Genomic DNA, 144,179 nt, shown 5'->3' on the forward strand with positions numbered 1-144,179 from the left:
TATTAGGGTTTTGTCCCACTTGTCAGAAATTGGATAACAAATTACAGGTGCATGTTTTCGCTTATAAAACTTGTAAAAATTAAACTTCAGGGTTAAAAAGTACATTTTAAAAGAGAACATAGAATATTTCCCTTTTTTCTTTCCACTTTGCCTTAGTTCACGTGATGCACCTGAAGAGTTAAACTTCTTTAATGCTACATTGAATACTAAAAAGGATGCACTTTTTATTTTGAGATATGTGCAGATCTTCCAATATAATGGCCATCCAAAAATAGTTGAGAATTAAATCAACCCCTAACAAATTAAAATAGCAATATATGTAAATAATTATGTATGTTTGTATGCACAGACATACACATTTCTGAAAGTTGTAAATAATTAAAAAAAAAAAAATGAAATTTGAAAAATGGTTTCTAAAATTTTATAGGTATGGGGGCTTAACACCAATAAGTATAAAAATTGTACTGAATACAGGGGCAGAAATGTTGAGTTGAGGAGAGTGATGTGTGCACTATTATCCAACAACACTAAAGGCCCATTTACACACAACGATATCGCTAACGATATGTCGTCGGGGGTCACAGAATTAGTGACGCACATCCGGCGTCGTTAGCAACGTTGTTGCGTGTAATAGCTCCGAGTGAGTGTTAACGATCAAAAATAGTCACTTAATCGTTGGTTGTTGACACGTTGTTCATTTTCAAAATCTCGTTGATCGTTGTGGATGTAGGTTGTTCATCGTTCCTGAGGCAGCACACATCGCTACGTGTGACACCCCGGGAACGACTAACAGCAGCTTACCTGCATCCTCCGGCAACGAGGTGGGCGTGTTGTTAATGCGGCTGGTCTCCCCGCCCCTCCGCTTCTATTGGTTGGCCACTGTGTGACGTCGCTGTGACGGCACACGAACCTCCCCCTTAACAAAGAGGTTGTTCGCCACCCACATCGACGTTGCTAGGAAGGCAAGTATGTGTGACGGGTGTTAGCGATATTATGCGCCACGGGCAGCGATTTGCCGTGACGCACAAACGACGAGGGCGGGTACGCTCGCTAGCGATATCACTAGTGATATCGTAGCGTGTAAATGGGCCTTAACTGTGGCTCAATGGATCAGCCGATTGGGGGGGGGGGGGAGAAACACAGCCATTGGCACAAGAACTCTCACAAATCAAAATTTCTGTTATGTCATTAAGTTATGTCAAAACTATTCTAAAATTGAGAGGACGTTTGAACCATACCTTGACTGAAGTGATATGCAGGTATGAAACTGGCCTGTGTTCACTTCGGAAGACCCTGACCAACAGCCAGGTCTCCCGACTTGAGTTAATAGCTTCATAACGCATATGATGCATTGAGTTAATAGCTTCAAATCTGCATATCCATATTTTCTAATCAGAGCACGGTCCATGTACATTAAGGGACCCCAATCTGTGGCTTGCAGACCCAAGATGCGTGGCTCGCAGACACAAGATGCGTGGCTCGCAGACACAAGATGCGTGGCTCGCGACTGTCTGTCTAGATTTAGCAACCAGCTATAAGAAGGTTGTCTCTTTTGGTGACTTGTGAGTAGCTTTGCACAGAAAAGCAGATTTGGATGTGCCTATACTGTCCGTGAGTACGGGGGGATAAAATATTATAAGCTGAACATACGAGGATACTGTTAGTCACAGGGTGTTTGAAGCTTGATTACAATAGTGTGGTGAGCGTGCCTGATATGGGAATACAAAAAAAGTGTGAACACCAAGTATACTGCCTATAAGGGAGGGAGTCTCAAGGTCTCATAGTGTGCTTCCTGAAGGGATGCTTTGGCTATCAAACTGGTAATGTTAAGGTAATCACCCTTTAGAACGGATCCTGCAGCGATTCGTTGGGAAAATGTTTTCTATTTGATCTGAGGTTTATTTTTTTGTTCTTTTAATGTGAGAGTCTATGGAGAAGGAATCCATTAACAGATTGCTATTTATCTTCCATTTGAAATGAATCCTGTAAGAAAAAGATCCCCTACAAACGCAAGAAAAATGAATGGTTAAATCGCAATGAGTTAACGGATCCGTTTTCCACAGACTCCAAGGTTCCAAAAACAAGAAAAAAACAAAAAAAAAACCCAACAAACTATCCGGTAGACCGGTTATTTAGCAGCGGACAAAAAAAAATATATAAAAAAAGAAAGTGGTGTTTGCAGAACTTTTTCCCCCCAACGGATGTCTGCACAATCCATTCTAACAGATGATTACAGGACATGTGAACTCAGCTCAATTCTGATTATCCCTACTGGGGGAGGGAGGGGGGAGTGAGGATGGATGTGGTTTGCAGCGGTCTCGCAGTGGAATATGGCTCCCAAGGTAAGAAAAAATTGCGGACCACTGATGTACACAGACTGAGGGAAACCAACCTTACCCACCACTAAGTTTTAAGCAAATAGTAACGGTCGCCTAGGCAACAAGTAAACACAGTAAGGATATGCCAATAGCAGAGAGAGACTATTATATGTGTTTTAAAGTGCGATTGGGGTTTTAATGCCATTTCATCCATAAAGTGTTACAGTTGTGGCATAGTTTTCAGACAGACACAAATTTTGGTTTTGTCAAAGTTTGCTGCTTCAGTTTTTAGTGGCAATTTCGATTAACCCTAGATTGTTATGAAGAGTTATCAGATTGTCATTCCTTATCATAAAAAGTAACATTTCTCAAAATCCCAATTTCCTCCGAGTTTCAGCCTTACCACAAATTTACCTGCTTATGTATTTTCAGCATCCTTCTTAGTTCAGAAAATTTCTAATGAGGGACAAGACAGCTGATATCACTATCAAGCTGACTGAATTATAAGAGATTCAAAAAGGGTCTGGTTCTTGCAATCATAGTATTCTTCGGTTTTGACTGTATGCATTTTTGGGAGGTAGCCATGGTTATCATTGCTTTGTATCAAAAGGGATTTATAGGCAAGGACATTGCTGCTTGTAATATTGCACTTAAAAAGGAACCTGACAGGTAAAACAACACTATTAATCTGCAGATCTGGTGATCGGAGGGTTAACAGTGTTCTGAAGCACCCTGGCGCTGGCCCCCGAGAACCCCACTGCCAGGAGGAAATTAACTTTATTTCTCCCAGCAACCTCAGGCTTTCATTCATCGGGGTGGCGCCAGCATGGCTTCAGTGAGCGCTCAGTGCATAGTGTGCGGCAGGTGTAACCACCCCCAGTACTGACTGACAGCTGGCCTCAATGTTGAGGAGGCGATCAGTAACTGCTGGAGGCAGGGTTACAGCCGATGCTCATTATGCCCAGAGTGGTGACTGAAGCCGCACCGATGCCACCCTGATGACAATGCTGAAGGCTGCCAGGAGGAAGAAGGTTCATTTTCGCTGGGCTGCTTCAGAGCACTATTAACCTGCAGATTAAAAGCATTCTTTTACCGGTCAGGTTCCCTTTAAATCAATCATTTAAAGGATCAAGAACATCAGAGAGAAATTCAACTGAAGTGAAGACAGTTTCAGAGTGCCCAAGATTAAAAGGTGTTCACACACCAGAAATATGTTGAGACTGCCAAGGATATTGACTGATTTTAACATTTGTTATTATTCCTGGACTTTTATTATATCTGCAATAAAGAAATAGTTTTACTTGTGCAGCTGGATAATCATTCACCTTTCCATCGTAGTTTGACATCCCTGCAAAGACTATTCCATGCTCAGAGTATCCTGGGTAAAGATTGCGGTGACGTGGACTTTTCTGAATATCAGTGCCCAAGAAATTCCAGCAAGTTCCAGAGCCATCCCATAGAGGATTCAGTTAGAAGATTGGTTCAACACAAGTGCAGAGCTTGCTCAGGAACGGCAGCAGGCAGGTGTCAGTGCAGCTACATGTAAAGTGAGGCAAAAAGACTTTTGGAAGCTGAACCTACTGTCAAAAAGGACAGCAAAAAAAGCAACTTCTCCCCAAGAAAAACATCAAGGACAGACTAACATTCTGCAGAAGTAAAGGGCATGGACTAAGGTTATTTTATTTGCTTAAGCCCCCTTAAGATTGTTTCAGACATGCGGAAGAATGATTGGAGATGAAAATGTAAGTACTACCATGAGTCATGTGTCATGCCAACAGTAAAGGATCCTGTGACGATTCATGTGAACAAAAATTTTAAGTGAGCCTACTCCCTTAGATGAAAAGCAACCTAAGAACAGTGCTAAGAATAAAAAATAGTATCTAAACATCCTGTAAGAGCAAATTCTCCTGACTTTCCAGGAGCAATTTGGTGATTAATAACACATTTTCCAGAATAATGGATCATCAGGTCACAAGGTAAATGTGATAACTAAATGGCTCAGGTAATAGAATGCAATTTTGGGTTCATGGTCAGGAAACTCCCCAGATCTCAATCCCATTGAAAACCTGTGGTCAAATGCAGGTGAACAAATAAAAAACACAAAAACCGTGATAAACTCCAAACCCCAATTAGACGACAAAAGTCTTGAATGCAAAAGGTTAGCATTTTAAGTACTTAAGGCCCAGTCACACACACAACGACTTACCAGCGATCGCGAAAACGATGCGACCTGATAGGGATCGCTGGTAAGCTGCTGGGAGGTCGCTGGTGAGATGTCACACAGTCAGATCTTACCAGCGATGCAGGAACAATACAGGTCGCAGTAGCGACCTGTATAACGATCTCAGCAGTCACTGTGACCCTGTCACACAGTGTCAAACACAGCGATGTGTCCTCCCCAGCAGGACATCGCCTTTGAAGAAAATGGCCTGGACCATTCGGCAACGACTAGAGATCTAAAAGCAGGGGCCTGATCGCTTGTAGATGTCACACATAACGAGATCGCTAACGGGATCGCTACTGCGTCACACAAACCGTGACTCAGCAGCGATCTCGCTAGCGATCTCGTTATGTGTGACGGTACCTTTACTCTTTGCATAAATTTGTTAATAAAAGTATAAACACTTTAGTAACTCTTGAAATAGTGGACTAACATCTAAAAACAATACAGTAGCAAAGTTTATGTAAATCAAAATTTGTGTCAGTCTCAAACTATTGGCCACAATTGTAGTACAGTAAAGGGCAGCTTTCATCTATAGCACAGCACTAGATCATTGCCTCTGTTGTCCAACTTCAAATATAAAGTAGAAGGTCCCAAGGTAAAAAAAACCTGAAAGAATAAAAATAGCCCCATAACCAAAGTTGATTGCTTGCCAAGATCTGATGTTTTGGAGGAGAAAAAAAAAATCTGGGGTATGGCAAAATAGTTACATTTTAATGGCACACCCTCAAATCCGCACAGATTTTTTTCAGTAACAAAAGAACTTTCATTATTTACATATTGTCTGGAATTGCCACCAACATGTTGCAACAAACCCACCATGTGTGAACCGGGCTTCACAGTCTACAATCGCTGTAGTGCAATACACAAGGTTACGTTGACCATGGTGTCAGCCCTACTTCATTGTAAATACCCCAAACCTGCAAAACAGAAGCCCATTCATCAATAGAACCAGGAGAATACTGTAAAGGAGGAAAATCAGACCCGTTATTTGTAGCACGTTCTGCAAAATGTATGAAAATGGCGCACTATGTGCAATATACCGTATTTTTCAGATTATAAGATGCACTTTTCCTCCCAAAAATTTGGGAGGAGAATGAGGGGTGCGTCTTATATTCCTAATGATGCTTACCAGGGATAGTGGAGAGGGGTCGCAGTAGCAATGCTGTGGGCACTTTGTTGTGCTGGGGCTGCAGGCACTGTGGGCGATGTGCAGAAACTGCAGGCGATGTGCCAAAGCTGCAGGCCGAGGGCACTCTTCTGTGCTGGGGCTGCGGGTGCAATCCTAAAAACGTTGGCGGTGTGGACTTCAAAATAATGGCATCTGGAGTCGGTGTGTGCACAGATAGAGCTCTCAGGTCAAGATCTCATATGCACATGCGTCACACCCAGGCGCCATTTTCCTTAAGTCCGCTTACGGGAGGGCAATGGTCCGGAGGCGTCGCATTCCCAGATGAGATCTTGAGCCGAGAGCTCCATCTGCACACGCGCCGACTCCGGGCGCCAATATTTGAAGTCTGCACCACTGACATTTTCAAGATGGCGCCCGCAGCCCCAGCACAGCGCCCTCGGCATATAGCGGTAGCACAGCGCCCGCAGCACCAGCAGAATTGCCCTGTGTCACCATCGTCCCCAGCCTCCTATGACCTCACTTCACACCACTGCTGCCCGCTCCTGGTAAGATACCACCGGATTGTAAGACGGACCCCCCCTTTTTTTTTTTTTAAAATCTTTTTCCTTCTCTAAATTTGGGGTATATGTCTTATAATCCCGTGCGTCCTATAAACCGAAAAATACGGTACTTAAACAATACATTAGGAGGTGCCTAGATGTCTGCAAGTACATGTTTGCCAGTATTTTGATCCCAAAATAGCACAAAATTCAACCTAGTTATCTCAAGCTGTAGTACAGGTCACCAGACAAAATAAAAAATGGCGCAACTCATTAATAAATATGGAGCACGTCACTTTATGACTCATTTCAGTTCATTGTGAATGGTACCACAAGTAAAAGACTGCAGTGCTGCAATTTTCCCCATATATTGCACCCTTAAAAAACAAACAAACAAAAAAAACATAAGTAGTATGGGATTGGCCATTGGCTAGACGGGTCTGTATTTTTTTTTTTCTATTTCCCTTCACTACAATGTAATGAACTTTACTGCAGCAGCCAAGACGCACAAGATGAACAGAGGTGAATACTGCAGCCCACAACCACACAGAAAAAGAAAAAATAAGCTTTGGAAGCCCTCGAACACATGGAGTCACACACATACACCGGCGAAAGGATATTTAGTGACTGAGCATAGTCTTCTGTTTCCATTTTTACTCTGTAATTGGCATCATTATCACATCCCCGCGAGCGTGAGGAGGGAGCATCCCATCATATCATTAAAATTATATTGTACAAAGTATGTATATATATTTATGTATAATATATAACTCATTTCTTGTAACTTTTTTTTTTAATTTCCATTTCATTTGTTGGGGAATGCATTATGATGATTCGAGAGAGTCTAAACATGTACAACCGGGGGGAGGGCCAGAAGGGTCCATGGAGGTTGCCCGCAGCTGCTTCACTGTTGTAGTGCCAGGGTTAGACGTGGAAGTCAGAGCTGGAGCAATCAGATCATTAGGTCCTTGTACATATAGCAATGCTCCCAAGTACACATTTTCTCATCTGGAATTACAGCACTGGGATAACCAGGTCCTATCTCAAATCAAAGGCAGAGAGAAAGGACAATACCATCTCCCAGCAAAATATTACAGATGCCCCCTCCCCCATTCTCATAGGGTTGCCCTTTAACCACAGGACAGGACTAGGTGGATAGGGCCTAAAGGTCATAGGTCCAGACCACAATATTGTAATTTCCTTCCATTCCATTGCGGAGAGGATAATATCCTGGAGTGTTACCTTTCTCTCCAATTTTCCACAAGTCTGAATAACGTAACGAGAAACAAAAAAAAAATTAAAATAAAAAAAAAAAATAAAAAAAAAAAAAATGAAGAACTTGTGTGGGTTGCAGGACCCCGCCTTGTCTGTAGTGGGCATGTGCGTCTTACATACGGGAGGGAAGTCTCACCTCCACCCACCATCACCTCAGTAAGTTGGCGCATTGTCTTGTGAATGAGTCCGCCTCTAAACCCACACAGGTATGGTGGGGGGAGACCCAAAGTGCGTCTCTTCTCATAGGATGGCACAGCATCTGCAGAAACGTTGCCTGCTGCCCCCTACTGAAGGAGGGGGTGTGACTGGAGCAAAGTAGGCATGGACTTTGATGTTCGGGAGATGTGTCTGAAAAAGGAAGGAGGTTGAGTACAAATATATTAGGAGAATAATAAACATCAAGTATTTGGAAAAAGTCAAAAAACACTTTTCCACTCACCCGCAGCCTTTTGATGCCAGCCCTAGATATTTGTTGGCAGTCATACAACTCAATACGTTCCAAACTCTGGCAGCTTTTGAGGTGCTCCAGGGATGCATCGGTAATTAGAGGACAATTATCTAACTCGATGACCTCTAGGCGATCATGGGCACAGGCACCATTGCCCAGGTGACGGATCCCATCATCTGTTATTAACTCGCAGTGGGATAGGCTCTGTGTGCATAAAACAGCAGTAATGGACTCACCTCTACATATAAGGTTACACATCAATGCTTCCATTACAATACTTGAAAAATAAATTGGGTACTCCGTTTTCATTAAACGTGTTGTCCCATAAATAATAGATATAACTTATCCACAGGGTATGATCGTTGAGGACCTCCACAGAGCACAAGAACTGGGGGTCCCAAAGTTCTGTGTGACAGATGCGCTATTGAGCATGTGTGACCATAGCTCCATTAACTTTCCATAGAAGTTATTCGCAGTCAATGGAGCAGAAGTTGTACATCGTCACTGATGCTTCATTCACATAGGGGTTTGGGGATCCCTGGCCATGTGCACCTTACACAGTTAGAAATCTCTGTAGAACATGTACTGGAGTGTGCAACAAAATTACGCATCATGGGGATTTATGATAAAAACTGTGCAGTACACAACCAGTCCATTAAAAAAAACAAAACACACACCTTAAAAGGAAATCTGGTAACATTTTTTGCTTTACATAAAGTACTGGTATTGCTGTACAAGTGTTTCTCTCCCAATTAAAGGGAACCTGTCAGCAAGTTTTTGCTATGTAATCTGAAGACAGCATGTGGCAAGAGTAAAATCATAGAAGCCAGGGAGGCCTGTCTTGTCAAGGTCCGATCTGTTTATTTACTACATTTGTTTAACCAGCAGAATTTCTCATTGCTGGGATTACAATGTCACAGGCACAGCAGTCCGGCACGCCTCATCCTCTGATTAACACCTCATTGTCAATGTACAATCTCTATAGGAAGCCTGGTGTGGGGAGGACAGGACTCTCAGCTCTGCTGTATGATCAATCTAAAAATTCTGATTGTGTCAGAATGGCTGCACCCAGTAATCTAAGTGATGCATCACTGGATTCAGGATCTCTTTGCTTACATCATGCTGCTCTCAGATCAGGGCCGGATTGAGGTCTTCATAGGCCCTAGGCACACCAACTTAAATGAAACCTGTCAGGTGCAATATACACATAGAACCAGGAGCAATTAGCAATGGATACATATTGCTAATCCCTGCCTAACCGTCCCTGTATACACTAGCATACATAAAGAGATCTTTAGAAAAAGTATTTCTAAAGATCTTTTACCTTATGCTAATGAGCGCGGGGACTAGTCCCAAGGGCATTATATCCCCTGACTAGTATCCCCTCTTAGCATGGTAGTACGCCCAGAGGGCGTACATATTTATTTATCGATACTTGGGTCTAATGCCTAAGGGGAACGGTCATTATCTAAGCTGAAGCACATTAAGAACTAGGTGGAGGAAGGTTGAACTAGATGGACCTACGTCTTTTTTTCAACCTAAGTAACTATGTAACTATTTACGCTCACCCATGGGTCAAGATCGTCTATCATCTGTGGCTCTTCTGTGCATTGTAAATTAATTGACAAAAAAGTATGGCATTTCAAGACATCATTAATGACTTTAACGAAAAGAGAAGCCATAAGAAACTGCCTTGATGAGTTGTGTATTAATTTTAATATGTTGTCAAATATTGTGTGATTCTAGTTTATTGGCAGTTCCTATTAAAATAACATAAAAATGTATTATTTCACATTACTTTTACCTCAGGATACTTCTTTTCTAAAGTTTGCAGGCCCTAAAAAAAAAAAAAAAAAAAAATTGTAGGCCCTAGGCATAGTGCCTAATGGGACATCCAGCACTTTCTCAGATGAGGTAGCAAAAACCTGCTGAAAGATTCTTTTAGAAAGGCAATACCTTTTTGTAGAGATCAAATGTCATGAGAATCTAGTGTAGAAACTGTAGGCAAATTAGGCTGCTAGTGCACTGGGAAGAGTCAATGGAAGAAGATAATAGTTTTTATTGGGGACAAGCACCTATGCAGCCATACCCCCTACTGCTGTAAGAAAAAAAATGTGCAGACTGGTTCCTTTTAAGTATTCGAGAGCTTCCTCCTGTAAAGATACGCAGCCACTTTATGTAACCGGTCACAAGATTCACTCTGCACGAACGGGCAGCAATATGAAGCAGCATGAATCATGTGTACCTAGGGGAGACCTGTCAGTCAGTTGGTGAGAGGAAAGAAGGCTTTCTCTGAAACTCTGCTGTACTTTAAAGTAACGTGTACCTGGCTGGAATTGCACACAGCCAGATTCGGATTCATGCTGCCCATAGTTTAGGCAGCATGAATCTACTGACAGGTTCTCTTTAAGCTGGTCATGAATCAGGTCTAGTCTTCAGTCTCCAGGCTATATGTTTCCACATGCAGGCTTCTACAGACCATTTTTTAAGTTAAAGCCAGACACAGAACATGAAACAAGAGATGTGTAAAGAAAAGCAGGGAATATATATATATATATATTTTTTTTTTTAAATCTGATTAGATTTGGTCTAAAAAAAAAACAAAACAAAACAAAAAAAAACAACCCACAACAGGTGACCCACTGTGAATGTGTAGATTTTTACTGGAAGATGGTGATGTGTCGACATGAGACTAAATATTGGGCTCTCCAGTGCAAAAAGAAGTGAAACAAACTAAACGTTTATTTTACATTATAGCTATATCCATACCCTCATGTGTAGGTCAATCTCTTACTAGAAATAAATGATGGACTGCCGTTATCACTTATCTGATAGTACTCAACAGACCTCAAACCATTCCTCATCAAGCCTCACCCTTCTTGTTGCTATAGATGTCCCCAATGTAGCTGAAGATAGCATTGTACTGAATTTTCTAATACATCACCGCCCTCTTACTAGGTACGAAAAACAGTCCACATGGTTCGGTGTGCAGAATTTGATGTGTATTTCAATGAAATGCAACGTCACTTGTGCACTTGACACCATCACATCCCACCTCCAACCCAACCTCACCACCACGCATATCCCAGTCTTAAACCATCTTTTAAACCTATATTATTAACCTCTGGGACCTTCCCTTCTGCTTCCTAACATGCAATAATCACACCTATCCTAATGAAACGGTCCCTCAACCTGACCTCTACCACCAGCTATCATCCCATATTGCTGTTGCCGTTCGTTTCTAAACTCCTGCAACAGCACATCCATGCTGATCTTTCCTCCCACATCTCATTTAACTCTCTGACAACCTACAATCCGGCTTCCGTCCCCGCTATGCCACAGAAACTGCCCTGAACGAAATTAGTAATAACTTACTGCCAAAGCCAACAGAGAATTCTCTATTCTCCTTTTACACCTGTCCTCTGACTTTCGACACTGTTGACCACTCCCTCCTACAACAAATCCTCTCTTCTCTTGGTGTCAAGAGACCTTGCCCTCTCCTGGACCTCCTCATACCTTTCCAAGTGCACTTTTAGTGTCTCCCACTTGAACAACAGGTCCTCATCCCACCCTCTCTGTTGTTGTCCCTAAAGGTCGAGGGACCCTTACTCTTCTCAATCTATACTTTTGGCAAAGCTCAAAATACCATGGCTTCCAGTACCATCTGAACGCGAACGACACTCAGATCTACCTCTCTGGCCCAGATGTCACTTCCCTGCTGTCCAGAATCCCGGAGTGTCTATTGGCCAGATCCTCCTCCTTTTCCTCTCGCTTCCTAAAGCTCAAAATGGACAAAGCTGAACTCATGATCTTTCCCGTGTCTCACTTATCTCCCCTAACTGATCTGTTTAGTACAATAACTGATACCACGCTCTCCCCAGTACCCGAAGTCTGCTACCTTGGAGTAACCCCGACTCTGCCTTGTCCTTTAAAAAGAACCAACCAGCAAAAAGCATACCTTTTGTTCAGAGACTGCATATTTTATTTCATAAATATATGCAAGTAAAGTTACAGAAATGTACTGCTATTTTATTGATACGAGCTACAGAATATCTAATATGTGGGTCGGGTTTTGCCATCTATTCCCGCCTCTGTCTGCTGCCTGGCCTTTGTAGATGCTAGACTGTAAATATTAGCATATTGCTACATGTTCCTTTCCATAGCACTTTACAATGAATAAATGTAGACAACTCAGAGAGGACAACTCAACTACAGAATTTCTCGTACATAACAGTCTCTACATTATTCCCCAATAATAGCCTGTGCTGCACGGTATTGTTAAAAAGTGTTGCAGGGTTGCTTGACATACAACACCAATACTGAATATTACCTACGTGTGTGATAGTTTAACTTCCTACTAAAGAGTTCATTAGAGAAGGGTAATACTTTGTAGTATAAGCTGCTGGGTTCAGTAATTCATATTATAATACTTACCAACACCTGCAGCCGTGGACAGTGTATGGAAAGCTGGATGAGAGTGCTGTCTGTGATCTGCAGCAGAACAGTGGGGATGTTAGTATTTTTTAACATGCGTCCACATAGAAACCTACAGTTATGAGATCCCCACAGTGTCAGGCAGGTGACTGCTCACCTGTACACACTCCTCAAGATCCATCTTCTCCAACTCATGGCAGTTCTAGTGAGTAAATAAAATAAAAAAGTGAGGTCTGACTGTTGCCAAGTGCCCTTCTCAAATTAATGCCATTATAACCTTAAGTTGAGACAGACTAGTTGCTATGGACTTGCTGCCTGACAACCCCATGCAAAATGAGTTAGGCTATGTGCGCACGTGTGCGCTCTGCACCGCACCTAAAAGGTGCGCTTCAGAGCGCAGCTGAAAAGCTCCGTTCTGAAGCGCATGGTGCCGGCAGAGAACGTGTGCTCTGCATGCAGCTCCTGCCATAGAGAGAGCAGGGGCTGCCGGCAAAGCGCACGTAAGAAGTGACATGTCACTTCTTAAAACGCGCGCTTCGGGCAGCAGCCGAAGCGCTGCGCTCTAAGACGCCACGTGCGCACGGCCCCTGCACAATCTCCATAGATTATGCAGGGGACGCAGGACACATGCAGTTACGCTGCGCTACAAAGTGCAGCGTAACTGCATGTAATACGCACACGTGCGCACATAGCCTTACAGTGTAGTGCAAAGCAGCTCAAAGATACAGCTCAAATCTAGGTCAAAGACACAGTGGAGGAAGACATAAATGGGTTTTTTTTTTTTATTGCCTATTCACCTAGGTCAATACTGCAACATTTTATGACCTTGGCTTCTGCCATGCAAGGGCAGCCATACTTTTTATCACTTTCTACAGAAGAATAAACAGGCCAAGGTCTGTAAAACTCCCTGGTGTGTTACCCTATGGGGAACCCTGCTAAGGATGAGATTTACAATATCCTACTATCCAGCCTGCACAGACTATGCAGTAGGATTTTACTCTTTGTCATTATACAGTATGAATGGCATTATAAATATGATCTGTGACAAGTTATCCTCCACACTGGATGATATTAGGACATGGAAAACAAAGCAGGCAAGACTCTAAATATGAATGCAAGAACAGAAATCGCCAGCCTTACTTTAGCAAGAGTGGTGAACCCCAGATCTGTCAGTTGTGAACATCGAGCTACTTCAAGTATTCTGCAAGAAATAAATGCAATTTAATAAATGTACGTAATATAGACACCATACATGGCTAATTACAACACTGGATTTCTGTCATTATATTTGTAACGTTCCTGCCTTGGTCAATGTCTATACATCTGTCATACCAACAGAAATTAACTTTTATTGCAAAGCTCCGCACTTCTCATACCTCAGAATCACTGTTCTAAGAACGCAATGGTGGAAACTGGAGCCTGTCATTAGTTACTGACATGTTCATTATGGTGTTCCCCTTGATAATGCGGTCCTTGATCAGAGTCATGTTTCTGGGTTCAGGAGAATTCCCAACCCCATATCAAATTTACTTACGGACTAGTTGAAGCCTGGACCTCTGAAATTATTTTATAGTCCTACCAAAAATTAATTAAACTGGCCAATTCCAGCAGGGCATGGACCTTACTTTAATATTCCATACATCTGCTACATGTCACATAATGCAGTAACAGAACCATTTAATACATAGGATGAGACTACCACTCAACTCCTGAATAACCTGGAAGAGAAATCCCTTAACGGGGTTGTCCACTGTTTTTAAATTGAGGAGCTAGAATTAGGAAAGGTTATCAATATCAGATCGATGGGGGTGCAGAGTGTCGCACCCCATTCATCAGCTGTTAGCAGTAGTGGCCAGATGTGATCAGTTACGAAATTGCACATCTCCATCAACTATATAGTAGCCACAGTCAGGTACTGCACATCTGCACCTATTCGAATGAATGAGTGTGGATCTTCAGTACCTCATTACGGTCACTACATGCCACCATATATTTGATCGAACTGTGTTGTTCCACTTCAAAATTGATAACATCTGGCTGCAGACAGTGGCGAAAACAGCTGATCACAGATGGATAATAAGGGCAAACTTGCTTCCTCAGGGTAACCCTCGACTCTGCTCTCTCCTTCAAACCACATACCCAAGCCCTTTTTACCTCCTGCCGACTCAAACTTAAAAATATTTCCAGGATCCATACCTTTCTCAACCAAGATTCTGCAAAAACACTAGTGCATGCCTCATCATCTCCCACCTTGATTACTCCAACCTCCTGCTCTGTGGCATACCGTCTAACACTCTTGCACCCCTCCAATCTATCCTAAACTTTGCTGCCAGATTAATCCACCTCACCCCTCGCTATTCCCTGGCCTCGCCACTCTGGGCAATGGGAAGCCAGTGAAGGAACTGGCAAAGACTCCAGTTCAAAATCTTATCCATGACATAGAAAGCCACCCACAACCTGTCTCCTCCATACATCTGTGACCTACCTGCACACAATCTCCAATCCTCACAATATCTCCTTCTCCCCTCTTCCCACAATTGCATACAAGATTTCTCCTGTGCATCTCCCACATTCTGCAATTCTCTACCCAAAGAGATCAGACTCTCGCCTACTGTGGAAGCCTTCAAAAAGGAACCTAAAGACGGAGCTCTTCTGACAAGCCTATAACCTGCAGCATCCCTCAGTCCACTATACCACTGCACAACCAACTCTAGCCTCACCTACTGTACCCTCACCCATCCCTTGTAGACTAATGGCCCTCGCGGGTAGGGTCCTCTCTCGTCCCATACCAGTCTGTGCCTTGTATTGTGTATGGTTATTGTATATATATATATATATATATATATATATATATATATATATATATATATATATATATATATATATAGCGCCATGGTATAAATGGCGTAATAATAATAATAATAATAATAATAATAATAATAATAATATCCAACGGATAGGCCACCGATATCAAAGTACTGGGAAACCCCTTTAATTCCTATATGGAAGTTCTGCAGTGCGGAGAGGTTTCTGAATGTGAAAAGACTGAGACCCATCACTTATCAGCTATTGATAACCTGACACTTGGCACCTCCAAAATTGCTGATTTGCTGGACAGAATGGGGGCACCACAGCGCCATACTCTGTGCAGTGATCATTCCAGTTACTGCAGCTCAGCTCTTACTTTAGGTTAATAGGAGCATAGCTGCAGTACCTGAGAACAGCCATGTTGTGACCGATGTTGTCCTGGCTCTGCATATGGTTTATGTCTGGCTCAAATAGCTGTTCATCAAATTGAAAGAGATGCAAAATTTAAAGTACCTTTTTTTAGCCTGACAACATAAATTTTCTTTTCGCTAATCGAGGTGAAGACTAGAGCAGCATTTTACTGGAAATATGTATCTTACTCATTATGAAAAGTCATACAGTTTAAACAAAGCAAAGTAATGGATTTATCCCTATGTGGTGTAGCTAATGAGTATAATGTTGCTATATATGGGATATGGAGGGGATCTATACATTTCTGCCTCAGCCACTGCGTATACACAATTCAACCCTGCCCGTTACCTGAGCCGGGGGCAGTTCTGTCCCAGTGCATTAAGAATGGAGTCTGTGATGTTGGAGCAGCCGGAGGCACAGAGAGATTGCAGCTTGTGGCATCCACGGCAAATCGTGATGAGACCGTCATCCGTTATTTGCTGCTGGGACATAGGCAGTGAGAGCTGGGACATGAGCTAAAAGCAGTGCTGCCGTAGCTTGAGCCCAGGCGAGCGGGCAGGGATGTAATAATCAGGTGTAAACAGAGTTAAATGAGAGAGTGGGCAGAGGTTATAAGATAGAATTCAGATAGGTAATAGACAGGGAGGAGATTAGAAGGAATCCTAAAAATGTAAGTAACTCAATACCAAACCTGCTGTAGAGCACCACCGCGGATCCAGCTCAGGCCGCTCCGGAGGTCTATACCAGCTCTGGATGTGATGTCTGCACCGTTCAGAAATCACAGAACCATGGTAAACTAGAAGAGCGATTCCCCAGAAAGCATCACAAGCTGCGGAGGTCCTGAGACTTCCAAACAGCCATCACCTCCAGAGCGTCCTGTGCTGGATTTGTGGGGACGCTCACACACAAGAATAACCATTTATAATTTTAAAAACATCAAATGCATTTCAGAGTTGAAAAAAACCTTTAAGCAGCCCTACCTAAGGCTGGACTTACACAATATACTTTGCTCGACCAATAATGCTTGATCGAAACAATAATTATCAAGTTTAAATAGTTCAGATAATCCTAATCCATCTCCAGCCTGAGGGGCTCCACCTTCTGCAAAACGTAAAAACCAACATGAAGTAGTTTAAATCTAATGGGAATCACTGTTTACTAGAAGCTGGTGATCAACATATTAGAGGCCTCTGGTCCAGGACATCAGGTACTCTTATATTTAAATCGGGCCTGTATAAAAAGAAGGCGTCCAATCCAATTAATGAATTTTCTGTGATTATTGCATGCAACACAGAAAATAGAAGGAAAATCCATTTGAGATTTCAGCAAAGTAATTTCTTCTGCCCTCACCTTACAAATGAGGGTTGTTTTTTTATCCCTATGTGACCAGTTAAATCTGGATCTACTACACTCTTCAACAGTGAAATTGCAACACCAGGAATATTGTGGGATTATCAAAATCACAAAGATTGATAGACATATTAATGACATGCAAATAAAAAAATAAATTGAAAACAAGAGAGTTTCAAAACATTTTGATTTACTCACTATTGAGTATGAGCACCACGTGCAAAAATATCCCACATACATGACTTAGCAAGCCATTAGAAGGTTATTAATGGTCATCTAAGGAATGTCCTGCCAGGCTGACTGGACTTAAGCCAGCTTTACACGTTGCAATTTCGCATACGATATCGTATGCGATTTGCAACGCCCCCATCGTATGTGTGGCACGTTCAATTTGTTGAACGTGCCGCACAAACGATTAACCCCCCTCACACGTACTTACCCGTCCATACGACTTCGATGTGGGTGGCGAACGTCCACTTCCTGGAGTGGGAGGGACGTTCGGCGTCACGCGGCAGCCGGCCAATAGAAGCGGAGGGGCGGAGATGAGCGGGACGTAAACATCCCGCCCACCTCCTTCCTTCCGCATTGTGGGCCGGGAGCCGCAGGACGCTGGTAAGATCTGTTCATCGTTCCCGGGGTGTCACACACTGCGATGTGTGCTACCCCGGGTACGATGAACAACCTGACGTTCAATTTATGAGGAATGAACGACGTGCGTGCGATGAACGTTTTACCATTCAATCGCATGTAGCTGTTGCACACTACAATGTACCTTACTTTGTCGGATGTGCGTCACTTACGACGTGACCACGCCGACACATTGTAAGATACATTGCAGCGTGTAAAGCGGGCTTTAGGCACGTTAATCATCAAGATCCACAGCTGGCAGCTTCTTTTGCAATTACCAACCAATGAGGTCTCAGATGTCTTCGATGCGAGACAAGTCTGGAGATACTGCAGGCCATGACAAGATGCTTACAAGAGCACAGTGAAAATATACTGCAAGCCTGACTGTAGGGTTGATAAACTGCGTTTGGGACATTTTGAAAAAATGGCTGCACAACTCATTCTACCACCAAAATCAATGTAACACTGAGCTAATTAGTTTACCCAAGAATGAAGACTAGATGAGCCTGGCTACAGTATGTAATGCCATCCTACACCACAATATCGGGAATAAGACCAGTGTAATCTTGTATCATGAAGGTCTCTTCATTGACATAATGCCACTGCTCTCAAAGGCTATCATAGCACAAAACAAGATGGAAACGGAGGTCAATCCTCTTCAGTGCGGAGTCTTGATTTAGTCTTGGAAGGAAAGGTAGCCTGAGGTTGGTCTGCATATCACGTGATGAACACCATGAAGAGACCTTCACACAGCATCACACCGGTCCTACTCCTAGAATTATGACATTGGGGTGGCATAATGTACATTAGCCAGACCCCTATAGTCTTCGTTCCAGGCACACTAAGTGCTCAACTTTACATAGTTTTGGCAGTGGAATCAGTGTTATGGTCATTTCTCCAAAGTGTCCCAGAAGCAGTTTATTAACACTACAATGCAAGGGCACACGTTGCTCATGCTACTGACAGCAGTTTGTGTGGCTTAAACAGCTAAGCATGCCTGCAACATCTCTGAACTTGTCGCCTTTCATGCATATTTAGAACATCATTTATTGGCAATTACAAAGAAAGCTGACAGCAGCGGATCTTGACTTGTATACTCAAGTGCTTCCGTGTCTCAGAAGATTCCTCAGACAACTATTAACCGGATAAGATGCCAAGGCAAGTAAGTGTAGGGATTTCTACACCTGGTGCTCATACTCATACTGACTAAATTAAGGCTTCTTTTTTATTCTGATTCTATTTTTCCCTTATTTTTCATTATTAACATGTCAATACATCCTTTGATTTAAATAACTCCACAACCTTTCTTTCCTGGTGTTGCAATTTCAATGTTTTGGAGTGAAAATAACTGTCTTTGTGGCCCAGATAATGGGGTGTACACTTAGTGCAAAGACTGTACTTTGGTCCAGGAGTTTGAGGGGCCTCAAAAAAGGTCCTTCTAAAAAGGCCACATATGAGGAGACCAGTACTAATAAAAACATAGGATCATAGGCGGATTATAATGAGGGCAGTCTGGGCTCCTGCACTCCAAGGGGGCCCATAGCCAGATTGCCCTCCATATAATGCTCCTGATAGGAAGCTTACCTGGAGCTCTGCTGCTGGCACTACAGAATATCAGTGCAGCTCCAGCTCTCATCACCTCTTCTGTGACGTGCCAGCGTAATGATGTCGTCAGTAGGCGCGCCAGTATGTACCCGCTGGCCACAAGAAAAAGTGGAGCCCTGTGTTCCAGAGCAGAGCACCTGGGAAGCGGGAGGGAGGAGTGTATGTTTGGGCTGGGTTTTTTTTTAACGTGCATGGGATGTGGGAGGTCTCAACCTGTATATAGAGGCTATGTAAGTTCTCATACTGTATACAGGGGAGCTATGTAGGGGCTCATCCTGTATATATGGAACGATGAGGGCTCATCCTGTATACAGGAGCCATGAGGGCTCACCAAGGATACAGGAGCTATGTGAGGGCTCATCAAGGACACAGGAGCTGAGGCTTGTATTCAAGGCTATGTGAGAGCTCATTCTTTATATAGGGGCTGTGTGGAGGCTCATACTGTATGAAGGGGAGCAATGTAAGGGATGTAAGGGATCATACTATGTATATAAAAGACTGAGGGAGTTATCCCGTATATAGGGGGCTATGCAAGGGCTCATCCTGTATATAGAGGCCATGTGAGGGCACATCCGGTATATATGGGGCTGTTTGAGGGCTCATCCTGTATACAGGAGCTATGTGAGGGCTCATACTGTATATAGGAAGCTACGGCTCATACTGTCAATATGGGGAAATGTGAGGGCTCATCCTGTACATACAGGCTATGTGAGGGCTTATACTGTATATAGGGGGGCTGTGTGTGGGCTCAAACTATATGTAGGAAGCCATGTATGAGCTCATACTGTATATAGGAAGCTATGTGGGGGCTCATCATGTATATAGGGAGGCTATGTCCGCGTTCATCCAGTAGATAGGGAGCTATGTGGAGATTCAATTCTGCTCAATATTAAAGGGATATTAAAAGGGTGGTTCACCCATATTTTTTATTGTCTAGTTCGATATTATATTGAGAAACAATGTTTCTCTCAAATACCTTGTGTTGGCAATAGTGCCTGTGAGAGGCGCTATTGCAGACCGCTGTTCCCCTCTCCGGTGACATCACCGTCAAGTGCCGCACACGTCATATCCGTGCAGCCAGCTGCATTTTTCCAGACTCACTGAGCTGTGGGCGGTGTTTCACCGCTGTCACAGCCCATCTGCTTCCTGCTCCCCCTCCCTCCTCCCTCACAGCACAGCGCGTCTCCTGCTCCCTCCTCCCTCACAGCACAGCGCGTCTCCTGTTCCCTCCTCGCTCACAGCACAGCGCGTCTCCTGCTCCCTCCTCCCTCACAGCACAGCGCGTCTCCTGCTCCCTCCTCCCTCACAGCACAGCGCGTCTCCTGCTCCCTCCTCGCTCACAGCACAGCGCGTCTCCTGCTCCCTCCTCACTCACAGCACAGCGCGTCTCCTGCTCCCTCCTCACTCACAGCACAGCGCGTCTCCTGCTCCCTCACAGCACAGCGCGTCTCCTGCTCCCTCCTCCCTCACAGCACAGCGCGTCTCCTGCTCCCTCCTCCCTCACAGCGCGTCTCCTGCTCCCTCCTCCCTCACAGCACAGCGCGTCTCCTGCTCCCTCCTCCCTCACAGCACAGCGCGTCTCCTGCTCCCTCCTCCCTCACAGCACAGCGCGTCTCCTGCTCCCTCCTCCCTCACAGCACAGCGCGTCTCCTGCTCCCTCCTCCCTCACAGCACAGCGCGTCTCCTGCTCCCTCCTCCCTCACAGCACAGCGCGTCTCCTGCTCCCTCCTCCCTCACAGCACAGCGCGTCTCCTGCTCCCTCCTCACTCACAGCACAGCGCGTCTCCTGCTCCCTCCTCCCTCACAGCAGAACGCTGCAAGCAGGAGACGCTCTGTGCTGCGAGAGAGGAGGGAGGAGGGAGGAGGGAGGGGGGGAGCAGATGGGCTGTGAAACAGTGCTCACAGCTCAGCCGGCTGCACGGATGTGACGTGTGCGGCACTTGACAGTGACGTCACTGGAGCGGGAACAGCGGTCTGCAATAGCGCCTCTCACAGGCACTACTGACAACACAAGGTATTTGAGAGAAACATTGTTTCTCAATATAATATCGAACTAGATAATAAAAAATATGGGTGAACCACCACTTTAATTATATTTTATATTAATAATTGTATGTTAATATCAATATAGGGCAGAATTAATTTCAGCCTTTTGGTTCAGCCCTTCTCAAGAGTCACGGTCTCTCATGTGGCCCTTCGGGGAAATTAAAATCCCACCTCTGCTCTATTATGTATAGCATCGTACACTGCTGTCTTTCTCGTTTTATGTCTGCAGATTTGCACTGGTGCATTAAGCATGTGACCCATGATCTATTAAAGGAGATGATGTACCATGTGACATGTCACATCAGGCTGGGGGGGTCCCCTCGCCTTCTAAACTGCCTGGGGCCCTGGCTACCCTTAATCCGCCCATGCATAAGCTAAGTTGGGTTTCCACATTGAGGATCAAGGGCTTCAAGTTATTCCACTGGCTGAGACTTACCCATTCATACACAATAACACTATATGGGTCCTCACTGGCATGGAGGCTCCTTGTTTGGGAGATTCTCCAGGATATCTAGCAGACAATGGCAATTACACAGTCTCAAGTTCACTTACTGAACACGCCTGTAGATTTAATGTGACAAGCTCTGGACAGTGTGTTCCAATGTACTTCAGAGCTTCATCTTCTAGCTACACAGGAAACAGATAGAGAAGAAAAGGAAATTAAGGTCCAATTACAAGACTGTTACACAGACAGGTTTAATGCTCGACGCTGCTTTCCCTTTTCATATTTTCAAACATAATACATAACCATACACAAGGAATGTTGGACGTACGTCCATGAATGGGGCCAAATAGGTTTTATATAAACCTATGGAAAGAAGCGCTGCCTGCAATGTCTGCTCTGTAAGCAAGGCTGTCACCTCGAAGCAGACTGTTCTTGTATGAGTGATGAGTGATGCAATATCAATGCTTTCAGATGTTCCACCACCTTTGACAGAACTCACAATATATATGGATCCCCAAACATAATACATCATTTATCAAATCCAGTAAAAGATTATTCTGCACTCTTTAGCAATCCTATCCATTTTTTCAAGTTGACTATATTGTATAAAACTGGGTAAACACTTGTGGTTGACTTGTTTAACCCATTTACCCCTGGGGCAATTTTCCATCCCCCCACCTCTTCTTCCAAGATCCATAACTTTATTTTCTCATCAATATAGGCATATGATGGCTTGTTTTTGGCAGGACAAGTTGTACTATCGAATGGCATCATTCATTTTACCATATAATGTACTGAAGAAAAAACTGCAAAAAAAGGGCAATTGCACAATTGTTTTTTTTCTTTACTTGACCATGTTCACTATAAGGTAAGAAGGGAATTTTGTTTACTTACCGTAAATTCCTTTTCTTCTAGCTCCAATTGGGAGACCCAGACAATTGGGTGTATAGCTATTGCCTCTGGAGGCCACACAAAGTATTACACTTAAAAGTGTAAGGCCCCTCCCCTTCTGGCTATACACCCCCAGTGGGATCACTGGCTTACCAGTTTTAGTGCCAAAGCAAGAAGGAGGAAAGCCAATAACTGGTTTAAAGACCAATTCAATCCGAGGAAACATCGGAGAACTGAACCATACCACATGAACAACATGTGTACCCGAAAAAACAGAAAAACCCCGAGAAAACAGGGCGGGTGCTGGGTCTCCCAATTGGAGCTAGAAGAAAAGGAATTTACGGTAAGTAAACAAAATTCCCTTCTTCTTTGTCGCTCCATTGGGAGACCCAGACAATTGGGATGTCCAAAAGCAATCCCTGGGTGGGTAAAAGAATACCTCATGATAGGGCCGTCAAACGGCCCTCTCCTACAGGTGGCCAACCGCCGCCTGAATGACTTATCTACCTAGGCTGGCGTCTGCCGAAGCGTAGGTATGCATCTGATAATGCTTGGTAAAAGTAAGTAGACTCGACCAGGTGGGTGCCTGACACACCTGCTGAGCCGTAGCCTGGTGCCGTAATGCCCAGGATGCACCCACGGCTCTGGTAGAATGGGCCTTCGGCCTTGAGAGAACCAGAAGCCCAGTAGAACTGTAGGTTTCAAGAAATGGTTCCTCGAGCCCCCGAGCAAGGGTGGATCTGGAAGCTTGCGACTGTTTACGCCGACCAGCGACAAGGACAAAGAGTGCATCCGGGTGGCGCAGGAGCGCCATGCGGGAAGTAGAACCTGAGTGCTCTCACCAGAACCAACAGATGCAAATCTTTCTGAAATTGATGGACTGGACGAGGACACAAAGAAGGTGAGGTGATATCCTGATTGATATGAAAATGGGATACCACCTTAGGGAGAAATTCCGGAACCGGACGCAGAACTACCCTGTCCTGGTGAAGGACCAGGAAGGGAGTTTGTATGAGAGCGTTGCTAGCTCGGAAACTCTCCTAAGAGACGAGACCGTTACTAGAAGGCCACTTCCCGTGAAAAACGGGAAGGGAGACATCCTTCAAAGGCTCGAAAGGCGGCATCTGGAGAGCAATTAGAACCTTGTTCAGATCTCAGGGCTCTAACGGCCGCTTGTACGGAGTGCTGAGAAGACAAACTCCCCGTAGGAACGTGCGTACCTGAGGAAGTCGTCGTTTCTGAAAAAGTACAGATAGCGCTGAGACTTGTCCCTAAAGGGAACTGAGCGACAACCCATTTTCCTACCTAGATTGCAGGAAGGAAGGAAACATAGACGATGCAACCGGCCAGGGAGAAACACCCTGCGCCGAGCACCGAGATAAGAACATCTTCCACGTCCTGTGGTCAATCTTGGCGGACGTTGGTATGCTAGCCTGTCTCATGGTGGCAACCACGTCCTGAGGTAATCCTGACGACACTAGGTTCCAGGACTCAATGCCACACCATCCGGTTGAGGGCCGTAGAATTCAAATGGAAGAATGGCCCTTGAGACAGCCAGTCTGATTGGTCTGGTAGTGCCCCCGGTTAGCCTACCGTGAGGCACCACAGAACCGAGTACCACAACATCCTCGGCCAATTTGTAGCGACGAGGATGGCGCGGCCGCAGTCGGCCTTGATCTAGCGCAGTACTCTGGGCAACAATGCCAGAGGTGGCACCTAAGGTAGCTGGAACTGCGACCAATGCTGAACTAAGGCGTTTGCCGCCAGAGCTCGATGATTGTGAAACCGTGCCATGAAGCTGGCACATTGTTGTTGTGCCGTGACGCCATTAGATCGACGTCCGGCCTCTGTCAGCGGCGCCAGATCTCCTGAAACCCGTCCGGGTGAGGAGACCATACTCTTTCGGCCACACCTCAGCGACTTAGGAAGTCAGCTTCCTAGTTTCCACACTTGGGATGTGAATTGTGGATATGGTGGATGCCGTGTCTTCCACCCACATCAGAACCTGCCGGACTTCCTGGAAGGCTTGCCGGTTGCGCGTTCTTCCTTGGTGGTTGATGTATGCCACCGCTGTGGAGCTGTCCGACTGAAGTCGGATATGCTTGCTTTCCAGCCGCTGTTGGAAGGATTGTAGGGCAAGATACACTGCTCTGTGTTGAAGAACATTGATCTGAAGAGTGGACTCTTGCTGAGTCCACGTACCCTGAGCGCTGTAGTGGAGAAAAACTGCTCCCCACCCTGATAGACTCGCGTCTGTCGTAACTATCGCCCAGGAAGTGCATGAGGCGTCTCAATGTGTGCGACTGGTTCTTAAAGAAGAGCTTGCAGCCCGTAGTGAATGCTGTTTGTCTAGCGGCAGCTTCACTATCGCTGAGAGAGTAAGAAACTCTATGCCTAGATATGTTATCGATAGGGTCGGGGTCGGATCTGACTTTAAAAAGTTGATGATCCACCCAAAACTCTAGAGAGTCTCCAGCGCAACGTTTAGGCAGTGTTGGCATGTTTCCTAAGAGAGTGCCTTGACAAGTAGATCGTCTAAATACGGGACCACAGAGTGACCCTGAGAGTGCAGGACTGTGACTACTGCTGCCCTGACCTTGGCGAAGACCAGTTGGACTGTCGCTAGCCGGAAGGTAGAGCTACGAACAGAGGGTGTTCGTCTCCTATAACGAAGCGTAGAAACGCTAGTGCTCTGGATCAATCGGCACGTGTGGATAAGCATCCTTGATGCCTAATGATGCTAGGAAATATCCTTGGGACCTTGAGGCGATGACATGGCGGAGGGATTCCATCCGGAACCGCCTGGTGTCCACGAGCTTGCTGAGCATTTTTAGATCCAGAACGGGACGGAACGGCCCGTTGTTATAGGTACCGCAAAGAATTTGGGGTAAAAACCGTGACCTTGTTCCTGAAGAGGAACGGGGGTCATCACTCTTTCTGCCTATAGAGTGCACCCTGTTTGCAGAAGAGCAGCGGCCCGGCCGGGAGGTGGAGAAATTCTGAAGAATCGAGTTGGAGGACGAGAAGTGAGCTCTATCCTGTACCCGTGAGACAGAATGTCTCACACTCAATGGTCATTGACCTATGGCAGCTAAATATCGCCAAGGCGGGAGAGCCTGCTACCGACCGAGGCCGCAAGTCATGAGGAAGCCGCCTTGGAAGCGGGTTTCAGACTGTCGCTTTTTTGGGCGAGACTGAGCCCGCTAAGAATCTTAGCTCCTCTGATCCTTTTGAGTCCACATTGGACGAGGAAAAATGGGACCTGCCCGAGCCTCGAAAAGGCCGAAAACCCCGACTGCCTCTTGCTCTGTTGGGGTTTGTTGTGTCCGGGCTGAGGAAAGGATGAATCCTTACCCCTGGACTGTTTGATGGTTACATCCAACGCTCACCAAACAGTCGGTCAGCAGAAAAAGGCAACTGGTTAGGCAACCTTTTTTGGAAGCAGAATCTGCCTTCCATTCACTTAACGAGCAGACCAGGCTCTGCTTAAAAACACGGAGTAGCGGAGGCTACCGCCGCACGGTTCGCAGAGTCCAGGACAACCTGAATCGCGTAAGAAACAAATGCAGACATTTGAGAGGTTAAGGATGCCACCTGCGGCACAGATGTACGTGTAACCGTGTCAATCTGTGTAAGACAAGCTGAAATAGCTTGGAGTGCCCCAAGGGAGAGAATGCCGGAGCCAACGGTGCGCCGACAGCCTCATAGATGGCTTTCGACCAGAGATCCATCTGTCTGTCAGTGGCATCTTTGAGTTTGCAGTTCCATCTCCCACTGCAACTATGGATCTAGCTACAAGCCTGGAGATTGGAGGATGCCGCTCGGGACATTGGGTCCAGTCCTTGACCAAGTCAGGGGACAGGGATAACGTGTATCCTAAGCCGTTTGGAGAAGCGCATATCTGGATAAGCGTGGTGTTCCTGGACTGCCTCTCTGAAGGCAGAGTGGTCCAGAAAAATACGTGAAGCTGACTCCTCCACTGGAGGAGCTGTGAGAAATAACCCACATTCTATAGATGGACGCTATAAGATTATTTACTATGGCGTCACAATCAGGTGTATCCAGATTGAGAGCGGTCTCAGGATCAGAATCCTGAGCCGCTACTTCCGCCTCATTACACAGCGAGTCCTTCTGTTAGGACCCTGATGAAACCGAGGCCGCTCATAGCGAGCCCACTTAGGCTGTCTGGGACTGACGTCCGTGCAGAGCCGTGACTCTGGGATGCGTGTGACATTCCCGGAGCTGTTAGTTATTCACACTGAGGGGGGCCATGGATCAATGATTCAACAGTGCCCATATTGTGAGAGACATGTCCGGACTGCTAGGCTTCTAGTATCATAGCCATAGTCTCAGAAAAACTGTCAGTAAATACTGCAGACACCGTCCTCATCCCCTGGCCATTAGTGCATACAATGGGAGTCTATGTACCTGCCGGCCGTATAGCCGTACATGCTGTACCAGCTGTATAGAAAAACATGTGGTTCTGCACCTTTGTTTTACACAGAGAATATGCTGATAACTCCTCCGCATAATCCAGGAGGGTATATACAACGTGCGACCAAACAGTGCAATGTATATAGTACAAGCATATCTATAAGTGCACTTCTGCACTAGTGGGGTTAGCACCACAGGTGCTGCTTAACGCCTGTTACAGCGATTGTGTGACTATCAGAATGCCAGGGTCTTCCACACTTGTCTCTGTATCGTACAGAAACTGACACTAATGGCTGCCGGTGTCCTTGTAGAGAAGGAAGCCGTGGGCGTGCCTGAGAAAGTGCGGGAATCCGGATTCACAGTGCACACAGTGAGAGGGGTGGAGTATGCAAAACATACTCCAGCTCTCAGCTCTGCTCTATGCAGCGTCACGCCCCTACCCTGACTGTCAGGGCTGTGGGCGGTAACGAAGGGAGACTAGGCCCAGAAGCCGGGGACTCGAGTTAACAGCGCGGCCGCCGTAAAAGCGCGGGCCGCGCTGAAGTCCCCGGCGCACCACAAGTGCCAGCCGCGCCGCAGTTCCAGCGGCCGGCGCGACCGATTCATAGAAGTGGCCAGCGTCCCGCCCCTCTCCTGACTGGCAGGTCTGGGGGCGGGAACGAACGGAAGCAGGCCGCAAAAGCCGGGGACTCTAGTTATCAGCGCGGCCGCCGTAAAAGCGCGGGCCGCGCTGAAGTCCCCGGCGCACCACAAGTGCCAGCCGCGCCGCTGCCAGCGGCCGGCGCGACCGATTCCTGGAAGTGGCCAGCGTCCCGCCCCTCTCCTGACTGGCAGGTCTGGGGGCGGGAACGAACGGAAGCAGGCCGCAAAAGCCGGGGACTCTAGTTATCAGCGCGGCCGCCGTAAAAGCGCAGGCCGCGCTGAAGTCCCCGGCGCACTACAAGTGCCAGCCGCGCCGCAGTCCCAGCGGCCGGCGCGACCAATTCCCATAAGTGAGCCTGCTTCAGCAAAGCTGAATGAGGCCATGGCACAGGCGCCGCAGCGCTGATGTCCCCCGGCGCACTACAACACCCAGCATGCTGCGGTGTGAGCGCCAAATGCACGGGGACACAGAGTACCTTGAGGAAGCAGGGCCATGTCCCTGATGTACTCCGCTCCATCCAGCATCTTCTCCAGGGGCTGTAGATGGAGCACGGTCTCAGTGCCTGGAGACCGGTAAATCCCACTTCACCCAGAGCCCTGTAAAAAGGGATGGGGAAGGAATCAGCATGTGGGCTCCTGCCGCCGTACCCGCAATGGGTACCTCAACCTTACAAACACCTCCGACATACAGTGGGGTGAGAAGGGAGCATGCTGGGGACACTATATGTGTCCTCTTTTCTTCCATCCGACATAGTCAGCAGCTGCTGCTGACTAAAAAGTGGAGCTATGCGTGGATGTGTTGCCTCCTTCGCACAAAGCACAAAACTGGTAAGCCAGTGATCCCACTGGGGGTGTATAGCCAGAAGGGGAGGGGCCTTACACTTTTAAGTGTAATACTTTGTGTGGCCTCCAGAGGCAATAGCTATACACCCAATTGTCTGGGTCTCCCAATGGAGCGACAAAGAAAACTGACCTGCCATTATGATTCCCCAAGTCTGTACAAGTTTGTTGATACCAAATATGTATAGTGTTTACTTTTATCTAAGTAGTGAAACTAAAAATTCTGAAGTTTGTAACAAGAGAATGGCGCTTTTTGTCACTATTGTCCGAGACCGGTAGCATTCTCATTTTTCGGGATCTGGGGCTCAGTGACTGCTTATTTTTTGCATCTTGAGCTGAGCAGAAATGCTGAGTTCCTGTGAGCGCTGGGTTTCTGCCAGCCTTAACAGGAAGTGAGTCATGACAGCAATAGAGGTAATCGGCTGACAGCCCAATCCTCTCCAGAACTCGATATATTGTGCTGTTAAAATCGGACAGCGCAATCTAAGAGGTTAACAGGTGCAGGAGGATCTCCGAACCACCTGCACCTGTTAGCCGCACATGTCCGTAGCAACCGAAAGGGAGGGAGGCGACCTAGGATGAATGTATATGTCCTAGGTCATAAAGGGGTTAGAGAGAATTTGTCACCAGGTTTTTCCAACCACCTCTGAAAGCAGCATGATGTAAGGACAGAAACCCATATTGCAGCTATGTATGATTCCTTAGTGGCCTACTTGCAGTAATTTTGATAAAAATCATTGGTTTTAAGATCGGCAGGAGATTAGGACTAGAGGATTAGTAAACCTGCTGAAATCCAGTCGTCCATATTCATGAGCTCTGTATATCGCCGCCCCCATCACTGATGGGCAGCTTTCTTCCTATGCACAGTGTACACAGTGAGCTACCCATTAGTGATTTGGGCAGGGTTTTACAGAGTCAGCATTCAGAGAAGTGGTAGATCTACAGCAGATAAAACACTGGTCAGAATAAATCAAACTGGAATCTAAAAAGGACCAGACTGCTTTATACCCATGTTAAACAGATCCTTATGAAAATTATGAGATGATTGAGCTGCTGCGAGTCCCTTCTTGGTGCCTTAGGGTACTTTCACACTTGCGCTTTTTTCCTTCCGTCACAATCCGCCCTTTTGGAAAACAGCGGAATCCGTTAACGGATTCCGCTGTTTCCCATAGACTTGTATGGAGGACGGAGTACCTGCGTTGTTTCCGCTGGCCGACGCTGCGTTGCTTCCGCCGGGCGGAAGGAACGCAGCATGTAACCTTTTTTGAGCGCCGGAATCCTCTATTTTTCACTGCACATGCTCATTTTTTTTTTTTTTTTTTTTTAAATCACAGAAACTTTACTTTGTCTCTCGGTGGCCGAACGTTTAGCTGAGCGCCCGGCCGCCGGCATGTGAGAGCGCTCAGCTGAGCGCCCGGCAGTCGGCATGTGAGAGCGCTCAGCTGAGCGTTCACAATAGTCTGCTGCCAGTAAAACTGTAAAGAAGAAAGAAAAAAAAAAAAAAAAAAAAAAAAATAAGCTTTCCGTTGTTTTGTACGATCCGTTGCATCCGTTGTGCCACTATATGCAACGCATCCGTCACACAACGCAATGCAACGGATGCCATTCAACGCAAGTGTGAAACTAGCCTAAGACATCAATATATTCATGGCTGGCCAGATACATCTCACCAGGGTTGGCTTTGTGGAGTTGTCTTAATAATTCCACTTGAAAGCGCTCAGCTGAGCGCCCGGCAGCCGGCATGTGAGAGCCCTCAGCTGAGCGCCCGGCCGTCGGGTGATCAGCTGATCGTTCACAATAGTCTGCTGCCGGTAAAACTGTAAAAAAAAAAAAAAAAAAGAGAATGGATTACAGATGGGGATACAGTATATAACGTAAACCATTAAAAAGGGGTTATGCAGGACTTTTTTTTTTTACAATGTACCTAAGTACTAACAAGCAGGTAGTTGCCAATTACCTCCTGTTGTGCCCGGCACTAAATCTCAGCCGGCACAGACAGCTCCAGCAGGCAATTCAACAGCTTCTACTGACGTCACATCGACAGAGATGTGGTTTCTTTTCTGCTCTACTCTGTTGAAGAGGGGTGAATGCGAACATCATTATGATTGACAGCCTGCTGCTTAACTGCGGAAAGGTGGCTGTCAATCAGAATGACACCAGTAATCCCAATCAGTCGACAGAGTGGCCCAGAAGAAGAAAAGCTTCTCTATTGACATGGAGCAGCTGAATTTCCGGCAGGCATGGATGGTGACTGCTATTTGCAGGAACTGTCTACAACAGACAGGTTTTTGCATCTGTTAGCAACTAGCTGCCTGTAAAATTTTAGGCACATAGTAAAAAAAAAATAAATAAATAAATTCCCGAATAACCTCTTTAAATTGTAGGAGGGTTCATCTGAAATAGAATAAACCTTAGTTTTGGTAGGAGAGAGTAGCACCATAATGATGTGAGCAAAACGTTTGAGAACTTGCATCACAGTGTAAGATGGCATGTGGAATAAAAAGGTGGAGAGTAGGGAGCTGTGCTAAGGAAATGGTCTGTGAAAGATCAGGAGGCCCAATCCTCACATCTATAGAAAAAGGATGGATAGCAAAAAATATATTGTAAGGAGAAGAATTTCATGGTCATGGTCTGGACTATAGTTGAGGTCAAGCAAGATGAGCACAGTAATATAAAGGCTCACTCGAAAAGAGGACTTGGAAGCTACCCTTGTCATGAAGTCTACCCATGTGCAATAGAACTAAGAGGTCTACATAAATAGTGGAGTGATCATTGAATAAGGCCCATACTAGGACCTGATGCATTGCTCATTCCTTCTGATCTGAAGACAACCTCGATCACACACTAAAGAATAGATCAAAACTATCGCACCGTGAGGCAAAGAGATCCTAATTCTCGAACGAAACCTGGATAGGACAGCCCACAAAAAATAATTAAATCTTATCTTAAAAGGATCAGAATAATGGATCACACCCCCAGACTCTGAGGGGCCATATATGCAGATAACTAATGATCTACTCCAATTTAAAAATAAATAAATATATATATATGGAGTTAGAAAGGGCAGCACTACTAGCACAGAGAGCCCACAAGCAGTTAGGATATACACCACAAGAGGTGCTACCCGGAGGAAGGGCTCTCCGTAATCTTATTAGGCCTCGTCTCAGGGATGGGATGGGATGAGAGAAAAGAGGGCTATAGACCACTTGTTCCTATGGAAAAATCAGAGGAAAAAGGTCACCTCTTAGCAGGAAAGAGCTCAAGATTTTATTAGACAAAACCTGACTAGAAAAAAGAAAGCCTGACAAGGATATCAATCAGCATTGGTTAAGGTTTTATCTCTGGCTCACAAGACATAGTAGCTAAAAAGAGCGCAAGAGCGAGCTAAAAAGAGCACGAGAGCGAAACAGAGGGTGAGAATGTGAAAATTCCCCTCAGGAGGGTTGTAAATGGTGTGAGAAGCAAATAATATCGCATGGTCTCGGTGTACCCCAATGACAGGGGCAAGAAATTAAATCTGAAAAGATTTGGTGCACTTTTATTTGGCTATTACAGTGTGGCTTTATATAGGACATGTAAAACTCTTGGTGGGGGATGCTGAAGGGCAATCGTCAGATGCTGAAACAGAGGAGCTTTACAGACATCGCCCCTCATTTGACCATCCTACCTCCCCTGCAGTCTCCATCAGTCAGTGAAACTTCCTCAATTTTTAATTTAACTAAAGGAGTTTTAGACATACTGATAGGGAATTTAGTTTGTGAGCGTCAATGGTGACAGTGATGATCACGTGTGTAAAGTGCTGTGGAATGAATAGCACTATAATTGAGTAAAAGATATCAGGAATATTACCGTTCAATCACATGCAGGGAAGAATAAAAGAGACATACCTGAGTGCAACCTTTGAGGGATAGAAACCGCAGCCCCCCACAGCCCTTAACCAGAGCCTGGATCCCATCTTTGCTGATCTGATCACACCAAGAGATGTTCAGCTGCTCCAGGAGGGGGCAGCCCTCACTGTCATGTAGAAAAGAAACAGGACATCCATTATAAGGAAATCCGCAAACTGCAAAATAATCACACTATTCCATTTAACCCTTCTCGACTAGATGATTTTCCATTACTACACTTCACTTTTTTTTCCTTCCCTTATTTAGAGCCATATCTTTTTTTTTTTTTCCATTGACATAACCATGTGATTTTTTTTTTTGCGAGAGGAGTTGTAGTGTTGAATGACTATAATCAGTTTACCATTAATTGTACTGAAAAACACGAATAAAAAAAAAAAAAAAAAAATCAGTTCTGCAATAGTTTTGGTTTTTTTTTTATAGAGTTTGTCATATTGTAAAAATGAGCATGTATTATTAGGAGTCTCAAGCTCAGTACAATTAAGGCGATACTGAACCTATATTGTGTGTTCTGGTTTCCTTTTAAGGGGTGAAATTAAAAAAAAAAAAAAATGATTAAAATTTTTTTGCATGGTGATCTTACGATTTTGTAGTTTTTTTTATTGATACCATTTTAGGGTGGAAAAATTATTTTGATAAAATTTTATTGCTTTTTTTCTTTTTACATGGTTGTGGCGACCAAACAAAAAACCCACAATTCTGGTGTGTTGATTCTTATTTTCCCCCCTTTACAGCAGAAGAAGGGAATTTTGTTTACTTACCGTAAATTCCTTTTCTTCTAGCTCCAATTGGGAGACCCAGACAGTGGGTGTATAGCTACTGCCTCTGGAGGCCGCACAAAGAACTACACTTAAAAGTGTAAGGCCCCTCCCCTTCTGGCTATACACCCTCCCGTAGGAGTACGGATTCCTCAGTTTTAGTACCAAAGCAAGGAGGAGGAAAGCCAATAACAGTTTCAAAAACAAATTCAATCCGATAACAAGATCGGAGAACTTAAGAAACAACATGAACAACATGTGCACCCGAAAAACGAAACCCTAAGAACAAATAGGGCGGGTGCTGGGTCTCCCAATTGGAGCTAGAAGAAAAGGAATTTACGGTAAGTAAACAAAATTCCCTTCTTCTTTTTCGCTCCTAATTGGGAGACCCAGACAGTGGGACGTCCAAAAGCAGTCCCTGGGTGGGTAAAAAGATACCACATGAACGGGCTGTCAGACAGCCCTTTCCTACAGGTGGGCCACCGCCGCCTGAAGGACCTGTCTACCTAGGCTGGCATCTGCCGAAGCGTAGGTATGCACTTGATAGTGTTTGGTAAACGTGTGCAGACTCGACCAGGTAGCCGCTTGGCACACCTGCTGAGCCGTAGCCTGATGCCGCAATGCCCAGGACGCACCAACGGCTCTGGTAGAATGGGCCTTCAGTCCAGATGGAATCGGAAGCCCAGCAGAACGGTATGTGTGAAGAATTGGTTCCTTGATCCACCGCGCCAGGGTGGATTTGGAAGCTTGCGATCCCTTATGCTGACCAGCGACTAGGACAAAGAGCGCATCAGAACGGCGTAGAGACGCCGTGCGAGAAATGTAAATCCTGAGTGCTCTCACCAGGTCCAACAGATGTAAACCTTTTTCAAATTGGTGAACTGGATGCGGACACAAAGATGGCAAAGTGATATCCTGATTGAGATGAAAGGAAGAAACCACCTTGGGAGAAAACTCTGGAATTGGACGCAGTACTACCTTGTCTTGGTGAAACACCAGGAAGGGAGATTTGCAAGATAACGCCGCTAGCTCGGACACTCTTCGAAGAGACGTGACCGCCACAAGAAAAACTACTTTTTGTGAAAGCCGAGAAAGGGAAACCTCTTTCAAAGGCTCGAAAGGCGGCTTCTGGAGAGCAATGAGAACCTTGTTCAGATCCCAGGGTTCCAATGGCCGTCTGTAAGGAGGAACGATATGACAAACTCCTTGGAGAAACGTGCGTACTTTAGAAAGTCGTGCCAAGCGCTTCTGAAAGAATACGGATAGCGCGGAGACTTGACCCTTAAGAGAGCTAAGCGACAAACCTTTTTCCAACCCAGACTGCAGGAAGGAAAGAAAAATTGGCAATGCAAATGGCCAGGGAGAAAACCCTTGAGCCAAGCACCAAGCTAAGAATATCTTCCACGTCCTGTGATAGATCTTAGCTGAGGATGGTTTTCTAGCCTGTCTCATTGTGGCAACAACTTCATGAGATAAACCGGAGGCCGCTAGGATCCAGGACTCAATGGCCACACAGTCAGGTTCAGGGCCGCAGAATTCAGATGGAAAAACGGCCCTTGAGACAGCAAATCTGGACGGTCTGGTAGTGCCCACGGTTGGCCTACCGTGAGATGCCACAGATCCGGGTACCACGACCTTCTTGGCCAGTCTGGAGCGACGAGAATGGCTCGATGGCAGTCGGACCTGATTTTCCGGAGAACTCTGGGTAACAATGCTAGAGGTGGGAACACATAGGGGAGTCGGAATTGCGACCAATCCTGAACCAAGGCGTCTGCCGCCAGCGCTCGGTGATCGTGAGACCGTGCCATGAAAACTGGGACCTTGTTGTTGTGCCGTGACGCCATCAGATCGACGTCCGGCGTCCCCCAGCGGCAACAGATCTGCTGAAACACGTCCGGGTGAAGGGACCATTCTCCTGCGTCCATGCCCTGGCGACTGAGAAAGTCTGCTTCCCAGTTTTCCACGCCTGGGATGTGAACTGCGGATATGGTGGACGCTTTGCTTTCCACCCACGTCAAAATCCGCCGGACTTCCTGAAAGGCTTGGCGACTGCGTGTTCCCCCTTGGTGGTTGATGTACGCCACCGCCGTGGAATTGTCCGACTGAATCCGAATCTGCTTGCCTTCCAGCCATTGTTGGAAGGCTCGCAGAGCAAGGTAGATTGCTCTGATTTCCAGAACATTGATCTGCAGGGTGGACTCTTCCTGAGTCCACGTCCCCTGAGCCCTGTGGTGGAGAAACACCGCTCCCCACCCTGATAGGCTCGCATCCGTCGTGACCACTGCCCAGGACGGAGGAAGGAACGACTTTCCCTGTGACAATGAGGTGGGGAGAAGCCACCAACGCAGAGAGTCCTTTGCAGTCTGAGAGAGGGAGACAGTCCTGTCGAGGGACGTCGACTTCCCGTCCCATTGGCGGAGAATGTCCCATTGTAGAGGGCGCAGATGAAACTGCGCGAACGGGACCGCCTCCATTGCTGCTACCATCTTTCCTAGGAAATGCATGAGGCGCCTCAGTGAGTGCGACTGGCTCTGAAGGAGAGATTGCACTCCTGTCCGTAGCGAACACTGCTTGTCCAGTGGAAGCTTCACTATCGCTGAGAGAGTATGAAACTCCATGCCAAGATAAGTCAGAGATTGGGTCGGGATGAGATGCGACTTTGGAAAGTTGATAATCCACCCGAAACTCTGGAGAGTGTCTAGTGCCACTTTCAGACTGTGTTGGCATGCCTCTTGAGAGGGTGCCTTTATAAGCAGGTCGTCTAGATACGGGATGACCGAGTGACCCTGCGAGTGCAGAACAGCTACTACTGCTGCCATGACCTTGGTGAAGACCCGGGGGGCTGTTGCCAGACCGAAAGGTAACGCTACGAACTGCAGGTGTTCGTCGTGTATGACGAAGCGTAGGAAACGCTGATGCTCTGGCGCAATCGGCACGTGGAGATACGCATCTTTGATATCTATTGATGCTAGAAAGTCTCCTTGAGACATTGAGGCTATGACGGAGCGTAGGGATTCCATCCGGAACCTCCTGACTTTTACGTGTCTGTTGAGCAACTTTAGATCCAGGACGGGTCGATACGATCCGTCCTTTTTTGGGACTACAAACAGATTGGAGTAAAAACCGTGACCTTGTTCCTGAAGAGGGACGGAGGTCACCACTCCTTCCGCCTTTAGAGCGGCCACCGCCTGCAACAGAGCATCGGCTCGGTCTGGTGGTGGAGAAGTTGTGAAGAAACGAGTTGGCGGACGAGAACTGAACTCTATCCTGTACCCGTGAGACAGAATATCCCTCACCCAACGGTCTTTGACGCGTGACAGCCAAATGTCGCCAAAGTGGGAAAGCCTCCCCCCGACCGAGGGTGTGGGAATCGGAGACTGCAAGTCAGGAGGACGCCGTCTTGGCAACGGTTCCTCCGGCTGTCCTTTTTGGGCGTGACTGAGACCTCCAAGAATCTGAGCGTCTCTGGTCTTTTTGAGTCTTTTTTGACGAGGCGAATTGGGACCTGCCCGGTCCTCGAAAGGACCGATAACCAGACTGACCCTTCCTCTGTTGGGGTTTGTTTTGTCTGTGTTGCGGTAAGGATGAGTCCTTACCCTTGGAGTGTTTGATGATTTCATCCAAACGCTCTCCAAACAATCGGTCACGAGAAAAAGGCAAATTGGTTAAGCACTTCTTGGAATGAGAATCTGCCTTCCAATGTCTCAACCACAGGGCCCTACGCAAAACAACGGAGTTGGCTGACGCCACTGCCGTGCGGCTTGTAGCGTCAAGAACAGCATTAATCGCGTACGACGCGAATGCCGACATTTGCGAGGTCAATGGTGCTACCTGCGGGGCAAATGCACGTGTGACTGAGTCGACTTGCACAAGCCCGGCTGAGATAGCTTGGAGTGCCCATACGGCAGCAAAAGATGGCGCTAACGACGCTCCAATCGCTTCATAGATGGATTTCAGCCAGAGCTCCATCTGCCTGTCAGTGGCATCTTTAAGTGCCGCTCCATCTTCAACTGCAACCAAGGATCTAGCTGCAAGCCTGGAAATTGGAGGATCCACTTTTGGACACTGGGTCCAACCCTTGACCACCTCAGGGGGAAAAGGATAGCGTGTATCTTTAAGCCGTTTAGAAAAACGCCTTTCCGGATAAGCGTGGGGTTTCTGGATTGCGTCTCTAAAGTCAGCGTGGTCCAGAAAAGTGCTTAATGTACGCTTAGGATATCTGAAATGGATTTTCTCGTGCTGCGAAGCTGACTCCTCTACAGGAGGAGCTGGTGGGGAAATATTTAACATCTTATTGATGGACGCTATAAGATCATTAACTATGGCGTCACCATCTGGTGTATCTAGATTGAGAGCGGTCCCAGGATCAGAATCCTGATCAGTGACGTCCGCTTCATCACGCTGGGATCCTGACCATTGAGATGAATGTGAAGGCCCCTCATAGCGAGCCCGCTTAGGTTGCATGGGGCCATCGTCCGAGTCAGAGTCTTCACCCTGAGGTGTATGTGCCCGTCCCGGAGCTTGGAGGTAATTCAGCTGAGGGGGACCAGGGGGCAATGATTGCACAGTGTCCGTGGCCTGAAGTACAGGCCTAGCTCGCAATGCGTCAAGAATTTGTGACATAGTGAGAGACATTCTGTCAGCAAAAGCTGTAAACTCAGTTCCTGTCACCTGGACAGCATTCACAGGTGGTACACCCTGGGTCACGTCCAGCAGAGGTCCCGACTGTGCAAGCGCCGCAGGGGCCGAGCACTGCACACAATGGGGGTCAGTGGAGCCTGCCGGTAGAAAAGTCCCACATGCGGTACAGGAAGCATATAATGTCTGTGCCTTGGCACCCTTGCGTTTTGCGGACGACATGCTGTTGGCTCTCTGCAATGTGAGAGAGTCTATAGCCAAAGGGCGACTAGCGCTATGCAGTACAAAGTATTTGCAGGAACAAAATACTAAGATTACTACTGGCACAAGACTGGGGGTGAGCCCTGAGGGCTGCTTACCGCCCGCTGAATAGCGGGTAAGAGGCGCAGAATTCCTTGTCTGGGTCTCCCCGGCTCCCCTCTGCAGCTCAGCGTGTCAGCAGGAATGGCTGCCGGCGTCTGTGGAGAGGGGCGGTCCGTGGGAGTTCCCAAACAAAAGTGCGGGAAACAGCGTCCCCTCTGTGCCTATTGTGAGGGCTGGAGTATGTAAAAACGACTCCAGCCCTCAGTGCTGATGCACTGACCAGCGTCCCGCCCCTCTCCTGACTGGCAGGTCCGGGGGCGGGAACGAACGGAAATAGGCCGCAAAAAGCCGGGGACTCGAGTTATCAGCGCGGCCGCCGTAAAAGCGCGGCCCGCGCTGAAGTCCCCGGCGCACCACAAGTGCCAGCCGCGCCGCAGTCCCAGCGGCCGGCGCGACCTTTTCCCAAAAGTGTGCCTGCTTCAGCGAAGCTGAATGAGGCTATGGCACAAGCGCCGCAGCGCTAATGTCCCCGGCGCACTACAACACCCAGCATGCTGCGGTGTGAGCGCCAAATGCACGGGGACACAGAGTACCTTGAGGAAGCAGGGCCATGTCCCTGATGTACTCCGCTCCATCCAGCATCTTCTCCAGGGGCTGTAGATGGAGCACGGTCTCAGTGCCTGGAGACCAGTAAATCCCACTTCACCCAGAGCCCTGTAAAAAGGGATGGGGAAGGAATCAGCATGTGGGCTCCGGCCGCCGTACCCGCAATGGGTACCTCAACCTTACAAACACCTCCGACATACAGTGGGGTGAGAAGGGAGCATGCTGGGAGCCCTGTATGGGCCCTCTTTTCTTCCATCCGACATAGTCAGCAGCTGCTGCTGACTAAAAACAATGGAGCTATGCGTGCGTGTCTGACCTCCTGCGCACAAAGCTAAAACTGAGGAATCCGTACTCCTACGGGAGGGTGTATAGCCAGAAGGGGAGGGGCCTTACACTTTTAAGTGTAGTTCTTTGTGCGGCCTCCAGAGGCAGTAGCTATACACCCACTGTCTGGGTCTCCCAATTAGGAGCGAAAAAGAAGGTTAATTTATCTTATATTTTAAGAAATTAGATGTGAAGGGAAAAAGGGTGGAAATAAATATTGTCTTAAACCTCATCATTTAGTCCCCTTGGGGACCCTTCACGACCGGCCGATTTTTCGCTTTCCGTTTTTTTTTTCGCCATTCTTTTTCTGAGACGTAACTTTTTTATTTTTCAGTCAATATGGTCATGTGAGGGCTCATTTTTTGCGGAACAAGCTGTACTTTTAAATGAAACCATCAGTTTTACCATATAGTGTACTGGAAAACGGCAAAAAAATTCCAAATGCAGAAAAATTGCAAAAAAAGTGCGATAACACTATGGTTTTTGAGATATTTTATTCACTGTGTTCACTATATGGTAAAACTGATTTGTGGGTGTGATGCCTCAGGTCAGTGCGAGTTCGTAGACACCAAACATGTCTAGGTTTACTTTTATATAAGGGGTTAAAAAAAAAAAAAAAAAAAAAAAAAAAAATCGGACGTTTGTCCAAAAAAAGTTTTGGGTACTAAAGGTGGGGGGAGAGAGAAAGGCGCAGATAGGGTCTTACCCGATATAACTCTGATTAATGTAAAGTAGGAAAACACTCACCTATTTCGGTTGTGCCAGTCACAACCCCTTGAATCGCATTTGAGTGTCAGCGTGGTATTAAGCAGCGGCCCCGTACACGGCAATGTAATAATACAGAAAAAGGGAAAAAACGGGTTTTAGCCGCGCTAAAAAACCACTGATGTTGAGTTGATTAAAATTTCTTTTTATTTCAGCATTTCCAACGCGTTTCCGAGACAAAGTCCGTCTCCTTCCTCAGGGAAAAAGTTTGATTTCTTTTTTCCCTGAGGAAGGAGACAGACTTTGTCTCGGAAACGGGTTGGAAATGCTGAAATAAAAAGAAATTTTAATCAACTCAACATCAGTGGTTTTTTAGCGCGGCTAAAACCCGTTTTTTCCCTTTTTCTGTATTATTACATGTCCAAAAAAAGTGGCGCACGTTTTACGCCATATTCCGTGACCCGTAGCGTTCTCATTTTTCGGGATCTATGGCTCAGTGATGGCTTATTTTTTGCGTCTCGAGCTGACGTTTTTAACGGTACCCATTTTTGCGCAGATGCTACGTTTTGATCGCCTCTTATTGCATTTTGCGCAAAAGCTGTGGCGACAAAAAAAACGTCGTTTTGGCGTTTGGAATTTTTTTTGCCGCTACGCCGTATACTGATCAGATTAAATGATTTTAGATTTTGATAGATCGGGCGTTTCTGAACGCGGCCATACCAAATGTGTGTATATTTTTTATTTTTTTAACCCTTTAATTTTCAATGGGGCGAATGGGGGGTGATTTGAACTTTTAGGGTTTTTTTTAATTTTTTAAAACTTTTTTTTAAACTTTTTTTTCTTTATTTTACTAGTTTCCCTAGGGGGCTCAGCAGTCCGATCGCACTGCACTATCTGCTGATCACAGCTACCTAGCTGTAAACAGCAGATATACGCTCACTGTCTTTCACTGTGCAGCGGGCACAGCGAAAGTGAAAGCAAGTCATGTGTAATGCAGGAGTCATCACATGACCCTGTGCTACCATGACAACTATCGGAAGTCATGTGATCGCATCACGTGAATTCCGGTATCGGGCGGTAAGTAAAAGTTTACCGCGATCGCGCTTAGAATGGCGCTGTCACATATTGACAGCGCCATATAAGGGGTTAAACGGCACGAGCAGATAACGATTCTGCTCGTGCCTAGCAGGCAGACATCTCAGCTGTGAAAATCAGCTGAGATGTGTGCTGATCGCAGCATGCTGCTGCCGGCAGACCGCGGGCAAGAACGTTATGACCGCTAGGACGTAATTTTACTGCCCGCGGTCGTTAAGGGGTTAATTCCGATCGCTTATACTACAATACTGCACAGTATCACTGTATATAGTAACAATCAGTATCCTGTGAAGCAGAATTACATGCTGGTCTTCACAAGAGAATCATGGCATGCAAAAAGCGTGTGTTGTTGGAGCAGTGGTGTGTCGTGTACGTCATGTCGGCAGACAGTTAATTTTATTACTTTCCAATCTGCTCGAATTGTCTCCTTATTGTCCATTATGCTGGAAGAGGACGGGAAATACTTAGCAGCACTGACCAGGTGAAATATACAGAACATTTTTTAAACATCCCAGCAATTCCGCTCTTAAATTCATCCTTTTTTATTCTATTGTCTCATTTTTAAATTAGAACTAAGAAAGAAGTCTCCTCTGTGTTTACAGCTCGGCCAGGTCTCCCTCCTCCACTCCACTTTCCTGTATATGGCTGTAAGACAACTAACTAAAGCAGAAACCTCTCCCATCTCTGCTTTATGGCTCATGAAGTTCGCAGTTTAATTTTCAAAGCTTTTATGCCAGAATACTGGCGTGAAAGCTTTGATGAATTGGGCCCAATGTCTAGTATTGAAGCTCAGTGTTATCCACTTGAATGGACATGAATTGCAATACTAGGTACGGCCCACGGGCAAGAGACTCAATGTTGACAATCCTTCAGCCTGCCATTTTACCCTGATGCCATAATAAATGCTGAGCCAATCAGGTAATCAGGGAATAGGATAACATTTTATCAAAGCTTGTGTTTGGATGTTCAATTCATCCCATAAAAATCAAACGAAGGTAAAGAAAGACACAGTTTACACATGGGATGGTACATTATGTGTATGCCCTGCTAGGTAAGGAGACTTCACCAAGGTTTATCATCAGTAATGCTCACCTGAGAGCCTTGAGGGAAAGATTGGTAATGGATGTACATGAAGCCAGGTCCAAATGTTTCAATTTACAGCAGAATTTACTGAGACTAGATGAGGTTCTGTAAGGAAAGACAAGCACAAAATTTCAATATCTCCAAACCCTCTACAAAAAGCTTTGACCAAAGATTTCTATTATATTTGGAGCAGACTATTAACACCATTTGACTTCAATGAAAATGTGGAATTGCCATTCTACAAAAACTTTTGTGCTTTTTCTAACTAGAGGTTGTAAGCAGGGTTGGACTGGATCCTCTGGTTCTCCGGTGGGCCCAGGCACTGGGACCTGCTGGCATGGCCACCATCAGGGCATTACTGCACTTACTGATGGGGCATGGTGAAGAGGGGGGCCTGGCCGGGGTACTTACGTCGTTTTATTTAACCAACCCTGACCCCCCTCTTCACCGGGCCAGAGTCACAACTAAAAGCTAGTTTGCATGGGATGCGCTTCAGGTAAGGCAAGTGTTCCAAGAGCTGAAGACAGGTACGGGACGATCGCTGGGGTGGTGGAGGGACCTGCTGACCCCAGTCCATGCTTGGCTTCAGCTGGACGTGCATCCGAGGTCGCACAATGAATCGAGGTGCAGCGAGGATGCCGAACGGCGTGGGAGTCGGGGAGGGTGAGTAAAACATTTTTTTTGTTTACATTTTTATGAGGTGGACATATATACCAGAAAGAGCCTAGGAGCGGGACATATATACCAAGAGAGAATTTAGTATATTTACAAATTATATATATATATATATATATATATATATATATATATATATATATATATATATATATATATATATATACACACACACACACACACACAGTCAGGGCCAGAAATATTTGGACAGTGACACAAGTTTTGTTATTTTAGCTGTTTACAAAAACATGTTCAGAAATACAATTATATATATAATATGGGCTGAAAGTGCACACTCCCAGCTGCAATATGAGAGTTTTCACATCCAAATCGGAGAAAGGGTTTAGGAATCATAGCTCTGTAATGCATAGCCTCCTATTTTTAAAGGGACCAAAAGTATTTGGACAAGGGACTCTAAGGGCTGCAATTAACTCTGAAGGCGTCTCCCTCGTTAACCTGTAATCAATGAAGTAGTTAAAAGGTCTGGGGTTGATTACAGGTGTGTGGTTTTGCATTTGGAAGCTGTTGCTGTGACCAGACAACATGCGGTCTAAGGAACTCTCAATTGAGGTGAAGCAGAACATCCTGAGGCTGAAAAAAAAAGAAAAAATCCATCAGAGAGATAGCAGACATGCTTGGAGTAGCAAAATCAACAGTCGGGTACATTCTGAGAAAAAAAGGAATTGACTGGTGAGCTTGGGAACTCAAAAAAGCCTGGGCGTCCACTGATGACAACAGTGGTGGATGATCGCCGCATACTTTCTTTGGTGAAGAAGAACCCGTTCACAACATCAACTGAAGTCCAGAACACTCTCAGTGAAGTAGGTGTATCTGTCTCTAAGTCAACAGTAAAGAGAAGACTCCATGAAAGTAAATACAAAGGGTTCACATCTAGATGCAAACCATTCATCAATTCCAAAAATAAACAGGCCAGAGTTAAATTTGCTGAAAAACACCTCATGAAGCCAGCTCAGTTCTGGAAAAGTATTCTATGGACAGATGAGACAAAGATCAACCTGTACCAGAATGATGGGAAGAAAAAAGTTTGGAGAAGAAAGGGAACGGCACATGATCCAAGGCACACCACATCCTCTGTAAAACATGGTGGAGGCAACGTGATGGCATGGGCATGCATGGCTTTCAATGGCACTGGGTCACTTGTGTTTATTGTTGACATAACAGCAGACAAGAGTAGCCGGATGAATTCTGAAGTGTACCGGGATATACTTTCAGCCCAGATTCAGCCAAAAGCCGCAAAGTTGATCGGACGGCGCTTCATAGTACAGATGGACAATGACCCCAAGCATACAGCCAAAGCTACCCAGGAGTTCATGAGTGCAAAAAAGTGGAACATTCTGCAATGGCCAAGTCAATCACCAGATCTTAACCCAATTGAGCATGCATTTCCCTTGCTCAAATCCAGACTTAAGACGGAAAGACCCACAAACAAGCAAGACCTGAAGGCTGCGGCTGTAAAGGCCTGGCAAAGCATTAAGAAGGAGGAAACCCAGCGTTTGGTGATGTCCATGGGTTCCAGACTTAAGGCAGTGATTGCCTCCAAAGGATTCGCAACAAAATATTGAAAATAAAAATATTTTGTTTGGGTTTGGTTTATTTGTCCAATTACTTTTGACCTCCTAAAATGTGGAGTGTTTGTAAAGAAATGTGTACAATTCCTACAATTTCTATCAGATATTTTTGTTCAAACATTCAAATTAAACGTTACAATCTGCACTTGAATTCTGTTGTAGAGGTTTCATTTCAAATCAAATGTGGTGGCATGCAGAGCCCAACTCGCGAAAATTGTGTCACTGTCCAAATATTTCTGGACCTAACTGTATATACATATATACACACATACACACACACATACACTGGGTGGGGTCCAGGATGGTTGACTGAGTCCCTCCCGCTGTATCACCCCTGACTGACGGCCGTTCCCACCCCCCTGCGCCCCAAGAATGATTTTCTCTGGTGGGCTCAGAGTGCTCTAGTTCGACGCTGGTAGTAAGTGAAAGATATCAGAGCCACAAAGCTTTTATTCTATGTCTATAGTGATTTTACCCCCCCCTCCCCATCCACCAATATAACCACTAATTTAAAAGTGAAAATGTCATCAGAAAATGACCTATTGTTAAAATCAGGTTTTTATGCCAATAGAATGTTTAAAACATTATTGATCCAAATTAAAAAAAAAAAAAACCAACAACATACTTTGTAATTTTCACAGTAGCCACAAGGCCCAATACAAGACTCCTGCTTCTTGTTGGGCACATGGACATTAGCAGCAACAGAAGTCTAGAAGCTGAGCATAGGTCATTACATAAGTGGTGAGCTGTTATGTCATCTATTGTGAATGGCTTGATCCTATGTTATCCACTGTATATACAGGTGTAACTGGTCACTGTAATCCTGGCACTGATGAGAAGTCACCTGTACAGCTGAGGAAGTCTAAGTCTAGAATAAGGCCTAGTTACTAGAAAATGGCACAAATGTACATTTTTGTATAGATAATGATAAGAAGATAGTAAAATTATTTTCCAATCAATTTTTTTTATATAATATATATGTTTAACACAAAAACTTGAATGAAGAGGTAATCTGATTACATTATAGAGCTGAAGGGGATAGCTCTTATATCTCCATCCTGCCTTATAAAGAAAAAAAAGTGTATGCGTTGGATGAAGCCTTAATGGGCACAAAACAGGTTTCAATATGTGAGCTCAGGTAAGGTTGCAAGAAAAAAGTGTTGAAATATGATTTTTATAACCACAATTGTAGGAGTCATCTCATGTTCCTATCTTCAGGAGCGAACCGCTTCCATGCCTCTAAGCTGCCTGGTTGCTGGAGGTGCGGTGTGCTCCTGAAGATTGACAGTGTCCAGTGGCATGGCTACACAGATGGCCCAAGCTGAGCAATATTTGCTAGCAGAAGCAACTTAGCCTGTGCAATATGGAAAAAGTAGATGTACGAGGAAGGCTGGCCAGATCCAGCAATATGGCCAGCTTCAAAGCAGCACTTACAAGTGTGCGTCCCATGCCCAAGAGATCTACCAACTACGAGGTAGCAGGTGACCTTAGCAATGAGCAGTACACTACAGAATTAAAAATCCCTCTGTTCCTGGGGACGTAAAGGATTTTTAAGAAAATTAAAATTTGTGAAGCTGCTTTATTTTAGGAGAAATTGCAATTTCACACATTTAATAAGATGAGCCAACACCTTTGATTGCATGAGTTCTTAGGAAACTTGTATGTTAGAGAAGATGTACTGCACTTGTCCATGGACTGAGTCTAGTAATGCAGCTAAACAGCATAAACCTTAATGGGGGCGGGGGGATGAGCTGCAATACCAGGCATAGCCTATGTGCAGAGTGGCACTGTTACTAGAGGAACAACAACAACAACAAAAAAAAAAAAAAAAAAAAAGCATGTCCCTTTTCTATTTCAAATCTACCTCATAAAGGATGATTCGCCAACAAAAGCCCACTGTCACATGGACCTCCCATACATCACAGACTATTACTCACGTGTCAGTGATTTTGGTGCAGCCATTTAGATTTAATACCTCAATATTCCTACAGTTCTGGGCAAAGGTTCTGTAAGGAAAAATAAATAAGACTTTTGAGAGGCGATACGTTGGAAAGAAAAAAATAAATGAAATGGAATGAAAATAAATAAATAGTTTATGAACATTTAGGAATGTTGAAGGCAATATTGGTCTTGGAGCTCAATTTCAGGATTGTAAACTAATTAGAGAGAAGAGGAGCTCTCATCTGATGCCCCTGCTGAACACTCGGGATGCCATAGAGAACGGGACCCCTGAAAAAGGGTGGCAGAAGTCTACTGTCTAAGGCAAATTTCACACATCCAGCTTTTCGCCGGATTTGGCGCACGCCAGTACAGTGTATACAGTACAATGGCAGCGCGACAAGCGCCGGTCACATGCTGTCATGTGACCGGAGCATGTGACCTGGAAGTTACAGCGCTGCCACTGTACTGTATACACAGTACTGGCGTGCGCCGAATCCGGCAATTTGGCAAACCGGCGAAAAGCCGGATGTGTGAAACTAGCCTAAGGCAGCTGAGTGACCCTTTATAGTTATATTCTGCTGGAGGAGGTCCGTGGTATAAAAGGAAAGGTAAGGACCAGGTCAGGGAAGGACCCAGACACATCATCATACTAGGCTACGTGTACTATGCTCTTCTGCATAAAGGGAAAACAGGTCTTTAAAAAAGATATTAAGGGCACATAAGGAACTCAATTATATTCCGAGACACCATGCTAACATGGAAGTCGGTAAGGAAAAAACTGGGGCTCTCATGGAAAGTGTCCAAGTACTTGAACCCCTGGGCATTCCCAAATTTTCCCCTGGGACGAGAAAACAAGCTATTTACTAGATGGAAAGAGAGGGGAGTCAGGAGAATGATAGATGTTATGAATGTGGAGGACAGGAGGTGGATGACAGGTCGGGAAGTGTTGGATAAGTACAACCTTAATAGCTCACATGTCATCCAGTATGAACAATTGAAACATGGAATAATAGGAGACCTGGGTGTGGTTGGAAGAGAGCTGAATAGAAGTTCGATTGATGAGTTACTGGAATGTGATGTAACAAGTATAAATGTCTCTAAAATATATCGATCGCTAAGGGGGTGCTTATCTCTCGGGAGGATAGTCGGACTTTAAAAGCGTGGGGGAAACAATTGGGAAGGGAAGAAGTGGTGGATGATATACTGAGAGGATGGGTACAAGTGCGGAAACATATTACCAATGAGAGATGGAGAGACACTCAATTCAGAATTCTACATAGGGCCATTATAGGTTTCAACATACCAGGTAGGGATAGGTGGTGTCCTAAGTGTCAAAAAGAAAAAACGGATATGCTGCATGGGCTATGGGAATGTGAGACAATCGCTAGGTTCTGGAACCAAGTCAGACTATTTGCCCAGTCAACATGGGGAATTTTCAGCAAACTAGACTTAATGGTGTGGATTTTCCACTCCTTTGAGGGAGGAGTAGGAGGAGGACCGAGCACGCAGGAAAAGAGGAAATACGCAATAACGCATGACATAGCCTTGATAGCTAAGCGTTGCATCTTAAAACACTGGATTCAAAGGGAGGGCCCATCCATAAAGGAGGTTGTGGGCGAACTACACAACCTTCTGAAGTGGGAAAAACTAGAAGCGGAGAGGGATAAAGATGGGTTGACAGCCAAGTTTTTTGTGAGATGGAGACATTTTATTGAAAGCCAATTCACACAGGGAGAAATAATTAACCTGATGGCACCTTTTGTTCACTCGGAGTGGTATATCCTGAGCGATATCCAGGACAGCCTGGGTAAACTGAGAATCACCTAGGAGGGGGCTCTGGCGGGAGGGGGAGACGAGACGGTTGGGAATACCAAGACACGCTAGCAAAATTGAAATCATTCAGGGACGACACAGAGATTTAACGAATTGTATTGCATATGTTATATTATATTTCATTACCTATGTTTTGGTTTAATGTTACTGTATACTATCTTAAATCGAACAGCAACATGGAACTCCAAATTGGGGTATCACCCACCTCTATGTCACATTTTGTCAGACGAATGTTCTTCTTTTGCAATGATACTTGTCATGTTTTTACAAATTTGAAAAATCAATAAAAAACGTTTTGAAAAAAAAAAAGATATTAACTTTTTTTTTTTTATAGATTTTTCTCAATAGGTAGACAGATCTCACCGTCTATATGCCCAACAGTAGGCCACAACCATAATGTGTACAAGAACTAAATGGCCATGTAAGAGGTGGTAATCTGTGCATTTCCACAAGTAAGAGAGTGTTCAAAGGATATATATATTGAGGTTTTCAGTTTCCCACAATCTGCCTCCTTGTACAGTAGCTTGAAGTTTATGGCATTTTTGGAGCTTGTGAGTAGAATGTAATGTACAATCTGCTGAGACTCTTGGTGAAACCTATGAATTTCTGTATAGCATTAATCATGAAGCTATGCAAAATAACAGCATATAGCAATTCTGTGTTTTAAAGTCATCTTATCACAGTATATACCACAAAGTAGGTTTGCACATACCTCAGAGCATTATCCCCGACACCAAGGCATCCTCGTAAACTGAGCTTGCGGAGGAAGCCCCCACATCTTTTTGATATATTCTCTACCACACGGCCCTGGAACATATCAGTGATGACAAAGGATTGTTGAGGGATCAAAATATTCAACCTGATGAAGTGAAAGGACATGAAAAACTTCTCAATTAATTACCTCTATATCCCTCTGGAAGTCAAACAAGTCAATTCGTTGCCAGTTGCTTCCGTCAAGTGCAAGGACATTCCAGGCCTGAAAGAGAAATCAATGATCTAAAAGATGTTTATCTCTAAATTAAGACATCAACCAGATCTGTGCACATCATGGCAATCCACAAGCAGCAATCCTCTTCACAGAGGCATTACTAGGATCTAAACACCTGGGACAACATGATGGGAGGCCGTCATGGTCAATGAGAAGGGATTGATTGATTTCACTGGTCTTCACTTACCCTGGAGACTTGAGCACATCGACATAAGGTTACAACATCTAAAAATGAGAAGATCCTAAAGAGAAAGAACAAAATAAGAGTAACATTATGAACGATCACGCCAAGAATGACCAAAGAAATGGATGTTGAACCCTATTTCCTTAGCAAAAGGGAAATTCTTACCTAAGCAGAAGCTCCTTAGGAAGCTTCTTGTTTATTAGAGCCTCATCATTGTTTGAGAACATCTGAAAGAAAAGCAATAAAAAAAAAAAAAAAAAAAAAAAAGGGTTAAAAATGAGAAAACAGCCCCAAAATAAATAAATAAATAAAAAAAATTAAGTAAAAAGGCAAATGTTCCATAAAAGACTGTAAAACATGGAAATACTCCAAAAAATCCTGACACAGGCCACCTAAAGTTAAGATGCCCAGTTCTTCACGCCCCCAAGCATCTTCTGCCAGGGCAATTTGCACAAGAACCATTAGCCATTCCTCAAGTCCCATCCCCTGATGTAAGTATAGGTTTGCCCTTTGACTCTCTATTTTTTTCTGCATTATTATTATTATTATTATTATTATTATTATTAGGGATGGATAAGAGTATTAACCCCTTTGTCTCATGGCTATGTTCCATTTTTGTGCTTTCGTTTTTAACTCTCCCTCCTCCAAAAGCCATAACTTTTTATTTTCCAGTCGGCATAGCCATGTGGAGGGCTTTTTTTCTTTTTTTCTCTCTTTTGTGCAGTACAAGTTGTACTTTTAAACTATACCGATCATTTGATCATGTAATGTACCGGAAAGCAGGAAAAATATTCCATGTGCAAAAAAAAAAAAAAAAGCACAATTCTGCCATTATTTTGGGGGTTTATTTACAGTCTTCATTATATGGTGAAAACAACCCTGCAACATGATTTTCCAGATCAGTGCACTCACAGGGTTACCCAATATAAATGCTTTTTTGTTACTTTCTGGGATAAAAAAAAAAATAAAAATTGTTTGCTTGTGTCACTATATTCTGAGACCATTAACATTTTCCACTTTCGGCCGATGGACTGAGGTTTTTTTTTTGCTTTTACACCCAGAGAGGGTTGTTGTCAAGGCATTTCATACGCCAGCCTTAATGATGGGCATACAGGAGTAAGATGCGCCTAATTCATTTAGAGACAAACGCCACTAAGGAGTTAGGCGTATCTTATTAGTGGTGTGCAGCTTAATGTGCACGGTCTCTGACTACTGTAACATTTCTGTCCACAGAGACATTTATGGTGCAAGTTAAGCCACAACGTTTGATTAATTTATTTAGCGGGCTTCACCACCTTACACCCCATTCAGCTCCGGCCTGAACATGTAAATGACATTTGTGTTATGAAGATTTTTTGCATATGGATATTTTACCTATCATCAGATGGAAACTAAGCGGAATTATTAAGAAAACTCCATAAAGCCAACCCTGGTGAGATGCATCTGGCCAGCCATGAATATATTGATGTGTTAGGCTAGTTTCACACTTGCGTTGAACGGCATACGTTGCATTGCGTTGAGTGACGGATGCAACGGATGTGTTGAATATAGTGGCACAACGGATCGTACAAAACAACGGAAAGCTTTTTTTTAATTTTTTTTTTCTTCTATACAGTTTTACCGGCAGCAGACTATTGTGAACGATCAGCTGATCACCCGGCGGCCGGGCGCTCAGCTGATCGCTCTCAATAGCCGGCGGCCGGGCGCTCAGCTAAGCGCTCTCACATGCCAGCGGCCGATCAATCAGCTGATCGTTCGGCTGCCGAGAATGTGTGCGGGGGGCGGAGTGCGGAGGGGGTGGAGCCGAGCAGGCCATGGCGCTAAGGACAGGTGTGTGTGTGTGTGTGTGTATACATGCATGCGGAGTGGAGTGCGGGAGGGGAAGGAGTTCTTTGTGGTTTTTCTAACTAATTCAGTGTAGGGACTCGCAAGTGTGAGAATCCTTGACGAACGGATTGCGAGCTTACATATTTTGGACCAAAATATAAACTAATATCTCACTATTTGAGGTATGGCACATTTTATCCATTTTTGCAGGATGTGTGTGGACCTTTTGAATTCAGGTGGTTAAATGGTGAGCCTGTCATGTGTTATGTACTCATAGTGCTAACTGACCCGCCTGGACCTGGTGTTGTGCGTCATTTATAGGCCTTTATTCAGACACTGTGCGTCTCGTGTATCTGTGCGAGATGCACCTATATAGTGCTGTTTAGCCCGCCTGACCTGTGTTTCTGGCGTCATTTATAGGTTACAGTTCAGACACTGCATTTCACTCATATGATGGGCTCCCAGTGCAAGCCTTATTAGTGTGCATGTGTTATGCTAAGCAGCCGCCCCTCCCCTCTAGTGTGGAGGTTGAGTGGCTGTGACATCAGCATCTTGCACCTTGGCTGCAGCCATCTTTATGAGGAAGGCTCACCACATTCTGTGTGTGCACATATCATTTGTCTTGGCTCCTTTTTGTTTTTTTTATATAGTTCTTTGTGGTTTTTCTTACCCGATATTTACCTTGGTTACGGGTGCAGGGAGCCAGAGAGAGCATACGCAGTGAAATCCTACGGATTGCGCTGCTCAAAAAAAGTCACATGCTGCGTTCCTCCTGCCCGGCGCAGCGTCCATAGTGACGGACTGCGCTGAACGCAAGTGTGAAAGTATCCTTAACTAGACTAGAACATGCAGCTGGACCATCACACGTCTGGTCTTATATGACCTTGACAGAGGGGTCACAGCCTCACTAAACTGGACAGAGAAAACACTGATAGACCAATGATAAGGATGTGAGTTCAGTAGTTGCCCAAAGAAGGCATTGGCATATGTCTGAGGCCACTAAGTAAGTGCTGCTCAGGCTCAGCAATAAGAAAAGTGCATCCTGTTGGCGCCGACTCACCAAGTTGCTGCAGAGGAGTATAAAGACTGGAAGGGTGAGACATTGTCTCTTATGTATCATTCAGGTCAGTAACACACAGCTAGAAATACAAGTACTTAGGAGTAATAATTTATTAGAGTATAATTATAGGACGTGGACAGAATAATTGACATGTAGAATATTTCTTGAATTTATCAGGGGCACATGGTGACTGGGCAGTTAGGAGGCATACAGTAATTTAGCTTGGCATAATAATTGGGTTGGTAGTGGCAGTCTAGATACAGTCTCTCAGTAATGAGCTGCTTGGCAGGCTCTTTTCTATAATGTCCAGTCATCAATTTTACTGTATAGAATCCAAAATTATCTGCCAACATATAGTACATTTTGGCATTTTCAGTGCCTCAGCATTCTAGAGATCTAGAGGCGAAAAAGCCTTCCTGACCTAGTCTGCATACTTAAACACAATGGGAAAAACAAAATAAAATGTATATACACACATATATATATAAAAATATTATATATATATATATATATATATATATATATAAATATATGATATGAGCGATTTTATGTCAATAGCACCTATTAAAAATATAATTACTTAGAAAATTTGTGACATGTTCAATACCCATTTTACCTGCTGTGTGTTTTTGTGTGTGTGTGTGTATGCATGTATGTATATATATATATGTATATATATATATATATGTATATGTATGTATATATGTGTGTGTGTATGTATGTATGTATGTATGTATGTATGTATGTATATATATATATATTATATACACACACACATATATATATATATATATATATATATATATACACACACACACACACATTATATATACATATATGTATATATATATATATATAATATATGTGTGTGTGTATATATATATATATATATATATATATATATATATATATATATATATATATATATATATATATATATATACATACATATATATACATACATACATACATACATACATACATACACACACACATATATACATACATATACATATATATATATACATACATATATATACATATATATATATACATACATGCATACACACACACACACAAAAACACACAGCAGGTAAAATGGGTATTGAACATGTCACAAATTTTCTAAGTAATTATATTTTTAATAGGTGCTATTGACATAAAATCGCTCACCGGTGGTCGGTTACAACCCATCCAATTCAGATAGGCGAAGAAATCAAACCGTAGATGTCCATAAATTATGTTCTGTGTAATAATGAGAAGTGGCAACGGGAAAAAGCATCGAACAAATGAAGAAATAGACGTGCAAAAAGCCATGGAAAGTCATAACACCAGCTGACTATCAGTAATTAGAAAGCAATCCTGCTACTTAGTGAAAAATAATATCAGCTGGTTCAACTGATGGTCTATAAAAAAAAAAAAAAAGTGTCTCATTACCAAGGAGCCACACAAGAAACATAATATGATGGGTAAAACCAGTGAGTTGTCTCAAGACCTTTGCAATTTTATTGTTGCAAAACATACTAATGATATTAGTTAAACAAGAATTTCTAAGCTATTGAAGGGTCCATTGATCACTGCTGGGGCCAAAATTCGGAAGTGAAAAGAACATTGTTTCACCATAAATTGGCCACAACCAGGTGCTCCTTGCAAGATTTCAGACAGGAGTGTAAAGAATTATCAGAAGAATCGTCCAGGAGCCTAGGACCACATTTGGAGAGCTACAGAAAGACCTGGATTCAGCAGGTACAATTGTTTCAAAGAAAAAACAAACAATAAGGCTGGGGCCACACGGGGCATTACTGCATGACACTCGGCTCGCGCTGGCAGCTGTTACGTCACCGCCGGAGTGTGCTCCAGCAACTTCTGCTCCGATCACCAGGCGACACAGTTTTCCTGCCGTGGATGGTGCTGGTGATGGGAGAGGAGTCGATGCCAGCGGCACCTGTGGGCGCAGGCTCTGATCATTCACTGGGCTGGGTTATCTTGGGATCTGCAGTACCGCTGGCTGACTGTGGGTGGCGTGTGTCTTCCAGCTGAAGTTGCCAGCGTTCAGCTACAGCCAATGGGAAGACACCACACCCTTCTTATTCCCCCTCCTGTCACATTACCACTGCCAGAGATAGTTCTGATTTCCTGGCTCCTGGTCTGCCCTATTCTGTTTTGTGATTCCTGTGTGCTGACATCTGCGTGTTTTCTGACTACCCTTCTGCCTGCTGTTTTTGTACCTCGCTGCCCGATCCGGATTTGACCTCTGCTCCGTTTTCTGATTACGTCCTTGTCTGCCGATTCTGTACCTGTTCTGCTATTCCTAGTTTGACCCTGCCTGACGACTACTCTCATCGGACTGCAGCCTTCCACAGGTAGTGATCTCCAGGGCCCTGTGTAATTCCAAATCCCTGTATCGGGGTTAAAGGGTTTCAGGGTTCTGGGGGTCCTGCTTGGTGAGTGGCGTCCATTACATCCCCCCTGAGTCTGTTGATCCAGGCAGGCATTACAGCAGCACAGCAGGAGCTGAGTGTCATGCTTGTATCCCTGCGACTGCGGTTCGACTATGCAAGCGGACCTCAGCTGCGGGGGGGCGGGCTGGCTCTCAGGAGGGGCGGGCCAGCGCTGCGGAGGGGCGGACCGGCACGGAGGAGGGGAGGGATTTCTCTCCCTCTTTCCTCCGTAGCCGGCTATTGCGATTCTCGCTCTGCACGCACAGTGTACCGCGAGTGCAGTGCGATTTTTCTCTTGCCCCATTGACTTGAATGGGTGCGAGAGAAAAGAGTCTCGCATTACAATCGCAGCATGCTGCGATTGTTTTCTCGGTCCGATTACGACTGAGAAAATAATCGCTCATGTGTGCTGACACACAGGCTAGAATTGGTCCGAGTGGAATGCGATGTTTTATCGCACACTACTCGCACCGATTTTCCCGCCGTGTGGCTTAGGCCTAAGTAATGCACTCAACCTTTCTATGGCCTGTATGCATGCTCACCACGCAAGACTCCACTGAACAAAAAGTATGTTAAAGTGTGTTTAAAAGTTTGCTTACCAACATTTAGACAAGTATGTTAGATACTGGGGGAATACGATATTGTTAGAGGAGGCCAAAATTGAACTCTTCTGATGCAATAATAAACACCATGCTTGGAGGCCAAAAGTTACTGCACATCACCCCAAAACACCATACCAACTGTGAAGTTTGGAGGTAGGAACATCATGGGGTGGGGCTGTTCATGTAATTGAAGGCAGGGTGAATGGACAAACGTACGAAGACATTCTTGAAAACAATCCGCTGTCATCTGCCAGGATGATGAAGATAAAAGGAGGGGGAATATTCAGCAAGACAATGATCCCAAACACACAGCCAAGGAAACTCAATTTGTTTCAGAGACAGAAAATAAAGCTACTAGAATGGCCCAGCCAATCACCTGGCCAGAATCGAATAGAAAATTTATGGAAGGAACTAAAGCTCAGAGTTCATATACGGAGCCCACAAAACCTTCAGGATTTGAAGAACGTTTGGCGCATTCTTCCACACAAAATCACACCTGAGCAATGCATGCTACTAGTTTCTCTAAACAGGAGGCGTCTTGAAACTAATCAACAAAGGCTTTTAATATTTCATACAAATACATTACAGTAAGCATGTTCAATACTTTTTCCTTTGTGTCATTTCTCATTATTACACATAGTTTATGGACATCTATTGTTTGGATTTCTTTGCTTGTGTGGATTGGATGGGTTGTTACCAACATCTGGTGAGAAATTCATGTTAATAGCACCTTTAGAAATATATTTACTTAGAAAATTGGTGATGTGGTCAATACTTATTTCACCAGCTGTATATAAATTTATGCAATTTGAAAGTTCTCTTCATTAAAGGGTTGCTTCACTCTTGTATTAAGAACCTTCCCCTGTATTAAGAACCTTCCCTATCAATATGAGATCCCACACCCGATCCCCAGTTGTGGCACTAAACAGCACGGCTCCATCGGCTGTGTAATGGCCATGGCTGGCTACTGCACATTGCCCCCATTTATGAGTGATTAGAAGTAGGTCTGCAGTACTCGGCAGCTACACGGGTGACTGATCTGTGCTGTTCAGCTGCACAACTGCTAATATCCTACGGGTAAGTTCACACAGTGCGTTTTTTTGAGGCGTTTTTGCGCAGTTTTCGGGTGCGTTTTTGCTCAGAAAACTGCATGACTTTGCTTCCCCAGCAAAGTCTGAGTTTTCATTTTTGCTGTCTGCACACAGCGTTTTTTTTCAGCTGCGTTTTTGTGGTGCCACAAAAATGCAGCATGTCAACTATTCCCGCATTTTTCACTGCGCTTTTCATCCATTGAGAGCAATGGGATGTTGAAAGACGCAATGAGAAACGCAAATAGGTGTGTTTTAGTGCGTTTCTAAGACCAAAAACGCAGCTATAAACGCAGGAGGTGGGTAGTAAAGTGACGTGTACAGGAAGAGGATTCCTTCTGTCAGTAAACACAGAAGCGTGAATCCTCCCGGTACAGTCACCGCCGCTTCCACCTCCAGTCCTGTGCACGTATGCTGCCGTGTGGCGTTATATACGGGCAGGAGGTGGAAGCGGCTGCGAAAACAAAAGTGAACAGTAGAAAAAAAAAAAAAAGTCATACTCACCTGTCTGCAGACTCCCGGTGCCATGCCCGCTCCCAGCTCCTCCTCCCGGTACCGCCGCTCCGGGTGTGTGCAGTCTCCCCGGGTACGTATGCCTGCAGGATGCAGGACCTGGCGATGGATCACCTGATGCAGTCACCTGACGCATCAGCTGATTGTAAGTCTCGGGCTGATGCCAGCGGCCGGCCGGTTTAACCTATCAGCGGATGCATCAGGAGACTTCATCCCTGATTACCGGCAGCTGCTGCTCTAGGAGCTGCCGGTAATTAGCACATAAGTGAGTATTTTTTTTTTTTTTTTGCACCGATGCATCTGCTGATTGTATAAATGGCTTTTATACAATCAGCTGATGTGTGATGTGATTCAGGCACTTGAACCTGACACATCATCTGATCCCTTTGCCTTCCAGAAAACCGATCAGATGATATTGGATCCTGATTGGACGGCGCGAGACCCTTGACCCAGGATTACTGCGGAGGGGGGCTCTTTATTTCAATAAAGATAGAGTCACTAATTATGTCGTGTTTTATTTCTAATAAAAATATTTTTCTGTGTGTTGTGTTTTTTTTTATCTTTACTAGAAATTCATAGTGGCCATTTCTAATATTGGCGTGACACCATGAATTTCGGGCTTAGGGCCAGCTGATAATACACAGCTAGCCCTAACCCCATTATTACCCAGTGAGCCACCCGGCATCAGGGTAGCTGGAAGAGTTGGATACAGCGCCAGAAGATGGCGCTTCTATGAAAACACCATTTTCTGGGGTGGCTGCGGACTGCAATTCGCAGCGGGGGTGCCCAGAAAGCATGTGCACACTGCACTGTGGATTCCAATCCCCAGCTGCCTAGTTGTACCCGGCTGGACACAAAAATTAGGCGAAGCTCACGTCATTTTTTTTTTTTTAATTATTTCATGAAATTCATGAAATAATTAAAAAAAAAAAAAAAAAAAGGGCTTCTCTATATTTTTGGTTCCCAGCCGGGTACAAATAGGCAGCTGGGGGTTGGGGGCAGCCCGTACCTGCCTGCTGTACCCGGCTAGCATACAAAAATATGGCGAAGCCCACGTCATTTTTTTTTGTTTGGGGGGGGGCAAAGAAATCCTGCATACAGTCCTGGAAGGAGGATGCTGAGCCTTGTAGTTCGACAGCTGCTGTCTGCTCTCCTGCATACACTATTGGATGGAGGATGCTGAGCCTTGTAGGTCTGCTCCCCCTGACTCTCCCTCCAGCATACAGTCCTGGATGGAGCATGCTGAGCCTTGTAGTTCTGCAGCTGCTGTCTGCTCTCCTGCATACACTATTGGATGGAGTATGCTGAGCCTTGTAGTTCTGCAGCTGTCTGCTCTCCTGCATACACTATTGGATGGAGTATGCTGAGCCTTGTAGTTCTGCAGCTTTCTGCTCTCCTGCATACACTAGTGGAGAATGAAGAACATATTGAAGAAGGAAATGACATCAGACCTTTTTTTTTTTTGTTCACTGATAAAAAACGCATAAAGAAGCAGTGAGCAAAAACGCAGCAAGACGCAGCAAAAAACGCACCAAATCGCGGCAAAAACACGTGCGTTTTTGCCACGTTTTTTTGACACGGGTGCGTTTGTGCGGTTTTTGCTGCAAAAAACGCACAAAAACGCAGCGTAAAAAAAACGCAGTGTGTGAACGTAGCCTACCACTGCCAGCTCTGAGAACAGCTGATCAGTGAGGTGCCAGGTGTTGGAATCTCACCAATCTGATAATTGTGACGCAACCTAGGGATACGTCATCAATATAAAAGCAGTGGAGAAACCCTTTAAAAGGATTCTTCCAGTTTAATCTATAACTATGCACATATGTCTCCATAGCAACAGACAACAACAATCCTTGTTTAGTCTGATCCTGCACTCCTAGTCACCTGTCCTCCACTTATTACTAATCTACCAAACGTATGTTTTAACTGGCAGCTGGCTGATCTCCTGCAATTAGAGAACGCGGATCAGAGGTGATCAGCTATTATCACAGAGAGAAAGCCACTTAGATGAATGACAGTCTGTGTAATGAATGGATGGCCAGGGCTGCCAGAAACCTAGAGAGCGTATTTTTTCCCTAACATGGCAAATAAGTAGGGGGACATGTCCATGGGAGAACCCCATGGATGTCAAAAAAATCCTGTCGTGAGACAGATCATACATTACCCCCTTTCCTTTCATCAGGGGTGGGAAACCTCCAGACTGCGGGCCATTTGCGGCCCGCCATAATCTTTTCTGCGGCCCCCAGGCAGATTAACAGGGACCGCAGTGCTCAGGTGGCAGCTGTGTCTTGCTGGCTTCCGGCCCTTTAAACCCCGCACATAGTGTTCAATGCTGAACAGTGCAATGCCTACACTTGAGGATTACATCCTCACGTGAGCCAGTGCCAGCTTGAGGACAGGCTTTTTGGGTGGGGTAGACGCGCAATGCACTCACGTCCAACAGAAGAGGAGTGACTGCCACAGCATCCCCCAGGGCTCCCATGTCCCCAGGTCTCTCCGTGCCCCCAGCCTCCACCAGGGCTGTCTATATATGCCCCCAGGAATGTATATAGCTTCTCAGTGATGTATATTCCTCCCAGTCCTCCCGTGTAATGTATATGCCCCCAGCCCCTCCTGTGATATATATGCACCCAGTGTATGTATATGCCCTCAGCGTCTCCTATGTGATGTATATACAACAGTCCCAGCTGATACAAAACTGGAGAAAAAAAAAAAAAGAAGGGGCTGACAAGCAACAAGATCAATATTGCTTAATATCACAGCCCCGACATGCAGCTCCAGCCACCAGTGAGTTGTTTGACCAAACATAGCAGAATATAGCAGTTGATCATTTTGTGCGGCCCACGAATGATGGTAGAAATGTCCAAACAGCCCCCGGCAGAAAAAAGGTTTCCCACCCCGCCTTACAGCAACCCTAAAGGGAACAGAAATATATTATATATATAATATATTAGTATTGATTAACTAAACTGCTTCATTGAAAAGGGGCTGCAGGAAAGATGACACCCCATGCCTCCTCTGAAGTAACCATGAGGTTTATTGCAGATTCCTGTTTATAATCAGGGACATGCTGTTAGCAGGGAGTTGCCTTTTAAGCAGTTTCCCCATACATTGGCGTAGATTACCAAACTGATGAAACGTCAAAGGTTCAATAGCATTTAACAGAAAGACACCTCTATGAGAGAGACACCTCAGTGAAATAACACAGTTTCTCCCCGCAATAATCGGTATGGGTCTCCGACTCTGGACCCTACTGGTGGTCTCTGACTGGGAGACAACCACTATTACTGAAAATGCTGCACCACACAGGAGGGTGGTGGGGTATTATAATAACTTAACTAGTAATTAAAAACTAGTAGGGAATGACATCCTCCCCATGGAGACAGAAGCTTCTTTACAAGTGTGCGGCCAGAGGTCTGGAGGGCAACCAGAGAAATGTTGTATTTCTTGTAGTCAGGCGGAGAGGAATGGATAACATTCACTGTACAGGGAGACGGTGGCAGATACAGAACACAACGCGAGCGGCTCGCAGGTGCAGGGACTTTTGCATACGTAGGTAGAAACACAATGCTGCTCGTTTTCTCTCAGGTCAACACATCAGTATGCAAATACCGTAGACCTCAGGCGCAATTATCTGACGTATATGCCGTCAATTAATTGATGTATATAGTCAATTGTTCTGTTATCAGCCATATCAAGCTGGCATGAGACAGACATTCAACAGAATTCAGTCATGTGCACACATTGAATATTTGGTGCATATTTTACCTCAGTGTTTGTAAGAGGAAACCAGGAGTGGGTTTAAAAAAAAATAAAAAAAAAAAAAAATGCAGAAGTGGTGCCGTGTTTCTATTATACTTTTTCTCTGAATGTCCCCCTCCTGGTTTTCGCTTACAAATTCTGAGGTAAAAAAAAACAAAAAAAAAAAACACCAAATACGAGTGCACGTGGGCTTACTATCAAAAAGGCAGGGAAGACCTCAATGACTATTCCTCACATATACATGTGAATACATCCCTACATCTATGTGACCAATATTTGTGCCTCGTCTTATAATTCCGCACATTCATCAGCTGCCACTTCTATAAAGGGATGAACCCTCGGGGCACATTGGCAGTGGTATTTTACAGGGCTGTGGAGTCGGAGTCGTGGAGTCGGAGTCGGAGTCGGAGCTCATTTTGGTGGAGTCGGAGTCGGAGTCGGTATAAAATGCACCGACTCCGACTCCTAAAATATATAATAAATTGGGGACAGGAGTGCAATGCAGAATGTGCTGAATATTTTACTAAATAACAACATTTAGTATAATGCTTATATTTAAGTGAAAAATTTATTGTAGTACAATGTGAACATCAGACATTTAATTGTTTTTATGATACAATAATCAAGATATTTGGATAGAACATAAAATATTTATTGGAATACAACTTTAGAACACAAAAAAACTAATAAATTGTAAATATGTAATATATATAATATATATATATATACAGTGTATATACACACACACAAGATATATATGTAATCTACTGTATATTACATAGTGTATTACATATTTACAATTTATTACAGTTTTTTGTGTTCTAAAGTTGTATTCCAATAAATATATTTTATGTTCTATCCAAATATCTTGATTATTGTATCATAAAAATTATTAAATGTCTGATGTTCACATACACATATTCATGTACTACAATAAATTTTTCACCTAACTATAAGCAATATATGTAGGAGTCGGAGTCGGAGCCGGAGCCGGAGTCGGAGTCGGAGTCGGTGCAAGAGAATTTGAGGAGTCGGAGTCGGAGTCGAAGGTTTGGCTTACCGACTCCACAGCCCTGGTATTTTAGGCTCCTCCCGTGTGAGGGTGATGAGGGCACACAAGCTTATATGTCCCAGCTGGTATACCGCCCTCTGATCCTCACAGAGTACCCCCCAGGCTCTCTGTTATCTATCTGCATTGTATGGTATCTGATACAGTCCTGGACTCCTCGCTGACTGCGGGTCTGGGTGGAAGGTTTAATTAGATATACAGTTAAACACGCAAGCCAGCAGCATTATTACATCTCTCAGGGAGGTACACATCGTTGGCACGAACAGAAATTAATCTCGGTTGTGGCCTTGGTATATTGTGAAGCTCTCAGGGCAGCCATCTTACCTCCCTCCGCCCATAACACAAGTTATTAAAATGAAACAATACAGTCTGAGGTGCACTACATGGACCAGAAAGTCCTGTACAGTTTACCTATAGGAGACAGACTTAGGCATTTACGAATGAGTCAATTGTGCCCTTTCCTCCCCATTGCTGGCATCAAGGGGAATTTGGGGAGTTGAAGAGGAATGGCCTGTCTTCAAGGCAACTGTACACAATGAGAGGGTTTTCCAAATCTGCCCAGACAGTTGTCGGGGGAAAGAAGAATGGGCTTATTCCTTTATCTCTACTAGAGATAAGCAGCTACCAGTGGGGTCTGGCATTTACCGCTCCCTAATAAAAATATATGTACATTAAAGCGGCAATAAGGAGAAATGGCTGTGTGGCCAGCTTTAGGGTAGACCATCAATGATTGGTCAGTAGGACCACACAGATCAAGACCATGATGGGGTCCACAGTCTCATTCAAGGTGGAAGAGCTGGTGTACCATATTGGTGAGCCACTGCACCAGTATAAATAATGGAGGGCATTGCACTCGGAGGACCCTATCCTTCTACAGATTATACAGACAGACCCTCTAAGCACGCATTTTCAGAAGGGTTTCCTCAACACAGGCCTGTACACCATATTGATAAGACTGCATGCCTCTGTGTGCCGAGATGTCCAGCTAAGCTGAAGCAGCTGACCACTGATTGAAAGGAATGTAATCAACCAATAAAAAGCAGATAACTAATGTACATATGCATTAACACCACACGTTACCGATACACGGGGGTCATATTTCTGCCTCATATGCCATCCTAACCTGCTCCAGATGTCACAGAAAAAGCAAAAAGGCACAATATGGACCCATAAAATATGGGTGGGATGTTCAAGCAGAGATTTTTTGAAATCTTAAACTTTATGCACATGCTTTTGTAGTGTAGGCTGTGTTTTTTAAAATACATTTTTCTGTCCTGTAGAAAAAAAACCCCAAAACTTTATATAAAGTATACTTGACCCCCTAATAGTAGCCGGCTGTGGAGAGGCGGCCACCATCTAGCACCACATATCTTTTGTAGTGGCCACCCGGAGTCTATCTGCAGGCATTGCCCAGCGGCATGTCATCTGGAGAAGATGGGATCATCTTTATGGCCAACTATAGACTTATGGTCTGAGACAAAAGCTTAGTGGAGCCGACTGCTTCCTTCTAGTAATCGGTAAGAGTCACACTGATCCGATGTCAAGCACTGGTGGTTAAAACAATGCGAGGAAATCCTCTTCACTACACTCCAGCTACAGGGAGCATTTCCTAGGAGTTGCTATTTAGGCAGTTCCATAAAAAGTGCCAGACATGGTGCGTCCATTGTTACAGTCCACAAGAGGCCTCTTGTTCACAATCATATGACATTCCTGCTCTTACTAATGAAGGCCTGCTGTCCTAAAATAAGTCCTACACCCGGATTTTCAATGCAGCCCAGTAGTAGTAGTAGAGTAGTCTCGAAAGCTTGCAATTATTACCATCTTTTCAGTTAGCCATTAAAAGGTATCAACCACTGAGGACTCTCTGTTCTTTTAAACAATGCAGCCCAGACAGAATTACTCACCCTGGACCTTCAGAGCTACAGCCAACTACATGGAAGTATCCCAAAAAATGTGGGATTTCTATTCTAAGGGTATGTGCGCACATCTGCATTCTGCCGTGCCAAATCTTCCGCATCGTTTGGGCGTTTCAGAACCCAGCGAAAAGCTGCGTTCTGGATGCATTGTTGAATGCAGAATTCATGCGTTCTGGATGCTTGCTCTGCCATAGACAGAGTGGGAAAAGCATCCAAAACGCATCAAAGAAGTGTTGCTTTTTAGAACGCAGCGTTTTGGATCAAAATTTCAGCATCCGAAACACTGCGCTCTCAAACACAACGTGCGGATGGATTATGCAGAATCTTCATAGATTGGGGACGCAGGACGCATGCAGTTAAGCTGCAGTTCTAAACGCAGCGTAAAAGCATACAACACGCAGACGTGCGCACATAGCCTAAAGCGGGCTTTACACGCTACGATATCGGTCCCGATATAGCCAGCGGGGGTACCCGCCCCCATCTGTTATGCGACACGGGCAAATCGCTGCCCGTGCCGCACAATATCGCCCAGACCCGTCACACATACTTACCTGCCAGGCGACGTCGCTGTGACCGGCGAACCGCCTCCTTTCTAAGCGGCCACTGAGCGGCCGCCCAATAGCAGCGGAGGGGCGGAGCTGAGCGGGACGTAACATCCCGCCCACCTCCTTCCTTCCGCATAGCGGCCCTGAGGCAGGTAAGGACAGCTGCCTCGTTCCTGCGGTGTCACACGGAGTGCTGTGTGCTGCCGCAGGAACGAGGAACAACCTCGTTACTGCTGCAGTAACGATTTTTGAGAATGTACCCCATGTCACCGATGAGCGATTTTGCACGTTTTTGCAACAATGCAAAATTGCTCATCGGTGTCACACGCAACGGCATCGCTATTGCGGCCGGATGTGCGTCACCAATTCCGTGACCCCAATGAGTTCGCATTAGCGATGTCGTAGCGTGTAAAGCCCCCTTTAGTCTTTAGATCCATCAGAAGCCCAAAATTATTATTAGCGTTGCAGAGAGAAGACTTCTGCAACTTTAAAATTATTTGCAGTTTTGATGGAGTATCAGGACAATAATTTTGATTCCCAGAGACTGAAACTCTGTACAGATCTGATGATTTGCTTAAGTGTATCAGTGCAGTAAAATATATCAGCATGGAGTCCTGGATACTCCGCTCACAGAGGATTGTCTGGACGAGACACAACGATGCTGAAATTAAAGCTCAATTGAATTCTTGTTGGCTAATCTATGTGCTCCGCTGGGTGCAGGTTACTGCGGAGGAGTTTTGCTGTATAGTATCCCGGGTGCGCTCCGCTGGGTGCAGGTTACAGCGGAGGAGTTTTGCTGTATAGTATCCCGGGTGCGCTCCGCTGGGTGCAGGTTACAGCGGAGGATTTTTGCTGTATAGTATCCCGGGTGCGCTCCGCTGGGTGCAGGTTACAGCGGAGGATTTTTGCTGTACATTATCCCGGGTTGTGCTCCGCTGGGTGCAGGTTATAGCGGAGGATTTTTGCTGTATATCATCCCGGGTTGTGCTCCGCTGGGTGCAGGTTATAGCGGAGGATTGTTGCTGTATATTATCCCGGGTTATATGCTCTGCTGGGTGCAGGATACAGCGGAGGATTTTTGCTGTATAATATCCCAGGTTATGTGCTCCGCGGGGTGCAGGTTACAGCGGAGGATTTTTGCTGTACATTACCCCGGGTTGTGGTCCGCTGGGTGCAGGTTACAGCGGAGGATTTTTGCTGTATAATATCCCGGGTTGTGCTCCGCTGGGTGCAGGTTACAGCGGAGGATTTTTGCTGTACATTATCCCGGGTTGTGCTCCGCTGGGTGCAGGTTACAGCGGAGGATTTTTGCTGTATAGTATCCCGGGTGCGCTCCGCTGGGTGCAGGTTACAGCGGAGGATTTTTGCTGTACATTATCCCGGGTTGTGCTCCGCTGGGTGCAGGTTATAGCGGAGGATTGTTGCTGTATATTATCCCGGGTTATATGCTCCGCTGGGTGCAGGTTACAGCGGAGGATTTTTGCTGTATAGTATCCCGGGTGCGCTCCGCTGGCTGCAGGTTACAGCGGAGGATTTTTCTGTATAGTATCCCGGGTTATGCGCTCCGCTGGGTGCAGGTTACAGCGGAGGATTTTTGCTGTACATTATCCCGGGTTATGCACTTTGCTGGGGGTCATCAATATATTAGTCCCGGACAACCCAACAATACACAATAGGACAAAAATGCCAGATTGTGTTAGTACTGGGCGACCATCTAATGTACAGACATATCCTAACAACGGAGGAAGAAAAATACGGCATTTTTGACTGCCAATATATCAGATCCTTTCATTTTTTGTTTATAGGGGTATGCACGAAAGCCTATTTCTGTATCTACTGATACAGCCTTGCACTGGCTACCTGGACACATACCTTGGCCACCAATTGGGGATCAGACGGTAGCCCCAGCATGCCACAGTGTCTTAATGCAAGGACGTGAAAAGGCGAGGGGCCACACATCCTATCTAAGGTAATTGTGCAGACACAAGGAGGGGGGCTCAATCTATGAAAAATAACTGGGAGAAATAAAATCATGTTCTATTTACAAGCTCACAAATGTGGGGATCACATCAAATACCAACCACCCCATAAACCTGCACGTGCCAATGTGAGCGAGACAAGGGGGTGCCAGACACCTCTGAGGGACAGAGGTCAGGGATGGAAGGTCCACATGATAGTATGGGGGCATCAGCCTGAACCCCGCTAACAGTATGAGGGGAATGGATCAGACGTTGGATTTCACCAGTCCCAAAATTCTAGGAATAATTGCTTTGTCTCACGATTAACTGTTAAGACACTGGGATTTCTGCCGGATACACGGCACCATCGCATGACCGCGCCACACAAGAATGACAAGATATGGTGCATTATATAGACGACCAAATTACTTCCTGCAGTCAGAGAAGTCAGTGCGATGGGCAAAGTGGTTACAGGTAGTGGCCATAGGTCACACTCCAGAACTACCCCATCCCCCAGCATCAGAAGTCACCCATCATCCCTCCCCCCTCCCCCCCCAGTCGTCACCCATCATCCCTCCCCCCCTCCAGTCGTCACCCATCATCCCTCCCCCCCTCCAGTCGTCACCCATCATCCCTCCCCCCCCTCCAGTCGTCACCCATCATCCCTACACCCCACGGCCCCCCCGTCACCCATCATCCCTACACCCCACGGCCCCCCCCAGTCGTCACCCATCATCCCTCCCCCCTCCAGTCGTCACCCATCATCCCTCCCCCCTCCCCCCCCAGTCGTCACCCATCATCCCTCCCCCCCTCCAGTCGTCACCCATCATCCCTCCCCCCCTCCAGTCGTCACCCATCATCCCTCCCCCCCCTCCAGTCGTCACCCATCATCCCTCCCCCCCTCCAGTCGTCACCCATCATCCCTCCCCCCCTCCAGTCGTCACCCATCATCCCTACACCCCACGGCCCCCCCGTCACCCATCATCCCTACACCCCACGGCCCCCCCCAGTCGTCACCCATCATCCCTCCCCCCTCCAGTCGTCACCCATCATCCCTCTCCCCCCAGTCGTCACCCATCATCCCTCCCCCCCTCCAGTCGTCACCCATCATCCCTACACCCCACGGCCCCCCCGTCACCCATCATCCCTACACCCCACGGCCCCCCCCAGTCGTCACCCATCATCCCTCCCCCCCCAGTCGTCACCCATCATCCCTCCCCCCTCCAGTCGTCACCCATCATCCCTACACCCCACGGCCCCCCCGTCACCCATCATCCCTACACCCCACGGCCCCCCCCAGTCGTCACCCATCATCCCTCCCCCCTCCAGTCGTCACCCATCATCCCTACACCCCACGGCCCCCCCCAGTCGTCACCCATCATCCCTCCCCCCCTCCAGTCGTCACCCATCATCCCTACACCCCACGGCCCCCGCCCAGTCACCCATCATCCCTACACCCCACGGCCCCCGCCCAGTCACCCATCATCCCTACACCCCACGGCCCCCGCCCAGTCACCCATCATCCCTACACCCCACGGCCCCCCCCAGTCACCCATCATCCCTACACCCCACGGCCCCCCCCAGTCGTCACCCATCATCCCTCCCCCCTCCAGTCGTCACCCATCATCCCTACACCCCACGGCCCCCCCCAGTCGTCACCCATCATCCCCTCCTCCCCTCCAGTCGTCACCCATCATCCCTACACCCCACGGCCCCCGCCCAGTCACCCATCATCCCTACACCCCACGGCCCCCGCCCAGTCACCCATCATCCCTACACCCCACGGCCCCCGCCCAGTCACCCATCATCCCTACACCCCACGGCCCCCCCCCAGTCACCCATCATCCCTACACCCCACGGCCCCCCCCCAGTCACCCATCATCCCTACACCCCACGGCCCCCCCCCCAGTCACCCATCATCCCTACACCCCACGGCCCCCCCCCAGTCACCCATCATCCCTACACCCCACGGCCCCCCCCCAGTCACCCATCATCCCTACACCCCACGGCCCCCCCCGTCACCCATCATCCCTACACCCCACGCCCCCCCCCCCGTCACCCATCATCCCTACACCCCACGGCCCCCCCCAGTAGTCACCCATCATCCCTACACCCCACGGCCCCTCCCAGTCGTCACCCATCATCCCTCCCCCCCCTCCAGTCGTCACCCATCATCCCTACACCCCACGGCCCCCGCCCAGTCACCCATCATCCCTACACCCCACGGCCCCCGCCCAGTCACCCATCATCCCTACACCCCACGGCCCCCGCCCAGTCACCCATCATCCCTACACCCCACGGCCCCCGCCCAGTCACCCATCATCCCTACACCCCACGGCCCCCCCCAGTCACCCATCATCCCTACACCCCACGGCCCCCCCCAGTCACCCATCATCCCTACACCCCACGGCCCCCCCCAGTCACCCATCATCCCTACACTCCACGGCCCCCCCCCAGTCACCCATCATCCCTACACTCCACGGCCCCCCCCCCCAGTCACCCATCATCCCTACACTCCACGGCCCCCCCCCCTCCAGTCACCCATCATCCCTACACTCCACACCCCCCCCCCAGTCACCCATCATCCCTACACTCCACGCCCCCCCCCCAGTCACCCATCATCCCTACACTCCACGGCCCCCCCCCAGTCACCCATCATCCCTACACTCCACGGCCCCCCCCCAGTCACCCATCATCCCTACACCCCTGACCCCACCAATCACCCCTGACCCCCCCAATCATCCCTGACCCCCCCAATCATCCCTACACCCCTGACCCCCCCCAATCATCCCTACACCCCTGACCCCACTAATCACCAATCATCCCTACACCCCTGACCCCACTAATCACCAATCATCCCTACACCCCTGACCCCACTAATCACCAATCACCATCCCTACACCACCCTGACCCCACTAATCACCAATCATCCCTACACCCCTGACCCCACTAATCACCAATCATCCCTACACCCCTGACCCCACTAATCACCAATCATCCCTACACCCCTGACCCCACTAATCACCAATCATCCCTACACCCCTGACCCCACTAATCACCAATCATCCCTACACCCCTGACCCCCACTAATCACCAATCATCCCTACACCCCTGACCCCACTAATCACCAATCATCCCTACACCCCTGACCCCACTAATCACCAATCATCCCTACACCCCTGACCCCACTAATCACCAATCATCCCTACACCCCTGACCCCACTAATCACCAATCATCCCTACACCCCTGACCCCACTAATCACCAATCATCCCTACACCCCTGACCCCACTAATCACCAATCATCCCTACACCCCTGACCCCACTAATCACCAATCATCCCTACACCCCTGACCCCACTAATCACCAATCATCCCTACACCCCTGACCCCACTAATCACCAATCATCCCTACACCCCTGACCCCACTAATCACCAATCATCCCTACACCCCTGACCCCACTAATCACCAATCATCCCTACACCCCTGACCCCACTAATCACCAATCATCCCTACACCCCTGACCCCACTAATCACCAATCATCCCTACACCCCCTGACCCCACTAATCACCAATCATCCCTACACCCCTGACCCCACTAATCACCAATCATCCCTACACCCCTGACCCCACTAATCACCAATCATCCCTACACCCCTGACCCCACTCATCACCAATCATCCCTACACCCCTGACCCCACTCATCACCAATCATCCCTACACCCCTGACCCCACTCATCACCAATCATCCCTACACCCCTGACCCCACTCATCACCAATCATCCCTACACCCCTGACCCCACTAATCACCAATCATCCCTACACCCCTGACCCCACTAATCACCAATCATCCCTACACCCCTGACCCCACTAATCACCAATCATCCCTACACCCCTGACCCCACTAATCACCAATCATCCCTACACCCCTGACCCCACTAATCACCAATCATCCCTACACCCCTGACCCCACTAATCACCAATCATCCCTACACCCCTGACCCCACTAATCACCAATCATCCCTACACCCCTGACCCCACTAATCACCAATCATCCCTACACCCCTGACCCCACTAATCACCAATCATCCCTACACCCCTGACCCCACTCATCACCAATCATCCCTACACCCCTGACCCCACTAATCACCAATCATCCCTACACCCCTGACCCCACTAATCACCAATCATCCATACACCCCTGACCCCAATAATCACCAATCATCCATACACCCCTGACCCCAATAATAACCAATCATCCATACACCCCTGACCCCACTAATTACCCATCATCCCCCACCCACACAACACCCGGATCACCCAGTACAGGAGTCGCACCTCAAACCGGCTCTTGGTCACCCCGTTCATCTCTCTCCGCATGGGGGCGCTGTGGGCGCTCTCGGGGTGCTGAGCCCCTTTGTGTCCGGGATCCGCCGAGTAGTGACGGGTGTCGCCTGTCCCCGTAGCAGTGACCGGATGGACGCAGCAGTGCGGCTGTGGCTGGAGCTCCGCGCCCCGGGCTGTGTCGTGTGCTGTCACCGGGGCTGCCCGGGATTCTCTCCCGTCTCTAAGGCCTTTAACTTTAGCCCAAAACAATAACACCCGCACCTGCCAGCATCGGCGCCTGTGATTGGCTGACTGAGGTAGAAGAGGGCGGGGCTACAAGCTGACAGCTGATCGTAGCCCCAGGGACTAATGGGAAAGCCGGCACCGGGGACTGGAGCAGAGGCCGGAACCTGCCGCCCACTCCCGGCTCACAGCCCTACACTCCGCCGGCATATCGGGCCCCGAGTACTCCTTCTCCTCCTAATACACATTTAGCCAATAAGAATGAGATCACGGGCATTTAAACGTGACGTCATTATCGCGGGAATCCTTACACTGGGAAGACTAGAGATTTAAAGGGACAGTACCCTAAAGTGTGTGCAGTCTATTGTTCCCTGTAAGCAGCCATTGCAGAATTGGGCGAGGCTGGCTGTACTGGGATCAGTCATAAATATGTGTCCCCATAGTGACTATATTTCCAGTCACAATACAGGAGATCTGTCCCTGTAATTTCTGCACAGTTTAGGCTCAGTGCCTTTTTATTTATAATAGCAGCAGGATTGCAGATTCATGGCCAAGAGTTTAATGGGTTAATCCGATTTGTCCGCTGTGTTTTTCTATCTTAAACCTGTGAGTAAGAAGATTTAGCTGGGGATTTCAGAGAGAGAATAGATCAGTCACCTGGAGGATTAAATCAGTTTCAGGAAAGGAGCAAGAATGTCTCCGGCAGCAGATCATGGTCCTGGCTTGTTTTCCTACAAAATGAAAATAGTAATGAATTCAAAGATTACAACTGATTATCTGCTTTCTCCATGTCCATCGTCTTCAGTAAAGGTAGCCTAGGAGCAAAGAAAAGGATTCCTATTCATTGTGTGCAATCAGGTAACGAAGATTCTAGAAAAATCATTTCCAAGAAACTTGCAAGGATGATGGTAGAACACATACTTCAAGGATGCTGAGCTGTAATACCAGATACAACCCGCAAGCAAGTGTGGCGCTGTTTCCAAAAGAAAACCGTCCTATATTACTAATCCGGTACACCCACTTAAATATATCTGAGGCATTGACATGAGTTAAGACTGTCCAACCCAGTACAGCAATGGAGTACATTAAGGTGTCATGAGATGAAAAAAAAAGAAGTGACATGCATTAACTGTAGGAATGGCAGGGGTTTTGGTGATTGGGACTACAGTCATGGCCAAAAGTTTTGAGAATGACAGCAAAATGATATTTTCACATGATCTGTTGCCCTCTGGTTTTTAATTGTGTTTGTCTGATGTTTACATCACATACAGAAATATAATTGCAATCATATTATGAGTACCAAAAGGTTATATTGACAGTTAGAATGAGTTAATGCAGCAAGTCAATATTTGCAGTGTTGACCCTTCTTCTTCAGGACCTCTGCAATTCTCCCTGGCATGCTCTCAATCAACTTCTGGATCAAATCCTGACTGATAGCTGTCCATTCTTGCATAAGCAATGCTTGCATTTTGCCAGAATTTGTTGGTTTTTGTTTGTCCACCCGTCTCTTGATGATTGCCCACAAGTTCTCAATGGGATTAAGATCTGGGGAGTTTCCAGGCCATGGACCCAAAATCTCTGTTTTGTTCCATGAGCCATTTAGTGATCACCTTTGCTTTATGGCAAGGTGCTCCATCATGCTGGAAAAGGCATTGTTGGGCACCAAACTGCTCTTGGACAGTTGGGAGAAGTTGCTCTTGGAGGACATTCTGGTACCATTCTTTATTTATGGCTGTGTTTTTAGGGAAGACTGTGAATGAGCCGATTCCCTTGGCTGAGAAGCAACCCCACACATGAATCGTTTCAGGATGCTTAACAGTTGGCATGAGACAAGACTGGTGGTAGCGCTCACCTCTTCTTCTCCTAATAAGCTGTTTTCCAGATGTCCAAAACAATCGAAAAGGGGATTCATCTGAGAAAATGACTTTACCCCAGTCCTCAGCAGTCCACTCCCTGTACCTTTTGCAGAATATCAGTCGGTCCCTGATGTTTTTTCTGGAGAGAAGTGGCTTCTTTGCTGCCCTCCTTGAAACCAGGCCTTGCTCAAGCAGTCTCCGCCTCACAGTGCGTGCAGAAGCACTCACACCAGCGCGCTGCCATTGCTGAGCTAGCTCGGCACTGCTGGTAGTCCGATCCCGCAGCTGAAATAGTTTTAAGATACGGTCCTGGCGTTTGCTGGTCTTTCTTGGGCACCCTGGAGCCTTTTTGGCAACAATGGAAGCTCTCTCCTTGAAGTTCTTGATGATGCGATAGATTGTTGACTGAGGTGCAATCTATATGTAGCTGCGATACTCTTCCCTGTTAGGCCATTTTTGTGCAGAGCAATGATGGCTGCACGTGTTACTTTAGCGATAACCATGGTTAACTGAAGAGAAACAATGATACCAAGCACCAGCCTCCTTTTAAAGTGTCCAGTGGTGTCATTCTTACTTAATCATGACTGATTGATCGCCAGCCCTGTCCTCATCAACACCCACACCTGTGTTAATGGAACAATCACTAAAACAATGTTAGCTGCTCCTTTTAAGGCAGGAATGCAATGATGTTGAAATGTGCTTTGGGGGTTAAAGTTCATTTTCTTAGCCAATATTGACTTTGCAAGTAATTGCTGTTAAGCTGATCACTCTTTATGACATTATGGAGTATATGCAAATTGCCATTAGAAAAACTTAAGCAGTAGACTTTGTAAAAATTAATATTTGTAGCATTCTCAAAACTTTTGGCCATGACTGTAGTGTGCGTGTTAGGCCGGCTTCTCACTTGCGATTTTCTCGCAGTAGTGCAATGCGAGAAATTCTCGCATTGCACTCGAACACATGTTAATCAATGAGGCAGCTCCCATCTGCTATTTTTTTCTCAGTCAAAATCGGACTGAGAAAAAAATCGCAGCATGCTGCGTTTTGGTGAGTTTCTCGCGCGAGTCTCTCCAATGCAACTCTATGGGAGCAGGTAAATAAACGGATGTCACACGGACCGGCACTCACACCATCCTAGTGGCATTCGTTTTTCTAAATACATTTATCGCATGTTTCACAAAACACTGGAAATGAGTGAGGTCTCACAATGTCGGTCAATCTCTACCTCTGTCAGCCGGTCTCTCCCTCTCGCTCTCTATTCACTCTCTGTCGGTCTCTCTCTCTGTCGGTCTGTCTCTCTCTCTGTCCATGTCGGTCTATTCCTTTGTTCTACTCAGAATTGAGTAGAACATTTTCCAAACCCAATATAAAGAATATTTTCTCAGAATTGTTATTGTGTTATAATGATCATTTAAAATCCTGGTGAAACATCCCTGTATATGTAAGAAACTATTAAGTTTTGATGATTATTGATCTCAGGCTGTTTTTTGGACATCTTAGTGACTTGCACACTGCACTAACACGGTTGTGGTGATGGTGGTAGTTTGTTGTGGATTTAAGGGTCAGTGAGGGACAGCCGCCGAGGAGCGGGGGCACCAAGGATTAGGGTGTTTACACTCCGCTGGTAGGTAGGGGGAAATTGAATAGAGAAAGCAGTAGCCTACCCCTACCTAAACCAAAAAACCATCCAAAGTATATCCTCGAGTGGCGCACTTGTCCCAAAACTCACCAATTCATCCACCTTTTAGTGGCTATTTTTTGTGCACTGTATCAACCGTTTTTAAAATAGATGACTGAATAAAGACAATTTTTAAAAAATAGGGAATTAATATTTGGTTTGCTGCGGTCTAGTCCTTTCCCCCCCCTCTCTCATACTCACCGATCACCAGCGCGGCGCTGCACAGCGTTCACACTGCTCCGGCGGCTTCTCTTTTGAAAAAGCCGGCCGCTCATTATTCAATTTCGTATTCCCTGCTTTACCCGCCCACCGGCGCCTGATTGGTTACAGCCAGGCACGCCCCCACGATGAGTGACAGCTGTCTCACTGCAACCAATCACAGCTGCTGGTGGGCGGGTCTATATCATGCAGTAAAATAAATAAATAATTAAAAAATAACGGCGTGCGGTTCCCAACAATTTTAATACCAGCCAGGGTAAAGCCACATGGCTGAAGGCTAGTATTGTCAGGATGGGGAGCCCCACGTTATGGGGAGCCAACCACCCTAACAATATCAGCCAGCAGCCGCCCGGAATAGCCGCATCCATTAGATGCGACAGTCCCGGAACTGAACCCGGCGATCCGAAATTGCCCTGGTGCCGTGGCAATCGAGGTAATAAGGAGTTAATGGCAGCAGCCCATAGCTGCCACTAAGTCCTAGATTAATCATGGCAGGCGTCTCCCCAACATACCTTCCATGATTAACCTGTAAGAGTAAAAAAATGAAGACATACACCAAAAAATCTTTTATTTGAAATAGATAACAAAAAAACCCAACCCTCTTTCACCACTTTATTGAAGTCCACAAATACCCTTCCATGTCCGATGTAATCCACAGAGGTCCCTCGACGCTGTCAGCTATGCTACATGGGAAGCTGACAGAGAGCGGTCACAGACCATGACCGCTCTCTGTGAGCTCCCCACAGCGACTGAAGTGATTTGCGCTATCAGCGATGACGTCACTCAGATTACCCGCGGCCACAGATCTCAGCAGGACTTCTGCTGTGGCCGCGGGTAACCTCAGTGACGGCACCGCTGATCGCGCAGCTCACTGCGGTCACTCAGGGGATTTGCGGTCACCGGTGAGACCTTCACCGGTGACCGAAAATCAGGGGCCATGCATGCGACACAGACAGAGCCGCAGAATGACAATGAAGTCGGGTGAAGTTCATCCGACTTCATTCTGATCGTGCGGCTCCGTCTGTGTCTGCTGTCAGCGGCCATGTAGCAGAGCTGAATGGCAGATGATATAGGAAAAACGGATCCCATACGCATCAAACACACATTGCACATGCACTGCAATCATGAGAAAAATCCCAGGATCGCAGTGCAGTTGCATTGCACACTGATCATAAAGTGAACTGAAATCGTCCGACTTTTTATCATGCAACTCGGACCGATTTTACACGCATAAGTGTGTTTCCAGCCTTAGATCTGTGAGACTGTGTCCAGAAGGGTGTGGTGAACACTATACGGGGCCTGCAAGGGACCAATCCCAAATGGGGCCAGGCATAGTCGGACTGGGGTGTCTGGGGCCCACCAGGAGAATTGACTCTAGGGCCCCACCCAACAGCTAAATATAAATACCCATTAGCGTTATCCCCATTATAGTGGAGTATCGACTGTAAGGGCTCATGCGCATGTTGCGTAATAGCATGCATTTACGCTGCGTATTGCACTGCAGCGTAAATGCATGTGTGACGCCCTGGACACCCCAGGGGTCACAGGTCATTACACTCACTACATACACCCCCACCCCAGTAAGGTACCAACAGTCAACCAAAAGACCTGATTGCCTCCCTCAGAGTCAGACAGGCACACCAGGTGGGCGGAGTCAGGCGGAAAGACACGCCCTCCGAGGAGTCTGCTGGCCTGAGGCAGGAAAACAGTAGGGAGTTCAAGTTTAGAGTTTGAGGAGAGAGGAGCTCAGTTCTGTGTGGAGCCTGGGTTGGAGCCTAAGACCCCAGATCAGTCAGGCAGGCAGACGGTAGTGGCCGCCTGCAGGAGACCAGGAATACGACTAGCGGAACCGTAAGGGACCGGTCCCGTAGTGGCCCGCCGGAACCAAACCGAGGAGATAACGGGATACCGGAGCACCAGGCAGGGTACTCAGACCCCGAACTAGGCTATAAGCCACCACCATAGTCAAATCAACTGATTGCGGTCTGGATCTCAGGGGTTCATTCCCACCTAAGTCCCGATTGAAGGCAACAGCCCAACCCGTCCGGATAGTAGCCACCGCCAGAGGCCAGAGATCCAAGGGCCAGCGTCTGCGGGCAAATGGGCTCCTATGACACATACACGCCGGGGAGCGGGCTACCAGTGCCCCGTCACAGTAGCCAAGATCACATACAGGTGCAGGAGAAAGGCGGACATTACCAACCTATCTGGAGAAACTGCAGCAGGCTGCGGGCCCCGTTCGTCACCCCATTTGGTTTACCAGTGACTCTGTGTGGTTTAATCGTGAGTACACCAGTGCCATCAGGCACCGCACCGCGCTGCACCGCACTACTGCCCCTGCACCCCGGCCCTCACTACCGGGCCCAGGGACCAACATCCCCTACCCACGGAGGGGTCAACACCTAGCTGCGCCCCTACACCGCTCCCGGATTCCCCGCACCTTTAACGCAGCGGTGGTGTCCACCATCACCACAACCCGTGGGTGGCGTCACGAACTTTACAACACAACCACCCCACAACCCCTGCGTGCACCGCCACTACACCCTTCCAGAGCGACGTGACCCCCGGGTCCAGAGGCGGTCGAACCTCCGACACACACGAGCCCGGACCCGAGCGGCTCGGCGATCGCATCCGAGGCCGCGGGGCGGTACACGTCGACTCTTCTGGCATCACAAACAGGATAGAACCAGTCTACTTACCGGTAGACGTGTGCCTTGTGGTTCCCGTCAGCGGCGTCCTGCCGAAAAATCTGAAGATCCGCCATCTTGGGTGCGAAAGTTTCCAGCTCGAGTCGTCTTCCCCGAGCACTGAAGGCGTGAAAGTGAAGCCCCGCCCCCAAAGAGAGAAGTGCTGTAGAAAGACCAAGGGGGGAGCGGGTGAAGAATGGCGACATGTAACTTACGCCGTGAAGTGCAGGGGCGCCAGGACTCTGCCGAAACACGTTCCTGGACACCAACGCGGCAGGATATCTCAGAAGATCCAGGCCCAAGTCCACTTCATGCTGGCAAAGTGGACGTCGGGGATGAAGGGCCTGGCTGCAGCTGTCCGGGCGCGCGAAGTGGAGATAATCTTGGAGGAGCGGGTAAGCAGTGACCCACGCCCCTATGTCCCCCAGGGATCGGCCGCTGCGGCTGAGGGACCCGGCCTGCTCCCGTCCGCCACACCGTCTCCCTCGTTGCCCGTGCCCGAAGCCAACGCCCCGACCGACCCGCTGCCCCAGTCCGTGGCAGCGGAGCCCGTACCACCTACGGGGGAGGACCCAGTTACTGGGCCCTCAGGCCTTACCATCACCATCGCTCCAGCACCGCCGACGACATCCCATCCGGCCCCGAGCATGGCCGCAACAGAGGCGACCCTCGCCCAGAAGTCCAGACACCCGGCCTCGGCTGAAGCACGGCGGGAACGCAACTGCCAAGTGGCAGAGCAGGCCTCGTCACAGCGGGGTCCCTCATTACTGAAAGTGCTGGTCGTAGCCGGCACGGAGGGACTCCAGCTGGGCCCGTCCCCCACACAGGCTGATCCGGAGCAGGCCACTGATCGGTGGGGCCCACGGCAGTATGAGAGGCCGGTCGTAGTCGGCGCTGAGGGCACCCAAGTGATCCTGGCTCCTGGGCAGAAGAGCGGATGTGAATGCCCGCGTTTATTCTGAAGAAAGTTGAATCGATAGCGGTTCCCGGCTACCTTGCTGTCGGTCCCCGTTGGGACCCTGTTGATGTTCCAGTTGGCCCTCAAGATTAAAGAGTCCGGTCAGAGGAGCAGTCGTACCCCGCACCGCCGGCAGCTGAAAATGGAGTCCTGTGGGACAGTGTCGCCCGTGAGTGAGTGTGGCATTGGGGGCTTGTGCTGTCCGGTGGTGGACTGTGGGAAAGCTGCAGGAGGAAGCTGTACTGGAGTCAAGTGTTGTGGATAGCCCCTGGGACCCAACTGACAGTCCCCGTTGGGACCCTACAGCAAGTCCCTGTTGGGACCCTACAGTTTTGTTTTATGGTAGCGGACCTGGCTACTGAAGTGCCTGTCCCTGTTGGGACTGATGTTGTCCTCTTTTTCCCTTAAGACAAGGCTGAGAACTAGCAAGCCACCCAATAACTACTGGGCTTGTAAATGTTGCCCAACTGCCCTTCCCGCGGCTGCCAGTCTCCGGAGAGGCTGGTTGGAGGAGGGACCCGCAGCAGAGCAGGCTGGGGTCCGGTTACCATCAGAACCGGTGACCATCCTCCGGGTCAGGGGTCTCCTTGGACGTGGGGCCTCTGAATGACTGTGAAGCACCGTACCCGTTCCCGCTTGGATAGCCTGGCCAGGTTCCTGTTTCCGGACTGGGGAAAAGGGGTGCTGCCCATTTCTTAGGAGTAGCATCAAGGTCTAGGTTGCTTGGGTGGGAAAGCGGAAGGACATGGACCCGTTCCCCGTATGTTTAATAAAAATGTTCCGTTTGCAACAGTTCAAGTAATGTGCCTCCCGTAAGGGAAGAAATTAAAGAAATGCTTTTGAATGTTTTAATCTGTTTATATCTTTACAGAAAATAAAAACCGGTAATGGACGGGCAGCCCGCGGATGGTCTGCATTAAACCAAGGGGGAATGTGACGCCCTGGAAACCCCAGGGGTCACAGGTCATTACACTCACCACATACACCCCCACCCCAGTAAGGTACCAACAGTCAACCAAAAGACCTGATTGCCTCCCTCAGAGTCAGACAGGCACACCAGGTGGGCGGAGTCAGGTGGAAAGACACGCCCTCCGAGGAGTCTGCTGGCCTGAGGCAGGAAAACAGTAGGGAGTTCAAGTTTAGAGTTTGAGGAGAGAGGAGCTCAGTTCTGTGTGGGGCCTGGGTTGGAGCCTAGGACCTCAGATCAGTCAGGCAGCAGACAGTAGTGGCCGCCTGCAGGAGACCGGGAATACGACTAGTGGAACCGTAAGGGACCGGTCCCATAGTGGCCGGCCGGAACCGAACCGAGGAGATAACGGGATACCGGAGCACCAGGCAGGGTACTCAGACCCCGAACTAGGCTATAAGCCACCAACATAGTCAAATCAACTGATTGCGGTCTGGATCTCACGGGTTCATTCCCACCTAAGTCCCGATTGAAGGCAGCAGCCCAACCCGTCTGGATAGTAGCCACCGCCAGAGGCCAGAGATCCAAGGTCCAGCGTCTGCGGGCAAATGGGCTCCTACGACACATACACGCCGGGGAGCGGGCTACCAGTGCCCAGGCACAGTAGCCAAGATCACATACAGGTGCAGGAGAAAGCCGGACATTACCAACCTATCTGGAGAAACTGCAGCCGGCTCCGGGCCCCGTTCGTCACCCCGTTTGGTTTACCAGTGACTCTGTGTGGTTTAATCGTGAGTACACCAGTGCCTTCAGGCACCGCACCGCGCTGCACCGCAATACTGCACTACTCGGTCGCAGCCGAGGCCGCGGGGCGGTACACATGCGTCCTGCGTCCCCTGCACAATCAATGAAGATTGTGCATGACACGTGCACACGTTGCTTTTATGAACGCAGCGATTTGGGTGCTAAAATTTTGACCCAAATCCGTGCATTCATAAAAGCAGCATGTCAATTATTTGTGCGTTCTGGATGCAGCTCCCTCTCTGTCTATGGTGGGGGCAGCAGCCAGAGCGCATTAAATCGGCTTTTTTAACAAAAATACTGCATTCATTCTGCAGCGATTTGAAGCGCACATGTGCTGTCAAATCACTGCAGAATAATCAGCAGTTACGTGCGCATGAGCCCTACAGCACAGGCCGCTCCTGAACATCTGTTGTGCAGCATAACTGATGTACAATTACAGTAGTTTGCAGTAAAGGGGGATCTTTGGTGAAAACAAGTTATCACCGATTCACAGGTCAGTTAGGTGATAACTTATTGCTTGTGGTACCAGACCAGTGGAAACCGCACCGATCGGAAGACTGGGTAACTTTTAATCCCATTATAAAATGCAGCGAGAGGTTGGATGTGTGATCACAGCTCCATTCATCCTGTTTGGGCAGTCAGAAAAAGCCAAGGACAGCACACGGCAGCCACTGTGGAAATGAATGTATCAGCGGTCGAGTCGGACATGAGCTCCAGTGTAATGGGGGATAAATGTTGCACATTTTGCCGATCCGTGCAGGTCCCAGCAATCAGACCCCACTGATAAATAAGTTATCACTTATCCTTAGGCCACATTCACACTTTCAGTACTTGGTCAGTATCTTACATCGGAATTTATAGCCAAAACCAGTGTTTCTATTATACTTTACCTCTGATTTTACCATTCCTGGTTTTGGCTACAAATACTGAGGTAAAATACCAGCCAAATACACAGTGTGTGCATGTGGCCTTAGAATAGGTGTAATGCTACAGTGTAATGGTCACAGAACAGGGAGGGGTTAAATGTTCAAGTATTTAATCTCTTTTGGAACTTCCCTTATTGATAGAGAGAAAATGTGAACTCCAAACATAATACAATTCACTATAGCAAAACCAATAATACCACATACAGGGAGAAATACCGCCACACCGTGACCAATAACATATTTCCACCACACAGTGACCAAATACAACCACATTCAAGAGAGTAATACTGCCACACCCTAATTAGACCACGTAATAACCGAATATTACCACATACAAGGGAGAAATAGCACAACACATTGACCAGATCATATAATGGCCGAATAATACCACATACAGGGAGAAATATCGTCACACTGTGACCAGACAACATATTATAATATTACAACCACATAGTAACCGAATACAACCACATACAAGGGAGAAATACCGCCACACCGTGACCAGACCACATAGTGACCAAATAATACCACATACAAGAGAGAAATACCATCATACCGTGACTAGACCACATATTACCATGACATAGTGACTGAAAACAACAACATACAAGGATCAAATACCAACACTCCATGACCAGACCACATAGTGACTGAATAATACTACAATAATGATCACTAATAACACTAATTATTACCATCAGTACCATTATACACAGGAGCTCTGTATATAGTGTATAGTGTGTGTGTGCATGCAATACACTGACTTACCAGTGACGTCTCTAGCTGAAGGTATTCATCTTCGTTTTTTTCTTCATCCGGCACAGACCGCCATCACTTCTTCCTGCCATGACACAACTCTGCAGAAAATAACACACGGTCACCTATAGCTGATCATTTCCAGATCACATTCTACACTTTTTCCCCAATTTCTTCACTATGTTAGACTTTTGTTCACCCCATGGGAGACAGTATCCTCAAATGTAAATTACATTAGAGCAATAATAATGTCCCCTAATTTTCCCATACAGTAATTATGTCCACCATTTGCCACCATAAACCAATAATGTATGTTCCTCGTTCTGGCCCTATATAGTAATTATGCCCCCATCTTGGCCCCCTATATTTAATAATGTCTTCCTTCATGGACCTTCCCAGCCTGATAATATCAGTCTGCTGCTGTCTGCTTTACATTTGCTGGTTATCCAGAATAGGAGGGAACCCACGTTTGAACACATACCTGGGGAGTCGCAAGGCCTGCTAGGTTACTTGTTTTCTATTTTCTGCAAGATTACTTTAGTTAGAAGTTTGAAACTCTAGGTATTCCTATTTTTATGTTATAGGCATTTCGGTAAAACAACTCTTTTTTGGGACTACCCCATATTCACATACCTGAGGCCTTTTAGGCCTGTACTTGGTTTACATGTGATCCTCAGTCTTTTTGTCTGTACTGTTGCTGGGGAAGACTTTGTCTTTATCTTGTCTTACTTTGTCTTTGAACTTTTGATGGCTACCATGATGGAGCGAAGCAACACAAAATGCTTGTCAAGGCAAATTACGGAAGCTATGATCCTATGTGGTATACATTTTCAGGAACATCCAAAGCCAAGAGAAAAAAAAAAGAAAGCGCTGTTATATTTGTCCAGCAGAGAAGGAGAGGAAATCTGAGCGTTTCTGTACTGCTTGTGGATAAAATGTCTGCAAGGAACATTCTTCCGAAAAAATAATATGTGAAAATTGTTGGGGTAATGAGTAATGTTGAGAAGAAAAGTTTTTGAAAAGAAATATTCCTGCACCATGTTTACTACAACTTTTATATAAAAAACTTTTAGAGAAAAAAATCCCCAAAAATTAGTCCAGTCCCCCCAGAGACATTTATGTTTGCCTGAAATGGTGGTACAATATTTGCATAATTTTGTAAAGAATGGCAAACCAAAGGCCAAAAAAGGACTTATGTTTTCTTTTCCACAAAATTTATGAACCACTTGCAACATTTTCAAGAATGTGGCACAAAAAACCTTTGACAAATACACAAAACAAAAAATAAAGAAAAGAAAAAAATAAATAATAAGACACAAATAATGTATGGGGTCCAATGTGTTTTACAGAACATCAAGAGGACATGGTAAATATTCCACCTCCTCCGCCTCTTCCAAGTTACAATACACTGTGTGGACAAGGAACGGACATGAATAGTTCAGAAGGCTCTATGTCTGACGACAAAAAGGACTGTGACCTCCAACTACAGTAAGTTATTACCAATTATATGTCTGCATGTTTGTATATAGATATATTTATAATGATATATGTAGTTTTAACATACACAGATATTGAGGCAAATAATTAGAAATTGGGCACTTTAGAGCTAAACATGTTAACATTATTTATTATCTAGAGCAGGGTTTCTCAAACTTTTCTACTTGTTCCTCTTTAGTAGAGATGAGCGAACCTCTGAAGGCTCGAGTTCGGTTCGGTTCGTCGAACAGAGGTCCCGTTCGACGAACCGTTCAGCGAACCACTCGAACCCCATTGAAAACAATGGGAGGCAAACACAAACACATAAAAACACATTATACATGTACACATACAGTTAATAAACATTGCCATAACACTTACAGGTCCCCGCGACGCGTCCTGCACTCCGTCTCCCGCCGCTTTTCCTTCCGATAATCGCTGCGTTCTCCCGCTAACTAGCACTGATGATAGGACCTATCGTAACGTCAAAATAGCATGTGACCAGTCACGTGTCTATTATCTCTTTGGCTACAGACTGGTCACATGGTTAGATGTGATTGCTAGGTCCTGTCAGTGCATCTCTCCGGTAAGTGGTGCTCGTTTGAGCAAGTCCTTTTACCGGTGAGATGCTCTGGCACATGATCGCCTTCCCCATCCATGCATGTCGGCGCTCTTTACAGAGTCAGCCCACATGCAGGGACTACATGCCACAGCCGGTGAATAGCGGCATCGGGAATCACGTGATTGGAGCACCGTTGCTATGGTAACCCGTCTGTCAGCGGTGACGTCACCGCTTACAGCACGCAGCTGCTGCTCACTCACTGAGTGAATAGACTGCACGGGAAGCAGCAGCGTCTTCCTCCCATGCAGTGCTGTCTGATGTAGCAGAGCTGCATGGGTTGAAGGAGAAAGAAGACAGAAGACCAGGCTTGTGGAGGGCTGACAGGGAGTAATAAACATGGAGTCTCTAATGTGTCTGTGTATTTATTTCTATTAAAGTATTATTTCTCTGTGTGGTGTCTTTTTTTAACCCTTTATGGTAGAATCTTAATGGCCGGGTCAAACTTGCCTGAGATTAAGAATCTCTGGCTTAATACTAGCTAGTAAAACAAAGCTGTTATTAACTCATTATTACCCAGCAAGCCACCCGGGCAGCTGGAAGAGTTGGATACAGCGCCAGATGATGGCGCTTCTATGAAAGCGCCATTTTCTGGGGTGGCTGCGGACTGCAATTTGCAGCAGAGGCGCCCAGAAAGCGTGGGCCAACCTGTGCTGCGGATTCCAATCCCCAGCTGCCTAGTTGTACCTGGCTGGACACAAAAATGGGGCGAAGCCTATGTCGATTTTTTTTTAATTATTTCATGAAATACATGAAATAATTAAAAAAAGGGCTTCCCTATATTTTTAGTTCCCAGCTGGGTACAAATAGGCAGCTAGGGGTTGGTGGCAGCCGTACCTGCCAGTTGTACCTGGCTAGCATGCAAAAATATGGCGAAGCCCATGTCATTTTTTGGGGGCTCAAAAAAATCCTGCATACAGTCCTGGATGGAGTATGCTGAGCCTTGTAGTTCTGCAGCTGCTGTCTGCTCTCCTGCATACACTAGTGAATGGAGCATGCTGAGTCTTGTCGTTCTGCAGCTGCTGTCTGCTCTCCTGCATACACTAGTGAATGGAGTATGCTGAGCCTTGTAGTTCTGCAGCTGCTGTCTGCTCTCTTCCATACAGACAGACAGCAACTGCAGAACTACAAGGCTCAGCATACTCCATCCAAGACTGTATGGAGGAGTTTTTTGCCCCCCAAAAAAATTACGTGGGCTTCGCCATGTTTTTGTATGCTAGCCATGTACAGCAGGCAGCTACGGGCTGCCCCCAACCCCCAGCTGCCTATTTGTACCCGGATGGGAACCAATAATATAGGGAAGCCTTTTTTTTTTTAATTATTTCATGAATTTCATGAAATAAAAAAAAAAAATGACGTGGGCTTCGCCCAATTTTTGTGTCCAGCCAGGTACAACTAGGCAGCTGGGGATTGGAATCCGCAGCTCAGGGTGCCCAAGCTTTCTGGGCACCCCTGCTGCGAATTGCAGTCTGCAGCTGCCCTAGAAAATGGCGCTTTCATAGAATCGACATCTTCTGGCGCTGTATGCAACTCTTCCAGCGGGTCGCTCGCTGGGTAATAATGGGGTTAGGGCTAGGTATATATTATCAACTGGCCCTAAGCCCGAAATTCATGGTGTCACGCCAATATTAGACATGGCCACCATGAATTTCTAGTACAGATAAAAAAAAACACAGTACACAGAAAAATATTTTTATTAGAAATAAAAAACAACACAATTAGTGACTCCATCTTTATTGAAATAAAGAACCCCACTCCGCAGTAATCCTGGGTCAAGGGTCCTGCGCCATCCAATCCGGATCCAATATCATCTGATCGGTTTGCTGGAAGGCAAAACGATCAGATGATGTGTCAGGTTCAAGGGCCTGAATCACATGACACAGCAGCTGATTGTATAAACGGCTTTTATACAATCAGCTGACGCATCAGTGCAAAAAAACCCCCCAAAAAACTACACACTTCTGTGCAGACTCCTGTCCAACAGCATCAGCTGATAGTTTAGCCGGCCGGGCGGTAAAAAGCCGGCCTCACCGCTCAACTTATAGTGTCAGCTGATTCCGTCAGGTGACCGAATCAGCTGATCATCGCCAGGTCTGAGAGAAAGAAGAGAGAGAGAGGAGAGAGAGAAAACAGAAGAGAGAGAGGGAGAGAGAGAAGAGAGAGAGGAGAGAAAAGAGAGAGAAGAGAGAGAGGGAAAAAGAGAGACAGAAAGAGAGAGAGAGAAAAAGAGAGAAAAAGAGAGAGAGGGTTAAAGAGAGAAAAAGAGAGAGAGAGAGGGGAAAAGAGAGACTGAGAAAAAGAGAGAAAAGAGAGGAGAGAGGGAGAGAGAGAAAGAGAGAGACAAGAGAGAGAGAGAAAGAGAGAGAGAAAAGCGAGAAGAGAGAGGGAAAAAGAGAGACTGAGAAAAAGAGAGAAAAAGAGAGAGAAAAAGAGAGAGAAAAAGAGAGAGAGAAAAAGAGAGAGAGAAAGAGAGAGAGAAGAGAGAGAAAAAGAGAGAGAGAAAGAGAGAGGGAGAGAGAAAAAGAGAGAGGAGAGAGAGAGAAGAGAGAGAAGAGGGGGAGAGAGAGGGAAAAAGAGAAAAAGCGAGACAGAGAGAAAAAGAGCGAGAGAGGAGAGAGAAAGAGAGCGGAAGAGAGAGAGAGAAAGAGAGAGCGAGCAATGCAGCCTCATTCCGTGAACTGCTCCGATTTTAGAGGTGTGTCCCGCGGCTCACAGCTGATGTCCGGCTCCTCCCATCAATGCATAATTAAATGAAATTCTAATTATAAACAATAATAATAATTTAAAATTAAAAATAAATTACATTTTTTACCAGGACGGCCGGGATTTTGACTCATGACCTAATGCTTCTTAGACGGGAGCTCTATCCATTTAGCCACTGGCTCTATTGAGAAACATAGGCAGATTTGGTAATCTTGACATCTACATTGCAGAGTGAAGTATGGTGACAGCGCGGCTTACTTCAGCTGCTACGTGAAGAGGACACTGATCGCTCACTGTCATCTTCAAGTAGCAGAGCTAACAGTGTCGTGTGGATTACTTCGGACCTGGATTGTTGTTTGGGGATTTTAATAAAAAGGTAAATGAGGTGTTTTTTTGTCTTTCATTCCAAATAAAGGATTTTTCGCTGTGTTTCTTTACATTCACTTACAGTTTAATCATGGAAGGTGTCTCGGGGAGACGCCTGTCATGATTAACTTTTTATTACCCCGATTGCCACCGCACCAGGGCAATTCGGGATGAGCTGGGTAGAGTCCCGGGACCGCTGCATCTAATCGATGCGGCAATTCCGGGTGGCTGCTGGATGATATTGTTAGGGTGGTGGGCTCCCCATAATGTGGCGCTCTCCATCCTGACAATACCAGCCTTCAGCCGTGTGGCTTTATCCTGGCTGGTGTTAAATATGGGGGAACCGCATTTTTTTTTAATTTATTTATTTTACTGCATGATATAGAGCCGCCCACCGGTGGCTGTAATTGGTTGCAGTGAGACAACTGTCACTCATCGTGGGGGCGTGTCTGACTGCAACCAATCATGGGCGCCGGTGGGCGGGGAAAGCATGGAATAACTAATTGAATAATGAAGCGGCCGCCATTTTCAAAAGAGGAAATGCCACTAGAGATTTGTGACAGCCGTGCAGCGAGATGCCCGTGATCGGTGAGTAGGAAAGAGAGTGGGATTATGCTGGGGACACAGGACGCATGCAGATACGAAAGGTGCGCACATACTTACTGTGAAAAACCACGCTTTTGGTGCTCGAACCGTTCTCGAACGTTACTCGAACTGTCGAACTTTTAGCAAAAGGCTTGAGTTCGTCGAACGACTCGAACACCCCCCAAAATCACTCGAGCATGAAATTGGCGAACCTCGAACATCGCTCATCTCTACTCTTTAGACATACCCAAGAAATGCCCAAGCATCACCAGGAAAATTTAGATGGTGAATGGGCCTCGCCACCTGTAATTTGACGGCTGTAATGTGGTCACCTCCTCTGACGGTAAGTTAATTTTATCTTCATTTTAAGCAATTTCTAATATTTTCTGGGTCTCCAACCCCCGACTGGCAACATGAAGTCAGTTCGTACAATGAGAACATTCTGGTTTGTATCTTTCAATATTTCAAAATTTATTTAATGGAGAAACAACATTTTAAGAAAAAAATAGTCTCTGGAATCTACATCACATCAGTGAATGAACCTTAGACATAAAGGAAATTATCTACAAGAAACACATAGAAGCTTTTTATTTTATTAAAATGTATTTCAATATTTTGTGTTGCAGGAGAACATAAGGACAAAATGCAGATTATTGTTGATGATGCTCCTCTTGGACCCAAGACTGAAAATGGAGATATCCTTGAGGAGACCAAGACTTCTGTGCCTGGCACCCCTGATGTAATAATCAACATGCCAGATGAGGATGTGGTCATCTTCTATGATCGTAAGTTTATTTTATCTTCACTTTGGGCAATTTCTAATATTTTCTGGGTGTCTAACCCCACACCGGAAATGAAGCAGAGTTAAAGACTATTAATATTTATAAACATTGTTTTACAGAAGGACAAGAGGACACGGAAGATATTTCACCTCCACCAAGAAACATCAACACTTGCTAGTGCGCAAACATGCGCTTTATGATAGACCTTTATGCCTACTTAAAAACAAAGGACGGAGACCTCCTGCCTTGGTAAGTTCTTATGACTTTGTATTCTGTCACCAGACAGACCATGGGTGGTTCCTGGGCTTTACCATCTAGAGTTAAAGCCCATACATAAGTCAAAAATATTTCTCAGTGGTGTTTATTTGTCTCATAAACCCAATATATATATATATATAATAATATAATGTTAGAATAACTAAAAATGACCAACGATCTTTTTAAATTAAATATTGCTGCAGTCATAGAACGGAGTGTGTGGCCCACGATCACTTCTAGGGAAACTGCCCCCTCCCAGCTACACCTCTAAGGGAAACCTAAAAGTATGACAGGCACTGATCTAATGCATGACATAATCATTTTGGCAGTCCTGCTGATTATCATATATATCCATGTATTTATATTATTCCTTACTATTGTCCTTATTTTCTGATATATGTATTGCAGGTGAGGCAAAGCGAGGTCTTAAGCAGATTCCGGGCTCGGTCTCTGCTCCCACCCATAGACATGACACATACTGGACTTTCCGCAGTCAGATGTAGTCACAATACAAGTGACTTTCCTGCTGCATCTAGAGGCAGATTCCAGGCTCGGTCTCTGGTGTCACCCATGGATATCACATTTACCGAACTTTCCGCAGTCAGACGTATTCACGAACAAGTGACTTACCTTCTGCAAAAAGAGGCAGATTCCGGGCTTGGTCTCTGCTCTCACACATGGATATTACTTTTACAGGACTTACCGCAGTCAGACGTATTCACAAACAAGTGACTTACCTGCTACATGAAGAGGCAGATTCTGGGCTCAGTCTCTGCTCTCGCCCATGGATATTACATTTACCGGACTTTCCACAGTCAGACATATTCACAGACAAATGACTTACCTGCTGTATGAAGAGGCAGATTCCGGGCTCGGTCTCTGTTCTCACACAGGGATATGATACTGGACTTTCCGCAGTCAGACGTATTCACAAACAAGTGACTTACCTGCTACATGAAGAGGCAGATTCTGGGCTCGGTCTCTGCTGTCAACATTTTACATGTAAAGCCCAAGGACAGGGCGCTCTTTTAGCCATGGTTCTCTAAAGGTTTTCTCCACTGGGGGTTTTTCCTTTCCTGAATGCTGAAGGACGACTCTTCATGAGTCAAGGCCCCCTGTCATCATCATTATCATCAAGGCCACATAAAAGATAATTGTCCTGACTTGTAATGAAAACTTCTATATTACACAAATTGAATGAAGTAAATAAAGAAGTCAGCATATATCACATGTATCTGAGTATTTTTATAAATGTTGTTGTAGCTTTTTTTTTCTGACTTAAAGTCAGATTACCGGATCACCAAGGAAGACAAATTGTGAGACTAGTCCATCTTAGTCACGAGCTCTTGTAGAAGAGAACACACACCAGTTGTGAGCATAAACTATTCTGATTATTCCCCTGTGAGTAGTTTTCTTATACCATTTACAGATAAATGTAATACTGCATGCAACGTTCCCATTGGAAGTTCCACTAGCTGCCCCTTCTCAGAAATGTTATGATAACTTTTATTTATCATGCCTTTCGCAGTATACTGCCCATAACACAGTTTTCTCAGAACATTGCATATGAGATAAGAATATATTGCACCAAATATGAAACCTTCAATATTAGACTACCGTAAAAGACTAGCTAATACTAAACAAAATGTAGAATGGAAAAAAATATTAACCCTTCTAATTGAATTCCTCCCTTTTGTAAATGGTGTAATATCTACCACAGGGTTAGTTGGTATCCACATAGGGGCTTCTGTCTCATTGGTATAGTATTCATGATGGGACTTACCTTCTACATGCATCACATATCCACCTCAGTGTGGACACCCACAACCCACAAGTAGTGGTCACCCATCATCTAGGGCCTATAACAAACCATAAATGATTCCGCATTGGATCTCTTGACACATATGCTATTCAATAACTTGGGTAATACATGCAATATATAACAAAAGTGAGTACACCCCTCTCATTTTTGCACATATTTTATTATACCTTTTCATGGGACAACACCCAAGATATGACACTCTGATACAATGTACAGTAGTCAGTGTACAGCTTGTATAACAATGTAAATTTGGTGCCCTCTAAATATCTCAATACAAAGCCATTAATGTCAAAACTATGTTGGAATACTGTCCTGTAGCCCAGAATCCAAAGGGAGGGGATCATTCCCTGTTTCAGTATGTGACAGTACATGGCATTTATGGTTCCCACAATGAACTGTAGTTCTTCACATTCAGCAGCACTCATGCAGCCCAAAACCATGATACTCCCACCACCATTATTGACTGTAGGCAGGACACACTTGTCTTTGTACTCCTCGCCTGGTTGCTGCCACTCACACTTGACACCATTAGAGTCAAATAAGCTTATCTTGGTTTCATCAGACCACAAGACATGGTTCCAGTAATCAATGTCCTTAGTCTGCTTGTTTTCAGTAAACTGTTTGCGGGCTTTCTTGTGCATCATCTTTAGAAGAGGCTTCCTTGTGAATGACAGCCATGCAGACCAATTTGATACAGTGTGCGGTGTATGGTCTGAGTACTGACAGGCAGACCCCCACCCCTGTAACCTCTGCAGCACTCATATGTCTATTTTGAAAAAAACAACCTCTAGGCATGTATGATGCTGAGAACAGCCATGGTGAAACCTGTTCTGAGTGGCACCTGTCTTTTTAAATCACTACATGGTCTTGCCCACTGTGCTGCAGCTCAGTTTCAGGGTGTTGGCAAACTTTTTATAGCCTACAGAAACTATTCTTTTTTTTCAGATCTTCCTAGAATTCTTTGCCATGAGGAGCCATATTGAACGTCCAGTGACCAGTATGAGAGAGTGTGTGAGCCATAACACCAAATGTTAAGGGCCGTTACACGCTACGATATATCTAACGATATGTCATCGGGGTCACGTCGTTAGTGACGCACATACGGCATTGTTTGACATATCGTAGCATGTAACAGCTACGAGTGCCTGTGAATGAGCAAAAATACCTTATCGTTGCTCATTGACACGTCGCTCATTTTCAAAAAATCGAACGTCCTTCTGCGCGCCGGTTGTTCATCGTTCCCGAGGCAGCACACATCACTCCAAGTGACACCCCGGGAACGATGAACTGCAGCTTACCTGCTTTCCACTGGCAATGCGGAAGGAAGGAGGTTGGCGGGATGTTTACGTCCCGCTTATCTCCGCCCCTCCGCTTCTATTGGGCGGCCGCTGTGTGACGTCCCTCCCCCTTCAGGAAGTGGATGTTCGCTGCCCACAGCGAGGTCGTTTGGAAGGTAAGTACGTGTGACGGGGGTTTATGACCTTGTGCGACACGGGCAACAAATTGCCCGTAATGCAGAAACATAGGGGGCGGGTGCGATGGCTCATGCGAATGAACGATACATCTATACGTGTAAAGCAGCCTTAACACACCTACTTCCCATTCACACCTGAGATCTTGTATTGTTACCAGCAGTTTTGACATTAATGGCTGTGTGTTGAGTTATTTAGAGGGGACGCCAAATTTACACTGTTATATACAAGCTGTACACTAACTACTGTATATTGTATCAAAGAGTCAGATTTTCAGTGTTGTCCCATGAAAAGTTCTAATAAAATATTTATAATAATGTTAGAGGTGTACTTACTTTTGTGATATACTGTATATCAGAGTTTTGATGACTATATACAACAATAGACAAAATAATGAAATCTACCAGATTCAAGAAGGAGAATATATTCCCCCCCCACACGAGTCTTTTTCTTCCTGTTCTTGTAACCATTTTTCCCTACAGTCACTTATTTTATGTATATCTGCTTTGACCTGGAGATTGTTTGGAGGTTCAATATAATGGCAACAGGCGGGAATAATTATTTGGCACTTTCCCCTTCTTTTGCTGTCTTGTAGTCTAGAACTATAGTATGTTATTCAATAACCAGTGGCGTACTGCTATGGGGCCCATGAGTAGTGATCACCCGTCATCAAAGTAATGATGATAGAGGGAACGGAGTGCCCAACTCCATCCTTCATCATTCTCCAACTGTGCCTGCACTCGAGATCTCAGCTACTACTGTGCACCGCTGTCCTGAGATATGCAGATAGCGGGATACTCTGACCAGAGCAGTGGGTGAACGAGGAAAGGTGAGTACTTGTTTACTTTTTTTTAATCATTTAATCAGTGAGTACAAAGTGGCCAGAGCCTATGGGGTGCATTAAATCGTATGGGGGCTGCATATTACAATATAAAGGATTATGGTGGCTGCATTATATGCATTACATGCAGACAGGGTCAGACTGGGGTGCCAGGGGCCTACCAGGGAAATTGACTCTAGAGGCCCACACTATAGCTACCATAAACGTTTTTATTACGTGTTCATTTTCAGCTTCTCTTACTATAAAATGCGCCTTTTAGAAAACTATACAGTGTACAAAAGAGAACTGTATTATGCACTGCGCTATATCAAACTCTTTTTTGTAGCATCTTATTGTATTTAAAATGGAATCTAATATTTACAGTCAGTCGCAGTTTTTCTTATACACGGACAAACCGCCAAGTCCATCATCCAAACAATAGTCAAAGTGAAGCAAAATGCTATCCAGCACCTTCAAACGGAAAAGTTTACTAAAGTTAATGTACCTATGCCACCATCTATCCACCCATATAGGGTCTGTCCCCACTGACTTGGGAAATCTAATATATAAAGCTGTGTGTGTGTGTGTGTGTGTGTGTGTGTGTGTGTGTGTGTGTGTGTGTCCGCTAAAGGAATCCGCAACGTCGCATGTACAATCACAAAAATTTGCACAGACACCCCATTTGACTCGGAACGGCATAGACTATGTTTGGGCGGGAAAATATAACTTCGCGCTTTACAGTAATTCGCCAAAAAAACTGCCTCCATTAAAGTCAATGGAGCTGGGAGCCACAATGCAGCCAGAACTTCAGAAGAATGTGCAGCCATGCCCTTGAATGGAATGTTGGGGTGTCACATTGCAGCTAGGGAAAGAGACAGAGACAGACAAACAAAGAGACACAGAAAGAGACAGACAGGGAAAGAGACAAACCGACAAAGAAACAGGTAGACACAGACAAAGAGACAGACAGGGACAGACAGGGAAAGAGATAGACAGACAGGGAGAGAGACAGAGACAGACAGGGAGAGAGAGAGAGAGACAGACAGACAGGGAAAGAGACAGAGACAGACAGACAGGGAAATAGAGAGACAGACAAAGAGAGAGAGAGACAGACAGGGAAAGAGACAGACAGACAGACAGAGAGGGAGACAGACATAGAATGGGAGAGAAACAGAAATATAGTTACTATCCCGGGCAACGCCGGGTACTACAGCTAGTCTCCTATAAGGGTACGCTCACACGAGCGTATAAATCGGACGAGTGCAATACGAGAAAATCTCGCATTGCACTCGGCTCCATGTTAGACAATGCTGCAGCTCAGATCAGCGATTTTTTTTCTCAGGCCTAAACAGACTGAGGAAAAAATCGCAGCATTACCCCTGGAGTGGTGGCAATCGGGGTACTAATCCCTAGGTTAGTAATGGCACAGGCGTCTATGAGATACCTGCATCACACTAACCTATACATGACAGTAAATAAACAGACACAGAGAAAAATCCTTTATTTGGAATGAAGTACAAAACACAGACCCTCCTTCACCACCTTTTTATTAACCCCCAACACCCTGCAGCTTAGGCGTAGTCCACAAGAGGTTCCACGCCCTTCAGCTCTGCTACATAGCCAGCGGCCATAGAGCACAACCGCAGGCTGTGCAGACAATGATAGCCGCGATGACTGCACGGCAGGCAGATATTGTCACAGGCTTGGGGCGCGTATGCCTACAACCAATTACAGACGACAGGACAGCTGGTGGGCGGGGAAAACATGGAAAGCTGTGTGTATATGATGCACAGTACAGGAAGTGAATGCAAGACCCACAAGCAGTGTGCCACCATGACACTGAGTCTCGGTAAGTATGAAACGCTGTTTTATTTCTCTTTTTCTTTATTTTTCAATTATTTTCCCCAGTGCCGGATCTGGATCTTGCACCCAGAATTCCGGATCTTTGAAACCGCGCGGATCCGGACTCTTACAGTTCGGATCCGCTCAGTCCTATTCAGGATACTAACACTGACACTGGGGGTACAGGATGATGACACTGACACTAGGGGTACAGCATAATGATGCTGACACTCGGGGTACAATATAATGAAGCTGACACTGTGGGTGCAGGATAATGACACTGACACGGGGGTACAGGATAATGATAATGGCACTGGGGGTACAGGATAATGACACTGACACTGAGGGTACAGGATACTGACACGGGGGGTACAGGATACTGACACTGGGGGTACAGGATAATGACCCGGACACTCGGGGTACAGGATAATAACGCTGACACTGGGGATACAGGATAATGACACTAACTCTGGGGGTAGAGGATAATGACGGTGACACTGGGGTACAGGATAATGACACTGACACTGGGTACAGGATACTGACGCTTGATACTCGGTGCAGGATAAGACATTTGGGGGATAGTATAATTTCTCTAAACACTTGGTTCTTTTCCTCAGCACCCAGCGTTTCTATGTTCTGATAGCCATCTTGTCCTAAGCACCCAGATTTCCCATGATATCAGAACATAAAAAGGCTGGGTGATTAGGAAAAGAGCCTATTTCTCTCAGATCAGCACCCAGCTTTCCCAATCCCATCCCATGCTCTGACTGCTGCTATCCCTCTTTCCCTAATCCCTATTGATATATGGTTACTGTCTGGACTTCACTCATGTCATATTTTGCATATCTCACACAGCCTGGCTGTACCCCAAATTACCACTCTCTCAAACACACTGAAACCTCATATCCCACACACCCTGTATCCCTTAACACCAGTGTGTCACAGTCTGGACCCCTCATATACCACTCACCCTGCAACCCCCCTACGTTCACCTCATCCCTCATTACCGGGCACATCTCCTTCGGCAGCTCCTGCCCGGCTCCTCCCACACGGTCACATGGGTATGACATCATCGCAGGTCCTGGCTGCTAGACCACTAGAATGCATTTTCCTCATCTCGGATGGAGCTTTTGTTCTGCCCCTGCAGCGCTGCAGCTCATAAGCTCCGGGTGCCCCTCCATGTCAGGAATGCCCCCCTCTGCAGCTACTGGCGCGATCATAATCTAACTACTGCATATAGTATGATCACCTGCTGTGGCGTCCCGACGGTCTAACGCGCTGCGGCCGCAGGTCATATTAATACACCCGGCAGGGGACCCCTGCAGACTGATGGAGACAGCTTGGATTGAAGAGAAGGTCGGAGCCTACCGGGGGTTTCCCCGGCAAGCCAGACCGTCGATGGGGCCAGGTCCACAGAGCAGATTGCGTGTGGAGGACATACCCAAAACTTTGTCTGGTGGCTTTGGGAAAGGTCTAGAACCTGAGCATGGGAGACTGCTCATTAATAGATGGCAATCCAGTAGGCCAATCCCAACAGCATCATTAGAGCATTTAAAGGGGTACTCCCATCTCCAAGATCCTATCCCAATATGTAGTAGATGTAATAATATTAATATTAGCAAATACCTTCAATTAGAAATGTAGTACAGTTCTCCTGATATAGCCATGTCTCTTACTTCATGTGCAGGGCATTACAACTTATGTATCCATGGTTACGACCACGAGGAACTGATTTACTGTCACTATATGAGTGGACATAACCATGGATACCTAAGGTCCTGCAATGTCCTGAACATGCTGTAAGAGACACGGCTATATCAGGAGAACTATACTACATTTCTAATTGGAGGGAATTGCTAATATTATTATTATTACAACTCCTACATACTGTAATAGGATCTTGGAGATGGGAACACTTTAAGCACTCTTTTCTTGATTCTTGGGCAAATTAAGTATCCATAGTCAGTAAGGTATGAGGGTAGGGATAATGATGGCATGCACATGGTATAGGATGTTCACCCAACCAAACAAGAAAAACTCCTTAGGGTTTTTGACATCAATGTCTTTAGTGAATGTGGTAAGAAAAGAAAATTGTTGGTGAATAATTGAGAGAGGTCACTGGAGATTTTTCCACCTAGATATCTGATGCCTTTAATAGGCCATGTGCAAGGAAAACAAATGTTTAAAGACTTCCGTTTTAAAAATGCTTTTATTACCCTATTATTGAAATGGAAATCTTGTTGGTAGATTAGTAGATCATGGGATCTCAAGAAATTCCGTCTCAGAGAGAGGATGAGATGTTAGAGACTGAAGAGTATGTGCAGAGGTGCTCCTGAAAAACAAATTTGCCAATCGTTTATCCAATTTTTTTTTTTTTTAGTAATAGGGTAATAAAAGCATTGCCACTTTTACTGATAACTACAGTCATATCCCTGTATGACAAGTATATTTAGCATTCCATAGGACCCCTTTGGCTTTTATGACCTCCTGTAAACTTGATGCACAGCCAAGTACAAGCTTCTGTCAGTGTTTCTAATCAATTTTAGCCCCTTCCCCATAGACCAGGGGTGGGGAACCTTTTTACTGCCGGGGGCCATTTGGAATTTCCTACTAACCTTTGGGGGCCGCACAACATTATCAACCTGAAAAATAACCCTGCTATATTTGGTCAAACGATTAATTAACTCACCCCTATTGTGGTGGCCGGAGCGGCTTCTCTTTGGTGCAATTGTGATGTTCGGTGATATTGATCATCTTGTTTCTCACAGCTGCTTTTCCAGGTTTGTCTCTGTCTGGAGATGCTGGGGGCTTACACATCACAGGAGGGGACAGGGCGCATAAATTACAGGAGACACTGGGAGTACACATCACAGGAGGGGCTGGGGCATATACATCACAGGAGGGGCTGGGGCATATACATCACAGGAGGGGCTGGGGCATATACATCACAGGAGGGGCTGGGGCATATACATCACAGGAGGGGCTGGGGCATATACATCACAGGAGGGGCTGGGGCATATACATCACAGGATGGGCTGGGGCATATACATCAGTAGGGGGCATGGACAGCCCTGGCGGTGGCACAGACATGACTGGGGACACGCACAGCACTGGGTGGCAGCACGGACTGCACTGGGTGGCAGCACGGACTGCACTGGGTGGCAGCACGGACTGCACTGGGTGGCAGCACTAGGGAGACAGACAGGTCTGGGGGAACATAGACATCAACAGGAGAGCATGGACTGGGGAGCATAGAAAGCAGTGGGAGGGTACAGACAGCAGTAGCGAGTTAAGAGCACTGAGGGGTGGCACACAGCACTGGGGAGCATGGACAGCATATGGGGGGCACAGGCAGCACTCACCGTGGCATGGACAGCACTGGTGGCAGCATGGACAGCATTAGGTGGTGCGGACAGCACTGGTGGGGGGGCATAGACATCACCCAGGGGGTACTCACTGCACTAGGGGGGGCACGGACAGCAGTGAGGGGTTACACCGCGCTGAGGGGGTACACAGCACTGGGGTGTACACAGCATTAGGTGGTACACACAGCACTAGGGGGTACACACAGCACCTGGGGGTACACAGCACTGAGGGGTACACACTGTACTAGGAGGTACACAGCATGAGGGGGTACACACAGCACGAGGGGGTACACACAGCATGAGGGGGTATACACAGCACGAGGGGGTACACACAGCATTAAGGGGTACACACAGCATTAGGGGGTACACACAGCATTAGGGGGTACACACAGCATTAGGGGGTACTCACTGTACTAGGGGGTACACACTGCACTAGGGGGTACACACTGCACTAGGGGGTACATACAGCACGAGGGGGTACACAGCACTGGGGTGTACACAGCATTAGGTGATACACACAGCACTAGGGGCTACACACAGCACTAGGGGGTACACACAGCACCTTGGGGTACACAGCACTGGGAGGTACACACTGTACTAGGAGGTACACAGCATGAAGGGGTACACACAGCACGAGGGGGTACACACAGCACGAGGGGGTAAACACAGCACGAGGGGGTACACACAGCACGAGGGGGTATACAGCACTAGGGGGTACACAGCACTAGGGGGTACACACAGCATTAAGGGGTACACACAGCATTAGGGGGTACTCACTGTACTAGGGGGTACTCACTGCACTAGGGGGTACACACTGCACCAGGGGGTACACACAGCATTGGGGGGTACATACAGCACGAGGGGGTACACAGCACGAGGGGGTACACACAGCATTGGGGGGTACACACAGCACTGGGGGTTCACAGCACGAGGGGGTACACACAGCATTGGGGGGTACATACAGCATTGGGGGGTACACACAGTACGAGGGGGTACACAGCACTGAGCGGGGGGGGGGCAGCGATGGGTTCAGTACTCACAGTGAGGGGGAGGGAGAGTCACACACACACACAGCACAGTTTCGGGAGGCTGGTAAACCTGCTGCAGCTCTTCTGTGTGACTTTATCGCAGCGTGCTGCTTACCCGCCCACCAGAGCACACAGGCCGGGGATAAGCCTAGAATGTATGGGCTGCAGTCAGGTCCTGGAAGTCAGGATCTGGAGAGAGCCCGTACATTCTAGCATCTACCCACAGGGCATCAGGCAGTGGGATTTAAAGGGCCGGCAGCCGGGAAAAGCGCGGCTGCCACCAAAGCACAATGGTCCCCGGGAATGTGCCCGGGGGCCGCATAAAAAGTCATCACGGGCAGTATACGGCCCGCGGGCCGGAGGTTCCCCACCCCTGCCATAGACCATGGTCTCTAGTTCACTAATGTTCTAGGGTTTGTGTGTGGTGACCGCCTTCTACAAATCCCAACAAAGATTTTCTATTGGGATCAAGTTAGGTGTCTGTGAAGACCACTACAAAATCTTCCAGGACGTCTTCTCAAACTATTGGTGGACTTTGAGATGTGCTTGAGATTATTGTCCTGTTGGAAAGTTCAATGATACTGAACGTTCAATGACATTTTATCCTATGGTTTCCAGATTTTGATTGATGCCATCCTGCCCTCCAAACAGCCCTAGAGCATCACCGAGTTCCTGCCATGCATCTCTATATTTATTCTTGTCTCACAACCCTGCTTCGCTGTTAGCATCACCAATGTTACGCCATGCTTCACTGTAGGCATCAGTGTCCCTGCCATTCTTTACTGTACGCATGACTCAGTCCCTGCCATTCTTTACTGTAGGCATCACTCAGTCTCTGCCAGTCTTTATTGTTGGCATCACTGAGTTATCCCCATGGTTCACTTTAGGCAGTGTTCTTTTAAGCATATGCTTCAATCTTCCTCCAACAGACACACCACTGATGCATAGGCCCTGAAAGTGCCAGTTTAATTTCAACACTATACAAAACAGAATCCCCAATCTTCTGTGCCTCGTTCATATGGTTTGCAGGATATTGGAGCTTACATTTCTTGTGCTTTTGGGTCAGTACTAGGTCTAAAGGGTGCTTTACACGCTGCGACATCGCTAGCGATATTGCAAGCATTAGCACCCGCACCCGTCGTTGGTGCGATATGTGATCGCTGCCGTAGCGAACATTAGCGCTACGGCAGCGTCACACGCACATACCTGTTGTACGACGTCGCTGGAGACACCGAACAATCCCTCCTTCAAGGGGGAGGTGCGTTCGGCGTCACTAAGCGGCTATCCAATAGTAGAGGAGGGGAGTAGATGAGCGGCCGGAACATGCCGCCCACCTCCTTCCTTCCTCATTGCCGATGGATGGCAGGTAAGGAGATGTTCGTCGTTCCTGCGGTGTCACACGTAGCGATGTGTGGTGCCGCAGGAACGACGAACAACCTCGCTACTGACCAGACAACGATTTTTGATAAATGAACGTGTCACAGACCGACTTTTAACTCTTTTGTGATCGTTTAAGGTCGCTTATAGGTGTCACACGCGGCGATGTCGCTAACGACACTGAATGTGCGTCACAAACACCGTGATCCCGACGATATATCGTTAGCGATTTCGCAGCATGTAAAGCACCCCTAAGTCTTGGAACTCAGGCATGGATTCCTTCAGTGTATAGTATACAAGTTAAATTACAAATTGTAACTTCCCTGCCTGCTGCCATTAAATCTTGCTGTAAGTATTCTAGTCAGTTGAAGATTTTTTTTACCACCTCCCTCCTCAGGAATCTGATGGCACCCAGTAATAGCTTTCCTCTTTCCGCCATGTCCAGGTGGTGTAGTGTATCTACATGGTTTTGAGCATATTCTGATTTCCCCCATGCATCGCCCAGACTCTGGAACTCTCTGCTTCAACATATCAGACTGTCACCTACTGTGGAAACCTTCAAAAGGAACCTGAAGACCCACCTCTTCTGACAAACCTACAACCTGTAGTAACCATCAGTCCACTATACTGCTGCCCGATCAACTCTACACTCACCACCTGTATCCTCACCCATCCCCTGCAGACTGTGAGCCCTCGCAGGCATGGTTCTCTTTCCTCTTGTGCCAGTCTGTGAATTCCAGTGTTCATGATTATTGTACTTCTCTACGTATGTCGCTTTTCACATGTAATAATAAATAATAAGAATATTGAAGCCACTTTTTTCTTTCACGTCAGTTGAAGTGTACATCTTAGCATTTGACCATAGAGAACGTCAACGTTTAAAGGGGTATTTCACTACTTTTTAACCTCTTTGCCACATAGCATAACTTTTCAAAACAATATCTTTTGTAATATACTTGTATAGCTTTTATGAGCGCATCTTAGCAAGGATCACAGAGTACTGGATTGTTATGCAGACTCTTCTTCTCATGTCCAATGCTTCGTTTTAGTACACAAAAAGCAGAACAAATGAAAGGAAGTTGTCACTGTGCTACTGGTGGTGGTTGTAGACGTTTTGGAAAAATGACAGCTTGCCTGAGCTTGTGTCTTGAAGATACAATTAGTCTGCTTCACACAAGATGAGTTGACAGTTCCATTCAGTAGTAACATCAGGGGCTGACACCTTTGCTAGTGAAGTGCTTTGAACTGCATTTCAAAAGCAAAGGGTTTAGGTAATCCCAATATATTTGTCAGTCCTTTTTCTATGGCAATATGAAGCTGCTGAGGGTGACCAGAAAAGTGCGGCAGAAGGGAGGAATTTGGGCAGAGAATGGAGGGGGCGTTCTAAGTGCTGGCTCACAAGCTACTGCAATGCATGATGGAACTTGTAGTTATGGAGCACAGTAAGCGTGGGGAGAAGTGATGGATGTAAACATAAGAGCTGCAGCTACAGACTCCAAGTGATGCTATCTGCAAGATAAAAGGTTTATATTACTAGAATAAGAGTATGGCATGCATTTATTGGCACATAATAGCATGATTAATGAATAAAAACTGAAATGTGTTAGGTAGTGGATAACTTCTTTAATATATGTCTTACTGTGCAAACTGAAAACTTAGTGTATGCTGCCTCCAAATCTTGCTGGAAGTATGTTGCGGTCACGAGAGTTTTTGACCATTTTCCTCGTCCGGAATTTGGTGGCAGGCGCTGATGGCATCTACTTTCTGCCACATCGAGGTAATTTAGCTCATGTGCCTATAACTTTAAACTTATATCTCTAGAAACATTCAAAGCCTTTGTATCTCTTTCCTTGTTTGTGTAAGGCAATCATCTTGTCTTAACTTTTTAGACCACTCTCTTGCCTTATTTCTAGCATACAACTAAACATCATTGTTAAACCCCTAGCCAGGCCAGGTATCCGATGTATTTATGTCAAGCACTTGATAGAACTAATAAAGCCCTTGAGTAGTTGCATGGTCATGCTTGGATCAAAACTTCATTTGCAAATGTGTGCTCTTGTGAGGAATTCCGTGAATGCAGAAGTCATTAAAAGTGACATTTTATCTTCAATTTGGAGAAACCACTTCTAAGGCTATGTGTCCACGGGAGAATGTAGCTGCGGATTTTTCTGCATCAAAATCTGCAGCTTTCCCGCAAAATCCGCACCTTTTCAAAGGTGCGGATTTGATGCGGATTTTGGTGCGGATTTATTTTTTTTTTCCCCAATTTTAAAGCCAAAATCCGGATGAAAATCCGTAACAATAATTAACATGTTGCAGATTTTTCCGGATCAAAATCCGCCCAAAATCCGCAGCGTGGGCAAAGCATTTCCAAAATGCCATAGAAATGGCTGGGAAGTGCCTGAGCTGCAGATTTTCGGGAAATCCGTGGCTTTTCCGCGAGAAATCCGTGGCAAAATCCACGCATTTTCCGCAGCGTGGGCACATAGCCTTACAGACAGGAGAAACGCTAGGTATACTCTTTGAATTCTGTTTTTACGTATCAAGACATAAAAGCATAAGGACATTAGAAAGTTTTAAAATTAGGTAAATACACCACAACACTAGACAAATCTCACTGTCATTACTTTTCAAGAACTGGACCAAAATGCAGAATCAATGTGTGAAAAATTAAGTACACCCCATAAAGCAATAGTTTGTAGGACCCCCTTTAGTAGCAAGAACTAATGGTGTTCTGTATGAGTTTAGAAGTCCCTCATATTATTCTGGAGGAATTTTGGCTCTCTCATTGAGGTCTGTGGGCATTCAGTTGTACATATCTTTTCTTTCGTAAGATCACATCATAGCATTTCAATTGGCTTGATTTTATTTTTCAGCCGTTCTGACATAGATTTGCTGTTTTGTTGTTTTTTTTTGGGGGTGGGTAATTGTCCTGTTGAATGACTTATGGCCGCTTTACACGCTGCGATCTTGCTAGCGAGCTCGCTAGCGTGCGTACCCGCCCCCATCGTTTGTGCGTCACGGGCAAATCACTGCCCGGGGCGCACAAAATCGCTCGGATCCGTCACACTACTTACCTGCCTAGCGACGTCGCTGTGACCGGCGAACCGCCTCCTTTCTAAGGGGGCGGTTCGTTTGGTGTCACAGCGATGTCAGTAAGCGGCAATCTAATCAAAGCGGAGGGGCGGAGATGAGCGGGACATAACATCCCGCCCACCTCCTTCCTTCCTCATTGCCGGCGGCCGCAGGTAAGGAGAGGTTCCTCATTCCTGCGGTGTCACACATAGTGACGATTTTTGGGAAAAGGGGAGCATGTCAACGATAAACGATTTTGCACGATTTTGTGACTATTTTCGACCTCTCCCCCCAAATATTGCCCATGGCAATATGGTCAACCATTGTCACTTTTTTCTTGACCATGGAAAGGGCATTATTGTAGAAGTCTTCTGGTTTGTCTAGATTGGATGGTTGCACACTTTAGTCATGCTACCATGTTCTTTTTAGAGAGAAGAGGTTCTCTCCTAGCAACCCTTACAAGCAAGCCATACTTCGGCAGTCTTTTTCTAATCGTACAGTCATAATCTTGGAATTTTAACATGCTTAGTTAGACCTTTAGAGTCTGAGCTTAGGTTGTTGGGGGTTTTTTGCATTTTCTTTGACTTATTACAGTCTTAGTTTGGGGTGACTGTGCTGGGATATCCAATCTTGGGATATCCAATCTTGGGGCGATTATCAACTGTCTTGAATGTTTTCCACTTTTGCAGAATGTTTCACTATAGAACAATGAACTTGTAAAGTAAGAGACAATAACTGGCCTGTAGGGTAGTCAGGGTAAAGTAGTGAACTGGTGATCCAGCTCAATTATGTTCTGAAGAAATTAGCATATATAAAAGACTGTCATTTGTCAGGTCCATTTCAAAGGATATTCTCATCTGCTAAAATTTCGAAATACTTGTAAAAATAAGTAACTTTGCAATGTATCTGCTATTAGAAAATACTCTCAACAAGAGCAGAGGGATTTTATTTTATTGTTCACTGCTTTTCACCTAGACTACTGGCCACCACTGTAGTCCAGAAGCTGTGATTTGTCTTCTAAGCAAAAACACAGCTCTTGTAAACTTTGTCCAATAGAGCTTGTAAGCACATTTCCTTCAACGCCTGACACTTTGCTCCTTGCAGCATTAGGCTGCTTTCACACATCCGGCTTGAGCTGTGCGGCTCAATCCGGCTGTGCAAGCTATGCAACGGATGCGGTGAAAACACCGCATCCTTTGCATAAGTTTTTCCCTTGCGGCCCGTCCGGTTTTTGCCGCTTGCGGCATGCTACTGAGCATGCGCAGTGGCAAAAACCGCATGTGGCGGCCGTATGCGGTTATTGCCGCATCGCGCCGCATCCGGCCGCCATAGGCATGCATTGAAAAATGCGCCGCATCGGCCGAATGCGGCACGATGCGTTTTTTTTGCCGCCCGAAAAAACGTGCCAGGCAACGTTCCATCCGGCCGCATCGGCTAAATCTGCCGCATGCGGCAATAACCGGACGGAACGCAAGGCCATGCGGCACTAATTAAAGTCTATGCAGGAAAATCGTAACCAGCAGCAAAAAAAACGGTTGCGATTTTCCTGCAAAGTTCCGGAGTGTGCCGCATTGCAGAAACCGGAGGTGTGAAAGCAGCCTTAGAGAGCACACAGTTTGGGCAGAAGCATGACGATGCCTCTGGACCAAACTGTTAATTAGGCTGGAGTCACACTTGCATGTGACGCGCCCAAGGATTGCATCGCCCGGACCAGTCAGTGGCTCTCCTGACAGGAGCTTGCAGCTGCATAGAAACATATGAAGCTGACATGCTCCTGACAGGAGATCTGACGCCTGGTCCAAGCAGTGCAATGCAATGTCATCCTTGCGCAAGTCACAAGCAAGTGTGACTCCAGCCTTAAGCTGAAGCACACCGCTCGCCAGGAAGCAGGAAACTTCCAAAAGCTGTGCTCCTGCCAAAGGTGTTGAAAAAACGCCTTTAACAATATGCACCATTGATGGTACTAGGCTCCCAAGACTACAGCTGGTGCACTACCCTGGCATTGACCGTCAGCTTTTCCATGGATATGCTTACACTTTCCAATCGGTGAATATGCAACTCTCATGCTATTCTACAAACCTTATTTAAAAGGGACGCTGCTAACCTGGTCCCTACTTTCCAGGGCAATTCCATAATAAATGAATGGAGCGATGCTGCATTTATTTTATCAGAAGGTGAATGGAAACAATACTGTGCAAGGAAACACATTGAAAAAGATGTTATATGACCCCACAAGAACTGGAAAGCTTATTGCTGCTAGCAACTTGTGTGATGGGAAAAACTCCTCAAGGTCCAACTCTTGCCAATAACATTTTTACTTTTTGCCTGAAAGATGATGCTCTACTTGCTCCAAAGTTTCATTAATATAAACAGGGACATGTTCACGATGCCCCACTGTCCTCGTCTAGGCTGCTGCCTGTGGTGCCCATTAGGCTATGTGCGCACGTTGCGGATTTGCATGCAGTTACGCTGCGATCTGCACCGCAGCGTAACTGCATGCGTCCTGTGTCCCCAGCATAATCTATGAAGATTATGCAGGAGACGTGCGCACGTGGCGTATTAGAACGCAGCGCTTCGGCTGCTGCCCAAAGCACGCGTTCTAAGAAGTGACATGTCACTTCTTTCGTGCGCTCTGCATGCAGCCCCCGCTCTGTCTATGGGAGGGGCTGCAGTCAGAGCGCATGAAATCGGCTTTTTTTTTCCATTACGGACTCTTTCTGCAGCGATTTGAATCGCACGTGTGCTGTTCAAATCGCTGCAGAAATTTCTGCAGGGACAGAACGCTACGTGCGCACATAGCCTTACAATGGATTATCGCTGTCATATGCCAGAATTGGAAATTCTACAATTCGCAGCAGCAGGGTACAATACGTGCAGCTACCGATGACCACAGACTTAAAGGGGCGTTAAAGGGAACCAAACATCAGGATTTTCGTGTATAAGGTGCAGCCAGTGTAGTACTGGCACTATAAGGCACAGTATGTACATACCATTAGGGGGCAGCTCGGGTGTTTATAAAGTTGGATTTCACTGCCTAAAGTTTGAAAAATCAAGCACCTTTTGATTGACGTTTGCACCACTCTCCTAATATCCGGGCGGGTTATGCACTTGTATCCCCACCGCCGCCTGTTCCTCACGCTCTCTGGTTATATTCAAATTTCTCTCTTCAGAAACATGGCGCCGGAGTTGGCACCTGCGCATAGCACTTATCTCCGGCGCCATATTTCTGAAGCCCGCAGTAGCTAGTACTACCGCAGTAGCTAGTATTACCTGCAGCTACGATATCGTGCCGCCCCAGGACACCGTGCCAGCACAGCAGCCGCCTAGGACACCGGGACACCACAGAAAAAGCAGACAGCCTGCCAGCGACATCGGGGGTCAGGTTAGGTAAGTTCACAATGGACTCACATGACCCCGTGACGGCAGTGCTGTGAGACCCGGTCACGGTGTCTTGGGGCGGCATGATATCGTAGCTGCAGGTAATACTAGCTACTGCGGGCTTCAGAAACATGGCGCCGGAGATAAGCGCTATGCGCAGGTGCCAACTCCGGCGCCATGTTTCTGAAGAGAGCAATTTGAATACAACCAGAGGGAGAGAGGAACAGGTGGCGCGGGGGGGGCGGGGATACACGTGCATAACCCGCCCGGACATTAGGAGAGTGGTGCACACGTCAATCAAAAAGTGCTTGATTTTTCAAACTTTATAAAGTTGGATTTCACTGCCTAAACACCCGAGCTGCACCCTGATGGTATGTACACACTGTGCCTGATAGTGCCAGTACTGCACTGGCTGCACCTTATACATGAAAATCCTGAGGTTTGGTTCCCTTTAATAACCATGATGTACTGTGAACGGTGAATATTATCCATTTCAGTCATTTATCTCTGCTAGGGCCAGATATGGATCTGACTACTGACAGAGAGACACTACTATATACCAGGCTGTACAACTGTTCAGACAACCAGAAAGGACTGTGCACAGGCCTATTAATTAACCTGTACATGATATTTACTGGGTGTCTTACTGTGCCCTGGGCAACTCACTCTGCCCAGTTTCAGAATGGCAGAAGAACATATCTTGACAAATGTCTGCAGAATCCACCGATTTTTGGGGGGATTGAATGACTCCCTAATATATAATATATGGATGGAGTAAGGCATCAACACTGCAACACTTGAGAATCTGCACCATAATTCTTCAACTAGTATATACAGTTTCAGTCTTGTTCTTGGCCAGAAGTTCTAAATTGTTCTAATGCAGCTGGCAAGAAAAGCACAAAAGAAAAATTATAGAAGAGATTTTAAACCAAATACACATTTATCCAATGCAATAGAGCTGCCGTTGGAAATAACTGAATCAGCAAAATGACCTTTAAAAACAATGCACCAAATGTGAAAAGGAGGTGGTGTAGGTGATCAGAAGAAAAGTGATACTATTAATGCAATCAGGAGCTGACAGATGCAAAGCAGGCCCAGTCTTAATGTGGGTTTATACCACTCGAATAGTGGCATTAAACGATTGCCGATCAATAAATATCTACCGATCGGCAGTCGTTTTAACAGCCTGAGTAGACAGACAGACTGAGATAAATGCACCCCGAATGATCAGATCATTCGGTGTGCACACACTGCCATGGCCCTCGGTAGTATGAGACCTGTTAAAGGACGATGTGCTGTCGAGAATGTTGATCTTTTGTGCAGCACAAAAGATTATTTCACCCAATAGTCTGTTTATGCTGCAAGCTCATCTTGAACGAGTATTTCTTGGAATGCTGGTTCATAATAATCTATCAAGTTAAAGGGAACCTGTCTCCAGACTTGGCGACTATAACCTGCGGCCACCACCAGTGAGCCCTTATATACAGTATTCTGGAATGCTGTATAGAAGAGCCCATGCCACTCTGAGTAAAGTGATTTTTACGTTTTACACCTAGGGTTCAGTCCGGTCCGATGGGTGTCGCTGCTCTCCGGTCTGGCACCTCCTCTCTCCGGTCCTCCTTTGACCCAGCCCAGTATGGATGACGTGTCCTATGTCATCCACACAAGCCAGCATCGCGGTTCTGCGCAAAAGTACTATAATGCAAGGAAAGGTAAAAGACCGACCGCGCATGTGCACTACAATACTTTGATCTGCCTTAAGTAGGGCAGATCCAAGCGCACCTGCGCAGGACCGCAATGCCGGCTTGTGTGGATTATGTAGGACAAGTATCAATACTGGCCTGGGTCAAAGGAGGATGGTAATCGCAGCACAGAGGAGACACCGGACCGGAGAGCATTGACACCCATCAGACCGGACCGCCCCGGTAGGTATTATAAAAGTGATTTTTACGTTCTACAGCGTGGCCTGGGGTCTTATATACAGCATTCTGGAATACCGTATACAGTTTGTCTACCCATATCCATCCACCGCCATTAACTTGAGAACGGCGGCAGCTATAGGAATAGAAGTGGTGTCTAGGTATAGTAAAGTAGCCATGCGCTACGCAATTAAACCACCTATAGCGCCACCTGGTGGAAAACAACGGAGTTAGCAATTTTATCTCGAAAACGGAACGATAGAGAAAAAAAAGTGAATTAAAAAAAATTGTAGGGCATGATCAATTCAATAAGAATCGACACCTTGCATACAGAAAGGCTATGATTAGAATGTGTAAAACTCACAAGGCTGCGGATGTGAAGCGATACCTCATGGAGACCTTCCTACAAGTCATTGGGTATGGTGGCTGCGTGGAGTGGCCTCCACGCTTACCTGACCTGACCCCATTGGACTTCTTTCTGTGAGGTCACATCAAACAGCAGGTGTATGCGAGCCCTCCACCAACATTGGAGGACCTACAACGACATATCACAGATGCTTGTGCAAACGCGTCACCTACCATATTGCACAACGTGCAGCAAGATACAGTATGCTGTCCAGAGTCCAGATGTGCATTGCAGCTGACAGTGGACACTTTGAGCATCAAAGTTAAATGAGCGCCATATGCATGACCAGCATTCAATGTTTTTTGGGGGGGGGTCATGGGTTTCATATCATAGCATTTCTGTATGCAAGGTGTCGATTCGTATTGAATTGATGATGCCCTACAATTTTTTAATTCACTTTTTTTCTCTATCTCGTTCCGTTTTCGAGATAAAAATGCTAACTCCGTTGTTTTCCACCAGGTGACGCTATAGGTGGTTTCATTGCGTAGCACATGGCTTCTTTACTGTACCTAGATATCACTTCTATTCCTATAGCTGCCGCTGTTCTCAAGTTAATAGCGGTGGACAGGATATGGGTGGGCACACTGTATAAGGGCTCACTGGTGGTGGACGCAGCTTATAGTCACTAAATCTGGTGATTTAAATGCACCGTTGAATTAAAAGGGCACTCCTGGAAGATTGATTACTCTTTGTAATGCCGAGTGCAAGACGTGTGGAGTGGAACATAACACAGACACTATCATTTTGTTGTTTTTTGAATCCCGGAGTCATGCATAGCCCCCTCAAACCCTGCATGAGGCATAAGTTATTAGTTTTGCTACTTTTCAATTTTTAGGCACATTTATTATATGTGACTGAAACATTTATGACTTTTACTGATGCGGGCAGTTATTTTCTTGCAGAGAAAAAAACTCTTCTAGCTCAGATACAATAAGCAAACTAAAATGATCCCTTACAGGAGAAGGACACACTTACAAAACACATTTATATATTTCAACATATATGCTGAGGTGGGCAGAAAGACAAGTCGACTGTATCTTGCTGCTAATAGGCATATACAACTGAAAATGTTGCACGACAATGCAGACAGTGACTCCGTGAGCATGCATCATTATAGTCAATGGCCCCTTTGACACATACACCCAATTCTCATTTTGCAGGGTTTCAAATATAAGCCCCAATGAAGCCACTAATTGTAGGGCCAAATGCTATGCAAACCCAGACTTTAGGTCGTTGTCATGCTGAAAGGTAACATTTCTCTTCATCTTTTTAGCAGAGGTCTGAAGCTTTCGATGCAAAATTGATTGGTATATGGAACTATTCACAATTCCCTCCATTATCACTAAAACCCCAGTTCAAGCTGCCATAAAACAGTCTCAAAGCATAATGATGCCTCCACCATGCTTGACTGTTGGCACGGTGTTCTTTTGGTGATGTTCAATGTTGACTTTATGTCAAACAAACCTTTTGGAATTATGGCCAAAAAGTTTATTCCCATCAGTCCATAATACGTTTTCCCACACACATTATTTTGTCAGACATGATGTAGGCTTCGGCAAAACAAAGACAGGCATGGATGATTTTCTTTGTAAGAAAAGGGTTCCATCCTGCCACACTACCCCAAAGGCCAGATCTATGGAGAATGCTGAAGATTGTTGTCATATGCAGTACACAACCAGGATTTGTCAGAAATTCCTGCTGCTTCTTTAAGGTCTCTTGGCAGCCTCTAGGCCTCTTGGCAGCCTTCCAGATCAATTTTCTTCAGGTATTTTCATCAATTTTTCAGGGACATCCAGTTCTAGATAATGTTATGGGTGTGCCAAATTTAAGCAACTCCTTGATAACTATCCTTGCAATGTTCCATGGTATATCTAATGCCTTGGACATTTTTTTGTACCCTTCTCCTAGCTGATAACTTTCATCAATTAAATCCCTTTGCTATGTTGTAAGCGGTTTACAGAGCAAGGATTTTGCTGTAAAATTAAACTAAGAATGTTGGAATATCCTACAATAACAGCTACACTTCATATGGAGCTAATCAGAATCATTTTAAGTTATGGCAACTGTGTATCAACTACTCATTAACCCCTTAACGACAGGGCAGTAATATTACGTCCTAGCAGTCATAGTATTAATCCCCGCCGGTTGCTGCTGGCAGCCTGCGATGATCCGCGCACATGTCAGCCGATTTGTATAGCTGAAATGTGTGCCTGGCAAGCACGAGTAGATCCGCAATCTGCCCATGCCTTTTAACCCCTTAAAATGGCGCTGTCAAAATGTGACAGCACCATTTAAATTGCGATAAAACTTTACTCACCAGCTGCCACCGGAAGTCACGTGATGTGATCACGAGGAGCTGATAGTTGTCATGTGATGACTCCTGTAGCTCAAATGACTCAGGTCCTGTAACAAGCAGCCAAGTACTGCAGGTTACAAGAGATTATCATTTCTCCCGGTCTGAGTGGTGCTGCTCTGATCGGGAGAAAAGAATGAGTGAGCAGACTGCTGATCCTTATAGTCCCCTAGGGGGACTAGTAAAATAAAATAAAGTGTAAAAAGTTTTCAAAAATTAAAAAAAAAAAATAAAAAAAAAATATAAAATAAAAATAAAAACCCAGACTTGACCCATGCTGAAAGGTAACATTTCTCTTCATCTTTTTAGCAGAGGTCTGAAGCTTTCGATGCAAAATTGATTGGTATATGGAACTATTCACAATTCCATTATCACCCTCCTTTCGCCCCATTGAAAATTAAAGGGTTAAAAAAATAAATATACGCACATTTGGTATCGCCGCGTTCAGAAATGCCCTATCAAAATATAAAATAAATTAATTTTGCCGCTACACCGTTTACCAAACGCCAAAATTACGTTTTTTGGTCGCCACAAATTTTGCGCAAAATACAATAACAGGTAATTAAAACGTAGCATCTGTGCAAAAATGGTACCATTAAAAACGTCAGCACAAGACGCAAAAAATAAGCCATCACTGAGCCATAGATCCCAAAAAATTAGAACACTACGATTGGCGGAAAACGGCGCAAAACGTGCACCACTTTTTTTGGACAAACTGATTTGTTTTTCACCCCTTAGATAAAAGTAAACCTATACACATTTGGTGTCTATGAACTCGCACCGACCTGATGCATCACACCAACACATCAGTTTTACCATATTGTGCAATTTTTTCCACATTTGGAATTTTTTTGCCATTTTTCAGTACACTATATAGTAAAACTTATGGCTTCTTTAAAAGTACAACTCGTTCCGCAAACAACCCTCACATGGCAAGACTGACTGAAAATAAGGTATAGCTCTCGGAAGAAGGGGCGCAAAAAAAAAATCCAGAAAAGCTGCCGGGGGGGGGGGGGGGGAAGGGGTTATCATGGGTTTAAATAGGATTGGCTAATTCTAAACACATCCATAGCCCAAATTATAAAAGGGTGTTCACACTTATGGAATCACATTTTATTTTTATTTGACTCATCAAAATGTTTTCAGTTAGGCTGCTTTCACACTACGTTTTTTTTTTAACATGCGTCCTGAACGTTTTTTGCTGCAAAAGCGAATCCAGTGCAAATGGGTTTTCATTTCAATGCATTTGCAATGGACTTGCGTCAACATGCGTTCACCTGCGTTTGCGTGCAGTTTTGTCAGAATCCAGCGACTTGCAGTTTTTTAACATTGTTTAAAAACGCTACCAAATACTGCAAGTCGCTGGATTCTGACAAAACTGCACGCAAACGCATGTGAACGGTGGCATGCTGATAGACAGGATCCTGTTTGGTGTACTGAGCATGCCCAGAAACCACAGAGAGTGAGTTTTTCTCTATTTCTCTTTCTCTCTCTTTCTTTCTCTTCCTCTCTTTCTGTCTCTTTCTGTCTCTCACCCTCTCCCTCTCTCCTCTTTTTTTCCCCAGCGGCATCTGAATTTCCACTCTGTCACGTTAAGTTCCACTGACTCCTGATCACGACCCCAATGCCCGCCTATAAACTTCAAGTGGCAGGATCCTGAAAAATAACACTTGCGTTGGCATGCGTTTTTCTTTAGAAAAACAGGATCCGCTTTTGCAGCAAAAAAATGTTCATAATGCATGTTAAAAAAAATGTAGTGTGAAAGCAGCCTTAAGGCTACTTTACACACTGCGATATCGGTCCCGATATCGCTAGTGTGGGTACCCGCCCCCATCTGTTGCGCGACACGGGCATATCGCTGCCCGTGCCGCACAACATCGCCCACAGCCGTCACACATACTTACCTGTCCGGCGACGTCGCTGTGACCGGCAAACCGCCTCCTTTCTAAGAGGGCGGTCCGTGCGGCGTCACAGCGACGTCACTGAAACGTCACTGAACCGCCGCCCAATAGCAGCGGAGGGGCGGAGATGAGCGGGACGTAACATCCCGCCCACCTCCTTCCTTCCTCATAGCGGCTGAGAGGCAGGTAAGGGGAGCTTCCTCGTTCCTGCGGCGTCACACGCAGCGATGTGTGCTGCCGCAGGAACGAGGAACAACCTCGTTACTGCTGCAGTAACGAGATTTGAGAATGGACCCCCGTGTCGTCGATTAGCGATTTTGCACGTTTTTGCAATGATGCAAAATCGCTTATCGATGTCACACGCAACGGCATCGCTAATGCGGCCGGACGTGCGTCACAAATTCTGTGACCCCAACGACTCCGCATTAGCGATGTCGTAGCGTGTAAAGCCCGCTTTAGGCTGCTTTCACACATCCGGTTTGAGCAGTGCGGCTAAATCCGGCTCTAAAACCTATGCAACGGATGCGGTGAAAAAAACCGCATCCTTTGCATAAGTTTTTACATGCGGCCCGTCTGGTTTTTGCCGGTTGCGACACGCTACTGAGCATGCGCAGTGCGAAAACCTGCATGCGGCGGCCGGATGCGGTTTTTGCCACATCGCGCCGCATCCGGCATCCATAGGCATGCATTGGAAAAAGCTCCCCATCGGGCGGATGCGTTTTTTTTTGCTGGACAAAAAACGTGCCAGGCAACGTTCCATCCGGTCCCCGCATGGGCTAAATATGCCGCATCCGGCAAAAACCGGACCGAACGCAAGGCCATGCGGCACAATCCGGCACTAATGAAAGTTTATGCGGAAAAAACGCAACCGGCGGCAAGAAAAAATGGTTGCATTTTTTCTGCAAAGAGCCGTTTTGTGCCGCACAGCAAAAAACGGATGTGTGAAAGCAGCTTTAGTCAATCGATTTGTAGATCACACTGATCTACATCAATTTTGTTTCAGGACCTTGGGCACCACAAAGTGTTTAGGACATTTGTTGAAAACCTGAGACAGTGGGCTAAAGGCCACTTTACACACAAAGATAAATCTTTGGCAGATCTGTGGTTGCAGTAAAATTGTGGACAATCAGTGCCAGGTTTGTGGCTGTGTACAAATGGAACAATATGTCCATGATTTCGCTGCAACCACAGATCTGCCAAAGATTTATCTCTGTGTGTAAAGCACCCTTAAGGATCAAAAAAAAAAAGTCTCGGCTTTGTAGTTCCAAAGCTGAGACTTCAAGACCATGTTGATGACTGCGATTTATATAATTTCTCCCTAACAATTAAAGTTTACACACCTATTGCTCTATTGCTAGACAGACGATTTTTTGCATGAAACATGTAATATTTGCTTTTGCTGATTAAGGCTATGTGCGCACGTGTGCGTAATTCATGCAGTTACGCTGCGCTTTGTAGCACAGCGTAACTGCATGCGTCCTGCGTCCCCTGCACAGTCTATGGAGATTGTGCAGGGGCCGTGCGCACGTGGCATATTAGAACGCAGCGCTTCGGCTGCTGCCCGAATCGCTGTGTTCTAAGAAGTGACATGTCACTTCTTCCGTGCGCTTTGCCGGCAGCCCCTGCTCTGTCTATGGCAGGAGCTGTAGGCAGAGCGCACGTTCTCGCCGGCACCATGCGCTTCAGAACGCAGCTTTTCAGCTATGAAAAAAATGAAGTATTGCATTTTTTTTACTTCATATCTGACCTCAGCTTCTTTCATTTCAGTAAAATCAGCAAAAATACTTAGGACTGCATTAGGACTGTATTTTTCAAATGTAGACCAGTGTTATATGTGACAAATGTGGAACTAGTTCTGAAATGGTTCTGCTTTTAAATGACAAAACGCAGACATTTCAACAGGCGAGTGCAGACTTTTTATATCCACTGCAGGAAGGACTGCAATATTTCATGCACCATCTTACTGCAAAAACCTGGTCAATGTTCAAAAGGAAGGAATACGGGATAAGCCGTGCTAAAACCACAAGATCCAATGGATTGATTAATTCCCTTTTATTTGTTCACAGGTCAATGCAACCTGTGAACAAATGAAAGGGAATTAATCAATCCATTTGATCCTGTGGTTTTAGCGTGGCTTCAAGGGAACCAGTCACCAGATTTTTACCTATTAAACTAAAAGAATCACCTTCTGCAGCTCCTGGGTTGCATTCTATGAAGGTGCACCTTAGCCCTGACTCCCCCTTCCAGACCCCAAAAATAACTTTATAAAACTTGGCCCTTGGCCCAAGGTAATTACCTTGGTTGGCCAGATGGTCGGGCTCATTTTCTGCTCCTTTCCCCCCTCCTGCCGCTGATCGCCGTCCTCCTTCCTCGATTGACGGTGTGACGGCCTCCGTCATCCTCCTCGTCGCATTTTCAAATCTCGAGCCTATACAGTTAGGTCTGCTGCGCAGGCACAGTTCGCTCCGCCATATCGCGGCCAGAGCAGAGAACAGATGCCCTTGCTCGCGCGGAAGGAGAACGGCGATCAGCGGCATACCTAAGGGCCAGGTTTTATAAAGTTATTTTTGGGGTCTGGAAGGGGAGTCAGGGCCAAGGTGCACCTATTCATTTAATAGGTAAAAATCTGGTGACAGGTTCCCTTTAACCCGTATTCCTTCCATTTGAACATTGATCCTATTCCTCGCTGCTGACCACTACCATTACATGCGCTACAAGGGGTTGTGTCTCTCACAACTCAACAAGGTGAGTACAATCCTAGTACTGCCCTCATTTTCCCTACCGGGTAAGACCCTATTGCGCTCTTATTTCCACAGCTCATCATCCTCTTGCAAAAACCTGGTGGCAAATTCCATTTCACTTCAGTTTCAGCAGAACAGAGGCAAAGATTAGAACACTAAAGGTGTGATTTTAACAAGGGAACAGCTCAGGGGGGAAAGGGCAAAACATCTGAGTGGGCCCTTAAAAAGGTAACCCTTAATCATTGGTATAGAAGAACCTCAACAGATGACTGGGCCGCTTGTGAAATTCACTATATATAGATTAACACTGAAATTATCGCCATATGGTGACCGCATAGTGGTAGACACCAGTCTTGCAGAACATAAAGAAGATTACGGTATAGTTACAGATGGTGACTTACAGCTGATGTTCTTTCTGATGGAGTTGATCAATTTTCCTTCTGACCCAGATCGACATAACTTATTCCAGTCACAACTCGTATGGAGAGATTACAAGAAAGACATATTTGACTTCTCAAATTTCTTCCACCATCCCCCATCTATTCCCAACCTTCACAAACTCCTTATCCTGCTGATACCCCAATTCTGAACTTCTGTCCTATGTGTCAATATTACCAATCCTCTTAGTACCCCACATAACGTCCACCACTGTGTGTGTCACAAAGTAAAATGCCTCTTTTGTGCCCTCTAAATATAAATAATAATGCCCTGTGCATGTGTCCTAGAAAATAGTGCCCACATTTTGTCTCCTAAAAAGTAATAATACCCCCAGTGTGCCTGTGAGGCAAATCCCGGGATATGAAGATGAATTATGACTTCCAGTCATAATCGCTCATCACTCCCTGGCAGTGCCCCCCTCCCTTCTTGTTCTCAATGTCCAGCATCTGTGAAGGTGTTACACCTCCATGGCCATCTCCTGTGATATGGAGATGAGATGATGTGGGAACAATGGACACAGGAGGACTCCCTGCCGTGACCCTGTGGTAGGAGCTGCTATCTCATTAGCAAGCTTGGAAGTATCCAGACAGAACGACTCCAGTAAAAAATGGTTCATATCTCGCAAGCCATATTTCCGATAAATATGGCAACCATAAAAATGGTGTCTCCGCATGCGGACGATGCTGGCACACCCTTTTTTATGGGAGCGGGAGCTTGGGAAATACCCCAGGCGTGATATCAGCCAATGTGGAACTAGTAGACAAGTCACGAGTCCTCTCATTCTGTAGCTAAATTCATAGCTGTCACAATGAGAGCGTTGGCGTCCGCCTACGACGCTCCCAGGCCAAGTTATGGCCATATTCCATGTTGTGGATTTTGTCCATAACTCCAGCCAGGGGTGGAGCAGTGCTCCCTCTGAGGTCACTAAGGTAGGAGGGGACCTGGATTTGCCCAGGTTGATAACCCTACTTCGGCCATTTTCCAGTGTTCTTTCGCTGGGGGTCACGTGTGAGAAACATCTGTGGGAGTTCCTGGAAACCTGGTCTACAGCGCCCCCCTGTGGCCAGACGCACAAGGTAACTGATTGAATTGCATACCTGTTTGTAAACCATGCTTTATCTGTAACTGTACTCTGACCTATGTATATTCTGTAGATTCCCTATTGTATATATTGTAGTTTCTAGTGTGCTTTAGGCTGATTAAATTATATAATTAATCTTGGGCTGTTCTGTTATCTCGATCTTGAATCCCACGTCTGTGTGTTCGGCTAATAGTTACCGTGAAGCGGTTGGTGGCAGCGAGTTGTGCCAAGGATTATTGTGGGGAGGCCAGTGAGATTCGGGGAGGTTTTATATATTCCGCCCGCGGAGGTCGGGGGAATATATACCCTACTCTCACCGGGGACCCTTCAATAATCGGCATAAGTAGTATAGCGGCCTCCTTGCTTATTGTCGGGCAATTCCATAATTGGCCTGACTATAAGAGGGGCGCTAGAGAGCGCGTCACGTGCTCTGTCTGTCGGTCGGGAGGTATAAAGGAGGGGTGACACCCACTTGTTACCCCCCGATTGTGACGTACTGGTAGCCAGCGCGGGGGATTTCTGAGTGACCCCCCGGTGGTTCGTGACATATTGGTGGCAGCGGTGGGATTGGGGCCGGTCCAGGAGCAGAAGTGCTCCCAGGTAAGATCTCGGTGCATGGTTCCCCCACAACCGGGGTGTCAGGAAGCCAGGTAGGTCTGCCTGAACCGGCGACTTGGTCAGGAACGGAGGAGGAGCAGGCACGACCCACGGTCGCAGCGGCTGTGGCCGCTGTCACCCGCAGTGGGAGTGCTGGAAGCCAAGGGGCCTCCCGGAGGTCCGATAGCTCTTCCCCTTCTGACCAAGTGGCAGCCGAGTCAGGTGGAGGCCAGGACACAGGTCCCGGGGTACTGACTGAAGATGTGACAGTCTCGTCGATTCTGGCCACATCTAGTCAGGGGTTTCAGGCAGCGTTAGACGCTGACGACAGCCTGAAAGCTCTTAAGGAGCAGGCGGCACAGCCTCCCTCGGACTCGGACCCGGAGCGAGTGGTCTGGGACCAAGGACGGCTGTACCGGGCCACGGTCCAGCAGGGTTCACCGGAGGCGTGGCCCAGGGACCGACAGTTGGTGGTACCCTATCCGTTCCGGACGGAGTTGTTGCGGATCGCACATGAGATTCCGATGGCCGGACACCTAGGGATCGCTAAGACCAAGGCCAGGTTAAACCAGCATTTCTACTGGCCAAAAATGGGGGCCGATGTGGCTGCCTACTGCCGTTCGTGTGAAACCTGTCAGAGAGTGGGGAAGGCGGGGCCACACCCCAAAGCCCCACTAGTATCTCTGCCAATCATCGATGAGCCTTTCAGGAGGGTGGCTGTGGATCTGGTCGGCCCGCTGGCCATCCCCAGCAGCTCCGGGAAACGCTTCATACTGACGGTAGTGGACTATGCCACCCGGTACCCAGAAGCAGTGGCCTTGTCGTCCATTCGGGCTGACAAGGTGGCCACCGCATTGCTGGAGATTTTCTCCCGAGTGGGTTTTCCCCAGGAAATGCTCACTGACCGGGGGACCCAATTCATGTCCCAGCTGATGGAGGCCCTCTGTAAGCAAGTCCAGGTGCGACATCTGGTGGCCAGCCCGTACCATCCACAGACTAATGGCCTGTGCGAGCGGTTTAATGGCACCTTAAAGCAGATGCTTAAGATGTTGGTCGACTCCCATGGGCGTGACTGGGAGCGGTATCTCCCACACCTGTTATTTGCTTACCGGGAGGTTCCACAGGCCTCAACAGGATTCTCACCGTTTGAGCTCCTGTACGGGCGACGTGTGCGGGGCCCCCTGGCTCTGGTGAAAGAGGCTTGGGAAGGGGATTTGGCCACCCCTGGAGTGTCGGTTATCGAGTATGTCATGCGCTTCCGGGACAAAATGCAGGCCTTGACGCAACTGGTACACGACAATATGGCTCAAGCCCAGGCCGATCAGAAGCGTTGGTACGACCAGAACGCTTGTGAGAGGACCTACCAAGTGGGTCAAAAGGTGTGGGTACTGGTCCCCGTACCACAGGACAAGCTTCAGGCAGCCTGGGAAGGCCCATACCTCGTGTACCAGCAGCTCAACCCTGTGACGTACCTGGTCACCCTGGACCCTGCCCGTGGAAGGCGGAAGCCCTTCCATGTGAACATGATGAAGGCACATCATGAGCGGGAGGCATGTGCGCTCCCCGTGTGCAACCTGCCCGAGGAGGGAGAAGCGGAAACCCTCTTGGATATGCTAGCCCAGGTTAGGGCAGGCGGATCCATTGAGGATGTGGAGGTTGGCCACCAGCTCTTGGAGGACCAACGGTCCCAGCTGTGGGCCACCCTACACCCCTTCCGGGGGTTGTTTACCAACCAGCCCGGAAGGACTAACTTGGCTGTCCATCACGTGGACACTGGGGATCATCCCCCGATCCGGCGTTCAGCATATCGGGTCTCCCTGGAGGTGCAGCAACACATGCGCCAGGAGATTGACGAGATGCTGAAGCTGGGGGTGATCCAGGCATCCAACAGCGCTTGGGCCTCGCCTGTAGTCCTCGTCCCTAAGAAGGACCGAACCACTCGGTTCTGCGTGGACTACAGGGGGCTCAATGCTGTCACGGTCGCCGATGCGTACCCAATGCCACGCATCGATGACCTGCTCGATCAGTTGGCCGGGGCTCAGTACCTGACCATCATGGATCTGAGCCGGGGATATTGGCAGATCCCCCTGACTCGCAAGGCCAGGGAACGCTCTGCCTTTATTACCCCATTTGGACTGTACGAGTCCACGGTGATGCCATTCGGGATGAGGAATGCCCCTGCCACTTTCCAGCGGATGGTCAACACCCTGCTCAAGGGACTTGAAGGGTACGCGGCCGCGTACCTGGATGACATTGCCGTCTTCAGTCCCACCTGGGAAGATCACCTAGAGCATCTAGCACAGGTGCTCAGGCGGATCCACCAGGCAGGTTTGACCATCAAGCCGGGAAAGTGTCAGCTGGCCATGAGCGAGGTCCAGTACCTCGGTCACCGGGTAGGCGGGAGAACACTGAAGCCCGAGCCTGAGAAAGTGGAAGCCATCGCATCCTGGCCCACCCCCAGGACCAAGAAGCAGGTGATGTCCTTCTTGGGGACCGCTGGGTACTATAGGAGGTTTGTTCCATGCTATAGTAGCCTGGCAAAGCCCTTGACGGACCTCACCAAGAAGAAGCTGCCCTCTGCAGTCGATTGGACAATGGACTGCGAGACAGCCTTCCGGGCCCTAAAGGACGCCCTGTCCAGCCCGCCCGTGCTACAGGCAGCCGACTTCACGCGGCCGTTTGTAGTACAGACCGACGCCAGTGACTTCGGCCTCGGTGCGGTGCTCAGCCAGGTGGACTCTGCGAGCCAAGAGCACCCAGTCTTGTACCTGAGCAGGAAGCTGTTACCAAGGGAAGTGGCCTATTCCACGATGGAGAAGGAGTGCCTGGCCATAGTGTGGGCCCTGCAGCGTCTGCAACCCTATCTATACGGGCGCCACTTCATCGTGGAGACGGACCACAATCCCCTCAGCTGGTTGCACACCGTCTCTGGGACGAATGGGCGATTGTTGCGATGGAGCCTTGCGCTCCAGCAATACAAGTTCACCATTCGCCACAAAAGGGGCCGTGACCACGGTAACGCAGACGGGCTGTCCCGACAAGGAGAGGTCGCGGACGGGCGCACGGGGGAACACCGGAGTGTGCTGCCCCCTAGCGCCCTCAAAAGGGGGGAGGTGTGAGGCAAATCCCGGGATATGAAGATGAATTATGACTTCCAGTCATAATCGCTCATCACTCCCTGGCAGTGCCCCCCTCCCTTCTTGTTCTCAATGTCCAGCATCTGTGAAGGTGTTACACCTCCATGGCCATCTCCTGTGATATGGAGATGAGATGATGTGGGAACAATGGACACAGGAGGACTCCCTGCCGTGACCCTGTGGTAGGAGCTGCTATCTCATTAGCAAGCTTGGAAGTATCCAGACAGAACGACTCCAGTAAAAAATGGTTCATATCTCGCAAGCCATATTTCCGATAAATATGGCAACCATAAAAATGGTGTCTCCGCATGCGGACGATGCTGGCACACCCTTTTTTATGGGAGCGGGAGCTTGGGAAATACCCCAGGCGTGATATCAGCCAATGTGGAACTAGTAGACAAGTCACGAGTCCTCTCATTCTGTAGCTAAATTCATAGCTGTCACAATGAGAGCGTTGGCGTCCGCCTACGACGCTCCCAGGCCAAGTTATGGCCATATTCCATGTTGTGGATTTTGTCCATAACTCCAGCCAGGGGTGGAGCAGTGCTCCCTCTGAGGTCACTAAGGTAGGAGGGGACCTGGATTTGCCCAGGTTGATAACCCTACTTCGGCCATTTTCCAGTGTTCTTTCGCTGGGGGTCACGTGTGAGAAACATCTGTGGGAGTTCCTGGAAACCTGGTCTACAGCGCCCCCCTGTGGCCAGACGCACAAGGTAACTGATTGAATTGCATACCTGTTTGTAAACCATGCTTTATCTGTAACTGTACTCTGACCTATGTATATTCTGTAGATTCCCTATGGTATATATTGTAGTTTCTAGTGTGCTTTAGGCTGATTAAATTATATAATTAATCTTGGGCTGTTCTGTTATCTCGATCTTGAATCCCACGTCTGTGTGTTCGGCTAATAGTTACCGTGAAGCGGTTGGTGGCAGCGAGTTGTGCCAAGGATTATTGTGGGGAGGCCAGTGAGATTCGGGGAGGTTTTATATATTCCGCCCGCGGAGGTCGGGGGAATATATACCCTACTCTCACCGGGGACCCTTCAATAATCGGCATAAGTAGTATAGCGGCCTCCTTGCTTATTGTCGGGCAATTCCATAATTGGCCTGACTATAAGAGGGGCGCTAGAGAGCGCGTCACGTGCTCTGTCTGTCGGTCGGGAGGTATAAAGGAGGGGTGACACCCACTTGTTACCCCCCGATTGTGACGTACTGGTAGCCAGCGCGGGGGATTTCTGAGTGACCCCCCCGGTGGTTCGTGACAGTGCCCATTTTACAATCACGAGAAAGTGGAAATAAAGTGTGACTTCTATTTGCGCTGCTAATTGTTGCTGGTGAAAGGATGCTGGAAACACAGATGATTCTTGCGGTTTATTTTCAACACGTTTCAAGGTAATTCAACCTCTTCATCTCCATTTCACACTGACAATACAAAATGTACCTATAACAATAATGGTTTATTAAGTGCCAACTAAACATTTAATAATGTCTCCTGAGTCCCCCCACATATAGTTCCCTTCTACACAGCATAAAACCCTATCCACAGCTCCCAAGTACACAGCTCCCTATGTACAGCATGATGGCCCCACAGTAGCCCCCTCTGTGTGACGGCCCTCAGTAGCTCCCCCCGTATAATGAACCTCTGTAACCTAACCCACTGTATGACAGCCCCCAGTAGCCCCCCACTCTATGATGGCCTTCAGTATTTCCTCCAAACTGTAATATGGCCCCCATCTTCCCCTCACACCAATTTGGCCTCCACTATTTTCCTCACACTAATACGGACCCCAGTAATTTCCCACACTAATATGTACCGCAGTATCCCCCCACACTGTAATATGGCCCCCAATATTTTCCTCACTCTGTAATATGGCCCCCAGTATTCCCCCCATACTGTATCATCGCCCCCAGCAGTTCCCTCAAACTATATATTGGCACCCAGTATTTCCTCCACACTGTATAATGGCCCTCAGTATTTTCCTCACACTATATAAAGGCCCTGAGTATATCCCTCACTGTATATTGGTCCTCAGTATTTCCCCCCCACACTGTAAAACAGCCCTCAGTATTTCCCTCACACTGTATAATGGTCCTGAGTATTTACCTCACATTGTATAATGGTCCCCAGTATTTCCCTCCCACTGTATATTGGCCCCCGGTATTTCCCCCACGCTGTAATATGGCCCCAAGTATTCCCCTCACACTATATGACCCCCAATATTCCCCCCACTGAAATATTGCTCCTAGTATTTCTCCTCACACTGTATAATGGCCCCCAGTATTTCCCTCACACTGTATAATGGCCCCCAGTATTTCCCTCACACTGTATAATGGCCCTCAGTATTTTCCTCACACTGTATAATGGCCCTCAGTATTTCCCTCTCACTGTATAATGGCCCCCAGTATTTCCCTCACACTGTATAATGGCCCTCAGTATTTCCCTCTCACTGTATAATGGCCCTCAGTATTTCCCTCACACTGTATAATGGCCCTCAATATTTCCCTCACACTGTATAATGGCCCTCAGTATTTCCCTCTCACTGTATAATGGCCCTCAGTATTTCCCTCTCACTGTATAATGGCCCTCAGTATTTCCCTCACACTGTATAATGGCCCCCAGTATTTCCCTCACACTGTATAATGGCCCTCAATATTTCCCTCACACTGTATAATGGCCCTCAGTATTTCCCTCTCACTGTATAATGGCCCTCAGTATTTCCCTCTCACTGTATAATGGCCCTCAATATTTCCCTCACACTGTATAATGGCCCTCAATATTTCCCTCACTGTATAATGGCCCTCAGTATTTCCCTCACACTGTATAATGGCCCTCAGTATTTCCCTCACACTGTATAATGGCCCTAAGTATTTCCCTCACACTGTATAATGGCCCTCAGTATTTCCCTCACACTGTATAATGGCCCTCAGTATTTCCCTCACACTGTAAAATGGCCCTCAGTATTTCCCTCACACTGTATAATGGCCCCCAGTATTTCCCTCACACTGTATAATGGCCCTCAATATTTCCCTCACACTGTATAATGGCCCTCAGTATTTCCCTCACACTGTATAATGGCCCTCAGTATTTTCCTCACACTGTATAATGGCCCCCAGTATTTCCCTCACACTGTATAATGGCCCTAAGTATTTCCCTCACACTGTATAATGGCCCTCAGTATTTCCCTCACACTGTATAATGGCCCTCAGTATTTCCCTCACACTGTAAAATGGCCCTCAGTATTTCCCTCACACTGTATAATGGCCCCCAGTATTTCCCTCACACTGTATAATGGCCCTCAATATTTCCCTCACACTGTATAATGGCCCTCAGTATTTCCCTCACACTGTATAATGGCCCTCAGTATTTCCCTCACACTGTATAATGGCCCTCAGTATTTTCCTCACACTGTATAATGGCCCCCAGTATTTCCCTCACACTGTATAATGGCCCTCAGTATTTCCCTCACACTGTATAAAGGCCCTCAGTATTTCCCTCTCACTGTATAATGGCCCTCAGTATTTCCCTCACACTGTATAATGGCCCTCAGTATTTCCCTCACACTGTATAATGACCCTCAGTATTTCCCTCACACTGTATAATGGCCCTCAGCATTTCCCTCACACTGTATAAAGGCCCTCAGTATTTCCCTCACACTGTATAATGGCCCTCAGCATTTCCCTCTCACTGTATAATGGCCCTCAGTATTTCCCTCACACTGTAAAATGGCCCTCAGTATTTCCCTCACACTGTATAATGGCCCCCAGTATTTCCCTCACACTGTATAAAGGCCCTCAGTATTTCCCTCACACTGTATAATGGCCCTCAGTATTTTCCTCACACTGTATAATGGCCCTCAGTATTTCCCTCTCACTGTATAATGGCCCTCAGTATTTCCCTCTCACTGTATAATGGCCCTCAGTATTTCCCTCTCACTGTATAATGGCCCTCAGTATTTCCCTCTCACTGTATAGTGGCCCTCAGTATTTCCCTCACACTGTAAAATGGCCCTCAGTATTTCCCTCACACTGTAAAATGGCCCTCAGTATTTCCCTCACACTGTATAATGGCCCCCAGTATTTCCCTCACACTGTATAATGGCCCTCAATATTTCCCTCACACTGTATAATGGCCCTCAGTATTTCCCTCACACTGTATAATGGCCCTCAGTATTTTCCTCACACTGTATAATGGCCCCCAGTATTTCCCTCACACTGTATAATGGCCCTCAATATTTCCCTCACACTGTATAATGGCCCCCAGTATTTCCCTCACACTGTATAATGGCCCTCAATATTTCCCTCACACTGTATAATGGCCCTCAGTATTTCCCTCACACTGTATAATGGCCCTCAGTATTTCCCTCACACTGTATAATGGCCCTCAATATTTCCCTCACACTGTATAATGGCCCTCAGTATTTCCCTCACACTGTATAATGGCCCTCAGTATTTCCCTCACACTGTATAAAGGCCCTCAGTATTTCCCTCACACTGTATAATGGCCCCCAATATTTCCCTCTCACTGTATAATGGCCCTCAGTATTTTCCTCACACTGTATAATGACCCTCAGTATTTCCCTCACACTGTATAATGGCCCCCAGTATTTCCCTCACACTGTATAATGGCCCTCAGTATTTCCCTCACACTGTATAATGGCCCTCAGTATTTTCCTCACACTGTATAATGGCCCCCAGTATTTCCCTCACACTGTATAATGGCCCTCAATATTTCCCTCACACTGTATAATGGCCCCCAGTATTTCCCTCACACTGTATAATGGCCCTCAATATTTCCCTCACACTGTATAATGGCCCTCAGTATTTCCCTCACACTGTATAATGGCCCTCAGTATTTCCCTCACACTGTATAATGGCCCTCAATATTTCCCTCACACTGTATAATGGCCCTCAGTATTTCCCTCACACTGTATAATGGCCCTCAGTATTTCCCTCACACTGTATAAAGGCCCTCAGTATTTCCCTCACACTGTATAATGGCCCCCAATATTTCCCTCTCACTGTATAATGGCCCTCAGTATTTTCCTCACACTGTATAATGACCCTCAGTATTTCCCTCACACTGTATAATGGCCCTCAGTATTTCCCTCTCACTGTATAATGGCCCTCAGTATTTCCCTCTCACTGTATAATGGCCCTCAGTATTTCCCTCACACTGTAAAATGGCCCTCAGTATTTCCCTCACACTGTATAATGGCCCCCAGTATTTCCCTCACACTGTATAATGGCCCTCAATATTTCCCTCACACTGTATAATGGCCCTCAGTATTTCCCTCACACTGTATAATGGCCCTCAGTATTTTCCTCACACTGTATAATGGCCCCCAGTATTTCCCTCACACTGTATAATGGCCCTCAGTATTTCCCTCACACTGTATAATGGCCCTCAATATTTCCCTCACACTGTATAATGGCCCTCAGTATTTCCCTCACACTGTATAATGGCCCTCAGTATTTCCCTCTCACTGTATAATGGCCCTCAGTATTTCCCTCTCACTGTATAATGGCCCTCAGTATTTCCCTCACACTGTAAAATGGCCCTCAGTATTTCCCTCACACTGTATAATGGCCCTCAATATTTCCCTCACACTGTATAATGGCCCTCAATATTTCCCTCACACTGTATAATGGCCCCCAGTGTTTCCCTCACACTGTATAATGGCCCTCAGTATTTCCCTCTCACTGTATAATGGCCCTCAGTATTTCCCTCACACTGTATAATGGCCCTCAATATTTCCCTCACACTGTATAATGGCCCTCAGTATTTCCCTCACACTGTATAATGGCCCTCAGTATTTCCCTCAAACTGTATAAAGGCCCTCAGTATTTCCCACGCGCGCCGCGGCAAATTTTTAGGCCACGCCCCCTAACCACACCCATTTCACAGTCACGCCCATATCCACTCCCCATCCACACCCATTCAGCACAAACACGCAGGCAGCCGGCGGGCCTCCAGCACGGACACGCAGGCAGCCAGCGGGCCTCCAGCACGGACACGCAGGCAGCCGGCGGGCCTCCAGCACGGACACGCAGGCAGCCGGCGGGCCTCCAGCACGGACACGCAGGCAGCCACAGTGAGGCGGCCGGTCGCCTTCACAGACAGGCGGCCGGCCGCCTTCACAGACAGGCGGCGGGCCGCCCGCACAGAGAGGCGGCCAGCCGCCCGCAGAGAGAGGCGGCCGGCCGCCCGCACAATGAGGCGGCGGGCCGCCCGCACAGACAGGCGGCAGGGGGGCGCCCGCACAGACAGGCGGCAGGGGGGCGCCCGCACAGACAGGCGGCAGGGGGGCGCCCGCACAGACAGGCGGCAGGGGGGCGCCCGCACAGACAGGCGGCAGGGGGGCGCCCGCACAGACAGGCAGCAGGGGGGCGCCCGCACAGACAGGCGGCAGGGGGGCGCCCGCACAGACAGGCGGCAGGGGGGCGCCCGCACAGACAGGCGGCAGGGGGGCGCCCGCACAGACAGGCGGCAGGGGGGCGCCCGCACAGACAGGCGGCAGGGGGGCGCCCGCACAGACAGGCGGCAGGGGGGCGCCCGCACAGACAGGCGGCAGGGGGTGAGGGGGGAGGGAGGGAAATCAGCGCTGGGGAGATTAGTTTACTGTACCAGCAGCAGCACAGGCAGCGCTCCTCTCTATGCCACGTCTACTAGGATGGTAGGAGGGAAAAGCAGGGAGGCGGAGAGAGAGTGGGTGGGCGGAGCCCGGGAGCCGGCCGTCCCGCCCGTGGCAACGGGACAAACAACGTAAAGCGTGAAAGTCCCGCTGTATCCGGGACGGTTGGGAGGTATGCAGCATGTTAGAATGTGTACATAAGATCCCGCTGGTGGTGGCCGCAGCTTATAGGCCCCAAATCTGGTGACAGGTTCCCTTTAAAGTGAACCTGTCAGGTGCAATATGCACTCAGAGCCAGGAGCAGTTCTGGGTGTATATTGCTAATCCCTGCCTAACCGTCCCTGTATACACTAGCATAGATAAAGAGATCAAGAACAAATATTTTTAAAGATCTTATATCTTATGCTAATGAGCGCGGGGACTAGTCACAAGGGCGTTACTTCACTTGGCTAGTCGGCTCGCATAGCATGTTAGCATGTTATTACGCCCCTGTGTGAGTACTAACACGCTATATGAGCCGACTAGCCAAGTGAAGTAACGCCCTTGGGACTAGTCCCCGCGCTAATTAGCATAAGATATAAGCTCTTTAAAAATACTTTTTCTATAGATGCCTTTATCTATGCTGGTGTATACAGGGACAGTTAGGGAGGGATTAGCAATATACACCCAGAACTGCTCCTGGCTCTGAGTGCAGATTGCACCTGATAGGTTCCCTTTAAAGGGAAACTGTCACCAGAAATTTAGCAAAAAAAATAAAAGATTCCCCTCTGCAGCTCCTGGGATGAATTCTGGAAAGGTTCCTGTTGCTATTGTGCCCCCTTTGAGACCTAAAATAATACTTTATGAAGTCTTACCTTTTTGTATGCAAATCTGTTTTTATGGTCACGGGGGCGGGCTGCCTGGCGTCCGTTATTCCCCCTCCTGCCGTTGTACGCCGTCCCCCATTGCTCATTTCCATACATGAGGACGCCTTCCTCATGTAACTGTCCTCCTGAAGTTTTGTGCATGCCCAGTGCCACTCTCGCGGGAGTAAGCACTGTGCAAAGTGTGAACGCTTTTGAGGTGATTGCGCAGGCGCGAGATTATGGGCGGCGCTGTGATTGTCATCAGCAGCGTCATCCAAGTACCTTCCCATAATCTCGTGCCCGCGCTTCTCACTCTGCCTCCACCGTTATGCGCAAGCACTGGCCATATGAACCACGTTACCTATTACCATGGGCGCGAGATTATGGGCGGCGCTGTGATTGTCATCAGCAGCGTCATCCAAGAACCTGCCCATAATCTCGTGCCCGCGCTTCTCACTCTGCCTCCACCGTTATGCGCAAGCACTGGCCATATGAACCACGTTACCTATTACCATGGGCGCGAGATTATGGGCGGCGCTGTGATTGTCATCAGCAGCGTCATCCAAGTACCTGCCCATAATCTCGTGCCCGCGCTTCTCACTCTGCCTCCACCGTTATGTGCAAGCACTGGCCATATGAACCATGTTACCTATTACCGTGGGTGCGAGATTATGGGCGGCGCTGTGATTGTCATCAGCAAAGTCATCCAAGTACCCGCCCATAATCTCGTGCAAGCAGTAATAGGTAACATGGTTCATATGGCCAGCACTTGCGCATAACGGTGGAGTCAGAGGGAAAAGTGCGGGCACGAGATTATGGGCGGGTACTTGGTTAACGCTGCTGATGACAATCACAGCGCCGCCCATAATCTCGTGCCTGCGCAATCACCTGAAAAAGCGTTCACATGCGCAAAACTTCGGGAGGACAGTTACATGAGGAAGGCGTCCTTGTGTATGTAAATGAGCAATGGGGGACTGCGTAAAGCGGCAGGAGGGGGAATAACGGACGCCAGACAGCCCGCCCCCGTGACCATAAAAACACATTTGCATACAAAAAGGTAAGACTTCATAAAGTATTTTTGTAGGTCTCAAAGGGGGCACAATAGCAACAGGAACCTTTCTAGAAGCAGCCCAGGAGCTGCAGAGGGGAATCTTTTATTTTTATTGTGAAATTTCTGCTGACATGTTCCCTTTAACTGGTAGGGGAGCCAGGATAAAGCAGAGCTGAAGCTGTTGGGAAGCTAGGACCCAGCAGCTCTGCTCCACAGGCAGGAGACCACTGATCGGTAATAGAAGCCTGCAGATGTCACTCTGCATAGGTTATTGTCACTGCTATCTGCAGGAGATAAGTGCTGATTGCACGGTCTCCTCAGCTTCCTGACTCCCCGCGTGTCTGCAGCAGTGAGAAGCCGCACACGGGGAGTCAGAGAACAGCTGCAGAGAAACGCAGGCTCCGGGACTGGGGGGGGTCGGCTCTGGTGCAGGGGGGGGGGGCTCTGCTGCAGGGGGGTCGCTCTGCTGCAGGGGGTGATTCATACCTCAGCAGCAGTCACAGGAGTAGGTGCGCGCTCGGCTCTGTAATGAATAGTAGAAGGGAGAAACAGCGAGGCGGGGCTACAGTGGGTGGGTGGAGCCGTGACAAACAGCCTCACGGGCGGGACCCGGGATCAAAGGCTCAGAAGAGGGACTGTCCCGCTGTATCCGGGACGGTTGGGAGGTATGGTATAATGGCCCTCAGTATTTCCCTCTCACTGTATAATGGCCCTCAGTATTTCCCTCACACTGTATAATGGCCCTCAGTATTTCCCTCACACTGTATAATGGCCCTCAGTATTTCCCTCACACTGTATAATGGCCCTCAATATTTCCCTCACACTGTATAATGGCCCCCAGTATTTCCCTCACACTGTATAATGGCCCTCAATATTTCCCTCACACTGTATAATGGCCCCCAGTATTTCCCTCACACTGTATAAAGGCCCTCAGTATTTCCCTCACACTGTATAATGGCCCTCAGTATTTCCCTCACACTGTATAATGGCCCTCAGTATTTCCCTCACACTGTATAATGGCCCCCAGTATTTCCCTCACACTGTATAATGGCCCTCAATATTTCCCTCACACTGTATAATGGCCCCCAGTATTTCCCTCACACTGTATAATGGCCCTCAATATTTCCCTCACACTGTATAATGGCCCCCAGTATTTCCCTCACACTGTATAAAGGCCCTCAGTATTTCCCTCACACTGTATAATGGCCCTCAGTATTTCCCTCACACTGTATAATGGCCCTCAGTATTTCCCTCACACTGTATAATGGCCCCCAGTATTTCCCTCACACTGTATAATGGCCCTCAATATTTCCCTCACACTGTTTAATGGCCCCCAGTATTTCCCTCACACTGTATAATGGCCCTCAATATTTCCCTCACACTGTATAATGGCCCCCAGTATTTCCCTCACACTGTATAATGGCCCTCAGTATTTCCCTCACACTGTATAATGGCCCTCAGTATTTCCCTCACACTGTATAATGGCCCCCAGTATTTCCCTCACACTGTATAATGGCCCTCAATATTTCCCTCACACTGTATAATGGCCCCCAGTATTTCCCTCACACTGTATAAAGGCCCTCAGTATTTCCCTCACACTGTATAATGGCCCTCAGTATTTCCCTCTCACTGTATAATGGCCCTCAGTATTTCCCTCACACTGTATAATGGCCCTCAGTATTTCCCTCTCACTGTATAATGGCCCTCAGTATTTCCCTCACACTGTATAATGGCCCTCAGTATTTCCCTCACACTGTATAAAGGCCCTCAGTATTTACCTCACACTGTATAATGGCCCTCAGTATTTCCCTCACACTGTATAATGGCCCCCAGTATTTCCCTCACACTGTATAATGGCCCTCAATATTTCCCTCACACTGTATAATGGCCCTCAATATTTCCCTCACACTGTATAATGGCCCTCAGTATTTCCCTCACACTGTATAATGGCCCTCAGTATTTTCCTCACACTGTATAATGGCCCCCAGTATTTCCCTCACACTGTATAAAGGCCCTCAGTATTTACCTCACACTGTATAATGGCCCTCAGTATTTCCCTCACACTGTATAATGGCCCCCAGTATTTCCCTCACACTGTATAATGGCCCTCAATATTTCCCTCACACTGTATAATGGCCCCCAGTATTTCCCTCACACTGTATAATGGCCCTCAATATTTCCCTCACACGGTATAATGGCCCCCAGTATTTCCCTCACACTGTATAAAGGCCCTCAGTATTTCCCTCACACTGTATAATGGCCCTCAGTATTTCCCTCTCACTGTATAATGGCCCTCAGTATTTCCCTCACACTGTATAATGGCCCTCAGTATTTCCCGCTCACTGTATAATGGCCCTCAGTATTTCCCTCACACTGTATAATGGCCCTCAATATTTCCCTCACACTGTATAATGGCCCTCAGTATTTCCCTCTCACTGTATAATGGCCCTCAGTATTTCCCTCACACTGTATAATGGCCCTCAGTATTTCCCTCACACTGTATAAAGGCCCTCAGTATTTACCTCACACTGTATAATGGCCCTCAGTATTTCCCTCACACTGTATAATGGCCCCCAGTATTTCCCTCACACTGTATAATGGCCCTCAATATTTCCCTCACAATGTATAATGGCCCCCAGTATTTCCCTCACACTGTATAATGGCCCTCAATATTTCCCTCACACTGTATAATGGCCCCCAGTATTTCCCTCACACTGTATAAAGGCCCTCAGTATTTCCCTCACACTGTATAATGGCCCTCAGTATTTCCCTCTCACTGTATAATGGCCCTCAGTATTTCCCTCACACTGTATAATGGCCCTCAGTATTTCCCTCTCACTGTATAATGGCCCTCAGTATTTCCCTCACACTGTATAATGGCCCTCAGTATTTCCCTCACACTGTATAAAGGCCCTCAGTATTTACCTCACACTGTATAATGGCCCTCAGTATTTCCCTCACACTGTATAATGGCCCCCAGTATTTCCCTCACACTGTATAATGGCCCTCAATATTTCCCTCACACTGTATAATGGCCCCCAGTATTTCCCTCACACTGTATAATGGCCCTCAATATTTCCCTCACACTGTATAATGGCCCCCAGTATTTCCCTCACACTGTATAAAGGCCCTCAGTATTTCCCTCACACTGTATAATGGCCCTCAGTATTTCCCTCTCACTGTATAATGGCCCTCAGTATTTCCCTCACACTGTATAATGGCCCTCAGTATTTCCCTCTCACTGTATAATGGCCCTCAGTATTTCCCTCACACTGTATAATGGCCCTCAGTATTTCCCTCACACTGTATAAAGGCCCTCAGTATTTACCTCACACTGTATAATGGCCCTCAGTATTTCCCTCACACTGTATAATGGCCCCCAGTATTTCCCTCACACTGTATAATGGCCCTCAATATTTCCCTCACACTGTATAATGGCCCCCAGTATTTCCCTCACACTGTATAATGGCCCTCAATATTTCCCTCACACTGTATAATGGCCCCCAGTATTTCCCTCACACTGTATAAAGGCCCTCAGTATTTCCCTCACACTGTATAATGGCCCTCAGTATTTCCCTCACACTGTATAATGGCCCTCAGTATTTCCCTCACACTGTATAATGGCCCTCAGTATTTCCCTCACACTGTATAATGGCCCCCAGTATTTCCCTCACACTGTATAATGGCCCTCAATATTTCCCTCACACTGTATAATGGCCCCCAGTATTTCCCTCACACTGTATAATGGCCCTCAATATTTCCCTCACACTGTATAATGGCCCCCAGTATTTCCCTCACACTGTATAAAGGCCCTCAGTATTTCCCTCACACTGTATAATGGCCCTCAGTATTTCCCTCTCACTGTATAATGGCCCTCAGTATTTCCCTCTCACTGTATAATGGCCCTCAGTATTTCCCTCACACTGTATAATGGCCCCCAGTATTTCCCTCACACTGTATAAAGGCCCTCAGTATTTCCCTCACACTGTAAAATGACCCTCAGTATTTCCCTCACACTGTATAATGGCCCTCAGTATTTCCCTCTCACTGTATAATGGCCCTCAGTATTTCCCTCACACTGTATAATGGCCCTCAGTATTTCCCTCTCACTGTATAATGGCCCTCAGTATTTCCCTCACACTGTATAATGGCCCTCAGTATTTCCCTCACACTGTATAAAGGCCCTCAGTATTTACCTCACACTGTATAATGGCCCTCAGTATTTCCCTCACACTGTATAATGGCCCCCAGTATTTCCCTCACACTGTATAATGGCCCTCAATATTTCCCTCACACTGTATAATGGCCCTCAATATTTCCCTCACACTGTATAATGGCCCTCAGTATTTTCCTCACACTGTATAATGGCCCCCAGTATTTCCCTCACACTGTATAAAGGCCCTCAGTATTTACCTCACACTGTATAATGGCCCTCAGTATTTCCCTCACACTGTATAATGGCCCCCAGTATTTCCCTCACACTGTATAATGGCCCTCAATATTTCCCTCACACTGTATAATGGCCCTCAGTATTTCCTCACACTGTATAATGGCCCCCAGTATTTCCCTCACACTGTATAATGGCCCCCAGTATTTCCCTCACACTGTATAATGGCCCTCAATATTTCCCTCACACTGTATAATGGCCCCCAGTATTTCCCTCACACTGTATAATGGCCCTCAATATTTCCCTCACACTGTATAATGGCCCCCAGTATTTCCCTCACACTGTATAAAGGCCCTCAGTATTTCCCTCACACTGTATAATGGCCCTCAGTATTTCCCTCTCACTGTATAATGGCCCTCAGTATTTCCCTCACACTGTATAATGGCCCTCAGTATTTCCCGCTCACTGTATAATGGCCCTCAGTATTTCCCTCACACTGTATAATGGCCCTCAATATTTCCCTCACACTGTATAATGGCCCTCAGTATTTTCCTCACACTGTATAATGGCCCCCAGTATTTCCCTCACACTGTATAATGGCCCTCAATATTTCCCTCACACTGTATAATGGCCCTCAGTATTTCCCTCACACTGTATAAAGGCCCTCAGTATTTCCCTCACACTGTATAATGGCCCTCAATATTTCCCTCACACTGTATAATGGCCCTCAGTATTTTCCTCACACTGTATAATGGCCCCCAGTATTTCCCTCACACTGTATAATGGCCCTCAATATTTCCCTCACACTGTATAATGGCCCTCAGTATTTCCCTCTCACTGTATAATGGCCCTCAGTATTTCCCTCACACTGTATAATGGCCCCCAGTATTTCCCTCACACTGTATAAAGGCCCTCAGTATTTCCCTCACACTGTAAAATGACTCTCAGTATTTCCCTCACACTGTATAATGGCCCCCAGTATTTCCCTCACACTGTATAATGGCCCTCAATATTTCCCTCACACTGTATAATGGCCCTCAGTATTTCCCTCACACTGTATAATGGCCCTCAGTATTTTCCTCACACTGTATAATGGCCCCCAGTATTTCCCTCACACTGTATAATGGCCCTCAATATTTCCCTCACACTGTATAATGGCCCCCAGTATTTCCCTCACACTGTATAATGGCCCTCAATATTTCCCTCACACTGTATAATGGCCCCCAGTATTTCCCTCACACTGTATAAAGGCCCTCAGTATTTCCCTCACACTGTATAATGGCCCCCAGTATTTCCCTCACACTGTATAATGGCCCTCAGTATTTCCCTCACACTGTATAATGGCCCTCAGTATTTTCCTCACACTGTATAATGGCCCCCAGTATTTCCCTCACACTGTATAATGGCCCTCAGTATTTCCCTCACACTGTATAATGGCCCCCAGTATTTCCCTCACACTGTATAATGGCCCTCAATATTTCCCTCACACTGTATAATGGCCCCCAGTATTTCCCTCACACTGTATAATGGCCCTCAATATTTCCCTCACACTGTATAATGGCCCCCAGTATTTCCCTCACACTGTATAAAGGCCCTCAGTATTTCCCTCACACTGTATAATGGCCCTCAGTATTTCCCTCTCACTGTATAATGGCCCTCAGTATTTCCCTCTCACTGTATAATGGCCCTCAGTATTTCCCTCACACTGTATAATGGCCCCCAGTATTTCCCTCACACTGTATAAAGGCCCTCAGTATTTCCCTCACACTGTAAAATGACCCTCAGTATTTCCCTCACACTGTATAATGGCCCTCAGTATTTCCCTCTCACTGTATAATGGCCCTCAGTATTTCCCTCACACTGTATAATGGCCCTCAGTATTTCCCTCTCACTGTATAATGGCCCTCAGTATTTCCCTCACACTGTATAATGGCCCTCAGTATTTCCCTCACACTGTATAAAGGCCCTCAGTATTTACCTCACACTGTATAATGGCCCTCAGTATTTCCCTCACACTGTATAATGGCCCCCAGTATTTCCCTCACACTGTATAATGGCCCTCAATATTTCCCTCACACTGTATAATGGCCCTCAATATTTCCCTCACACTGTATAATGGCCCTCAGTATTTTCCTCACACTGTATAATGGCCCCCAGTATTTCCCTCACACTGTATAAAGGCCCTCAGTATTTACCTCACACTGTATAATGGCCCTCAGTATTTCCCTCACACTGTATAATGGCCCCCAGTATTTCCCTCACACTGTATAATGGCCCTCAATATTTCCCTCACACTGTATAATGGCCCTCAGTATTTCCTCACACTGTATAATGGCCCCCAGTATTTCCCTCACACTGTATAATGGCCCCCAGTATTTCCCTCACACTGTATAATGGCCCTCAATATTTCCCTCACACTGTATAATGGCCCCCAGTATTTCCCTCACACTGTATAATGGCCCTCAATATTTCCCTCACACTGTATAATGGCCCCCAGTATTTCCCTCACACTGTATAAAGGCCCTCAGTATTTCCCTCACACTGTATAATGGCCCTCAGTATTTCCCTCTCACTGTATAATGGCCCTCAGTATTTCCCTCACACTGTATAATGGCCCTCAGTATTTCCCGCTCACTGTATAATGGCCCTCAGTATTTCCCTCACACTGTATAATGGCCCTCAATATTTCCCTCACACTGTATAATGGCCCTCAGTATTTTCCTCACACTGTATAATGGCCCCCAGTATTTCCCTCACACTGTATAATGGCCCTCAATATTTCCCTCACACTGTATAATGGCCCTCAGTATTTCCCTCACACTGTATAAAGGCCCTCAGTATTTCCCTCACACTGTATAATGGCCCTCAATATTTCCCTCACACTGTATAATGGCCCTCAGTATTTTCCTCACACTGTATAATGGCCCCCAGTATTTCCCTCACACTGTATAATGGCCCTCAATATTTCCCTCACACTGTATAATGGCCCTCAGTATTTCCCTCTCACTGTATAATGGCCCTCAGTATTTCCCTCACACTGTATAATGGCCCCCAGTATTTCCCTCACACTGTATAAAGGCCCTCAGTATTTCCCTCACACTGTAAAATGACTCTCAGTATTTCCCTCACACTGTATAATGGCCCCCAGTATTTCCCTCACACTGTATAATGGCCCTCAATATTTCCCTCACACTGTATAATGGCCCTCAGTATTTCCCTCACACTGTATAATGGCCCTCAGTATTTTCCTCACACTGTATAATGGCCCCCAGTATTTCCCTCACACTGTATAATGGCCCTCAATATTTCCCTCACACTGTATAATGGCCCCCAGTATTTCCCTCACACTGTATAATGGCCCTCAATATTTCCCTCACACTGTATAATGGCCCCCAGTATTTCCCTCACACTGTATAAAGGCCCTCAGTATTTCCCTCACACTGTATAATGGCCCTCAGTATTTCCCTCTCACTGTATAATGGCCCTCAGTATTTCCCTCACACTGTATAATGGCCCTCAGTATTTCCCTCTCACTGTATAATGGCCCTCAGTATTTCCCTCACACTGTATAATGGCCCTCAGTATTTCCCTCACACTGTATAAAGGCCCTCAGTATTTACCTCACACTGTATAATGGCCCTCAGTATTTCCCTCACACTGTATAATGGCCCCCAGTATTTCCCTCACACTGTATAATGGCCCTCAATATTTCCCTCACACTGTATAATGGCCCTCAATATTTCCCTCACACTGTATAATGGCCCTCAGTATTTTCCTCACACTGTATAATGGCCCCCAGTATTTCCCTCACACTGTATAAAGGCCCTCAGTATTTACCTCACACTGTATAATGGCCCTCAGTATTTCCCTCACACTGTATAATGGCCCCCAGTATTTCCCTCACACTGTATAATGGCCCTCAATATTTCCCTCACACTGTATAATGGCCCTCAGTATTTTCCTCACACTGTATAATGGCCCCCAGTATTTCCCTCACACTGTATAATGGCCCCCAGTATTTCCCTCACACTGTATAATGGCCCTCAATATTTCCCTCACACTGTATAATGGCCCCCAGTATTTCCCTCACACTGTATAATGGCCCTCAATATTTCCCTCACACTGTATAATGGCCCCCAGTATTTCCCTCATACTGTATAAAGGCCCTCAGTATTTCCCTCACACTGTATAATGGCCCTCAGTATTTCCCTCTCACTGTATAATGGCCCTCAGTATTTCCCTCACACTGTATAATGGCCCTCAGTATTTCCCGCTCACTGTATAATGGCCCTCAGTATTTCCCTCACACTGTATAATGGCCCTCAATATTTCCCTCACACTGTATAATGGCCCTCAGTATTTTCCTCACACTGTATAATGGCCCCCAGTATTTCCCTCACACTGTATAATGGCCCTCAATATTTCCCTCACACTGTATAATGGCCCTCAGTATTTCCCTCACACTGTATAATGGCCCTCAGTATTTCCCTCACACTGTATAATGGCCCTCAGTATTTCCCTCACACTGTATAATGGCCCTCAGTATTTCCCTCACACTGTATAATGGCCCTCAGTATTTCCCTCACACTGTATAATGGCCCCCAGTATTTCCCTCACACTGTATAATGGCCCTCAATATTTCCCTCACACTGTATAATGGCCCCCAGTATTTCCCTCACACTGTATAATGGCCCTCAATATTTCCCTCACACTGTATAATGGCCCCCAGTATTTCCCTCACACTGTATAAAGGCCCTCAGTATTTCCCTCACACTGTATAATGGCCCTCAGTATTTCCCTCTCACTGTATAATGGCCCTCAGTATTTCCCTCACACTGTATAATGGCCCTCAGTATTTCCCTCTCACTGTATAATGGCCCTCAGTATTTCCCTCACACTGTATAATGGCCCTCAGTATTTCCCTCACACTGTATAAAGGCCCTCAGTATTTACCTCACACTGTATAATGGCCCTCAGTATTTCCCTCACACTGTATAATGGCCCCCAGTATTTCCCTCACACTGTATAATGGCCCTCAATATTTCCCTCACACTGTATAATGGCCCTCAATATTTCCCTCACACTGTATAATGGCCCTCAGTATTTTCCTCACACTGTATAATGGCCCCCAGTATTTCCCTCACACTGTATAAAGGCCCTCAGTATTTCCCTCACACTGTAAAATGACCCTCAGTATTTCCCTCACACTGTATAATGGCCCCCAGTATTTCCCTCACACTGTATAATGGCCCTCAATATTTCCCTCACACTGTATAATGGCCCTCAGTATTTCCCTCACACTGTATAATGGCCCTCAGTATTTTCCTCACACTGTATAATGGCCCCCAGTATTTCCCTCACACTGTATAATGGCCCTCAATATTTCCCTCACACTGTATAATGGCCCCCAGTATTTCCCTCACACTGTATAATGGCCCTCAATATTTCCCTCACACTGTATAATGGCCCCCAGTATTTCCCTCACACTGTATAAAGGCCCTCAGTATTTCCCTCACACTGTATAATGGCCCTCAGTATTTCCCTCTCACTGTATAATGGCCCTCAGTATTTCCCTCACACTGTATAATGGCCCTCAGTATTTCCCTCTCACTGTATAATGGCCCTCAGTATTTCCCTCACACTGTATAATGGCCCTCAGTATTTCCCTCACACTGTATAAAGGCCCTCAGTATTTACCTCACACTGTATAATGGCCCTCAGTATTTCCCTCACACTGTATAATGGCCCCCAGTATTTCCCTCACACTGTATAATGGCCCTCAATATTTCCCTCACACTGTATAATGGCCCTCAGTATTTCCCTCACACTGTATAATGGCCCCCAGTATTTCCCTCACACTGTATAATAGCCCTCAGTATTTTCCTCACACTGTATAATGGCCCCCAGTATTTCCCTCACACTGTATAAAGGCCCTCAGTATTTACCTCACACTGTATAATGGCCCTCAGTATTTCCCTCACACTGTATAATGGCCCCCAGTATTTCCCTCACACTGTATAATGGCCCTCAATATTTCCCTCACACTGTATAATGGCCCTCAGTATTTTCCTCACACTGTATAATGGCCCCCAGTATTTCCCTCACACTGTATAATGGCCCCCAGTATTTCCCTCACACTGTATAATGGCCCTCAATATTTCCCTCACACTGTATAATGGCCCCCAGTATTTCCCTCACACTGTATAATGGCCCTCAATATTTCCCTCACACTGTATAATGGCCCCCAGTATTTCCCTCACACTGTATAAAGGCCCTCAGTATTTCCCTCACACTGTATAATGGCCCTCAGTATTTCCCTCTCACTGTATAATGGCCCTCAGTATTTCCCTCACACTGTATAATGGCCCTCAGTATTTCCCGCTCACTGTATAATGGCCCTCAGTATTTCCCTCACACTGTATAATGGCCCTCAATATTTCCCTCACACTGTATAATGGCCCTCAGTATTTTCCTCACACTGTATAATGGCCCCCAGTATTTCCCTCACACTGTATAATGGCCCTCAATATTTCCCTCACACTGTATAATGGCCCTCAGTATTTCCCTCACACTGTATAAAGGCCCTCAGTATTTCCCTCACACTGTATAATGGCCCTCAATATTTCCCTCACACTGTATAATGGCCCTCAGTATTTTCCTCACACTGTATAATGGCCCCCAGTATTTCCCTCACACTGTATAATGGCCCTCAATATTTCCCTCACACTGTATAATGGCCCTCAGTATTTCCCTCTCACTGTATAATGGCCCTCAGTATTTCCCTCACACTGTATAATGGCCCCCAGTATTTCCCTCACACTGTATAAAGGCCCTCAGTATTTCCCTCACACTGTAAAATGACCCTCAGTATTTCCCTCACACTGTATAATGGCCCCCAGTATTTCCCTCACACTGTATAATGGCCCTCAATATTTCCCTCACACTGTATAATGGCCCTCAGTATTTCCCTCACACTGTATAATGGCCCTCAGTATTTTCCTCACACTGTATAATGGCCCCCAGTATTTCCCTCACACTGTATAATGGCCCTCAATATTTCCCTCACACTGTATAATGGCCCCCAGTATTTCCCTCACACTGTATAATGGCCCTCAATATTTCCCTCACACTGTATAATGGCCCCCAGTATTTCCCTCACACTGTATAAAGGCCCTCAGTATTTCCCTCACACTGTATAATGGCCCTCAGTATTTCCCTCTCACTGTATAATGGCCCTCAGTATTTCCCTCACACTGTATAATGGCCCTCAGTATTTCCCTCTCACTGTATAATGGCCCTCAGTATTTCCCTCACACTGTATAATGGCCCTCAGTATTTCCCTCACACTGTATAAAGGCCCTCAGTATTTACCTCACACTGTATAATGGCCCTCAGTATTTCCCTCACACTGTATAATGGCCCCCAGTATTTCCCTCACACTGTATAATGGCCCTCAATATTTCCCTCACACTGTATAATGGCCCTCAGTATTTTCCTCACACTGTATAATGGCCCCCAGTATTTCCCTCACACTGTATAAAGGCCCTCAGTATTTACCTCACACTGTATAATGGCCCTCAGTATTTCCCTCACACTGTATAATGGCCCCCAGTATTTCCCTCACACTGTATAATGGCCCTCAATATTTCCCTCACACTGTATAATGGCCCTCAGTATTTTCCTCACACTGTATAATGGCCCCCAGTATTTCCCTCACACTGTATAATGGCCCCCAGTATTTCCCTCACACTGTATAATGGCCCTCAATATTTCCCTCACACTGTATAATGGCCCCCAGTATTTCCCTCACACTGTATAATGGCCCTCAATATTTCCCTCACACTGTATAATGGCCCCCAGTATTTCCCTCACACTGTATAAAGGCCCTCAGTATTTCCCTCACACTGTATAATGGCCCTCAGTATTTCCCTCTCACTGTATAATGGCCCTCAGTATTTCCCGCTCACTGTATAATGGCCCTCAGTATTTCCCTCACACTGTATAATGGCCCTCAATATTTCCCTCACACTGTATAATGGCCCTCAGTATTTTCCTCACACTGTATAATGGCCCCCAGTATTTCCCTCACACTGTATAATGGCCCTCAATATTTCCCTCACACTGTATAATGGCCCTCAGTATTTCCCTCACACTGTATAATGGCCCTCAGTATTTCCCTCACACTGTATAATGGCCCTCAGTATTTCCCTCACACTGTATAATGGCCCTCAGTATTTCCCTCACACTGTATAATGGCCCTCAGTATTTCCCGCTCACTGTATAATGGCCCTCAGTATTTCCCTCACACTGTATAATGGCCCTCAATATTTCCCTCACACTGTATAATGGCCCTCAGTATTTTCCTCACACTGTATAATGGCCCCCAGTATTTCCCTCACACTGTATAATGGCCCTCAATATTTCCCTCACACTGTATAATGGCCCTCAGTATTTCCCTCACACTGTATAATGGCCCTCAGTATTTCCCTCACACTGTATAATGGCCCTCAGTATTTCCCTCACACTGTATAATGGCCCTCAGTATTTCCCGCTCACTGTATAATGGCCCTCAGTATTTCCCTCACACTGTATAATGGCCCTCAATATTTCCCTCACACTGTATAATGGCCCTCAGTATTTTCCTCACACTGTATAATGGCCCCCAGTATTTCCCTCACACTGTATAATGGCCCTCAATATTTCCCTCACACTGTATAATGGCCCTCAGTATTTCCCTCACACTGTATAAAGGCCCTCAGTATTTCCCTCTCACTGTATAATGGCCCTCAGTATTTCCCTGACACTGTAAAATGGCACTCAGTATTTCCCTCTCACTGTATAATGGCCCTCAGTATTTCCCTCACACTGTATAATCGCCCCCAGTATTTCCCTCACACTGTATAATGGCCCTCAGTATTTCCCTCTCACTGTATAATGTCAGGGCCCCCCATAGCGACCTAGCTTGGGGAACACATGGTCGCACAGATCCCCCCTTTGTTAGTCAATTTTTTATGGGTTTTTGTATTAGTTATGGTTTTTCTTCTGGAAGTCCAGTAAGGGTTAAATTTTGAAGTTAAGCTGTGGTAAGGCTGCCACGAGCTGGTTTGGTCTGGTTTGGCCCGTTTGGTTTGGAGAGGGCTTTTACTTGAATCTCATTGGCTATCAAGAAAAAGTGTGGCAATTGCAACGCTATTTAATACCTGTTCTTGCGGCGTCAGCTGTTAGTCGCCGCTGGATGAAGACGAAAGAAGCAGATGGAGAAGCTCCTCGATCAGCTGCTGAAGAGGGCATCGGAGGCTGGAGGAGAAGACTGGCTGTGGAGCTGCTTGCAGGCGTCGGGTCAAGATGCTAGCCGGTCTGAATCAACGGGTTCGGCGGTGGAGTCGGCAGGAGCAGCAGTCCCGCTAGTGGTGGTGTCGGATCCCTCGGCTGTCGGGAGCGGCGTTCCAGAGAAGAGGCAGAGGAAGGGTTGTGAGGTCTACTCGCCGCCATCTTCAGTGAATCGGAAGAGGCCGTCGCTGAGGAGGATGTCGCCGCTGAGGAGGAAGTCGCTGCAGAGGAGGAAGTCGCCGCCCCCGGTGGGAGGAATCCCGAGATCTCGCGAGGTCACGCGTCATCAACCTGAGTCGAGCGACGAGTCAAGATGGCGGCGCTCGGCTGAGACATCTAGCCGCCGCTGCCGAAAAAGCGCGGCGGCGGCCCAGGGAGCTGCTATGGCCGGCAAAAGAGCTTTGGACTATCCGCCGCAGCGGAGAGCTTGTCCAGAAGTGGCCGCAGCAGCAGCGTGGAGATCGAGAACGGGGTCGTCTGATGAAGAGGAGGTCGGAAGCGGGTCCCCTGTGGCCTGGCAGGCTACGAGCTCGCCTCAGGACGAGGCTGGGAGTGCTGAAGATCCCTGCATCGCTGCCGATCCTGGGTTGAACGCCAAGGATGGTGAGTTTTCTAATGATACTGCCTGTTTACCATTTAATGATAGTATGTTATGTGAGTTTAGGAAAATTGTTAAGCAGGTTTTAGGGGAGGTTAATGTGAATAGGGTTCCTTTGAATGTGATCAGTGAGACTGTTGTTCCAATTAGAGCAGTGGGTGTTGCTGATTCATGTTTAAAGGAGGCTTTAACTTGTGACATGTCCCATTTGGGCTTTCATCTAAATGCTGCTCTAAAAGAGCGCATTTGGAGTAGGGAATATGTGGATGTCTTTTCTTTGCTCCCTGCTGGTAGAGACCCAGTTAGGAGTGAGAAAAGGGATGACAAAAATGAAGAAGACAGGAAACGTACTGTTCCCAAGTCTTTTCTTAATTGGTTGCAAGCCTTTTGCATTTACTCTGCTGTTTTGGGTGAAAGGTTCCCGGGCTGCTGTAGTGGCCTTTTTCAGCATATTGATAGCATTTTAGAGGCGTATCGCAATTTCGGTGGTATGGCCTGGCTCATGTATGATGAGTCATTTAGACAAAAATTGTCTGTACACCCTTCTATGAAATGGGGTGTTA

The 144,179-nt window shown here is 46.7% G+C and overlaps 1 protein-coding gene and 1 long non-coding RNA gene across 3 annotated transcripts; one reads left to right on the forward strand and one right to left on the reverse strand.

Annotated features, from left to right (window-relative positions):
• Nucleotides 1-6,984: 6,984 nt before the first annotated feature.
• Nucleotides 6,985-70,332, reverse strand: FBXL20 (F-box and leucine rich repeat protein 20). 2 transcript variants are annotated; one of them, XM_075350123.1, is made up of 15 exons: nucleotides 70,209-70,332; nucleotides 49,259-49,320; nucleotides 49,097-49,151; nucleotides 48,823-48,897; nucleotides 48,634-48,728; nucleotides 46,085-46,153; nucleotides 41,893-41,988; nucleotides 32,354-32,480; nucleotides 21,767-21,841; nucleotides 15,935-16,065; nucleotides 13,508-13,568; nucleotides 12,525-12,569; nucleotides 12,368-12,424; nucleotides 7,925-8,137; nucleotides 6,985-7,833 (listed from the first exon to the last, which is right to left on the reverse strand). In XM_075350123.1, exons 1-15 carry the CDS (start codon nucleotides 70,248-70,250, stop codon nucleotides 7,726-7,728), a joined length of 1,311 nt encoding a protein of 436 aa, XP_075206238.1. In that variant the 5' UTR covers nucleotides 70,251-70,332; the 3' UTR covers nucleotides 6,985-7,725. The 2 variants fall into 2 exon arrangements, with proteins under 2 accessions (XP_075206238.1, XP_075206236.1); XM_075350121.1 differs by having other exon boundaries at nucleotides 15,935-16,068.
• Nucleotides 70,333-70,573: 241 nt separating this feature from the next.
• LOC142311577 (uncharacterized) lies at nucleotides 70,574-89,154 on the forward strand. Its single transcript, XR_012754282.1, has 5 exons — nucleotides 70,574-71,297; nucleotides 82,580-82,718; nucleotides 87,606-87,764; nucleotides 87,881-88,010; nucleotides 88,428-89,154. It is a non-coding gene; the product is annotated as an uncharacterized LOC142311577 (long non-coding RNA).
• Nucleotides 89,155-144,179: the final 55,025 nt, after the last annotated feature.

The sequence above is a fragment of the Anomaloglossus baeobatrachus genome, chromosome 5 (genome assembly GCF_048569485.1).
Source record: "Anomaloglossus baeobatrachus isolate aAnoBae1 chromosome 5, aAnoBae1.hap1, whole genome shotgun sequence".
Taxonomy (NCBI): domain Eukaryota; kingdom Metazoa; phylum Chordata; class Amphibia; order Anura; family Aromobatidae; genus Anomaloglossus; species Anomaloglossus baeobatrachus.

Coding starts and splice junctions, on each gene's coding strand:
- FBXL20 (XM_075350121.1), bottom strand. CDS start 70,250: ATGCGGAGAGAGATGAACGGGGTGACCAAGAGCCGGTTTGAG. Junction 49,321..70,208: donor TGACCAAGAGCCGGTTTGAG/GTGCGACTCCTG, acceptor CTTTTCTTTCAG/ATGTTCTCAAACAATGATGA. Junction 49,152..49,258: donor CCTAAGGAGCTTCTGCTTAG/GTAAGAATTTCC, acceptor CTTTCTCTTTAG/GATCTTCTCATTTTTAGATG.